The 124,772-nt window shown below is 39.0% G+C and overlaps 1 protein-coding gene across 1 annotated transcript; it reads left to right on the top strand.

Moving 5' to 3' along the window:
* Positions 1 to 8,163: 8,163 nt before the first annotated feature.
* MDFIC (MyoD family inhibitor domain containing) lies at positions 8,164 to 96,620 on the top strand. Its single transcript, XM_081800222.1, has 4 exons — positions 8,164 to 8,376; positions 26,783 to 26,905; positions 61,452 to 61,727; positions 93,862 to 96,620. The coding sequence occupies exons 1-4, from the start codon at positions 8,292 to 8,294 to the stop codon at positions 94,107 to 94,109; spliced, it is 732 nt and encodes a 243-aa protein (XP_081656348.1). The 5' UTR covers positions 8,164 to 8,291; the 3' UTR covers positions 94,110 to 96,620.
* The last annotated feature ends 28,152 nt before the right edge of the window (positions 96,621 to 124,772 follow it).

Genomic DNA, 124,772 nt, shown 5'->3' with positions numbered 1-124,772 from the left:
CTTAAGTTACTACAGACTTCTTTCCTTTTCTCTAGGGTCTGACATGAGTCCAGTCCATTTCACAATCAATACTCCTCAGTAAAACATGGAAGAGGAGGAGGAAAGAGGGTGGAGAATTCTTGGTCTTCATCAGTTTGTGATTCCTGTATATACATGCCCCTGCTACCATACCATTCTCTATCCCTCTTCCTGGGAAGAACAAGTGGGGCAGGATAATGTTTCTGCTGGTGGGACTTTTTTTTATTTGAGGTGAAGTTCCGGGTGCCTGGGTGGCTCAGTTGGTTAAGCGATTGCCTTCAGCTCAGGTTATGATCCTGGAGTCCCGGGATCGAGTCCCATATCAGGCTCCGTGCTCAACCGGGGGTCTGCTTCTTCCTCTGACTCTCTTCCCTGTCGTGCTCTCTGTCTCTCATTCTCTCTCTCAAATAAATAAATAAAACCTCATACTCATAGATGGATCAGTGGACTTCTTGTAACTCATTGGTCAGACCTAGTCTCACAGCCACTACGACATGCTGGGAAATAGCCTCTGTATTTGTAGCAAGCCAAGGAGAAGAGAGGTGGACACCTGCCCAGGACTTCTTTATTCCCGGAAGCGGACCGCAGAAACCTCGCGCCACAGAACTCCTCTCTTTGATTCCTATACACTCTTCCTTCCCTCCATAGATTACCATTGTAAGGTGTTTATGTAAGTCCTTTGCTTGTGTGTGTTCTTATACATTGTGTTGTTTTTTGTTCACATATTTTTTTTTGTTAAGATTTTGTATTTATTGATTTGAGAGAGAGAGAGAGGGAGAGAGTACCAGCAGGGGGAGTGGCAGGCAGAGGGAGAAGCGGATTCCCTGCTGAGCAAGGAGCCCGATGTGGGACTCGATCCCAGGACCCTGGGATCATAACCTGAGCCGAAGGCAGCCACTTAACCAACTGAGCCACTCAGGCGTCCCTTGTTCACCTGTGCTGAAATCACACTGTTTCTTACTCTTTTCACTAAATACAGTGTTTTAGAGATTTTTTTTTTTTTTTTTTTTTTGCTATCATGTGCATATAATCTTTTTTCTAATAGTTACACAATACCCCCTGCTCTGCATCTACCCCTTAACTTCCTGCTCTCCCAGGGATGGCTATGCAGGTTGATTCCAACTCCTGCCACCAAAACAATGTGGCAATAAATAATCTGTATCCCCTTATGGGCCTGGATACATTTTTGGGGTACTATGATCATAGGAACAGGACTGCTGCTCCTAGAATGAGGAAGACTATGAGTTATTTATATCTTTGTGTTTAATACATTAAATCTAATTCATTCCTTTAAACTTCGGGGCATTATTTGCTCAGAGACTAATGTTGGGAGCCTGGGGTAGCAGGAGAATAGTGTGGGACTCCAAGTACCTGGGGGAGCAGAGACTGCTTAAGAAGGAAAGAGGAAAACAATGGAAGATGGGAGGATAGTTAAGAAAATCTTGGTTCTTCCCCACAGTTGATTAGAGGTCTCCGGATTGAGTAGCTTTTAAATGTCTTCGTCATGATCATCATGCAGTTGCAGGTTTAGCAGATCAGTGACCATGTTCAGGGGCCTCTTGTATTCATTACTTTTCCACAATGCCTGGTAGATCTGGGTTTGCTTTCTGTCTACCAAGAAAATGTCTCCTTATTGTCTATTGCATACGATATGCCCGTTTTCATTTCGGTCTTCACTCACGCTGTCCTTACCTGACATGTGCTACTGTGTGACTGAATGTCTCCCTCCTGTCCTTCAGAACACAAGCAGAAAAGTACAGTGACAGCAAGAAAATACCCAGAAGGCCAGAGCCCCAGGCCAGAGCAGTCAGCCAACTGAAAGGACAGTCACAGAGGGCTTGTCAGCGGGGGAGGACAAGTCAAACTAATCCGGCAATGGGAGATCCTGTGCCCAGTTTCGGGCCATGTATTTACAACAGCAGATCTCAGGAATTCCTAAATATTAGATCAGGTATGCCCTTTCTTCGCCATCACTTAGAAAGGATGAACTCATTGACGTGACTCAGCTGGATAACTGGAACAGGAAGCCTGGATGTCTAGAAACTTAGGCTCTGGGGCTAGCTCTGTAGTGAACCCACTCAACGACCTTTGCCAAGTCATTTAACTTCTGTGGGGCTTTCCCTCTCCTGTGCCTTTGCATGCGTTACCCCTTCTATCTGGAATTCCCTGAGCTCCTTGACAGGCAAACTTTTACTCATCAGCGATACTCAGCTTGGTATCATCTTCTCTCTGAAACATCCCCTGACTGTCCCCACCTACGCCTGAGAGGTGAGGAGCTGCTTTCTTCTTGCTCCTGTCCTGTGGTTGTTGTGTATGTGAGTGTTCCTGTCCCTGTCCCACCCTGCTGCCTGCCCCTAATCCTAGCATTCTACACTAGGAGCTCCTATTGCCTCAGTTTTTGCATAGAGGAAGTATGCAGCGTATGGTTTGACGTACAGTAAATACTCAGTATATGTTTGTTGAGCTTAATGAACTTTGTCTTTATATGCCTTTGTGTGTTAAATGAAGGAGTTGGGCAAGATGGTAGTTTTCAAATGTTTAAAAAGTAGACGGACGGGTTTTCTCACTTAAAAAATTTTAAGGGAAGGACTGATACGTTATGGAGAAAAAGAGGAAAACGCTCTATTTGAAATAAGAATGGGATTCCAGAAACCTGTCCACTTGAACTCTCCTCTTCGAGAAAGCACTAGGAGGTGGAGAAATACAGTTAAAACAAATTGGCCTAGAATCACGGTTGCTCATTTCCCTTGCAGCTATAAAAATGTAATTCTGTGAAAGATATTCTTCCAAGCAGCAACAATTTTTTATGTGAACATTTTTTGGTGAAATTTTTCCTGAAATGTAAAAATACTGATCTGCTTCCCCAAGAAACAGAATGCAGTACTAATGTAACGGAATCTTCCTTAATGACTAGACCCTCGTTAGGAACGTTCACCGTTTCACTGGGCTGAATTCACAAAGGCACTGTTATGACGTGTTTATTTTCCTGTATCTTCCCTGTCATCTGCCATTTCTTCTGCTGTCATTTTTTCTGACCTAATAGCTCCCTTAGCTAATGTCTTTTTCTCAAAGCCCCTGCGCCCTAAATTTTTTGTGAGCTAAGACATAGAAAATCAAGTTTGCTTAGAGGTGTGTGTTCACAAAAAAAAAAAAAAAAAAAAGAATTTGAGAAAGTTGATGGCCATTGTGTTGGCACGATGTGAAGGTCATGAAGATTATTTTTGGTATTTAGAGTCTTAGGGTTATTTCCTAGTTTCTATGTCCCTGGGTTTTGGGTTTGCTAAAGTCACACTTCCACATAAATGAGGTAGGTATATATGTTTTCAAGAAAAAGTAACCTTGGTACAATCTGGGATTGACTGAATGGATGAACCTGAAATGATTTGAAGCATTTAAACCATTATTTTTTTTTTTACAAAGGAAATGATAGAATATTTTTTAGTATGAACCCCTAATGTATACTTATAAATGATATACAAGTGCTTTTGTACTAATGTGTTATATACATTATAAAAACATACTCAAAGATAGAAATTACAAATAATAAAATAAAAACAAATACAAATGTTCATATTAAAAATTTTTCTCATTATTCTTTCACATTGCAGAGAATTCTCTTGTGCACCCCCTGGGAGGCATGCATAGTGAGACAGTGGGCTTCTAGAACTCTGGTTAAGATTACTATGTGAGGATAGTTACTTTGACTTGAGCTATGCTAATCAGCCTCTGCCCAAGTGAAAACTAACTTAGCTGCTTTTCAAGACCTCAAATCAAAATTTTTAGCTCCTGAGCCTTAAATGTGGCCTAGCATATAGTAGGTGCCCAATAAATGTTTGATGAATGTTGAATGAGGGGTGAAGATTAAGTAGTCCATAGGGATGCTTTATAAACTCATTTAATTAGTTCATTTTATCTGCTTAGCTCATGTCAGACTTCTTTGACAACATGTTCACATATTCTATCATGACTAGTGTGTATATCACTAGGCAGAAATGGCTGCAATACACATTGGGATTTCAGTGGTAGAGGGCTTTGAATCAGGGCTAGAGCATTCAGTTGTAATGGAAGGCTGGCGCCAGGGACAGTTTCCACCCATCCAGATCATTATAGTATGAGGCGTGGCAAAACCTGGTTGAACGAAGACCATCATATGAAACCCATGGGCATCTGGGAGGCTGGGTGGGTACTGGCGGTCGTAGTAACTAAATAATGGTTCTCAAGCCAGGGAGAAAACAGGATTATGACCTTGGGAAGGCTGTGGAGAAAAGGAGAGGGGCCAGTGAGGACACACTTGTATTGAGTTTCAGGGCATAGCTGTGTCTTCGGCCTTCTGCCCTTACACTACATGTTCATCTTGGACGCTCATAACTTCTAGCCAGTGAAGTACCATCTATGGGCTTATGTTCCCAACACCTATCCAGCAACCTTCTGGATGCTTCCAATTAGCTGTCTCGGAGGTACTTCAGACACTACATGATCTACATGATTAATTCAGCAGCTTTTCCCGAACCTGCTTCTCCTAAATGTTTCCATCTCCATGGGTAGTATTACCACCCTCCACCTAGGTGCAGAAAGCTGAAAGTCACCTTTCATTCCTCTGGCTCCCCACCTTTTGTCTCTATTTGGTTTCATTCCCACCATCAGCATCATCCCTTCCCTCCTTATTGGACTCCGGAGCTCTAGTCTCAGTGCCTCCAAGCTGTTTTACACATTATGCTGTTATAAAGGGAAATTTGGGCAATAAATTCTCCTTGTTCAAGGTTAGTAAGACCCCTGTTTTTCTCCCCAGCTCCATCCCCATCACCGTCCCCCCTTGCATTGGTTATCCTCTGACATTGAACGTCTTCGGTTCTTCAGAGATGCTTGGCTGCCCTCCACCCTCTGGGCTGCCACCCACATGGCTCCTTCTACCTGGAACAGTCTGTTTCTCCTCTTTTCACTTTCTCCTTCTGGTCTTAGCAGAGACATAATTTTTTCCAGGAACTTTCCCTTGGTTCCTAGACCAGACTGCATCTCCCAGCTAGGTTACGATCCTAGCATCCCAGAACTTCCCTTGCCATGCCCCTCAGCAACTTTGTTGTTAAGTGGTTGTGTAACCATACTTCCTTCTAGACAGTGAACTCCACGGGCAGTGGTCCCATTTATCATCTTCATTGCTATGTCCCCAGCACCTACCACAGTGCCTTCCACCTCCATACATATTTGTTGAATCGAAGAATGAGAGAATGAGGGCATGGAGTGCTGCTCATGAGGAACCAAGCTAAGCGATTAGTCAGAATGAACAAATACAGCAAGGGATGGAGTAAATGGGCAGCTTGGGGGAACACTTAGGAGCCTGCACTTAATTTCTGGTCTATCAGATGCCACCTTTATACCTTCCAGAGGGAAGACCTGAGTTTGCCTAAACAAGTGAGATAGTCTGCCTTATAGTCAGATAGGTCTGAGTTCTAAATTCTAGCAATGCAATCCTGGGAAGTTACTGGTGGAGCTGATGTAAAAATTCATTGAGAAAGTTTGTGTAAAGCACATTCATGGTTACCTGGTATGTTGATGTGGCCGTTGTGATCTCGTCATCATGCCATGCTCAGTGTAACCCCTCGAAATGCTTCTGCTGTCTAATAACAGTTAACACTTTTGAGCATCTGTCCTCATATCTGACATGCTATAGGAGAATTATCTTTTTATATTTTTAATTTCTATTTTAATTATTTTATAATTATTTTTATAATTATCTTACTAGCCCTCCTGAGGCTCTGTGAAGAGTTTCTCTTATCATCCTTACCTTATGAGGCAACCAAAGCAGAGTTTGACTAAGTTGCCCAAAGTCACACGGCTGAACAAGATACAGCGTTTGACCATCATGGTGATTTTACAACTCAGCCTCACATTTATTCCTATTTTTATTTAAATTTTACTTCTTCCCCATAAAAAAGTAAGATGTTTAAAGTCAAGAATAATTGATTGAATCACCTACTATGTGTGCAACATTAAGTACTCTGTGAAATTACCAAATACTTATCACCGACTATAACTTTCTAGAACAGTGGTATAACTTCTTGATATTCATGGACTTTACCATCTTTGTGAGGGGATCAAAAAAAAAAAAAAAAAAGGAGTCAAGGAAATAGTAAGAAAGGGATAAAACAGAATCTTTCAGAGTGGTTACTTCCTGTCCTGTTCCTTTGATTGCAGATAACACTGCAGTATGCAGTGATGCTTTGTAAATGTTCATTCTTTAATGGTAATGCAGTGATATTCAGAGCTGATCTGCTCCCATCAAGTAGATTCCAGAGTCCAGGCCCCTGTACAAGTTTTTAGGAAAGTTAAGGCACTTTTATGCATACCATATCTGAAACCTCTACACTAACAATAAACAGAAGAAAAAAAAAATGTTTTAGTCATAGGTCATTAGGGAAAATGTCATTTGGTTTTTGGTGAGTATGGTCTGAATAACTGTCATCAGAAACTTGAAAGGCTGTGTTTTTCAGGTTTAACTGAAAGTAAGTTTGGTTGCACTCACTCTAAAGTTAAGAAACAGATCTTGTCAATCAATTCCAATTGGTTTTTTGAAGAAATGAGATTCCAGGGATATTAATTAATGATACACCTAGAAAGATATATCCAGTGCACATTTTCTTTGATTTTGTAACATGGTTGTGATTCCTCTCTTGTTTTAGAGATTCAAAGAATGAGTTTGTTCTACCTTTTTTACAAATGAATTCTGCATTTCACTTACAATGAATGAAGAAAAGAGCACAAGTTATTTGAATGTATTATTAAAGTACTTTCTATCTGCAAATTACTTTGTACTTGTTATTCTAGACTCATCAGATTAAGCTACAATCAGAACGTCTGAGAGTCCCTCGGCTTTTTACTTCCGACCACAAGTTTATCTCGCCACAGAAGCCATTCAGTGTGTATGTAGTAGGCCTGGCTTGGGGCCCTGGGCCTCGGCGTCCTCCTTGGCGTCAACCGCGTCAGCCTGGATGCCTCCAGTTGATCCAAGCAAGTGCAACTGGTTTTACGGATCTAGGATCCTGTTTGACCAGAATAAAGGCTTGAAAAAGAGAATAAAGGTAACTTAAGAGGCACAGAGTAAGAATTTAAACACTCTGCTAAGGGTCACGGTTTCAAAACCACACCTTTGCGATCCACCAGTAAAGTTCGAGAGATATTTGTACTTTTTTTGGTTTTGCGTTGTCCACCCTAAAGGTTTCTCCTTCACTCACATAGTTCCCAGAGCTTCCAGTAGGTCTGGGACAGGATTGGGAAGAAAGGCTGGGAGAGAGGGGTTGGGGTGAGTCTGGGCAGGAAGATGCCCGGGCAGCCAGAGGACCAGCCAACTTCCCTCCTTTCTCCCAGCCCCTAGAAGAACCCCTTGCTCAGAGCCAGCCCATTCGAGCTTGGCCTCCTGACCCAGACAGCTTGGGCGCAGAGGGAGCCCACGTTGCACCGCCCCCAGCCTTGGGCCACGCGCCAAGAGTTCGAGGCCGCCCGATCCGGATATGATGAAAAAGAGCAACAGAGGGAGAAGTGTTTCAGGAGTGAAGGGGCGGAGGACGGGGTGGCGGGAAAGAGAGGCAGAGGGGGCACAGTCCCCCTCGGAGGGGAACGGGCCGGACTGAGCTGGTTGGAAAGAGGGGGCGGAGAGCGCGGAGTGAGAGGAGCGGCCCCTGGCGCAGTTGCCGCCGCTGCAGTGTCTGGGCTGAGCCCGAGGGAGGCGGGGAGGGACGCGCACGGGCGGCCGCCACTGCTGCCGGGCCCCTGGGGCGAGATGCGGCCGCTGCCGGAGCTTCGCTAACTTTCCGGGCGGAAGAGGAGGAGGAGGAGGAGGAAGGGGCTTTGAGAGAGTTTGGGGCGGGGGGGGATGCCGAGGTAGGTGGTGGTCTGCCGGGTCAGGAGGAGGAGGGGTTTGGTCCCCTTCCCCAAGCTTCCAAATCTAGTCTCCCTTCCCTAACCCCCCTTCACTGCCTCCCGCCCACAGCCGCCCCTCCCCCCGCCCCCCACTGTCAACGTGCGGGGTAGCAGTTTTCCTCCTGGGTTTCAAATCAAAACTTCTCCGGGGTGGGGTTTGGGGGAGGGAAACGGAGGGGGAGGGAAACGGAGGGGGAGGGAATGTCCCGCAGGGGTGGTGTGCTGGTCTCTAAAAACACTTTTTTTTTTGTCCGCCAGAAGCAGTTCGTTCTCTGCACGCAACACCTAAGAGCCCTTCGTGGTCCTCCCGGGGGCGGAGAGCTAGGCGGCAGCGCGGCGCGGGCTCGGTGGAGCGGCCCATGTCCGGCGCGGGTGAAGCCCTCGTTCCCGGGCCCCAGCGCGGGGCCGAGGCGGGCGGCGGCCGGCTGGGCGCCCCAGCCCAGGGTGAGTGCCTGCTTGCAAGTTGCAAGCCGCTTTGTCATTGTTGCATTTTTAAAATTTGTTCACACATTTACTGATTGGGGGAGGGGGGTGGAGGTTGGTGCGGTGAGGACGGATTCTCACCTCGTACTTGGGAACTTTTGCACACTTAGTGTTACTCAAACAAGTTCTCCAGGACTCCTGCCCTACCTAGATCAACAACCGGATAAGAGGGCGGGGTCCGCTGGTCCTTCCACTCCCCCTTCCTTTGGCTGCGGGGAAACTGGATGACAGGATTGCTTCTTTCTTAAGCATATGCATTTTGGGGCCTAAGACTCAAATGTGTGGGATCCCTCCCTCCCCTGCTTCACTTCAGTTCTCGAGTCTTCATCAGATCCCGGTCTTCTGAACAAGCATGCACTGTCCGTTCATCTTTCTGATTCTTGTGGGCCACTCTGCGACTCAGTTGATGATCCAGGTTTCTGTGACAAATTGCTTTGGAATGGCTAACGCATATGTTTCAATAACTCTTTTGTTTTGAAATAAACATGCTTTAAAAGAAACACTTTCCAAGAATGAATTAGCTCCTTTGTGTTCTTCCAAAGTGTAAACACAGGGAACCTGTAAAGAAACTAATCTTGTTTGTGGGAAACATCCCTAACAAGCTTATAAACAAGTCAGGCAGTATCTTTTTTCTCTTGAAGGTGACATACTTCAGGTTTTCAATGACGACAGTGAACAAGGGCCTTACTCTTCAGATGCATTTTCCTCTAAGGGTGGCTCCAATTTAAAAAGTTCTGGGACTGATATAAGCTAAATAATTTTCCAGGTCTCAGAAACCTACTTTATACTCGATATTAAGCATATCTGATAGCTTTTCTTTTTCTTTGACAATAATGTAGTGAGCTTCTTGGGGTTGTTCTTTTGTTTGTTTTGTTTTTGTTTTTGTTTTAAGGCAGCAGAAATGGAAAAGAAGAAGTTAATGTTGAATTCAGAAGAGGTGAAAGCAGAAAACATCCATGGCTAAATTAGAATGTTCTGGTATTCAGGGCTGTTAAATTGAATTATGTTTATCATTGCTTTTTGTTTCTAAACAGTGACTCATTTTTTTTTCTAAAGAGAAAATAGAGCAAATCAGAGAGCTTGAATGATCAACATATTTTCCCAGAAGCAGCCCACATTCTGCACATGCTATTGTCAACATAGTCATTTTCCGGTTAGGCATGCCCTTCATAGTCTTATCGACTCATTGATGTTTATGTTCACACTTGAGCTGTTAATCACTATTGTTAAACAATGCTTATGTCAAAATCCACATCAAATATACTACAGAAACAATTGATTTAATATAGTGATACCTACAGTGTCTAACTTTAATGCATCTTTAGAGTCAGAACTTGCAGTGGTACTGAATATATATGCAGATGCAGTGCTGTAGAATACCACATGATCTGACACTAAGAAGTGGGCATCTAGAATGGTCTGAGCTGCAGTTGACTGCATATAACACGTTATCAGTGTGGAAACTCTTGGGTTATATTGTACCTGAAAATTGACTTACCATCAGCAACATAGTTACATACTGCTTTTTTATTAGTTGATCTTTGACTCACAACATCCTTTAAATAGGCATTAAGTGTAATATAAAGTTCATTTTTTAAAAAGAAAATCCTCAGAATCTTGTTATAATATCATGTCTCAAACAAGCAGATTTCATAAGGTGTATTGAAAGAAAAAAAAAATTGGAGCCATTGGGTAGAATAAAAGCTTCAAGATCCTGCCTTCCGTTTTTAAGTTGGTTTTATTGATAAAGACATTAGTGAAGAGAGCAGCTTTGCTCACAGAGCACCCTACTCTCAAGCTCTTGCTTGAGTTTTTATCCTCTTCCTTCTGTCCTTGGATTCTTTTACCATACTTTCAGAAGTCTGATGTTGATGATCAGAGTTTTTATCCTCTTCCTTCTGTCCTTGGATTCTTTTACCATACTTTCAGAAGTTTCATAGTTTAATCATTCTCTGGTAAGTTGTGGCTGCTTAGTTAATGGAAACTTAATTTAAAATTTTTATATATTAAAATCAGAAAAATGGAGTGTTTTATGAAAATTAGCAGAAAATACTTTTTCATGAGGGGAACGTATAAGGTCAAGTCTTCCTTTGTAAGCAAAGATACATAGATGACAAGATAAAACCTATATGTATATTATTGGATTATGGTGAGATATCCACAATGCTAACTAAGGACCTACAATGTTAAAGTTAAAAGACATTTTAGGGGGTCTCTAGTGAACTCACCATCAACTCTAGAATCCCTTTCTCCATTCTTTCAGATGGTTAGTTAGACCCCAAAGTGTAGCTCGTTCTACTCATCAGCATTCAGAGTTAGGAAGGTTTTTCGTATTAAAAGTATAGTTCTCTCTCTTCAAAATTTCTACTCTTTTCCTGTGATTCTGCAAGGAAAATTCTATTGCTTTGACAGCATTAAAAATATTTTCTCTGTATTTTGAAAATTGTTACAGAGTAAGGACATAAGCTCATATGCTCCAGGCTATAAGAGGGAACCAGGACCCAGGACAGGTGTCAGAAGATAGGGAGCAGCAGGGATTGCGGGCGGTGGGACGGTGCATGGGTCAGGAGGCAGTACGGCTCCACTCCAGCTCATTGTTGCCATTGGGGCTAGTGTTTTCCAGTATTTCAAGAGACACTGGAAATACAGATTTTTATGTATCGTCTCTCCCTTTTGAAAAGTTGGCAGTTGATTAAATACAATTTTTGTCCAGGCCAACAAAGCAACTACACTTTCAGGCTGGAAATGGCCTCTAGGCAGCTGATCTGTTATCTCTGTTACAGAAAATAAAACGTAAACATGTATTTATAACTCTTTCCCTATTTATGCAGAGTACTTGCATAAATGTCTTAGTAGGTGAAGGATGATTTGATCCAAACTTAATTTTGTTTTAAGAGAGCATGGATCCTAATACATTGTATGTTAATTCACTGAATTTAAATTTAAAAAGAGTGGCTTTTGTGTCTGTGGTTCATCAAATTGTCATTTATTTTTCTTTTTTGGATGAGCCATCTTAAAATTCATTGTTGTTATCAACATGGAATATGTAGGTACTTACCTTTTGGTGCAGTAGTTACCAGAATCCATGCAGTGGAAAGAGCTTTTTAATTAAGTGCTTCATTCATACATTTGTGACTTGTAACTAGAAGGATTTTTAGAAATAAAATGGCTCACTTTTTAGAAAGGATGCCCAAAGAATTTAAGTGACTTGGCCAAGGTCTCATGCAGTCAGTAGAAATCAGGGTAGAACCACAAATTGCAGAATATATGTCATTGTGATAAATGTGGTTGAAGTAGAGAATCAATATAACTTTCCTACGGATGGATGAATTGGAGATAATAGGCTTTGGATACTGTGAATCACTTGAGCCTGTTCCAGTCGCTGTATCACCCCCCCCCCGCCCCCCACGCACCCCATTGCATTTGCCAAGACTTAGACTGTTGGACTGTGAGTGCTGGAATATATTTTAATGTGATAATGTGTGATTTAATGCACTCTTCTCTCTTGGGAGAGTCCTCTGAGACTATTAGGCAGACTTTTCATAGCAGGATGCAAAATGCCAGTGAAGTTAATTAAAAATAATTTAAAATAGAAGCTAGGGAGAAAATCTTCAAGTTGAAATTACATAAGAAGAGCTTTGACTTAGAAGCTTAGCTGAGTTGTCAGGAGTTTATAGTGGCTAATCAGATTTCCTTTATGGGAAGCCTGTTTATTTCATTTTATACAATGTATGCTTGTAATACCCATATTCTTCTTGTATCATATTGTTTTATCCTTCTGATTAAGGATGGCATTTCTCAAAGTGTGTCATCTTTGGATAGCTTCTATCTCTGGTTCCAGTCGGGGGTGATTCTGCTTCCAAGGGACATTTGGCAACATCTGGAGACATGTTTAGTAGATAGATGGGGAGTGGAGTGGGTCCTCCCAGGATCTAGTGGGTAGAAGCCAGGGATAATGCTAAATATCTTACAATGCACAGGACAGAACAGCCCCTTACAACAAAGAATTATCTGGCCTTAGAATGGCAGTAGTGTTGAGATGCTATCCTGATCTCTCAAGGCAACTGGCATTTTGGGCCTCACTCTAGACTTAAAGAATCCATCTCTGGGTGGAAGGCTCAAAAATCTGCATTTTTAACAGGCTCCAGGTGCTCTTTATCTCTGGTTGAGAATCATTGTTTTAGAGTCTTTTATCTGTAGAAAGACAAGTTATCATAGATTTCTAAGAAGTCTCTTTTTAGTAGAAAGGCTTCAGAAATCTTTAAAAAAGTCTCTTTTTTCAAGTTCCAAATTTTCAATCCTATGACTCTATATTACTGCTCTTCAGCATTTTTATTACATACCCCAATTAATAAAAATAATGGTGAGTATTCATCTTCAAAGAATTTTCTAAAATTTTGTGTACCATCATACAACCGTATTGTGAACATTAGAAAAATACATAAATAAGAGTTGTAAGCGGATAAAGATAAGTGAAATAGATAATAAGGAAAAGAGTGCATAATTTGCACATTAGTTGTGTTTCTTTGTAAGTTGGAGTTTTAGAATCTCAATGATCCTTTCTCATAAAAACAGTGATCAATTGAACCTTGTTATGTGACAAGTACAGCGAGAAATAGATGGAATGAAATTAGGGCCTCACAGAATGCTAGGGAATCCCATACATTCACCCATAACTATAATGCAAGGTAGACTGATTGGTACTATAACAGATGTACAAAGAAAGTATGATGGCAGAATATGGGAGAGAGAAAGTATCTCTAGCTGGGGCATTTGGAAAAACGTCAAGGAAAACTTGATTTGAGCTGGATGAAGAAGCATGATGGTAGGACTCAGCTCTGTGGAGATGGATGGTGGAAAACAGCTTGGAGGGGATTACTACAGAATGCTAAGTACTTCAGTAAGCCCACTGTATGGGTTGTATGAAGAAACAAAGAGTGAGATAAGGTTGAGAAGATAAACTAAAGTGATTTTGAGGACGGCCCTAATTCTCGCCTGGGTGTTTGTATATCCTTTCTGGAGGCAGTGGTGAAACATTGAAAGTTCTTGAGAAGGGGAAAGACAGGACCAAATTGGTGTTTTTAGAAAAATAAATCTAGTGGCAGTGCAAAGGATGATGTTGGGCGGGGGGTGCAAGAGTGAAGGTAGTGATTATACAGGAGGCTACGCCAGTCATCTGACAAAAGAGGACATAGGGCAGCACCAGTAGGAATGGAATTGAGAAAATGAGTTTAAGAACAATAGCAAAAGTAGGATAGAGTTCTACCTAGCTGTGAGAGCCCCTTGAGGGCTTTGATTTTTACTTATCATCTGTGAATCTCCTAAAGCATAGTGTCCAAATTTTATTGAATTCAACTGATATAGTTGGGCAACATATTTAATATGGGAGATGCTGGAAAGGTAAAAATTTAAGGTAGTCCACGGGTTCGCCTTTTTAGCTTCAGTGGTAACATAGGAGGAGCTGTTGAGTCCTCTTTTGATCATGTTGGTTCCTGGAACTTACCCCTTGCCATGATAGCCAGTAAATCACCGAAAAGTAGGACTTACCCCTGGGAGAGTGGTGAGTGGTAAGAGTTCACCACCAGGTAGCTGATGGATGGGTACAAGAGTGAGAGAGAGGACTGAGGAGCAGATTTGGAGGCATGGCCACACTTAGGGAGGAGAAGGAAAAGAATGCAGGAAGAGAGTCCATAAGGATTGGTCACAGAAGCATTAGAGGTTTAGTGGTTGTGGAAGATGAAAGAAGTGGTTTGGTAAGAGAGAAGCCAGGTGTATAGAGAGTTTCTGCTGGACGGGTAGATTTTGAGCATGCTTACCACATGCTAATGGAAAGAAATCTAGGGGATAGAGAGACTGAAGATGTAAGGGTATGGAGTACAGTGGTGGTTTGGGTGTGTAATTGCAAGAGTAAAATTCTGGGACCAAATGGGACAGAGACCAGTCTTAGGAAAGTAGAGAATGTTCCCTTTTCAGATGGGCATGGGAGAAAATGATGAGTGATAATTTAGAGAAAGTTTGATACGAAAAAGAGATCATGGGAGGCCTCGATCTTCTCAGCAAAGTAGATGGTAACATTTGCTGAGAGCAAGGCTGGGGGGCGGTTAGGATGAGTTGAGAAATTTGAGATGAGTGGAAAAGATTTCAAAGAATGAAGTATTCAAGAGGGATTCAATCTGGGGCAAACAAAAGGGCTGCTCAGTAACACTGAGGGCTTAACTAAGAATGAACGGCATGAATTTTTAGTGGACAAGGTCAGCATGGTTGATTGCCTTTCTCAGCAAGGAGCAGGAGGGAACTTGAGAATAGAAGCTGATAGAATGAATTTTTGGAATTAGCATAGGGTTGGAGGGTGGCAGGGTAGAAGCAGTGGGGGACAAGGGAGGAGGATTACACATGTGTGGGAAGAATATGTTTGTTCTAACTAAGCTTGTGTTCTAGGGTATATGGGGAGCCGGAGAGACCAGAAGTGCAGTTGGCAGGAGGTTTCTGGCCAGCAAGAACCGTGCCTGTTGGCCTTGCTTGGTCAGTTAACATACAAGGATTTTTTATTAAAACAAACAAATGAAAACACACACACGCGCGCGTGTGTGTGTGGATATATATGTATGTATGTATATATGTTTATATGTATGTATGTATAAATTGAATGATCTTTATAGGGCTAGTGGGGAAATTGGAATTTTTGGGTGTGTAAGAGCCTTTCCTGTTTTTTGAACCTTATTTCCTGGATCTTGTTGAGGTGATTTCATGGAAAGTTCTAATAGCTGTGTGCAATTATTTTACTAGCATTATATATATATATTTTTAATATTTTTATTTATTTGACAGCGACAGCGAGAGAGGGAACGCAAGTAGGGGGAGTGGGAGAGGGAGAAGCAGGCTCCCCACTGAGCAGGGAGCCCGATGCGGGGCTCGATCCCAGGACCCTGGAATCATGACCTGAGCTGAAGGCAGCTGCTTAACGATTGAGCCACCCAGGCGCCCCTACTAGCATTATATTTTTTATAATAATAAAAGATTTGGGGAAAATAAGGAAGCATAAATCGACACAATCTAAAGCCATTTGCAAATGGAAAATTAGAATGATACAATAGATAACAATAGAGGAGAACAATTCAACCAAATTTGGTTGTAATTATTCTACTATATGTAAAGGCAAGGGATGTGATTTTTATGTCTCTGTTTCTAAAGGTCTTCATCATCAGTTTTTATTAAAGGAAGACAGATTCTGCCCTGGCTAGATTCTAGATATTTGGATAGTTGAATGTTGGTGAGTCATTGGAGCAGATGAAGGACGCTTCAGTCCTTCCTGCTGACTTAACCTTACATGTGTTTGTGCACCAGTGTTTTGGATGCTTCTCTCTTTTCTTTATCTTTGTGTCTCTGTCCCTTTTTCCCTTCCTGAAGTTATTTAAACTTTTCGTTTCTTCTTTTCACATCAGCACACATATTCTGAAGAAGGAAAGCTTTTAACTTTGTTTTTGAAATCGAGTTGTATTTTAAAGATTCTAATTTAATCAGTTAGGGTTCACTAAGTAGGAGCTATGAACAGAGTTATTTTAACATTAATTTCGTTTGTGGTTTCTACTTGCAGCCCACTTCTGTTTTCAGATTCACACCCACATGATCTGAAGTACGATGATTCATAGCATGTGCTTTTATGCCTGAATTTTTTAGTAGTTTCAGGAGTCCAGTCTGAAGTTAATTGTCATGCCAGCACATAGATTTCATTATTGACACGTTTGAAGAGAAACCTTGTTAACAAATATTTTTGTGTGTGCCTGCTACGTACAAAGTCCTGTGAAGATTAAAAATGTGTCATGCATGCATCTTTTGCCCACAAGGAATTTATAAAGTAGGTGAGAGAGAGAGGATGAGATATAAATGTGCCAAATTAAATTTTAATTCCTTGTGTAAGTATCAATTGAAGAGTCCAGTAAGAACCATGTGACAGATGAGTTGATGGCCAGTTGCCAGCTGATGGGTGCAGTTCTCAAGCACACAAATTCAGAGGTTGAATGAGAAACTCAGAATGGCAAGAGGTCAGTTTTGTCTGGGTTGGACTGTTAGTGACCCCATCTGAAGAACACACAGTTTGTAGGTCTTTTTGGTTTGCCTTATGCAGAGTTGAGCACTAAAAATAAAGCAATTTGGGCGCCTGGGTGGCTCAGTCGGTTAAGCGACTGCCTTTGGCTCAGGTCATGATCCTGGAGTCCCGGGATCGAGTCCTGCATCGGGCTCCCTGCTCGGCAGGGAGTCTGCTTCTCCCTCTGACCCTCCCCCTTCTCATGTGCTCTCTCTCATTCTCTCTCTCAAATAAATAAATAAAATCTTTAAAAAAAAAATAAATAAATAAAAATAAAAATAAAGCAATTTGTGGTTGAGTGGGTGACAGGCCCTTGGCAGGCAGCTGGCCGAGTACAAAGGAACCGGCTTCCCCTCCAAGATACAGTCCTCCTACTCTTTTCCATGATGGATCAGCCCTTGGTCTTTGGGGCTCTATGAATGTGGACCTACTCTGTTCTTAGTTTTTCCATCACTTAAGTAACATGCATTTTCTGAGGGGTATTACTCTTTATTTCTCACCGAAATGCAAGATGAGATTATGGAGCGTGGGAAAGGTGTAGGAGCTTACATTAAGATGTATACAACGTGAAAATAACTATTCCAGCTTTTCATCAATATGCAAAATGAATTTAATTTTTCTTGATCTGAGGAGTAACATCCCCAGTCTTTGTGTTGAAAGGATTTCTGGTTGGAGGAGATAAAGATTGATGGCACTGCTAGTGGGCCCTGGAAGAGTCTGCATCTGAGAGAAATTGGGACGTTGTAACTAGCTGGGTCTCATAATGATTACGTTGGGGCAGGGAAAAGAGAATTGAAAGATGATGCTGTGAATACCACTGACCAAGATACAGACTACAGTTGGAGAAACAGGGACAGAAGAGAAGTGGCGATGAATTTTAAGAAATGCCGAGTTGGAGTTGCTAAAGATCTATTGATGTAGAGTTGAAACTTCAAATCTGTAGGTCAGGGCATGGGAACAGGCCTAGAATAATGGATCTAAAAGTTCTTCTCCTGGAGGTGGTCATTTTAATGAGGTGGTCAAGTTAATGAGATGACGAAGATTGTGGAGCCAGAATGAGTTGGTTGTCTTAAAGGAGAATCCAAAAAAAGGCAGAGTCTCAAAGAAAAGCCAGGTTAGTGAATTCTATGAGAGGCTTCTAGTTTGGGCCTTTAGGAGAATTACCAGAGAGGATACATCCCCTGACCTATAATCTGTGTCTATCATTCTGAAGTCCAAAAAATAAATTCCAATACAGTTCTGATTCTCTTATTTGTGGTTTCACTGCTATGTGAAATGCTCTTCTCCATCCTCTCGCACTTACTTATATCCCCACCTGATAGAACTGAGAGGTAACAGAGAAGGTTTTCTTGTGTGTGTGTGTGTTCTAATAAAACTTTATTCATGAAGACAGGGAGTAAGCAGGGTTTGTCCCATAAGCCATAGTTTTTAATCCCTATTTAGACAAGTGCTAGATAGCAGAAATGTTCTATAGCTTGCTCAGAAAAGTTTTAGAATTGCAGCGTTACAACAGTGATCATGAAAAGAGACTAAAGATGGGTGTGTGACTTCGTTTGGAAAAAAGGGGAAGATGTCAGAGTCCTCAATTCCTTTTTTGTAATAGGCTTAGTCGATTGCTAAGTAAGAGAACTGCTGTAGTTACGGCCTCTCTGGATTCTCGCAGTCAGACAAAACTCTTTCATAATAGCTTTCTAGACAAGATGAAGAAGACTATCCTGTCCATAAGGGTGGATGTAAAAAAAATAGGCCCTGAAAAGACACTGAAGGAATTGAGGGTGTTCAGCACAGAGAAGGTAAAGACACAAGAGCATGAGATATTAGTTCTAAGACAGGACTGTTACATGGAAGGAAGATTAGACTTGACTTCGATTGCAAAGAGCAAAATATGATGAATCACTGAAAAATACAGGGAAGTAGATTTTAGCCACTTGTGAGGAAAATCTTTGAATTGTCAAAGCAGTCCCAAACTGGGGTAAGCTGTGTGCTGAGGCTGTGTCCCCGTCCTGGGAGTATTCATGCCTACGCTCCTCAGCTTGTTCTTGGGAATATTGGATGGTGAAGGTATTCATCTGAATTCAGGTTATCAGGTTGGCCCGAGACCTCTAAAAGCCCGGCTAACTCCAAACTCCGTGAGCCTGTGAGTGTTTGGTGTTAGCCTGAGTATACTTGGTTGAAAGAACACAATTGAACATCTATTTGAAGAGGCGGGAGTTTACTATGCCTCAGGGTAAGTCATCCTGAAACTCTGTCTTTAGGACAAGGAACTGTAGGTTTAGATGTCGAAGGGAGGAGATAAAGGTGGCTGAAGCAATGTGTCCTGGTCACGCGTATCAGCTTGCTGTCACTCACCTCTCCCTGCTCCTTCTGCCATTTATTTTAGAGCCCTGATTTATTGAGATATTACCGGAACTGTAGCTGCATTTTGTACCTGTGCATTTGCATAGTCGTATTCAATTGTATATCGATCTGATTTCGGAGTTGTTTTCCACTGTGCTATGTGTATAACCCGCTCTGCCTACCCAGCCTTTGAACTGGTTGAGTCTGTCATTTGTATCACTCTTGAATGTAAATGCACCATAAGCTTCTGAATGCATAAAAAGCCCTTTGAAGGAATGCATTTTAGATTTTGCTCAGAAGTCTTACTTTTCAAAATATCGGTAACAGTGAATCGATTCAATTGATTTAGGTGTTTATTTCTATAAACTTCATAATGATCTGTGCTTATATAATAACTTTATTGTCTTTACAGAATTATGAAATTTTGTGCACATGCTCATTCATCTGTTAAAAATGCTTTGGTTATCTTAATTTTTTTTGGACAATGAGATTTTAATCCATTTGAGAGCATTAGGCAAAGCAGGTTGGTTTTGCTGTGCTTCTTGAAGGTCATTAGGCTTGAGGGGTTTGTTTGTTTGTGTTTGATGAGTGAAGAAGTAAAATTCCAGAGCCTCCGGTCTTCCTGAAAGCTGCTTTGTCTTTGGTTTTTAAAGGTTACATTTGGGAAGCATTTGTAGATTTCCACATTGTTCTGAGCCTCTGGGACAAACAGACCCAGATTTTTTACTTTTCTCAGAGATTCTTGTCTTGGATTACTTGAGATTTCATAAACCAGAACACACATAGATCATCTGAAATAATGCTGGTATTTTAATGGAAGAGTAAAAATTGTTTAAAGCAATTTTGTTTTCAGAAAAAGGAAGTCTGAATATAGATTGCATAGCAGTAAGAATATACATCTTACATAGATTATAAATGATCTGTCATAGATTATTATCAAATATTAAGTTGGATTGGATGAGATCTAACATGCAGAAGCCCCCAAATGTAAGTATAAAGAAAGGATACTTATATTCCTTTTCTATATGAATATATGTGTATTTTACCCTAAGTTTTATGAGGTTTTATAAGCATTTCTGCCAAGCACCATCATTTATATTAGTCTTTCATGAAGTAAGCAAATGAAGTATGGATAACAAGTAGAAAATGTATGTGATGGTTGGTTTGTGCATTTACACATACCTCTGCCTCGTTCAGCAGAATATTTCAGGTGGCTTTTAAGAGTACCTTTTAAAAGAAGATTAAAACATAAGGAAAATATAGGTACCTAGGAGATCCAAACATGGGGGAAAATTGAAATGTACAGAGAGACTGTAGGGTCAGATTCACTCAGTTTTGTCTGTAAATTTGGGTCAAAAAGAAAGCATTTTTTAAAATATGTTCACCGTGCATCAGGAAAAAAAAAATTATAGCTTCTCAGAGAAGGCAATAGTTTTCCTTATACTCCGTCTGGAAACAGATTTCTTGCATGGTTTTTCACATAGGGATTATTGAATAGATTACTGCCCTCAACAGCTCCCATATGATAACTTTTTAAAAGATGCTTAATGTCCTAACAGTTAGTGAACTACTGATAGCAAATGTAGATGAGCCCTTATCATATATCAGAAACTCAGCTTCCCAGGCATGATTCCGTTTCTTTCCCCGTCCACCTTATGAGATAGATAACTGTTTCTAGTCCTGTTTTGACAAAACTAATTTGCCCAGGATCCATAGCATTAGTGGTGGACCCAGGGGCCCTGATTTGAGATCCTCTGCTCTTAACCACTTCTAGTGCAAAGTACAATTTAGAGATGGTATTTCTGTCCCAGGGAATCTAATGAGAGTCTTTTTGTTCATCAGGAAAGAATCAGATACATCTGGAGTTTTACATGACAATGTTGTCTCCATTTCTTGGAAGACCGTGGCACATACAGAACTTTATGTTTAAAAGCTCATTAGTAACTTCAACAAACTAATCATCCTCCTCATGCAGCATGACTAGATTCTTTTACTATTATGTGCTAATAGCATTTAGCTATTGAGATAGTATATTTGCTTGATTACAGACTGATGGAAAGAATATCCCTCTTCAGTAGTTGGAACTGTTGTCTTTTAGAAAGGTTTACGTTTATTGTTTGTACCTACAATAGGCAGAACTGGGACTAGTTATAAATAACCTAATAGCAAATTTATGTTTAAAATAAAGAATAACTTACTAACGAACCTAACTGACCAAGAATGGGCTGTGTTTCTCTGTGAGGTGTCATTCCTCGGAATTTTGAAGGGCTGAGTGTTGCAGTGGGTCTTTCTACACTGGCTGCAGTATGAAATTAGCTGAGTTCAAGATGCTTTCCAGCTCTGACTTTTATCCTGTTTTCAACTTAATATCTATCTCTGAGACTCATTCTGTATTCTCATCAGTAAAATGGAGCTAATGTGTTCTTTCTTAAAATATCGTTGATGATTCTGAAGATCAAATGAATATTATATATTAAAGTCCTTTGAAAATTGCTAATACTGTAATTGCAAAAATTAATTAATTTACTCTTTCAACAAAAGGAAGTGTTGTTTCATTTTTAAAAACTTGTTTGGGGTGCCTGGGTGGCTCAGTCGTTAAGCGTCTGCCTTCGGCTCAGGTCATGATCCCGGGGTCCTGGGATCAAGCCTCGCATCGGGCTCCCTGCTCCGCGGGAAGCCTGCTTCTCCCTCTCCCACTACCCCTGCTGTGTTCCCTCTCTCCCTGTGTCTCTGTCACATAAATAAATAAAATCTTTAAAAAAAAATAAAATAAAATAAAATAAAAACTTGTTTAACAACCATATACCAGCTGAGTAGCTGTTGTGTGGCATGGAACATAATATAATGTTGTACATACATTATTATCTAATTTGCTTATTTTTAATGCTCTTAGATTTTTCTTCTGTTAATCACCGTTCAACTAGGTTATTCCCCAACTCTCTGAGATAAGTGAAATTCTCATTCTCAAAGTTTTAAATTTGAATAATGTCAACTAGGTAAAATATTATAGAATTTTTAATTAATTGGAAATTCTATTTACCTGGTTCTTTCTCCTTCTTCTTCAGTAGGAATGATTGAGATTAGAGAGAGATTGCTTCTGACCATCCATACCTTTCTTTAGAAAAATAACAAAAAATAAAGTGTATTGATCCTATAAGGTAGTCATTTCTGCATAGGACATATTGTATGTAAATTGATCGCTTAGAATTATTATTTTCCTTTGATTCTTTTGCTTAATTCATGCTTGTTATTTTCTTTGAGAATTAACTCAAATCCAGTGCCTTACAAAGGCTTTTCTTTGATTTCTTCCACTCCATTCTGAATGCCCTTCAATGTGTATATGAAGTTTTGGCTCTATTGGTTAGCCCTTTTGCAGAGTCAGATTTACAGAATTTTAGAGTCAAAAGCCTCTGCAACCATCCAGCTCAATGCCCTCACTTCTGGTTGAAGAAAATGAGCCCCAGCCACACGGCTGGTTAGTTTCTGAGTCAGAATTACAACCCAGTGCAGTTTTTATTACGTTCAGTTTTGTGGTTTCTTGTTTTGTGTGTATGTTGGGTCTCCACAGCTAGAAGATTTTTTTTTGTCAGGGACTAAGGTTTTTGGTTGTTGTTGGGGTTCCCCGCACCACCCCAGCCAAAGATTCTTCTGTACTTCTGTATTCAGAGTAACTAGAATTCTTGGGAAAACAGCCTTTTGGAAGTGGCTGCCAGGAGTAGGCAGTTATTCTCTGGTCTAGTGCTATCTTTTTAAAGTGTCTTCAGTTTTTATTTTAGTTTCTAAAACATGCTTCTATAGTCATCTATTAGTAGAATTGATAAGTGTTATCTATAACTCGGGTTTTGTATTCTCATAGTTCTGGCACGGAGACAGAACTAAATCCCTCTATATGAGTGATGAGGTCAAATTGCATTTTCTCATAACTTGGAATCCTGTGATGAGGTGATGCAAAGCAAGATGTGTATCTCCGTGTTGGATAGGCTCTCCTCTAAGTTTTCTCTAAATTGTGTAGAACAGAAGAACTTAGAGCAGAATCCCTCATACCTGGCTATCTATGATGATGACAAAACTCCTCCCATATCCCCTGAATTGGGACCTCTGAGGTTGGGACCTGTGCATCTTGATGGTTAAAGAGCTCTGCAGTAGAGAACCACTGGCTTAGAAGAACGGCATTATTGAGCCGATGGAGGTCTCCTTTTAAGAGAGAAATTGTTAAGTTAGGGAGGAGTGCTGCTTGCATGTGTGTACAGAATTCTTATAGGAAGGTACAGACTGATCTCATGCATCATGAAGTTACTTGATTATCTATGGGCTATCTCTTTGGGGACCACATACTAGTTGAATAGCAACTACAAACCTTTGTAAACCCAGCAAGGAAGTGATGAAACCAGGACTGTGGCCCTGCTTCTGCAGTTCAGAAGTAACACCATAAACCCATATTGATCCTAGAAATCTGCTATTAGAAACTGCCTGTTGGTCATCTTAATGAGTAGTGGCTCACCCAAGGTATTGAAAGTTGTAGTAAAGTTGGTTCTGTGGCTGGACATTGTGGTGCTCATCTTACAGTTGTCTACCAATTAACTCTTCCTCTGCCTCCATGCATTTCTTCAGTGGAAGATGTAATTGTGCACCGTTTATGAGGCTGCCATATAGGTATTCCATTAAATATTACAGATATGTTAATAAAATAATATAGATATGTTAGAAAGTTGTACAACACTCAAGTGGTCATAGAAGTTTAGTTTATAGACGTGGAGAATTGACAAAAGTCAACTTGATTTTTATACTTTGAACTTTTTCTCAGCTTTGCTTTGGGCTGGGTGCTGTGGGTCATAGCAAAAAGCTGAGACCAACTTTTGGGCCAAGACATTTACTTTTCAAAGCAGGCAAAGTTGGAGAGACTGATGATTGTGATTTGAGAGTAATTACATTTTATTGATTATTTCTTGAATATATGGGACAGAGAATGGTAGTTTTTGTTTTTTAACTTGAGGAAGACTAACTCTAGAATTTCACAGATAAGGAAATTAAAAAAAAAAAGTGAAACTGTTCCTTAATAAAATTTAAAGCAGAAGGAACTTTATGTTCCCCTTACTAGTGGGTCACCACTAGATGCGTGTGCATACGGACCACATGACATTTTCATTTATTCAGTGCAGAGTCTAGAGGGCCTATGTTGAGCACTTGAATATTGGACATGATTCAAATGTGAGTCAGGTGTGTCTAGAGGCTTTATTCATACCTATTTTCTTTTAGTCAGCAATGCTTCATAATGCCCTGGTTTCATGAATTAATTTTAATGGAATTAAGCTTGAACAGCTCAAAATTATATAATTAATTTCATTCAGCTTCAATTAAAGTTACTAATTGAATCAAGCCTACTAGCATGACACCTGGCGGCAGTTGGCTACATAACAGTAGCTGCAAGTACGTGGGACTCTGCTGCTGAGCTAGTCTAGGGAGTTTTTATAAAAAGCTCTTTTGTTGATAATCTCAGAAAGGCCTTGAGTTGACTGTAACAGTGGAAAGATTTCTGGAGTTGTTTAAAAAAGTAAAGATTTTAATTGAAACTAACACCTCTCAGGAAGATTACGTTTTCTCTCGGATAATGCTGAGTAAATGTTACATAAATCTTCTAGAACATATTGGTTTAGCATGCTTCTGATTTATATTTTACTGCTATCTGAATATGGTTTTGCTTTCTGAAAATACTTAGCATTGAAGACCCTGCTTTTTTTCAGAGACTTTAGCCTCTGGATTTAGTTTCCTAAGAGGGTGTCCATCTATTTTCATGTGTTGAAATGTGTTTCATGGCAGAACTTTTCAATTGTTGTGAAATCCCCATGGTACATGAGAAACTTTTGCATGTGCAGAAATTTTTTCCTTCCACTGGAAATGTTAACACAGTTGACTAACAACTTCTGTTTGAATCTCTTTCCTTTCCTTGCTTCCATGGCTTGACATCATCCAGCTTCTCGTCCTTCTCTGACTCCTTTCTAATTGTACAGACCCCTCTTGGTACTCTTATTTTAATGTATTAACTCTTTTGATGGGCCCGTTCATTTAAATGGCTTTAGCAGTCAAGTTTAGGAAGATCACTGTTTCCAGCTATAACTTGATTTATTTATGATTTGCAAATTCAGATGTGCAACAATAAACTCATCCACTAAACTGTAAAGTCCATGAAGGCCTGAGCCACATCTCACAATTCATTGCATCCTTATTGCCTAGCACAAAGCCTAAACATCTACTATGTACAAATATATATTTTTTAAACTAATAAATTATTCTGGTCTCCAGGTTTTCCCAGTCAAATCCTTGACCGAGAGGGCTCTATCATCTCCAGTCCCATCTTCCCTGATTATCTGTGCAGAGCTCTAGTTAGATTTTCACATCTACCCCCTTTCCCATCTTGTCATTCAGTTGATTAAACTCTGATTAAACTGGACTCTTCTAAGTCTCTCTTTTGGTTTCCCTTACTCTCTTCTCCCTCTTAGGTACATTCATACTCCAGTGATTCTCAATGATGTTAAGTGCAATAATATTACCTAAGTGCCCCACACCCAAATTGAAATAGAATCTTTGGTGGTGGGGCCCAGGAATCTGTTTTTGTTTTGTTTTGTTTTGTTTTTTAAAGCCCCCCAAGTGAGTTAAAACACTGTCAGGATTGAGACACTGCTTTGTACGAATGTATTAATCTTCCTAATGCTTGGCTCCGATAAGGCATTTCATAAAGCTTCAGTGGCTACTTTGACTCACTTGTCTTGCCTTTAAATTCGGTCCAGATTTCTCACCTTCTCATTCAGATATCCATGCTGTGTCCCTAATCAAACCTTTACAGTCTTATCTCCTAATGTCACCCTTGAAGTATTTCACACTCCAGAGTGTTGGAACCTTTGCTTGCAGAGTTTGCCCACGCCGTTCTTCTACCAGGCATTGCCTTTCTCCCATCTCTGCTTTGAGAATTCCTGCGAATGTTTTAAAGACCATCCAACATGCACCTTTCTCTCTAGTGCTTTTCTTGAGTTCTGAATTGGGATGAGTTTCTTTTTCTTCCTTCAAACCTCTTCAGTGCTCTGGACCTCTGATGACATGGATTTTACCTTGTGTTACAGTTAGCTTTTTCTTTGAGTTACTATGTTCCTGGTAAGATGTTACTTTTCCTTACTGACTTTCCCCCTGAGGACCCATAAACCCATGTATAAATCTCCCATCCTCAGTAGCCTCCCTTTCTGAGAATGCGTAACACAGTCGTTGCCTCTTTCCCGAGTTTCCACAGAGAGAACTCTGCACTTGCTTTCTACGCCTTCTCACTTCTCAGTCACTCCTTATTCAACTGCAGTCTGACTTTTAGCCCAACCGTTCAGTGGGGTCTCTTCTCCTTTGGAGCTTCCCTTCCACGCCCGCCCCCTACATGTACAGACTCACTTTCATCTTGTATGTGACCTTTGCACATGACTCTGTCATGGCAGACCACTTGGTGTGTTACGATGACTTACTTAATAATCTTAACAGGTTATTTTTGTTGTATGCATGTCTGTTTCTTCGATGCTGGTCACGTAGTAGGTGCTCAGTAAATCTGTTACTGCTTCAATAACCTATGCAACAGTCAATAGAGATACTGCTCCCATTTTCTTAAGTTATGGCAGACTTGGAGGCATTTGGGGAAAAAAAAAAAAACCTTAAAAAAGAATAGAAAAATAGGGCGCCTGGGTGGCTCAGTTGGTTAAGCGACTGCCTTCGGCTCAGGTCATGATCCTGGAGTCCCGGGATCGAGTCCCACATCAGACTCCCTGCCAAGCTTCTCCCTCTGACCCTCTTCCCTCTCGTGCTCTCTGTCTCTCATTCTCTCTCTCTCAAATAAATAAATAAAATCTTTAAAAAAAAAAAAAGAATAGAAAAATATGTAACATTTAATAATAATATATCTTTTGTTTTATTTAGAAAAATGTGATAAAGAAAATACTGAGAGAAATATAACTCAAGCTACCGATAGCTGCTTCACACATGGAGAGATGCAAGACCAGTCCATTTGGGGAAACTGTTCAGATGACGAACTCATCCGAAGTGAGTATTTTTAGAGAAAATTGGAGTGATTTGGGTATATGGCTATGATAATATGCTTTCAGTTAATTGTTCCATATAATTCTCCCAGAAATCTATAAATCAACAGAGTTTATCTGAAAGTATATTCATGAATATTTTAAAATGTAGAGCTAGGATATAAGTAATACTGTCTGTCCATTTTCATCCTTTTTTTTTTTTTTAAAGAAGAATTGACCTGTAAATTTTGGACTTTATTCTCATAGAGATATAGTTAAACTTAATTCCTTCTTTTTTTTTTTTTTAAGATTTTATTTATTCATTTGTGAGAAAGAGACAGAGCACAAATAGGGGCAGTGGGAGAGGGAGAAGCAGACTCCCCGCTGAGCAGGGAGCCCGACGTGGGGCTCGATCCCAGGACCTGTAGATCATGACCTGAGCCGAAGGCAGACACTTATCCATCTGAGCCACCCAGGTGCCCCTAAACTTAATTCCTTCTTGAGCATTGATGAAGTAGAAGTCATACAATTCTGAGTGGACTGTGAAACTAAAAAGATAAAGACAGAGCAAAAGGACAATAAACAGTACTTTGAAGGTTGATACTGTTCTGGTCCCTGTTCTTGTAGTCAAATGATTCCAAACTGTTGTTTTTTATTTTTTCATTTTTTCGTTTTTTTACAATTAACACTTTTAGCACTACTTGGTTTCTTTTTATTCTCTTCCTCTCCCTGAAAGTGCTCTGTAGAATATATACAAAAGCTTTGGTATGTTTTCATTTAACTGTGGGAATGCCTGGCAACAGCAGTGTCACTGGGGTGCTATTCAAAATGCTGATTCTGGGGACGCCTGGGTGCCTCAGTCGGTAAGCATCTGCCTTCGGCTCAGGTGATGGTCCCAGGGTCCTGGGATCGAGCCCCACATCGGGCTCCCTGCTCAGCGGGAAGCCTGCTCCTCCCTCTCCCACTCCCCCTGCTTGTGTTCCCTCTCTCTGTGTGTCTCTCTCTGTCAAATAAATAAATAAAAATCTTCAAAAAAAAAGCTGATTCTGCATCAGGTTCTGTAGACCTGGAGCTTCCCCCTGGTAGGTTCAAAGAATGAATTATTCTCTCTAGTAAGCATGTAAGTATAAAGATTATTACTATACTGTTTGGTGAAGCTCCATCTTAGTTACAGAATTCATACCATTAAAGGGAAAGGATTTAAAATGAATTTTTCTCCCTATTGTTAAACTGGTTAAGTGGGCAGTGATTAAAAAAAAAAATATTGTAAATTGCATGAAATAGTTTCTTTTGAGATAAGGATGGTTCAACCTGTACCATGGGACACGGGAGCATCTGGGAGCCACTGTCTAGTTTTACTAACACGCACTGAACGAACGCAGAGATGGAGCATTATGACCCCCTGTGGGAAGGCTGCTGGGAAAACAGATAGTCGAATGGATATCCAGAAGAGAAAGGCCAAAGATAGCAATGCCATGCCTGCCCAAAAGGTAGCTGGCAAGAATTTCCGAATATTTGCGGGTGACCTCGGACTCTGAGTTCTGATTACAGATTTCAGAAACTGTATTTTTGTCTTCTTCCGGGTCACACTTTTCTAGGCAAAGGCGACTTTGTTGCGTCTCCAGAAAAATCTGATATCTGGATTTGCCAGAACGGAATGATTTAGGTCATCTTTAGACTCCACTCAAGTCTGGCTAGCACTTCAAGGTCTGACACTCTGATAGCTTCTGCTGTTCCAACTCCCTGACACTGGCCTCCCCAGAGCTGTCTGGATTTTCTTCTTTGGCCTTCCCCATAGAGTAGGTGGTCGTCTCTGCATAATTCACCGCCTGTCTTTCTTAACCCCACTATTAGGGAGGTGTGTTTTCCTCTCGGCATCTAGCATATTTTGGGGGGTCCAGTAAAATCTTTTGTAATAACAATAGGCCCTGGAAAGAAGGCCCTGGCTCAGAGTTGTGTGGGGGAGGAGGGGAACATCTGTGGTGAGTCAGGCCCGGGCTGGCTCCCATTCCAGGAGTCCTGTGTGGTTCCCCGAGCACTGGGGAAGGGGCGGGCAGCTGGCTCTCATGGAATTGATTTTAGTGTTCCCACTGTAGTGTGAGGTTGGCTGGATGAAGGGATCATCAGAAAAATGAGGCCGGCCGGGGTGTGGGAACATTTTCAAATGCACAGCCCACTCTTTTTCCGAGCTTCCATGGGACGGCTCAGCTGCATAAGCAAGAAGTGGAGGAGAATGAGTCTGCTTTAATAGGACTTCTCTTTCTCTATCTATTCTGGAGCGTGGTTAGAAGGCTGGCAGCTAACATCTACGTTGTCCCAGACGCCTGCTGCTTTCTTTGTTGGACATTTAAGGCGTAATTTATAGGGGACTGTTAGCTGTCAGAGTGATGAGGCTGTTTTTACTTTTCTGAGAATAACTGAGCTCTGGAAAGTCAAGGGAGTGGTTGCTTTGGAAATTGTATTCTAATTAAAGGGTGTATTCTCAGGCCTCATAAACGAGATCCAAGCTGAGAATAATTTCCAAATTATTCTGTGAACTTTAACCCTGACCTCAGTGGACCACCCACTTGTGGCTCACACTTGGTTCATGCTCCACACCGAAGTTCGAGCTTTGTGTGCCTTCCCTTGTCCTTCTAGAAAACGTTGCAGGTGGCAGACCTCAGGTACAGTGCTCTCAGGACCTGGATTTCAAATTGGTTGCCCTTGAGTTGCTAACTTATTACAGAGAATCCTTTCTGGAAGTTATAAATAAAAGAGAAGAAATCCATATGGAATCAAACATTTCGAATAAATAGGCCACACACAATCTGGTCAGGGAATGTGCATTGTGATTCTCTTTCTTATGAAATTTAAATTAAAAAGACAATTCCAACTACTCAACTTGGTTTAAAAAAAAATCAGATCAGTAAAGAATTAAAAATGTAATGGAGGTTTTTGAGGAAATTTTATGATTGGAAGGTTTTATTTTTTCATCTTATGAATTTTCTTTTTACAGTTTAAAAGGGGTTCATATTCTGAGGAAATGCTTTGGTATATAATTTCTGGAATGAGGCTTAAATTTTAGAGTTTATAAGAGTATCTTTTTATGGGAACACCAGTTAAGGCTTTGGCTTTTCCCCTCAGATGAGCCTATATGATTCAGTATATAATTTGGAGTGCTGCCTTGTTTTTATAATCACTATTCCTCTGAATTGGTCAAATAAATGTGGCAGGGAAGTGACACCCTCAATTAATATTAATTTTTCTATTTAACCCATAATATGCATAAACTGATAACAGGCAATAGGCACCATTTCATGTTTAATTAGACTAGAAAAGAAACAGAAGTAACATTTTGATCTTAGTCTTTGGGGGGATTTCTAAGGTAGGAAAGAGTGTGTGTGTGTGTGTGTGTGTGTGTGTGTTCCTATGTTTATACTCAGATATGTGTAGTATTTTCCTTTAATTTAGGTCAAACTCTATTCTAATTATTTCCTATATAGAGAGAGCTTACATTTTTCTTTGTTCTTCTTTCCAAAGTGCCTCAGGTCTCTCTCGCAGATTTTTCTAGGTCTTTCTGAAAATTCTTATTACTTAACTTTATTCTTGGACATTGCTTTTACATAAACGTCTCCTAATTCTAAATGTCATTACTTAACTCCAGAAATTTTCCTTAGCTCCCCTTCTGAAATAAATTTCCCATTAAATTAAACTATTTTGTTCAGCTAATTCTCTCCTTTGTGATTTTGTAGAATTCCCATGATCTGAAGCAAAGTTAGAATGCTCCACTTAAATGGTAATCCTCATTGTATTTAACCCATTTATTCATTCTGAAGAGTTTTTAGCTCTCATACTAGTAAGCACTTAAATGGTAGTAGACTGCAAGCCTCTTCTCTAATTCACACTTGTCTCCTCTTTATGGAGCTAATGCTTCCTGGCTTCCTGCTGTTTCACTTGCTCTGCTGCTGGAAACCTTCCTCTTGGCATCCTTGGAGTTTCCTCTCAACATCACCAGGCTTGGTTCTAAGGAGCTCTATTCCTTCTCTTCCAAGACTTTGCCAACTTACCTCTGATCACTCCTTAGTGAATATGACTTTATCACTTGAGGGAATGCCTCCTTTCTGTCAAATACTGAAAAAAGGCAGAGACTCAGGCATACTGTTTATGTACTGAGAACATTTCTTATTTGATGATAAGGAAAAAGCATGAGAGATTTGGATTTAAATTTCTAAAGCAGTTCTCATGTTTGAGTCCACATTATAGTTAATATTATTACTATTATTCTTTTGGAATTCACTTTATATAAAAGAAGACATAAACAAGCCCCAGAAATAAGTATCTCCCAGTAAGACTGGGCAGGGTGGGGAGTGTAGCTTTCGTGTTATGTTTCTTAGGTGATCTGGAATTCTCTCTCAATAGTGCATGCTGATTCATTCTGGGATCCCATATTGGGAGTAAGTCTTTGTGACTTCATCTTGCTTAGTATCTTTTCATCCATGTGTCTGTCAGAAAAATTCTCTTTTTTAAAAAATTTGCTGACCAAATGGTTATGTGGCTACAGTTGAGATGCTTTGATTATTGCTGTAGAGAAGAATCGTTAACCATCCCGTTATTCCAAAATCCAACTCATGATTTGGTTTCAGGGTTGGATGGATAGTCATAAGCTATTTTTTGATAGTTACCTGTATTTATCTCATTGGCCAATGACCATGATTAGGCTGCATTCTAGAATGGAACTCAAGTTTACTGACACACTTCTTCCTTAGGATGCATTATTCCAAGCTCATCTAGGTTTTGGTCAAGATACTAGAGAGAACCATTGCCCATTGTTTTTGCTTTGAGCAACTTAAGCTCAGGGTCCTGGAAGCTGACTCTCAGGTTCGGATCCTGGATACATCATTATTGCTGGTGTTGGGCAAGTTACTTAAACTCTGTGATCAAATGTCTCATTTTAGAATAGAGGTGCTAAGGGGCACCTAGGTGGCTCAGATGGTTAAGCATCTGCCTTCAGCTCAGGTCACGATCCCAGGGTCCTGGGATCAAGCCCCACATCGGGTTCCCTGCTGAGCGGGGAGCCTGCTTCTCCCACTACTCCTGCCTGCCACCTCTCCTGTCAAATAAATAAAATCTTTAATAAAATAAAATAAAATAAGATGGAGGTGCTAATTCTTTATACCTTACTGGGTTATTTTAAGGATTATACAAGAAAATGTATGTTGTATGCTTAATTAGCACAGAGCTATATATGTAAACATTGAATGAATTTATTGGTTTTCATTATTATTATCCTTGGGCACAGGTATCAGTTACAAAGCTTTGTTTTTTTGTTTTGAGTTTTGCTTTTTCTTTTGATTCGTGATTCCAGTGGGTTATGTGTCCAGACATGCTGGGTACGTAGACCATGTCTTCCTGAGATCGTTGATATTTATGTCACAACAGTAGCCAGCACTTTGGATGCTACATGGTTTATGCTTAATAAATGCGTAAGAAGCACATAGAATTAATGAGATTCTTTACCCATCTTGCTTGTATTATTTCAGACTTTAAGGTCTCTCATGAACATTCTAAATCAATACATTCTTCCTTTTATTCCTTCTAACCCCCTTCTTACTCCCAAGCCATACGTGATTCATTCAAGTCAAGTTCCAAATATTTATAGATGACTCTAAGGATATTAAAGCAGTCAAGTCATAGGTTTGACTGCTGTTGGCTGATAAGTTCTTCAGAAGAGTTCTCAGTGAACTATGGCAGTGTTCTGAATAACATTCATTGTCTGTAGAGGTGGGTAGAAATGGCACTTTAGGTAGGACCTTTTTTGGTTTCCTATTTCTTATTTTTCTTGCCGAGCTAGTAAGAAAAGAGTCTGAGACACTTTAGTTTCTTTCCTTCCTTCCTTCATCCCTCCTTCCCTTGCTTACTCCCAGCCTTCCCACACTCCTTCCTTCTCCCCCTCCTCTCTTCTTCCTTCTCCTATCTTTCTCTGCCTTTCTAAATTAGTTTTTAAAGGCTTTGTGTTCTATAAAGTGCTATGTATGTTGTTGCTGTTGTCGTTCTTACTATTCCTATGAATATTCTAATTTATTACTTCACCCTTCACCCTTATCCTATACCGTGACTCGTTTGATTTCCAGTCTATCTCCTGCTGCCCTTTTGTCAAAGATTTTCAATCTCTTTCTGATATCCTTAAAATCTTTTGGTCTTTACTGGGGGAGATGAGATGGTATTGAAGTATAAGTGGTGGATGGGGTTCAGTGAGGGAACCAGATTTATTCCTTTCCCATTTGGGAGCTTCTCTGCGCCTCGGGGAGGTGCTGAGGCTGGGGAACTACCCCAGAGATCACCCTGAAAATGCTAACCACTGAAGAAATAACATGTAAAGATCAAGACCATAAATGCTAGATAATTTTAGTTCTCAAACCTCCCAACTTCCTGGAGCTGAACACTGTGTGAATTTACACATAAATTATTTTTTGTAGAATATGTTATTCATGGGTAACTTTCAGGATTAGGAGTCAAAATATAACTTCTAAAGCTGAATAAGAAATCAATTACATTAAGATGGAGTGTTACAGTGTGCTGACCCTGTGTTCTGTTGGTGATACAGCGATGAACACTGCAAGTGTGGTCCCTGCGTTCAGAGTTTATAGACTTGAAATAAGGTGTGTTATGAGTGCTGTGATGGGAAAGGGCAGGCTGCTGTATTTTCACATTTGAGAAACACAAAGTCTCATGTTGGGGAGGAGGTCAAAGAAGGCTTTCCAGAGGAGTGATGTCTACGGTAATGCCTCAAGGAGCTAGCCAACTCAGGCAGAGCATGGGAGTGGATGGAGCCATAGTGTTCCAAGCCAAAAGAACAGCATACTTAGAGGTCTAGAGGTAAGAGGTCAGCTTGAGGAGAGTTGCAGAAGTTTTGTTTAAGCTGAGATGGAAAATGTTCAATGAGAGGTACAGAGAGGTGAGAGGCAAAGAATCTATTAACAGAGGCTTAAGGGAAGATGGAAGGTATTGAAGGGAATAGTGACTTGAATAGGCTTATGTTTTTATTTGCCTATATTTTATGAAGATTACTGGTGCAATAGTTGGAATATAAATAAGAATGGAAAACCAAAAATATTAGACCAACTGGGAGACTGTTGTATTAATCCAACTGAGAAAGATACGTCTTGGATGGGGTCATGGCAGGTGGGACCGAGCTTTCTGTGGCATACAGTCAGTAAGACATATGGGGTGAGAGAAAAGCAGGTGCTGGGAATGAGGCCAGGAGTTTTAGTTTGGACAAATGATAGTTGTTTTGAAAGGACGGCATGGCAGAGGATTTAAGGACATTGTCCAAAGAGGGTTTGAAATGCTGGGCTGTGGCTGTCCAGTGGGTTGAGAGGGAAGTAAAAACAAGAAAGGTCTAACAAATAAGAAAAATAGCCAGAGAGGCTAACAATCCCTAAAGGTTTCTATTCCTGAAGAAACAGAACAGGTACCGATGGAATAAGTGAACAGGAGAAGTGGAAAGAGAAGATGAATTATGAAAATGGGCAGTAAGAATTTAAAATTTTTTAAGTGGAACGGTCCCTGGTGAGGTGAGGTTGCAAGGATAGACGACTGAAATAGTTTCTCCCAAACCCAGAGTGCCAGATTTGGAAGAAATTTTGGAGGTTTCATAAAAATTGCCCTGTTCAGTAGGTGGGGAAACAAATCCAGAGGTTTGTTCCAATCAGCATGACCAATAAGAGGCAAAGCTGGGGCTTATCTCTGTTTGAGTCTCAATCATCTGAATTCCTCATCGAAACTTAATAGTTGAGGAGAAGCCAGCGAGTTGGTTATCTCCGGTTCTTTCTGCTTTGCCCTAAAATTAGGTACCTGTTGTGGAGGAATGGAAGAGTAGTTTGATATCCTCTAAGCTGAGGACTCTGAAATGAATGAAAAATAGCGCACATTGTTTGGAGCTGCTGGTTTGCCTCATTGAAAGATTTGGAAAGGTCTTCTCCATCTAGTCCAGTAACATACAAAATTGGGATTTTTAAAAAAGATATATGTGTAACTGTCTCTTATATAAATGTGTGTACGTATATATATGATTTGTATCAAATCATATGTGTGGGTATTTTTTTTTTTTTCCTTAACAGAAGTTGTCTCTTCACAATAGTTACTTTTAGGGAGCTATGTGAAATTGAGTGGGGTTGTACTGGTGAAGAGGACTTCCACTTAATATTCTGTATACCTTCCTCTGTATTGTTGATTCCCCCCGCCCTTGGGGTGAATTATTTTATTATATTAAAAGCAACAGTACTTTAAAAAGAAAATTCTCCCACATAGCTAACAATGCCAGGGTAAGGGCGCAGCTTCCCAAAGCTACATTAGAGCCCAGGCACCTGTAAGAAATGCTTCAAGTCACAGATAAGCCAGGAGATTCAGATTCCTTCAGGTTCTGCAGGAGACAGGACCAGCTAAACGAATTGGTAGGTGGAGTATGTGTGGAGTATAGTGCAAAATGAGAATTCCGGTCCCCTTAGTCAAAAAGTGTGAATTTTAAGATGGCAGCGGTAGAGCATTGAACCCACTCAGGGTCCTTCTGCGAGTGGGGCTCTGTGCCATTGCACACACAGGTCCCATGGCTACGAAGCCGGGTCCGGCTGGAGGCATCGAGGGTGTGGGGATTTAGTTCTGGTAAGCAAAAAGGAATACTCTATACCCATTTTAGAATTTGTTTTTTCAGTAAGGCTCTGAAATTCTAGAATGAGGAAGTTTTTTGGGGGCTGGGCAGATCCTGCCTTTGTCACAAGTATGAGTAGCTTGTGCAGGTATGTGGGACAGTTGCTGTGTAACAGACTCTTGAAGGCAGTGGTTGCCAGCTTTTATCCAGGCACAGAAGGACTGAGACCTGCTTCCGGCTTTAGCTTTATCCATGGCTCAGTAGACAATGAGAAGGGTTGGTGGAAATCCCTCTCCACTCCTTCCAGGAGCTCCATTTCCCCTCCATCTTAGCACAGCTGGGAGTCAGTACGGTGACTTGCCCTGTGTTTCTTCCTTCAGTGAGTCTTTCAGGACTCGGTGGTAAATCCGTGCTCCACCGTTTTCCATCGGAAGCTGGATTCTTCCCAGGTCCTTGGGTTCCGCAGTAAGACACCCAAAAGTCAGGGAAATATCTTTTAAAACCCCCCAATGCTGGTATTAGAGGGTAAAATTGCATTAAGTGAGCTAGAGAAGAGAGTGGGTGGAGAAATTTGTTCTGCATTAGAACATAATCTAATTAAATACATTTTCCATGGTTCTTGAGAATTTAGACTGGGAAATTTAAGAAAAAAAAGATTCCCACCATTTCAAATTGTCATAAATAATTGATTCATGCCAGTGTGATCTTAAGATTTTATTTATTTTTAGAGAGTGAGCATAAGCAGGGGGAGGAGTGGGGGGGCGGGGAGGAAGGAGAGGAGGGGGAAAGAATCTAAAGTGGACTGCACTGAGGGCAGAGCTGACGTGGGGCTCGATCTCACAACCCTGGGGTCATGACCTTGGCCGAAACCAAGAGTTAGAGGCTTAACCGACTGAACCATCCATATGCCCCCATGCCAGTGTGATTTTTTTTTTAATTTTTTAAAATTATTTATTTATTTGACAGAGAGAGACACAGAGAGAGAGGGAATACAAGCAGGGGGAGTGGGAGAGGGGGAAGCAGGCTTCCCGTGGAGCAGAGAGCCCGATGCAGGGCTCGATCCCAGGACCCTGGGATCATGACCTGAGCCGAAGGCAGATGCTTAAGGACTGAGCCACCCAGGCCCCCCATGCCAGTGTGATTTAATAAGACCATACATGTCATCTTTGTATGTTGCCCATCGTTCCTTGTCTTAATGAAAAAGATAATGCTGTATCATCAGCATAGAGGCCCATCTTTGCAGGGTGTCTTCTCCATGTTTGTTCAGCATTGCAAAGGTGCTGTCATAATCACAAAGGTGAGTGAAATGTGGGCAGCAGCATTGAGAACACACATCCAAAGAATGGTGTGATCGTGTGCAATTAGCATTTTCCTACTCTTCCTCACGAGTTAGGTTCTTCTTACTGCACTTCTCCCATATCCAGTAAAATTTTTTAAAGAGATTTATTTATTTGAGAGCATGCGAGCAGGGGTAGAGTCAGAGGGAGTGGGATAGAGAGAATCTCAAGCCGACTTGCCGCTGAGCACAGAGCCCTACCGGAAGGTGAGGGGAGAGGGAGCTCAATCTCACTTTTCTGAGATCATGACCTGAGACAAAATCAAGAGTTGTCCACTCAATCTACTGAGCCACCCAGGCGGCCCTCCAGTAAATTTTTAAAAGTCTTATCAGATAGCTCTGAATATGAATATTTACTACTGGAAATGTAAATTTAAACCCATGTTCTTACCTATTTAGGTTTTTAATATTTTTCATTTTAGCCAATTTCAGGCGGTTGATTTTTGGTCTGGCTTTTTTACATCGTTAAAAGAAACAGAGCACATGCCCTTCAGTATTTTCCAGGTAGATATGTATAATTTGCCTTTTTAATTTCTTCAAGATTATACTGCAGTGAAATACATGTGTATAATATTTAGAACATATTTTAAATATATATCAGAAGATCTTTTTTATAGGAGATTGAATAATACTAATGCTATAAAGTCCAAATTTGTTTGGACTGATAGACGTCAGGGTAAAAAAATCTCAGTTTATGTAAACATTAAATCTGAGCCTCACTGCCTATCCAGTGCCTGGAAGGTTGGTGTGAGGGGTGTTGGTGGTCGCCGACACTCCGAGTCACATAACAGAGTCTCCCATGAGTCACCGCGTGGAGCGGTGTTGAGTGTGATGGTGCTGGCTACTCATACATCCTTCTCCACCTGCCGGCATGACCTCTTCCATCCCTGACTGGGGTCTGGTTTGTCCTCCAAGTCAAGGCTGCTTTTAATTTCCTTGAACTATAGAGCTGCTTTTAATTTCTTTGAAATCACACCGGTGCTTGACTTCTTTAACTCAAAAGGACCTTCTATCTGTTTCACTGGAGCCACCTTACAAACCTAGACACACCTTGGACCTTGTTTCTGCCAAGGTCTCTTTTCGAAGACCTTGAAATCAGAAATTCACTTTCTCATTTCTGTCCGTTCTTTACCTTAATTATGCCTAATCTCTTAACTATGTTCTTTTCCCCCATAGAATCTCCTTAACTTTGTGTTCCTTTTTGTTTTTGTTGTTTTCCAGATAGATCCAAATGATCTTTCATTATCTGCCTCAATTCCAATCCTCCAAAGTCCGTTCTTTACCTTAATTATGCCTCATCTCTTAACTATGTTCTTTTCCCCCATAGAATCTCATCTCCTTAACTTCATGTTCCTTTTTTGTTTTGTTTTTTTCCTGGAAAGATCCAAATGATCTTTCATTATGTCCCTCAATTCTATGACCTGGTGTACTCTTGACCATGACAAGGTTAACGGACAACAGGGTCAGTCTTCTCTGCTCAGATTCCAGGGGCTGGGGACTCCTAGATAAAAGATGTTATATGCAGTAGGATTAGCTTTAGTTTGACTACATGTTCTTCGATCTCAATTGAGACCTCTCTGCTCCTCAGCTGTACTTTAATTTCTAATTGATTTTTGCTTTTGGTCCAGTCTTGCCTTTTGATTTTGTGACACTTTTCTAAAGACTCAGATTATATTCTAATATATCTGTCTCTGTCACTGAGACATTTTAGGTTATATTTTAGCACCAGCTCCTGGTATTCAAACCCAGTTCTGGTCTACCCGGCTGATCCTTAGTCTACCTTGATATATGTCCTAGAGTTTAAATGCAGCTGAAACCATCTCTTAATACTGATAGGTCCATTCACCCAGTGGCCTCCTCTCAGTCCTCTTTTCTTTCTGTAGTGTTTGTCAGGGCAGGTTTCGTGCTGGAAATCCCTCCCTCTGCCTCCCAAGTTATACTGGTTTTCTTTCTGTCCTCCAGATGCCCCGAGTTCCTTTGTGTCTCTGAGCTTTTGCACCCTGGGTTGTCATCGTGTCCCTCCCCCCACCCCCCACCTCCTTGCGCTCCAGACTTAATTGTCACTTCTGAAGAGAGCCTTCTCTGTCTCTTCCCTGTTTCTCCAAGCACCTGTCCTTTCAGTTGTCACAATTTGTAACTTGGCTCTGCTATGACATGGCTACGATCTGCTGGCTTTAGGTTGCACCCCCAGCAACTAGCACTGGTGCCCGACCACAGTGGACTTTCCCGAAGCTATTTTGGATGCCTATGGGAATAAAAGAAATTCGGCTTTTTCCTCCATGCCTTCCTTTTACGTAGTTTTGGTGTAGCCAAAATAGATTCCTTGTTCTTCCCTGTACGCGTCCAGTCCTTTCCTTCTCCCATGCCTCACTCAGGTTACCCCACATCTCCAGCTGCATGAGCAAGGCCTGCTGTGATTTCTCCCTCGTCTAGGCTTACAGAATGGGTTTGTCTTCATCTCTCCTAAAGGACTTGTTAATTTTGAAATTGTCCTGCCGTTGTGGATGGCCCTCTTCCTTGTCACTGAACTGAAGGCTCCTTAAAGGCAGAATTGGCGGCTCCTTCAGCTTTGTAGCCCTCCCAGCATATAGCCCAGGGCCATGCACAGAGTTTGTTCCCACTACTGTCATGTTAATTGTTGAATAAATGAAAATCTGTACCTTTTGACTGCATTTAGCTTCTCTGTAGGAGACTGACAGCTTTGAATTGGTTAAGCTATAGTAATTTGTCTTAAAATGTGGATTGACTATCTTTGCCTCTCTTAAGGAGCTAATTTTCTCAGTCTACAGTTCATGCATATCAAAGGAATGCTTTTTATTAGTAATATTAACAATGTTATTACTTAGAGCTTTTTACAGTTAATGAAATTCTTCATATTGATGATCTCACTTGGCCTATTGGCAACTTTATCAGGCAGGTGGAATAATAGGTATTATTGCCTCTCAATGAGACTGGGCTCAGAACAGTCAAGCAGTGTACCTAGGGCCACACAGCTCATCTCCTGATTATCTAGCCTTGATTCTCAGATGGGGGATGGAGTAGGGGAAGGGTTGGGACTTTGTGGTGTTCATGGTGCCCTAGAGATATTCAAGTCACAGGGGAGGTGATAGTTTTCCCAAATTATTGCCATTCTGTCACTATTAACGATGTGACTGTATCCTGCCTTTGTGTTGGATCAAAAAAGAGTTAGGAAAATTTGAAAGTACTGTGTTCCTTTGGAATTTTATCTTTGTTGTGATAAATTCAAGACAATTGCTGGGCTTACTATATACTTGACATCTTAGAAAAAAGACTTCTTTAGTTTTTGAGAACTGTTTCCTCATTGCCTCCGTGAGAACTTACTTGTTCTCATTCCAAGAGATAGGCAGCAGAGAGTCTTGACATCTGCTCTTCTTCTTTGCGGTGTGAGGATACTCATTTTCCTTCTGCACCAAGAAGAAATCACAGTAACTGAAGCTGGAGCTACAGGGGCAGGAATGTAATGCTATAGTCCTATCCCCTTGTTCAAAGCAATGGTTCTCAACTCTTTACTTTAGCTTAAAAACATACTGATACCCAGGCCCCACTCCACACCAGTGAACCTAGAATCAGATGTAAGTAGGGCCTGGACAACTTTAATTTCTGAGAGCTTCACAGTTAATTTTGAGGTATGGCTCAGACTTAGAGCTGATAAGATTTTCAATTGAATATATTGCTCTAGAACAAAAAGAGCTTGTAAAGTAAATTGAACAGTTTTTTATTTGAATATTTAAAGATTTTAATTTTTTTTTGGATAGTGGTTTCTTACAGTTTTGATTGATTGATGACCCATAGGGACTGATAGCCTTGGTGGCCTGGTTGGGAGAACCCAGGTACTGGCCTCTTGTTCTAGCCCATAGTCTTTCTGGGAAGTTGTTTTTTGGAGAGATGTTTACATTGTTCAGAAAATGTTTCGTGCTTTTAGTTTCACTATGCAGCACTTAAAGTTTTATGATATCGGAAAAGAACTATTATAATTTGCACTTGTGGCCTCGTGAAGTGGCATGATGGAGTTGAATAGCGCATTGAAAGGACTTTAAGATCGAAAACTTGATGCTGCCATAAGGGATTATTTGATTATCTTTAGAATCTTAATGTATTAACCCAAGATCAAGGTGTATGTTATGTAAGAGTCGGATTTCTTAAGGTTGAAAACCCTTTTGCCTGTTTTTCTGAGGAATTACAAATGCCTGCTTTCATCTTCTCTTGACACTCTGTCCCGAATGGGAATAAGCTATCTCTTTCAGTTAAAAATCTCTGCAATAAGCAGCGTTCCAATCAAGTGTTTGTAGATACAGTGGAAAGGAGATCTCCTTAACTACTATAGCTAAGAGTTTGTTCTCGGAGTAAAGCAAAGTCCCTTATAATAGAGATACAGTTTACCTAAGAGTCATGTTAATAAGTAAAAAAAAAGATCAGCTTTTTGAATAATATATGAATTCATATGATATCAGTGGTATCTGGGCATTTGGGACAATACATAATTAGTTTCAGTTCCTTTAGAGAGGGAGATGTGGATGTTAAAATAAATTGCTGATGAAGCACATACTTTGGAGAACAGTGTGTTTCAAAACTTTGTGCAATATCAGCTATTTCTTTCAATGGTATGGAAATATAGCATAAGACGGAGATTTATTAGGGGCAGTTTTACACCATTCTTACTGTATAAAAGTTCATAGTTTGCTCATTTGGAACTAGTTACTAAAAGAAGAATAATAGCAAATATTTATAGGCCTGCTGGGAACACATTAGTTCCGTGCAACCTTGGCACCATTGTTTGTCGCCGGTAAACTAGTCATAATCATTTGCTTGTATAAGAATAATCAGTATCACAGTAGTTTAGCATTTAAGAGAGCTTGGTCATTTCGTTATTAAGAGTTACCCTTTTACAAAACTCTGAATAATGGGCCTACCCCAGAAAATTCAGCTCTCACAGAGTGAGAAGACTTGGAATTGTGGGATAAATACATTCTGAGGCAAGAAGGGAGGGAGGGAGTTTGGAAAAAATTGTTTTTTATTAAGTAAAAGTGAAGAAATGGACTCCATGGAAGGAGCTGTTTTGCTACAAGGAAAAATACTCCAAACAAAACTGTTCCTGGGCAGTCGTGTCTCCTCATTCTCACCTTGAGGGAGTTCCTTCAAAGGTTTCAGTTTTACCATGGAAACTAATTAATGAGGCGTCAACATACACCGTATATACGGGATATGGGATACGTAGTATAAGGCCCTCTGCAAGCACGGTTTACCCTCTGCTCCTGAGGGTTGGAGACACACAAACAAAATACTATACCTTTTGCACAACTCTTTGAAGTTTGTACTCTGATTTCGGTACAGTTATTGTCATTGTCTTAAATATGTTCGGAAGTATTCTTCCTGAGAAATGGGGCCCATTACCTAGCCAAGGATTCATCCCCTTGCTCATCACCTTTCTCAGGTTTGCTTCTTTTGATCAACATCACATTCATGAGCAATTCCTTGTCTCCATTAAGCCTGAAGAAAATGAGGGGTTTGTTAGAACACTCACTAGGGAGAAGTCTTTAATTTGGTTTGTTTTTCTGATGACATCTACGGTGTTAAAGTAAAAATATTTAAATATAACAGTTCACCAAGTGCATACTTAATGTGCAAAAAGCACAAATGTGTGGGAGGGTTCATTTTCTGCATTTAATTTTTTCTTTTCTTTTTTTTTTTTTCTTACTAACAACAAACAAACAAAAGCCCAACCACTACTTCTTCGACCGAAAAAAAACAAAATGGGATAACTAAGCTCAGAGAGTCAGAATCTACAGCTCTGGCAGGCCGAGTAGGTGCGATTATAGCTTGGTCAGTAATAATGACAGATTTTAGTGTCCATTTTAGTGTATGAAACACTAAATTACAATGAATTGAAAAGATGGCTGGTTTATAGTCCTAGAATAGCATTTCTGGGAGGTAAGGATGACGTTAAATCATTTTGGGATGGTTTCAGTTGTTTCTCTTTTAATTGCAGGTACAGTGTTGTTTTCACTTCTTTGCATGTTAATACAAATGGGAAAATATTTGTGGATGGTCTATTTGGGAGAGACACTCATTATGATGTCTGTCTCCACCTTTAACCGATCCCTATTTTTTTTTGTTCTGTTGTTTGTTTTTGGCACACAATATTAGAACTCAGCCCCTTGGAAAATGTCATAAAGAAGTTTCATGATTCAGATAATTTTTTTTCTATAAGTCTGCATGCAGGCTGCTTCAGCTAGAGAGTTGCCAGTCAGTCAGGCCTGACGCAATCCACTCTAGCCCGCCTTGCAGACTCAGTGCTAGAATCTCTCATGCTGTTAATGATTATGTATGAAGACTTGGGAAGAACTGGAGGTGTCATCGACGACAGATAAAAACATAACATGGTGCTTTTTTCAAGTAGGGGAAGGTACACATGTGGCAAGCCAATTAGATTGACTTCCATATTCCAAATAGACAACGTATTTGAAGCAGAAGTGAAAATGAAATAATGGCCCAAAGCTTGACTTGTCAGCTAGCTCTGTGTTTGACAGGAGGGAGGCTCCTGGTCAGACGTTGTAAAGGGGCCAGTGTGCAACACTGTTGCTTAGAGAGAGGCTGTGTGTAGGTAGAGAAGGTAGGATGTGGAGTCCTAGGATTCAGATTCTGATTCTGCCTAAAACTCATTAGCTCTGCGGTGTTGGGCCAAGTCACTTCATGTTTTGCATCTTCAGAATATAGATGGAGGGGAGGCACTGTCTTCCCTCAGTACCTCATGAGGTCAGTGAGGAGGCAACTGTGAAAACCTAAGTGGAAATACTTTGTTAACTCTTAAGTTTCTACGTGGAATTTGTTCTACATTATGATAAGAATCACTAGTACCTGGGTTAGAGGAAGAAGTGCTGGACCATTTTGAGTTCCACTTTGTAAAGAATGGAGCCTCTTCCTTAATCCCATTTTTGGGTGGATCCAGAGATACTAAGCAAAGAACCAGGAAAGAAAGTAGAGAGTGAGTCTCTGGATTCTATCCTTGGTTATCCAGGAATTAGCAGGGGAGAGTCACGTACACACAGCATGGCCTCTTTTTATGATTCTAAAAAAAATACAACCTAAAACACATCGTCAGAGTTGCCTGCAAAAATGTAAGGACGTGAGCCACTGCACTGAAGACGCCTCTCTTTATTTTAAAATGCATTTTCAGTTTTAAATGTAGTGAAATATCTCAGTCAAAACAAAAGATTATTTTTTTTAGAAAAAGGAGATACTGTTTTGCCCTCGATACCTGGTAATATCCCACTGTGTTAGTGTTTTCAGGATAAAACAATGCTTCTACCTAAGTACCAATCAGTAGCAATTCACTGGTTTGTGGGCTTAGGTGCTTAATCAATAGGATTCTGATTTTTCTTAGCATTAAATTAGCTGCTTTAAAAATGAGAGTTAAAAAAGAATATTGAAAACACCCCAGCCAAGCTCAGACTTAACAGGTGTTAACATTTTGCCACATTTTCTTGAGATTTTTTTTTTGTGATGGTTTTTAAAAATCATGTTTGGTTCGGGGCGCCTGGGTGGCTCAGTTGGTCAAGCGACTGCCTTCGGCTCAGGTCATGATCCTGGAGTCCCTGGATCGAGTCCCGCATCGGGCTCCCTGCTCGGCAGGGAGTCTGCTTCTCCCTCTGACCCTCCCCCCTCTCGTGCTCTCTCTATCTCATTGTCTCTCAAATAAATAAAATCTTTAAAAAAAATAAAATAAAATAAATAAAAATCATGTTTGGTTCAACATGACAGATTGAACATATATATTCCATTCTCTTTGGAAATCCCACTGAAATTAATAGTAAATTAATGATAATTTTACAAAGACATAAATTTAAGGAAAGCAAGAACAGACAAGGAAATGGCAGATCAGAGATGTTAAACATTTTCTGAAAGACAGAAAGTCGATGGAGAAGTAAGAATTGGCTTCGTAGCACAGACTAGCCAAAACCTGAGTGTTAGCATGACCGGATACAGCACTGCCCCTCAAAAGGTTCATGATCGGAGGCACGAAGGCTCTTGGAATCGGGGATGAAGTTGGGAGCGCAGAAGCGTGCCGGTTAGAAGTCTGCTTACAGATGACTAAGACCATTCGGTCTTTTCCACCCCTTGAGTCGAAGTAACCATATTATTCCCACTCTGACCTTCACAAGACTCAAGAGAGGGATGCTCTGGAGAATTTAAACCAGGGAGACTCCAGACCCTGCGTGCCTGGCACAACAGAGCACAGGAGTGAGGGACAGACTGACCATCAGCTGCTCGAATGATGAGTCGCAGATACAATCTCAGCCTCCTTTCCCCTTAAGATTGATGGTCATAAACCAGTTATCACCATATAGAGAAAATACTGATGTTCATACTCTCTTTTGGTCACTAGTTTTCGAAGTTGGACCAAAAAAATGGAAGAGATTTAATTTTACCCCCTGCTGGTTACATTGTCACTAGTAGCAGCCCCGAGCTCCTGACGCCCGGCTAAGCTAACCTTGTTAAGTTAGTAATTGTTGGCTGAAGGTGGACAGCAAAACACTCAATCTCAACTGTCACTCCCTCTGGTTAACCTTGCTCCCACTGAATGGTTCTGTTCCCATTGAATGGTGTCATACCTTCTACTCTCTCGTACTTCTTTCTCTAAAAAAAGATGACATTTGAATAATTATATATATATATATATTTTAAGATTTTATTTATTTGCAAGAGAGACAATGAGAGACAGAGAGCATGAGAGGGAGGAGGGTCAGAGGGAGAAGCAGACTCCCCGCTGAGCAGGGAGCCCGATGTGGGACTCGATCCCGGGACTCCAGGATCATGACCTGAGCCGAAGGCAGTCGCTTAACCAACTGAGCCACCCAGGCGCCCTGAATAATTATATTAATAGATATTCTCTAGATGACTTAGATTTTGAATGTTAAGTCCTTAACAGTGTGGGTGCTTGCATTCTTATTTCCCGGTTTGTTTTCTATATATCATATGCCATGTTTACATTGTTTTTCTACATGTTGAAAATGAATCATGGGCCTATATATTCTTATAATACTAAAGTTAGGGAACGTCCCTTAGAGATCAGTGTGTTCAATCTCTGTGTGTTTTTTGTTTTGTTTTGTTTCGGCTGGCAAATTGAAGCATGAAAAGGGGTAAACAATTCATCCAAAGTGACCCAAGTAGTTAGTGGCAGAAGCAGGGCTAAAATTGTTGAAAATGGGCTTTGATTATCAATGAGAATATATAGTTACCACTTGTAATCTGTAAACTATAATGTGGGATTTGAAAGGCTATATATTTTTTCTTTTTAAAAAAAATTGTATTTAAATTCAGTTCATTTACGTACATGGTAATAATGGTTTCAGTTGTGCAATATAGTGATTGAGCGCTTCCATACATCACTTGGTGCTCATCACAAGGGCCCTTCTTCATCCCCATCACCTATTTCCCCCATCTCCTCCAACCCCCCTCCCCTTCTGATAACCATCAGTTTGTTCTCTGTACTTAAGTGTCTATTTCTTGGTTTGCCTTCCTCTCTCTTTTTTTTCCCTCTTTGCTCATTTGTTTTGTTTCTTAAACTCCACATATGAGTGAAATTATATGGTATTTGTCTTTGAAAGGCATTATTAATAGAAAATAATTGTTAGAAATTACAATTTTCTAACAATTATTATCTAATTACAATTTTAAGACCCCAGGTAGATAAACTTATTCCACTGACTGTCCAGTTGCCCATTTTGTTCTCTCCTAAGAGTTTGCCTTCATGATAAAAATTTGCTCTTGGTCAGCATTCTACCTATCTCTGGCTCCTGTATTAGAATTCGGATTCTCCAGTGCTGCACGCAAGCCAGGAGATAGGAGAATCACTGGAGGAGTTTGTTTTTTGAACTCACACAAGATATTACTAAAGAATGTGTGTTACTCAAATAAGCCCAATGGAGTTGGAAAAAGGTTGAGAGCTACTGCTAGAGAATTGTATTTTAAGTAAAGGAATCGGATTTGGGAAATTGGAATAAAATAGGAAGATAAGTATAAATCACAGTGATAGTCTCTTATCTAAAATCTGAGCAGATTCCTAAGAATAGTAGCAAGATTCTCTCACAACCATTCATTTTACTATTAAAGAACATCAAATAATTCCTGCTAGTCTCTCTAGCCCCAGAACAATTTCAATATAAATAGATTTGTACATTTCAGAGAAATGGATGTATGTGTTTCTTTCTTGGAAAGTAATTAAAGGATAAGATTTTTATAAATATTTCCTAATATTCCAAATTGTGGTTGTATTTTACATTTATATACAGTTGATGGCCCCTTTTTGTAACTTCCTAAGAAGTCTTTTATTGGGAGTATCTTGATTCACAGTAAAGTATGTAAGTCAGCTTCCGGTCAGTTTTACTGAGAGTGGTCTTATAAGTGAATAATTTATTATAGTAATGGCTTATAAGGTAAAGAAGCACAATATCTGCAAGAATATTGCCAGGAATTGTTGATGGGAGCACATTCTTTGATTTTTCTAATGTATTTGTTAATGTTTATCATTTGAATTAGGTAATAAGTATATGGTCCAAAGGACTGTGGGAGTATTATTTAGCCACACTGGCTTAACATCGGGTCAGCAAATGCTCCGGGCCCTGTTCTGCTTCAGAACTTCGCACATGTTGTTAGGCTGGCCTGGAACCCCATTACTCCTCTTGGCAAGGCGTCTTCCCCTTCAGGTCTTTGTTGAAATGCCATTTAAGTATTTGGTAAAAGAAAGCATAACACATAAAGAAAACATAATTTTATATATAATGGGCACTTCCACCCACTCTTGGTCTTCAAGTGTTAGGATCTGTTGCTGGTGGTTTTTACCAGCTCCAGTTATTATTTATGGGTTTTTATCTACTGTTGGAAGGCAGAGCAACGTTCTTCTAAATGTTAATGAAATTAACATGAGGTCTATGGTGACAAGTGAATTAAACATTCTCATTTTCCCATTTCATCTGAAATACAACTAATATCTGGTATTATAAATAACACAGTGTGTGTGGGCTAGTTGTTACAGGGCTATAGGGTTGGCGTCTGGGTTAAGTAGAAATCAAATTACATCAGGGAGGTATGGGAAAAGGCAATTATTGTGCTTACGTTTTCCTTATTTACTTTTCTAGGTAAGAAATATGTACTTATGAAGGTTTTACTTAAATAATTGAAATTAGGAACTGTAGAATGAACATTACTGTTTCTGTCATTCCTTCATTCGTTTTGCTAAGTGAGCACTGCTGCAGCAGGTTGTCAGAAGTGCTTGGCCCTTGAATGTAGCACTTAGTAAATGCTCATTAAGTGACTATATGAACAAATGAATGAATGGCAGGTTTCTTTCTACAGAGAAGCACACAAACAGTTTGGTAGAGAGGGCAGACCTTTCAACAAGTGTTGTTTTGTGGGGAGAGAAGAAGGGAGCTTTAGTTTTAGCAGGTGACCCAGTGTCCACCAACGAAACCTGAGGGACATCTCCTGCAGGAAAGGATTTTTTTTTTTTTAATATATTCTTAAAGAGACCGTAAGAAAGAGCACGTCTTTTTTTCAAGGGCTGTCATCATCTCTGAATGTGACGTCTGGAGGTGTTTCAGAGAGTCTTGTAACTATGAGGAGAATAGTCAGATGGGAAAGTTGACATGCCAAGGATGGCAGTGAATATATAGAACCTAGGAAATTAATAATAGTAGAGCTACCCTATCTTTGGATTTCTTGTTATGCAAGATAATAAATATCTGTAAGCTTTGTGAGGGCAAGTGTTTGTACATTTTGTAATCTCTCTTATGCCTGGAACAGACCCTGGCACTATACTATATACATAACAAATATTTTATAATATATTTAAGTTAGTTTGTCACCAAAGGTACCTTGATGTATTTAGTGGGGTTTAATGGCAAAATCAGAGGAAGAAATGTTTTTATAAATGGACTCAATTGGGTTAATCTTTAAATGTGGTTAATGAATTTGTTCCTCTGTATGGAAGCCATTTCTTGGGGCTTACGTTTGGGGTAACATTTTATTCCCATAAATGTTAAAATCATCTTGATACACTGATGAAGACAAGAATCTAAAATTCACATTCTCCAAATCAGTCTCCAAAAATTTAAAGTAGCCCTGTAAGGAGGTGGGAAGCGGGGGTGAGATTTCATCTTCAGAGAAGACAAGATGAGAAGGAGAAAATCATATTATTTTTCCCTATTTGTTTATATATTAAACCTTTCCATCATGTTTAAGCTGTGATCTGTTGTTCACATGTAAGAAAGAATTTAAAATTCATATATACTTCCCACTACTTCCTGAGGGAGGAAGGTCTCCAGGATCTCCTGCAGGGGTTGGATATGATCATTGGGACCATCCCAGCCTTAGAGTCACTTCTGAGAACTTTGCTTGGAGTCCTAAATCTTTAAATTATGTCGGAGAGAGCATCATCTATAATGAGAACTGTTCTTAGAACTAAAACACAAAGGTTTCCTCGTCTCGGACCATATCTTAGAGGAATTTATTGAAGAGTGAAAAGCTATCCCAATAACAAATACTCACCAGTGAACTTTGAGGGTTATGACCTATATTAAAGCTCAGGGGAATAACAGTGGAATTTACTTTTTTTCTGATTTACCTTGTATAAGCTACCAGAAATAAATTTCTTTTTAAACGTTCAGTTAGCAGCACATCGTTTCCTGTACCTGATTCCCTCTCTTCAAATTGGAACTTCATTTGCATTTCCACTGCTCTAACCTCAAAGAGATACTACATTAGGTTGGATTTACTTTTATTAAAGGGTGGGGGGAACTTTTAGATTTATAATTTGGTGCTGACTTTTTAATGCTGTTTTCAAGAAGGTCACTTAACTAGTATTTTTGATACATTTCCCTACACATTGTACGATATCTGTAACTGAATCTTTAATTCCCTTGTTATAGCCGAGAGAATTTCTTGAATCCTTGCTGTAGCTCCACCATCCTCATATTATGCTTTTACAGCAATTCCCTAGACTCATGAAGGTGAAGGATGAAGTTTATAATGGTATTGAATACCAAACTGTTGCTTGATTTATTCAGGAAGGTTGTTATATACTGGGATCAAGTGACAGCTTAAAAGCTGGTATAATTCATCATCATCAGTTAATTTTCACTGGGTGTCCACTGGGTGCTGAACATTGTACAAGGTTCTTTGTCAGCAGGTATGTGCCTGATAAGGTTGATGGAACTCTAAGAAGACGGAATTTTGTCTTTAAGGTACTCGCTATACAATCAAAGGCAAGTCAGTAAATGCCCGGTGTTAAGCTCTGTGTACAAAACATATGCAACTAAAAGTACTTTATTTTTTGAAGGGTTCTTGTTAATAAATTGAGGTCCGGCTCTCATGAATAGCCATAGTGACACCAGAAGAAAGTGGGTGACATTGGATGGATCAAGGTTAGGTGTCTGCTATGGTCCAGTTCTTGCTTGACCCCCACACATTTACTTGTGTGTACACACAGATACTTTTTGTTTCCGTGCATATGATTTCACAATATTCTTAATGAGATCCAATTATCCTTTGAACAAACATGTGCACCCCGCCTCTCCCTAATGAGAAACAAATCAAAGTCACATTTAGATGATGCATCTAGAGCTGGTGTCATGTCATTGTTCTACAGACCTCTGGGTGATGTTCATTCCTCCTTTGAGATGGTCCAGAAATGTGACCTCAGTCAAATTTGGAGTTAGCTCCTCATGATCTTGCAACTTATGTTTTAAAACATCTCTGGCTGTATGATGGTGAAGGGAGCATAGGATAGCTGCAGTGTCAACTCTCAAGTATGGTACTGGTCTGGGGAATATCCATATACCCCTGGTGAGGCGTAGTACGGAAGCATCTGTTGAGTTTCTCCCTTGACCTTGGCCTGGGCAGTGGATGTTCTCACGCCAGGATTCTCTGCTAAGATTTCTCTTGTTGGGTGTCCTTCATGGCCGTAACTGAGAAGGGCTTCAGGGAGGATTCCCTCATAGGGACCTTAGCAGTTCTCTTCTTGTTGTTAACAAGGACTTAGATTCAGGGATTGCCTTCGGGTGGAACTGTCAAGCCTTTATTTGCTAGGCTAGAGATTTTACTAGCAATTTAATTTCTTTAACATCTTTGTTCGTTGCTTATCAGTATCCTTTCTTGGGAGGTAGTGGGGGAAGACTTCATGTTCGGGTAACTGGCATCAAAAGTTGTGTTGCATAATGATCTTTGACTCTGGGTCCTTGACTTGCCACTTCTGTTTTCGAGCTCTGGACTCCCTCTGTCTCCACGTAGTAGCTTGCTGTCCCTACCATTACTTCTGTGGGTGGTGAGGCTTGGCCCCAGCGGCTGCTCCTTCCCCAGACTGTATCCCTTGTGAACGAGTTCTGGAAACTACTTACTGATGGGCAGTGAGTGTGGGAGGCACCTGACAGAGTCTGCAGTTTCAGGCTTCCCAGTTCTCGCTCTCCTCCCTCTTCCATCGTTCAGCACTTCGTGTTTACCTAATCAGCACACTGAATTTTGACTGAACACGTAATCTGGCTGCTGAAATTCAATTGCCATATCTGACAGTCTGAACTTCAGTAGTCTCAGCTCTCTGGCTGCTGGGGCCGCTGCTTAGGGCTGTATGCCTGTGAATTGCACAAAGGCAAGTGGAGGCCGAAACCCTGCCCTTGCTCTAATCACCGAGGCGTGTCTCAGGCAAGGAAGGCTTGTGAAACTGGTCTATGCAGAGGGGAACACCTTTTTGGATTTACACACTAGCAAGTTTATGTGTGTGTTGCTAGCTTTGTCTCTGTTGCTTGCAGAGAAGAACAGCTCTCTCTCTCTCTTTTTTTTCCCCCCCAGTTGGCTTTTACCATGGCCAGTTAGAATGGGTTTGTTGTTTTCTTATAGCAGCTACGGAAAGCCATAAGAAGTCCAATATACCAATATATGAGTAGTTTTCTGCAGCGTACCCCAAAGCTCCAGCCTCAGTACGCACGTACTCCATGTTCCAAGAACTGATGGCACCTAATTTAACCCCTTTGCCACCAGTTCATAGTGACTACTGATTTTGTATGGTAGAATGTATTGATCCTCATCCTCCCCGTTCTCGGCTTTACTTAGGTGATTGCACATTTTAACAACCTACTCTTTTTTTATTTTTTATGTTCAGTTAGCCACTGTGTAGTACATCATTAGTTTCTGATATAGTGTTCAATGATTCATTAGTTGCCAATAACACCCAGTATTCATCACAACACGTGCCCTCCTTAATACCCATCGCCCTGTTACACCATCCCCCACCCCCATCCCCTCTGAAACCCTCAGTTTGGTTCCCGGGGTCCATAGTCTCTCATGGTTCATCTCTCTCTCTGATTTCCCCCCCTTCCGTTTTCCCTCCCTTCCCCTATGGTCCCCCATGCTATTGCTTATGTTCCACATATGAGTGTGAAACCATATGATATTTGTCTTTCTCTGCTTGACTTACTTCACTTAGCATAATCCCCTCCACTTCCATCCATGTCGATGCAGATGGTGGGTATTCATCCTTTCTGATGGCTGAGTAATATTCCATTGTATATATGAACTGCATCTTCTTTATCCATTCATCTGTTGAAGGGCGTCTCGGCTCCTTCCACAGTTTGTCTTTTGTGGACATGGTAACAGCCTACTCTCGATGCAGTTTTTATATTTGATCAGAGTTCTTGGTTTCAAGATTTTTTTTTTTTTTTTAACTTGTATCCTTGCTTGACTGGAGGGCCCTTATCCCATGGGGGGAGAGCTAAAGGCACCCCAAGGCAGGGATGGGTCTAGGGCCTATGTCAGAAAGCAGTTCTGCATCTATCCAAGTGTGTCGGTGTGTATCTTAGTTGAAACCTAAGGGTGCTGCGTGTTTTTAGTTGTTGCTATCTGATACTTGCTATTGTTCTGAGAATCCTGAGGAAACCTATTTGTTGAAATTTAACAGAGTGATAGTAGGATTTTTCAGGCTTCTGCTTGCCCGCCCACTAATTGGTTTTTTAAAAACCAAAAAAATGCCTTTTATAACTTAAAAAAAAAAAGAAAAAGAAAACAGGTAAAATTTCAGTATGTAAAATATATTTTTGGAAGATTGTGACTTTGTGCTATGTTTTTATTCATATGTTTTCTGTCATCCGAAAATACTGCTTAGCTTACTTATTTTCTATAAAATATAAGTGCATATGCATTTATTTAGATATGTATTATACAGTTATAAATAATCATAAGCAGAGGTCACTTTATCAGTTGAATCAAGTGATGGAAATACCTATTGAGTCCGAGAACAAGGGGATACCATAGCAAACGGAGATCCTATCTTCATGATGGGATTATATCAGAAGACAATATGATCTTTTAATATATAAATAAAGCTTGTAGATAATAATCCATAAGGAAGCGTGCTAACTTAAACTGAAAAATATTCTGTTCTCAAATGTAGGAGTGGTGGGCTCCTATTATCCATATAAGTTAACTAGAAACTGTGATGTGCATGAGCGGGCATAAAGTCAGGCTGAATTTGTCATTCATTTGGGAATAGAAACAAGCATTCAAGAAAAGCTACACTTGGAGGGAATATAATACAAATTTTTTGTTGTTCATTGGTTTACTGCTTGGGGCCTTTTAGAAAAATGTGCAAATCTTATTTTCCTTCATAATCCTTGTATTTTAGTATATTTACTATATTTTTCAATCAAGTTGTTATTTTTCTGAAAAATGAAAGATGACGTTTGTGATTTTTTTTTGCAACCTGTTTATTTCTAAAAAGGTTTTGCGTTGATTTATACGGAGGAACAGAAACCCCTAGTAACAGAATAAAAAATAAAAGCCAAATAGTAATCAGAAAGAAATGACAGGAAAATTTTGCAGGGAAGAGAAAGGAAAGAGAAAAACAGTGGTATGAAACTGGGAAGTGTTAAACCTGTCCATACCCATGAGGATCTGTCACTGTTTCTCATTTTACCAGTGAAGATCCTAATGCCCAGGGGGATGAAGTAACTTTCTAAAGCTCACAGAACTGGGAAATACTTACTCTAGAATTCAAACCCTAGTGGGTCTCGCTCAAAGCTGATGCCCTTCCCTCCATCTGCTGATACTAGTGTCTTTTGGAGGAAAACGTTAGCAATTGTGCACAAATTGCTCCCGATATAAAGGTGACCAACTTGTCCTGATTCACCTGGGACTGTCCTCGTTTTAAAACTCAAAGTTCTGCATCCCAGCACCTCCCTTAGTCCTGATCAGACGAGATGGTTGGTCACTCTACTAGATTTCCCACCAGCTGTGGTGACGATACAAATTGTCTTCGAACAGCAGAGTAATACTGGGGTCCTTTTCCTACAGAGCTGCATGATGCACGATTATCCCTCAGTAATAATCAGCTTCTGCATTGTAAAGCTTATCTGCTGTCTTCTAAGATTAACCACAGGCTGTGGATTTGGCAGTGGCCTTTCTACTGCTACCAATGTATTGTTGCTTTCTTTCTAGTGAAATGTGCTATCTTTTGGGTCATGAGTGCTAGGGGCAGTTCACGTATAAGTATCTATAATGTGCATCGTTGTTCATAGGACTTGATAGAAGCTATTAGTGTTTTATAACAGTGAGTCCCAGCGTTACTTTGTGGGCTAAATAAAAGTTTATTTCTTATGGAAGAGTATAGAATGAGCATTCCAGGTCAGTGAGAGGCTCTCCTCCTCCCTGCTGCCCCTGCAGATTCCTTCTATTTGGTTTCTGCAGCATGCCTAAGATACTTCCCTCTGCTGTGGTCAAAGCTGGGTTGCTGGCAAGTGCGAGAAGGAAAGTATAGAGGACACACCCCAGGCTGAGGCCTAGGCCTGGAAGTGGCAGAAATAATTTCTGCTCTCATTCTTTCAGAGTGAACATGGGTACATGGCTGAACTTGAACCACCAGGAACACTGGGGAAACAGTTAGCCAAGAGCCAGGACAATGGGGAGCATGGATTTGGGGGAGAAGCTAGCAGTCCTCCCTCTTTCAGGCTCTGCTGAAATATGTCTAAATACTTTCTTAATGTTCTTTACCAGATGAAGAAAATGATTGATTCTCCAAACAACTTCTCAAGTTTTATCCTTTTGTTTAGGAAGAAGTATTTGTAACCCCTGCCACTGATTATGGATGAATTACTGTTAAAAATGCTTTCATCATAAGACAGTCTCCTCCATCCTGTGCATTCCAAGTCATGTAGGTAGACAGAATTTGATTGGGATTCTTAAAGTGATCAATGTTACCAAAAGGTCACAGTTTCAAAATAGATTTCACCATGTTAATATATACATTAAATAAAATGAAGATGTAATAGGTGATGAAAGAGTTCAGAGGCTCAAGAGAGAAATAAAAATTTTCGGATATGCCCTTGGAAGGGAACTGAGGAAACAGGTAGAAAACGCCAGGGGCTCCCAGACTGTGGAAGTGTTAGGGTACAGGGTCTCTCTAGGGTACACTCAGGAAGGCTTGCATCAAGCTGAGGAACAGAGTTGGCCATTAGCACATTTATTTTACTTGATTTTAGCCTAAATTTACATTAGAACAGATAAATACAGTTTTATCACATTAGTGCATCTTGAAGTGATTTTTAAAGCTATTGTATCTAGATGCATGTTATACATATTTATAATAAAACCCTGCGCTTTTCATATATATAATCTCTACCTATAGGTGCATGTTCTAAGTATAATAAAACACTATTTTATTTATATATAATCTCTACCATTTGTGTGTGTGTGTGCATGTGTGCTCATGTGCGTGTTCGTCTCTGTCTCAGGGTGACCACAGGGTAACATGGTACTGCGCACCCAGTAAAAGCTTCGTTAACTATCTCTGGGAAGAGTAAGTTCGGTTCATACCAAGTCATCCCCCGGCAGTATTCTATTTTGATAATTTTGTTACAATTTTAAATTCTAAGCATTTAAATTTTCTTTGTATGTGTACCACCACCATTTAGATTGGGTACATGGTAAGGAGACTTCTTTTGTAAATTTATTAAATTTTATTAAATTTGTGAAAGAGACCAGGGACTGGAGATGACTTGCACATGCTAACAAATTATAGGCTATAACAAAATGTCGCTTTATATTGCCACTCCAGCAGCTGCAGTTTCAAGTGTGGTTATTACTGGCTACAGTATCACCCAGTTTTTTGTTTTTTTTTAATTATCAAAAGAAGTTCATGCTATTGACTCATTACTTCCATATTTATTATTCTTACTGAAAATCACTAGATTTAATTCTCTTGGTTTCCTTCCTGATTGAAAACATTTGAACCCAGAAAGCACAGTATTTCTTAAGACATTTGTAACTATTCATCACGGATATGAAAATTACAATCATGCAGCATTGTGTGAGCAGTGATTTCCAAAAAAAAAAAAAAAATTCTTTACACATATGGTAAGCAGGTGACCAATGCTATCCAGGTTTGAAGATGCTGAATGTTCATATAACTGGTATTTGAAATTTTGATGTGTATTGCATTCATTACTGAATATCAAGAATAAATTTTTTTTGCTCATAGAGAGTAAGTTTAAAATGGGGTCTTTTGTAGAAGCACCCATCCTGTTTAGAATGATATAACATGCTGAATGTTCACATATCAAACAAAATGCCAGCTTTCTGTAGAAAAAAGGTGTCAAAAAGTTTCTTTGTACCTTTAACGCATGTGATTATGTAGTACAAAATGCAGAGTTTGTAAAATTTCTTGAATATACAGGCAAAAAAATGAATAATTCAAAACAACTCGTAAGTTCTCCATTCTATTGTCCCTTTATAACGCAAGCAGAAGATAGCGGTGCGCTCCCAATAGAGCTGAATTTGCACAAGTTACACCTCTGAAAATGCCAGATGGCCTATGGTCTACTTTTGAGAGCTGTCACATATGTAAAGATTTGAAAAAAGAAAGACAGCTGAATGAGAGCAGTGGATCATTAAAGGGAGAGTGAGGGTCCCTAGGCATCACTTGTGTTTTAAGAAGCATTGTGTCGTTCCCATATTAGTGTGCTTTTTTTTTTTAAAGCCATACACAACTTTTATGCAGTAAGGAAAAGAAATCTGTTTAAAGCCAAGTAGTTGGGGTTTAATCAGTCAGATGTTTTTGTTCTTTATTTGAGAATAAAATCATGTTTCCAACTTGGTTTTACTTATAATTTTCCCATAAGATTCAAGTCACACCCATGAAAAATTATCAGTGACGTTAAAATAAATGTTAAGATAGCTAATCTATCTAGGGTTTATCTAGTTTTAATTTGACTTACATACTGCGTGTATCTGACCAAATCATAAAACTAAGAAATTGTGTTAATGTTAAAAATCTGGCGTAAAGAGATAATACTCGGTTGTTACCTGACCATAATACAAACTATAGGAAAAATAATTAGGTGACAGTGAAACAAAAATGAATGTACTATCATTTTTCTGCCAACAGAAATAGATATCATTTTGAAGATTGAAATGTAGATAAATCATTAAGGATATGTTTGACTACCACTCCAGCCATACCCGGTAATTTGCAAATAGTCAATTTTGATAGTAGAAAAAGGTCAGCTCTGTCAGTGTGAGAATTTGGTGGCAAGACGTAGTTGTCTTTTACCACCTTTATTTTTATTTATTGAGAATGTTTATGACATGGTAATTTTAAATTTAATATGGATTATGGACTATGACAGGACATTTTTGATTGACGAGAAGCTCCTTAGCATTGGTCAGTTGGACGTTTCAATTTAACCAAGCTCTCAGATTGCTTGAAATATTCTTTTCAGAGAAAAAGTGGCCCAAAACATTCCATTTATTTGGCGAGATTACTGGTAAGTGCTCTGAAAAGAACACCAAATTAGGTTTAACTGTCTTCTTTGGCATCCCTTTAAATACATATGCATAACTATCTATGTTCAATAGCAGCCATTAGGATGTCATTCTAGTTGATACAAGAAGCTATGGGAGCAGCAGATTAATCTCTAGATCAAATGATTGCACACCCATAATAGATCTCCTCTTGCAGATGTCTTGTCCATTTTTGTTACAAGAAGGTCATATATAGCTGCTAAACAGAGAAGTAACCTTTTTTTTTTTTTTTCCATCAAGAGTTCAGGACAAAACCAAAATATTTTTGATATATTTTCACATCATTACTTTGTCGTATTCCCCAATATTTAATTTTTAGATAATCATTCTCCTTTATCACTGAAGAACCGAAAAACTGTACGAGGAGTTCATAGGTTAGTTTAATAAATCAGATATTAATGGTAACAGATTTGGTAGGAAAACATGCTTTTGTTAAGAAATGAATTCTTTTTTCTTGAAATATGCACAATCATGAGTAGAATGTTTTGATATGTTAAGATGTTTTTCTTCAAGAGACATAGGATATGTGAACAAGAATCGAAGTAAACAATGTGTGCTAAAGACCTACTCAAATGCAAACTGTCTTCTTTGTCAAAAATATATACCGTTTTGGCTAATCCCCAGATCACAGATAATCAGGCCCTTTTTAGACATTGTCAATACCATGTATAATTGTTAAGCTTTGCATGCAATACTTTTTCTAAATTGAGTTCTTAGTATTCAGATTTAATTTACATTTTGTAACTGTTCATAATCATAAATGGAAAAGAAGACTAATTAAAACAGCAGTTTTTGATTTTGAAATTCCAGGAAATTATAAAATAGTAAAATTTTGGCAATGAGTGGTTTTTGTTTTTTCTGTTGTTTTTGCTGAAGTGCTATGATAGCTTTGCTTAGGGGCTACTCAATCAATGGAAATATTGATTTTAATAATCTCATTACTTAACCAGTGTAAACAAATAACAGCTGGGGGAAAGAGGAGTCAGGGCTCTTCAGCTGCAAAAACTAGAATCCATTTTGGCTAATTTAAATGGAAAAAAAATTTATTAGTGATGTAGTTTTGGAATAGGGGTGAGGTTTGGTGGGGTGGGGTGCAGAGCCAATGGCCCAGAAAGAATTCTTGAGACGTCTTTGGTGCAAAAAGGTGGTTTTATTAACGCACGGGGACAGGACCCATGGGCAGAAAAGAGCTGCTGCACCAGGGTTGTGAGGGGTGGCTGATTACATACTTGGGAGTTGGGGGTAAGGGAAAAGGGAAGTTTTCAAAAGAACTTCATATGCTGAAGAGGACTTAAGATACTGGAGGCCTTGCCATTGTCAAGGCTTTTTTTTCCCTCTAGTAAGACATTAATAGTAAGACAGTTGGGAGCTTCCTGGAGGAATGTGACACATATCCCACCCAGGAGTTGGGGTGGGGTGGGGGAGGGATGTTGCAGGGTGTCAGCTTGTGCTTTGTCCTCAGCTAGCCTTCTGCTCCCTCATTAGCACACGGACCCTCCCAGGTGTTACACAGCCAGAATCATGCCCATCCATTCAGTGGGGCTTCTCTGTTGAAAACCGCACTGCTGTGCCATCAGCCCATGGTCTGCTAGGGAGTGGATATCAGACACTGCGTCCCACTGCCAAGACCAGTAAACGTCTTCTGTACTGTTTGTGCTGAGAGTTACCTCCCTGGTGTGGCTGTGGTCTTGCTTTGGCCACTGCTGTATGTAAGTCATCCTTGTGCTTGGTAGGACTTAGGTCACAAACCTGCCCCTTAGCTGCAGAGGAGTCAAGGAATGGGATAGAGGAATTGACCAAAACTCTGTGCGGGTGTTCAGAAATGCCAGACAGCACAAATGATGAGTAGTCATCCTGCTTTTTTTTATGATTTGTTCTCCAAAGAATCTAATTTGTCCCTCCTTAGTATCATGGTATTAAGTCTCATTTTTTTTTTTAAAGATTTTATTTATTTATTTGAGAGAGAGCATGCGTGCAAGAGAGCAGGAGCAGGGGGAGGGACAGAGGGAGAAGCAGACTCCCCAATGAGCAGGGAGCCCCAGGGGACTGATCTCAGGACTCTGGGATCATGACCTGACCTGAAACCAAGAGACAGATGCTTAACTGACTGCGCCACCAGGTGCCCCTCTTATATTTGTTTTCAATCTGAAATGTTTTGCTTTTCACATACAGGCATTTAATGCATCTGTAATTTATCTCTATAAGGTATATATGCACTTAGATGTGCAAACACATACATATTTGGAGCTCTGTCTTTCCCCTGATTATTTGTGCCTGGACCCACAACACATGGCTTTAGTTCCTGGAGTTTCTTGATAGGACTATATATTTAGTAAGTCAAGTGCTGCAACCCTCTTTTACTTCCTTAAAATTGCTTTAGTGATTCTTGTTTGCTTTTCCTTATAAATTTTTGGATCAGTTTCTCAAGTTCTGTGTAAAAGCCTGTCGGAAATTTTATGGGAATTACACTAAGTAAATAAATTGGGGAGGATTAATATTCACTCTACATTTAGTAGGGTTTCTTTTATGTCCTTCAGTACTGTTCTGTGATTTTTTTGCCATAAAATCTCTGCCCATTTTTTCCTATCTTAATTCTTAGATATTTATGGGAGGTTTTGGGGGGCTTTTTTTTCTTTATTTTTCTTTATTTTTTTGATCTTGTAAAGAGTTTATTTTTTCTTGTATATTTGCTGTTTGGTTACTGTTGGCATAGACGAAGTTTGTTGATTTTAATGTGGTTGATCTTGTATATATCTTGTTAAATTCTTAGTGTTTCAGGGTTTGTAGTCTCATAAATTTCCCCTAGAACATTCCAATTAGGTATGCATCTCAAAAAAATTTTTTTTTCAGACCTATTATTTGTTTTTCATGTTATATTCCTTTTGCCAGTACCTCCAGTGTCATGTCAAATAAGAGGGGTGAAGTTGGGCCACTTTTTCTTGGTCCTGACCTAAATGGGAGCATTTCTAAAGTGCTGACATTTAATTTCGGCAGATGTGTTTTATCAGATTAAGGAAGCTCTCTTTGATTCTCAACCAACTTATTGCCAATAAATGGCTTATTTTTATATCAAATTAAAAAATAAATATGGAAAAAGTTTTCTCCAGGACTTAAAAGGAAATTGAAGGGGTGCCTGACTGGCTCAGTCGGAAGAACATGTGACTCTTGATCTCAGGGTCATGAGTTGGAGCCCCACATTAGGTGTAGAGATTACTTAAATAGATAAAACTGTTTAAAAAAATTAAAATGAAATTGAAAACTATATTTTATATTTCTTTCTATATTGTCCAGTTTTGATACTTGGATTCATTGTTTTTTTTCCTTTTATCTCAAAAGATAATTAAACATTTTATCCTGTTATCTGGGGATGTTGAGATAATACCATGTTTCTAGCACCCAAAAGAGGGACTTGGTACATAGAAAAACAAACACTTGCTGTTGAATGAGTGTAGAATAACTTTTTCAGATTTCCAATTTAAATTTTCTTAAAAAACAAAGCAGTCTTTCCCACTGTTTTCATATGCCTTGTATAAGGTCACTTTTGATGACCCTGTCCCACTTCCCTTTTTTACTAATTATGTTTTCTCTGTGTCCGTGTTTATTAATATTTTCCTTTTTTCTTTCTCTCCATTTTGTAGAACCATGGGTAAAGCCCAGGGGGCAAAAAAAAAAAAAAGTCTGTTCCTGAATATATTTTGATGATTTTCAAATATTTCTTTTTTAACTGGATCAACTTTTCCTGTTGTTTAGCTCAACCCCAGCGCTTGCCTCAGCTTCCAACATGCTCACAGGAACCAAGTGAGGAAGAAACCAGCAAGATAAAGAACGGCCACACAAGTCTGAGCAATGGAAATGGAATTCACCATGGGGCCAAACACGTATCTGCAGATAATCGAAGACTTTCAGCACCTGTTTCTCACAAAATGCATAGAAAAATTCAGTCCAGCTTGTCTGTAAACAGCGATATCAGTAAGAAGAGTAAAGTAAATGCTGTCTTTTCCCAAAAGACAGGCTCTTCACCTGAAGGTAAGTTGGAGATACATGTTTATTTTATTTGACCAGATGTAAAATCATAGTCACCAATAACTACTTGATCAAGCAAACATGAATGAAGAATCTTGCTTATCTTTGAGACAAACAGGAGTTTTGGTAAAATACAACCTCTCCAAAGGGAAACACAGGCTAGGAAAGGAAGTGCCGGCAGCTGACATCCTGCTTCAGATTATTGCTTTCTAGAGTGAGGAGTCATTACTTTAAATAGAACCGATATACTTACTGTTTTTAATACCATGTTTAAAAATATGGATGCAACATGCTGGTGGTGGATGCATGTATTTTCTCTATCCCTGGTTCATTATGTTATTCTGTGGTTCAGAGAGAAGATTGCCTGCTTGTATGTTTGTCTTGCAAATGAGTTCTTAAATATGCAACACTAAAATGAGAAAGAGATTTGGCGATTGTCAAATTCTTGCCAGAGAGTGGGCCAGGTGACCTCTGTTGCTTCACTGGCTCGCATCTTCCAGCCAGCTGTGCTTCCACTCCCACCCCTCATCCCCACCGCCCCCCGCCCCCCGCTCACTGTGCTCTGGCCTTTAGCTTCTCCCATGGAGGTACAGGGGTATTCTCTGACCTCTCAGGAGCTAGTTACTATGTCTTCAGTTCGGCTTCATCCTGCCCTTGGCCAGGTCAAAGTCAGGTTAAATACTATGAACCTGAGAAAGGTTTTCTTTATTACAACACAAACTCATCTGATGACAACGGGTTTATAACCCACAGACTCCTGTTAATAAAACTAGCTTGCCATATTATATATATTTTTTATTTTTTATTCTATTTTACTTTTTTTTAAAGATTTTATTTATTTGACAGAGAAACACAGTGAGAGAGGGAACACAAGCAGGGGGAGTGGGAGAGGGAGAAGCAGGCTTCCCGCCGAGCAGGGAGCCCGATGCGGGGCTCGATCCCAGGACCCTGGGATCAGGACCTGAGCCGAAAGCAGATGCTTAACGACTGTGCCACCCAGGCGCTCCTATATATTTTTTTAAAAAAGAATAGTCTCCCTATCATGTGTAAGGTCCCAGATGTCTGCCAGCCCATCCATGTTCCTCTGTTCTTCCTCTTTGCTCTCCTTTAGCAGTTCTTGGGATCCAAAAACTCAAATCTGTTTTCTAAATATAGGTGTAGATAGATCTTTCCACCTGCTAGTTCAGGTATTTCTGATTTTTTTTCTTGTTCCCCTTACCTTTCAATTTTAATTACCATAAAATCTTAAATAAGGCAAATTCTGTCAATGCTTCTGTGAAGTTGGCCATGCTTATTCATAGAGATAAATTGAGTTGTAAATAGGAAATTGTATCGAGAGTTACCAGTAATGAGTGGGAGAAAGGATATTGTATTTTGGCTACAGGTGTCTCAAACTCAACTGGGGTAAAGTGTTAGGTTGATCAAATGGTATGATAATAAATGGTCTGCATAGTTCTAGGTCAGTGACACTACTTTCCAAACTAATTAGATTGAAAGGGACATGATTGACACTTTAAAATGAGTTTGACATGTAAGCTGTATGGTCATCTCTGAAGCAGAGGTAGGCTGTTAACTAAACTGGCTCTCCAAGGAGTTGGGAAGGCAATGCAATTTTCTTTAGAGTATCTTTGCTTCTAGGTGATTGGGTGAAATAATTGAAATCTACTTGTTTTATACATTTGAATTTACTTATTACAGCCTTAACCTCTTATTTGCCATTTAATATTTACTTATTTTAAAGAATGGTCTCTCAGTCCAACCGGAAAGGTGCATATCAGCCCAACTTGAAATATCTTACGGAATTTTTAGAAAAATTTTCATTATTTTCTTATTTTTAATACCATGTCTGAAATTATTTCTGGTGGAAGAATGCAGCTTCCTTTTTTTTTGCCTAAAAAATCTTAAAAAGATTTTTATTTATTTATTGGAGGGAGGGAGAGAGTGTGAGTGGGGGGAGGGGGGAGAGGGTGTGTCTTAAGCAGGCTCCATGCCCAGCATGGAGCCTGACACGGGGCTCAATCCCATGACCCCGAGACCATGACCTGAGCTGAAATCAAGAGTCAGCCGCTTAACCGACAGAGCCACCCAGGCGCCCCAGGAATGCAGCTTCCTAAGTAACCTACAAAGGAAGAGGAAAATCAGTAGTGTTGAAAGAGTTCTAGTCTCCCCCCTCTGTCTCCGTCTCATTCAGTCCTGTGAGTGTGCGACAGGGATAAGGATTAAGGACAATCCTGCTCTTTATCACAAAATCTTTCCCAGATTGGGCTGGGGGTATGAGTCATATGAAACACAAACGAAGAGATCTAAATATATTGTAGAGTGTCCTATCCAGAACTCGGCTGTGAGGCTATAAAACTTAGCCGATTGTATGTTCCTGGTGTTGTGATTGCTCAAATCCAGATGAAAATTTCCTTGTCCCAGTTCATATAGTCTCCAAATTAGGTATCCTCATGCTTTTTGATGCTATTTAAAGTTGAGCCCTGAGTTTCAGTTTTGAAGTTAGGTTTCTTCTCTGAATGGTGCTGTAGCTAAACAAAAAGGGACAGACGGGGCAGATAGCGAGTGGAAGAACCAACGTTGTGAGCGTGGCCAGCAAGCTCGCTGGGTGACCCGGGTTTCTCTGGGTCTGCTTTCTCTATAAAACTGTTTGGAGGAGAAATCTTCCAAGTTAGCTTGTGTTCCCGGATTCTGTGATACTGTCCTCACAGCAAAACCGCTCCGTTGCACGGCATGTTTCTTGCTCGACAGAATATGGGATTCCAGGCTGAGCAGAACTGTAATACTTGCTGAGTGGGACAGGGCAAGGGCAGGGATGGATTTGATGCACAGGGATGGCATCTGGATTTCAGGAGGTCTGTAGGTCACAACGGTAGGTCTTGGACAGGCTTGATTTAGGACATGAATAAAAATGGATAAAAATTATTCAAAAAATAAGGAGGAGCTTAATAGTTTTCTCGGTTTTGTTTTTTTGTCTTTCATTTTCTTCAGTCTTTATTGTCTACGTCTGTTCCTCTCACAGTAAAATGAGCAAATGAATAGCAAAGTCATATTCACCCTAAACCTCAAATCAGCTAACCACAGTTTGACAGTGTGTGTTTTTTCTGGACAACCGGCGCTTGCGGTTGTTTTTGTGTTGCACATAAATAAGAATGACAAGTAGAGGGGCATTTTTCAGGCTCAGATGATGGAATTAAATATTTAACTATTTCATTTTGCTTAAGAGAAGTAGGGGCCTCTTTGCTGACCAAGTTTGGAAAAACCCTAAGATGGGGGCCCCGTGCTTACACAGAGCTAAAGACTGACCCCACCCCTTAATTGAGTCCGTGTGTTGGCAAGATCTTTTAAGCTCTAACTGTGGTTTGGGTACGGCCTGAATGCTCTTTTTTAAGCTATGTTGATTCGTGAGTTAGTTCATTCTGTGTTCCTGCTGCACTCACATGATCTCATTGTAAATGAGGAAACTGAGGCACAGACAGGTCAGGTGAACTCGCTGACATCAGTTGGTATGTGGTAGAAATAAGATTCAACCCCAGACATTCTGGCTCCACAGTCTATGCTCATAAGCCCTGATATTTTGCCTTACTAGAGTTCCCTAAGGTAAAGGTAATCACTGGTCATTCCAACACTGCATCCTAGTGTTGACCGGGTTACCTGTGAAGGTTAGGCAGGGATCTTCGTATACATTTACCTTCTAGAAGCCTTTTCTACTAAAACTTTCAAAAGAATTTGCACACTTTTGCCCTATTCTTGTTTTCCTTTCCTACCAGACTGTAAATTCCTGAAGAGGCTGGACTCAGATGAGTCTGTTTTGTTTAATTTAGTGTGGTGCCCAGAACAGTCGCTTCATAGAGTTTCCTGCCAGTTAATAAGTGATGGTGTTTTATTTCACACACCTTTATCCTACTCTTCCTTCAAACTAGCACTGGAAAATAAAATCTGTACTCATATTCATTAAAAAATGTTATTTTAAAAATTTCCTTTTATGCAATACCCATGTTGGAAAATATTGTACCTTTTATTTAAAGGTTATTAAATAGGTAGATTTCTACTTGTTTTGTATAATTAAATATTTTCATACATACTTTAATTTTCTGATTGCATCACCCAGGTGGAGAGTTTTAAGCCTAAATGTTTAAGATTCTTGACCTTTGAAATAATTATAGTATAATTTAGTATCATATAATATTCAAATTGCCAAGGGTTTTCATTAGACGCGAAACACTTTTCTTATCGTAGGAACTGTAAATCCTAACATTTCAGGTGTGCCAGTTACAGCTCTATATTTGTGTAAAAATTTTCAGCAAAGATGTTTTTAAAACAGACTTTGTACCTTGGGTTAATGTGCCATCCTTTGTACATCTCCAGCTCCAGAAGCTCATTGAGCATAAATGTTGAATCAGACAGTCTAGAGCCTTGTGGATAGCGCAGTACCTAGAATCTTTTTTTTTTTTTTTAAGATTTTATTTATTAGAGAGCACAAGCAAGGGGAAGGTTACAGAGGGAGAAGCAGACTCCCGACTGAGCAGGGAGCCCAATGCGGGGCTGGATCCCAGGACCCCAGGATCATGACCTGAGCTGAAGGCAGACGCTTAACTAACTGAGCCACCCAGGCGACCTGGATCCGTCTCATTTTTAATCACACAGATGCTGTGTGGCCTAGTGATTAGAGCACAGACGCTGGAACCAGTCTGCTTGGGTTCAGATGTTGACTTCACCACTGTCCTGTGATGCGTCTTTGGGTAGGCTTTATGCCTCAGTGTCTTAAATGTGAAACGGGGATGTTATTCGTACCTACTTAATAGGATTGTTGTAAAGAGGAGTTGCTATGGAATTCCTTGGAGTTAGAACAGCAGTCTGGCCCAGATGAAGTATTTGATAATGATGACAGCAACAGCAGTGACACTTAACCCCTGCGAGTTCCCTAAGAATGTTAACTTCCTCGAGAAAGCAGTACCTGGATGGAGACTCAGTAGCTAGTGAGGGTAGGGGGACGCATTCAAGGCTGAAGGGGTGTTATGAATTACTGTGTTTTGTTCAGAGAACCCTCAGTATTTCACCGTTGTCAAAGCTGAATTAGGAGCACTAAGACTGGAAATGTGACAAAGGGCAAATCCACAGCACCCCTCGGATGTTCTGTTCCTCTGAACCTTTAAGAAGGACACCATTTTATATCCAGTGTGCATTTCTTAAAAAAAAAAAAAAAAAAAAATTCTTTTCCTAATGCAGAAATTCCATGGTTGCAATTTTTTTTTTTTTAAAGATTTTATTTATTTATTTGAGAGAGAGACAATGAGAGACAGAGAGCATGAGAGGGAGGAGTGTCAGAGGGAGAAGCAGACTCCCCGCCGAGCAGGGAGCCCGATGCGGGACTCGATCCCGGGACTCCAGGATCATGACCTGAGCCGAAGGCAGTCGCTTAACCAGCTGAGCCACCCAGGCGCCCCATGGTTGCAATTTTTTAAAACCAGATGCCTTCTTACCTGTTCAGTATGGCTACCCAGTAAGCACCCACCCACAGACTGCCTTTACTTTCCTTTTGTATGTTAGAAATAACTGTCGCCGTATGTGACATGATGAATTACTTTAGACTTGTGGAGCTGGGATGCTACCAAGCTCTAGGAAACCTTTGGATGGACCTAAGCCCAGTCTTCAAATTTTACTGGTTCTCTCTGCTTCCCTTTCTTCTATTTTGTTGGCTTCCTACCTTTTTAGACTCCGCCTCCTCCCCTTTTCCGGTGTATTTCCCCTTGTATTATTCGTAATGTAGTAGTTTTTCACTGTATACAGGAGAGGAACAGGGCATGGCAGTGTCAGTAGGAGCAGAGGCGTGCCTGGGAGAGTCTGGGTGGGGGCACACAGCCTTCAAAGGGGATTTAGCATAACCGAGCATGACAGTGTGAAAAGCGCACGAGGTGATCAGACAGGTCCTGCCCCCCCCGCCACCCTTCCTTGACTTCCCCTACCCTCCTCACCATCTGCAAACCTTGATTTCACTCGGTGTGTTTGAAAGTATGCCTTTACTACAGTGATTTCTAGTTCAATTAGTTGGGAAAATGAATAGAAATCAAGTGGCACAGCTAAATGCCCTTGCTGCTTCTCTCCCCTCAGCCTGGAATGTTCTCATAATTTTCTTTGCCTTTTTGACCTGTGCACATTTTTTTCAGAACTCAGTTTTGAGCTAACTGGCCCTCTTCCGTGTCCCCGTAGCACCTTCCACGTACAAAGTGATACTGAAGTTTATCTGTCTTCCTGCACTAAAACCTAATCTTACCGAAGGCAAAGCCTTTGTCTTACTCTTCTCATTTCCAGCAAAGCCCGGAGTCTGGCTTGTAATAAATATTCAGTCAATGCTGAAGCAAGTAAGGAGTATAAACCTGAGAACACAGGTACTTGTTCTTTAACATTCCACAGACATTGTGGTTGAAACCTCAGACTGGCCGAAATCCTCAAGGGAGAGAATGTGGAGCCATAGGAGTGCAAAGATCTGAGGTCAGAGAGAGGCGAAAAGAAACTCCACTGAGGCAGGACTGGAACTCAGAACTTTTGCCTCTCACCTCCATCGTTTCCTCCTCATTCCTTGAGGTTTTCAGTCAACACCATGTTCCCAACTGCTAAAACCAGAAAAAAAAAGGTAAAATTCAAATTGAATTGTTCATTCTCAATTACATATTATAAAATCTTACATTCATTTTCCCCCATAAAAACGTCAGTTTTGCCTGTAATTATAGAAATACAAGTATTCTAGTGGACGAATAATAGGATTTTATGATATGACCATAGTGTCATAATCTGAGCTTCCAGAAACAAACTTTCTGTGGCTTTGGCAAGCTCTGTCGCCGCATTCCTCAAAATACTTAATTTGCTTGGATGATGTTTTGTTTGGTGCTGTTTTCTCAGGCACAGTGCCTTCCATTCCAATGTCAAAATGATCGTGTGGGAGAAAGGTTTAGGATTCTGCTTTCCGAGGCAGTATTTGCCAGTCCAGTGGAAAACAGGCTTTTAGTAATTTTTACTGCTCAACTAACAAACTAAATGGAACAACAGTAACACAGGGAGATGGGTGTGTGAGGAAAGAAGGCCTGACCAAAGTTGACGATGTCAAAGTATAAATCATTCCGCACATATAAATCATTTTTACTCACTTGAGATATTTAGTCAGCTGTTTTTTAAAATTATCTATCCAAAGTATTTATAAATGGTAAGTGTGTCTTTAGGACCAAATGCAAATATTTAAACACACTTCCTTTAGAGTTTAGGAAAATAGGTTAACTCTATACTTTATGTGCTGGAGTAAATTATTCTCATACCCATCAGTCTGATGAGGAGCACAGAAAAGATTTTATAAGGTTCTGAAATACATACAGTTTAACATTTGAAACACCTCAGATGGTTTCTTTAAAAGAGCTGACGGCTTTGCAGGCCAAGTGAAAGAAGAGAGAAGCCATCAGCTAGGTAATGGATTTCACCTCCTTTACCTTGGGCTTTTGTAGACAAGTGGCTTAGACCACTGCTCGAACAATTTAAATTAACTTAGCATTCACTCAGGAGGTGGGTGGGGAGGAAATAAAACAATGGAGATACAGATAGATTGGCCAGGAAGCTCTGGGGTGTGGGGTGGCAGAGTGAAGAGACTATTTAGAAACCCAGCTTCAAAATAATAGGCTAAATGGAAAAACTGAATAAATCTCACAACCCTATTAATACACCATCGTTTTAATTTTTGCATTCGTAGTGAAAAGTTTCGGTGGTGTTTTAATATGTGAGACAGCACTAAGTAGCTACAGCAGCCAGGCTGCTCTAGGATGAAACTTTATTTTCAGCCCTGTGACTTCTGCTGAATGTGAGCAATGAGAACCTGAGATTTTCTTCAGGATTTCAGGATTAAGTGCTGGGTCCCAGCCCAGGGTTAAAAGTGAATAGAACTGAACTGCAGTCAGACATCCATCCTGATTGGGACTGTCATTAATTTTCTAGTTCAATTAGTTGGGAAAATGAATAGAAATTAGGAAATCATGAATAGCTCAGTGTAGTTTGAGGAGGACCAGGAGTTGTTTTAGACCTTGTCGCTTTCAAATGATGATATACAATCCAAGAGCATTTGGAAATACAGACTTGGAGCTTGGGAGGAGTTAGAACCAGGTATGCTAATTTATATTCTCGTAGAGAGAATATTTGAAACTGTGAATTTGGATGAGTTTTCTCAAGAGATTTAAGAGAAACAATCAGTTGGCTGAAAACTAAGTGACTCAGGGATCACTGGAGGCCAGCCAGCTTGGTGGGTTGGGAATGGGAGTTCAGCTTGCGTGCTTAGGAGACAATCCCATGGAAAGTTCAGACTTTTCTCCACAGGTGATGTCCAATAGAGTAAGTCAGAGTGAGGCCAAGACCCTGATAAGATAACCTACGGGAGAAGTCAGAGGCAAAGAGAGGAGGACGATTATCTTGCTGAGGAAAAAAAAAAAATTGGAAAGGGTAGTGTCATGGAAAGAATGTTTTAGGAAAAGGACTGCACCGGATAATTGACGGGTTCAGCAGGATGAATACTGAAATAATTCTGTTGGATTTCATTGTGGATATCATTTGGTGACCTAATTTAGAGCCATTTTCACGGAGAAGCCTGAATGATGTGGGTTGTGGAATGTTGAGGAAACTCACTGATAACAATAGTTCTAGAAAGGCTAAAGTCCAGGGTGGAAGTGTGGCTCCAGGGAGGTTGTGTTGTTAGGTGTTCTTTCGTTTTAAGATGGGAAAGCTTTGAATGTGTTACATTTCGATGGAAAGGATCTAGGAGAGAGGAAAAGTTTGAATATATAAAAAGGTAATTAACTTCTTGACAAGCTGGCATATAGGTTCTTCAGAGTTCAGCTCCTGAGTTCAATGATACTGAATTGTGTGGTTGTATATCCATCACCAAAGAAGAGAATTGAGCCACCAGAGAAGCATTTACTGAATTGTTAACCTAGATGACTCTACTCTGTTGTGTGGTTGATTAATCTTAGAAGCCTTCTGAGTAACTTCTGTGGAATGACTGCATAAGAGGAAATTAACTTCAAGTGATTAAAAGCCTATCTCAAGCCCCCACTCCTACCTCATTCCAGGAACACTAACTGGCATTTGAATGGAAGGCATTGACAGGGTGGGCAGTTAGAATTCTGAATTCCACATTTCTGACTGTTGTATTTTGGACCACAGGTTGATGGACGTTTAGAGCTTCTTACACTTTAGAATTGAATTTAAATCATAGCTTATATATGTATGTATATATGTGTGTGTGTGTGTGTGTGTGTGTGTGTAGTATAAGAAAGGAAATAACATCAACAAGTAAAAAAACCAGTTAAAGAGTTAGTTACAAGAGAAGTATAGGAACAATGAGTAAGGAAACTACTATATAATCCAGAAAAATAGAAGACAGGTTAATATTAAAATATATTTAAAGTAAATTTATCTTTTAATATGGCCTACTCTTGACTGAATTAGTGTTGCAAGCAAAAGCTTGAAAAGGTTAAGACCTAACCTATAATAAATTGGAATATTGATTATGATGGTCTCTTACACAGTGATTCATTTTTGGTTCATGGGCTTGAGAATCTGACAAAAGATGTGATTCTTTTCCTCAAGTTTTTAAGAAAGATGGTAATGGAATCCTGTTACCTCTTGTGTTTTTCCTAGAAGTAAAGACATTGGGCACCTTCAGACCTCTTACTCTAAGATCAAATGTCTCTAAGACGTTTGAATAGTGAGGGGGGATGCTGAAGAGCTAGTGTAAGGATTTTGAACAGATGAAGGACATGATCTAACTTACCATTCTTAAACATGACCTGCTTCTGGGGCTGAGAGTCCACTACAGGCACATGAGGGCCGAAGATGGAAGCCTGCTGTGTGCCTCTTGTAAGAAGTCAGATGGAAGATGGCTGGGTTGGATCAGGGTAGCAGCGGTGGAGGTGGGGAGATGTTACACCGGAATGTATTTTGAAGGCAGGGTAAGATTTACTGAATGATGAGATTTCAGTGTGAGAGACAAAATTTAAGGATGATTCCCAAGTTTTTTGGTCGAAACAGTCTAAAGTAATGAGTTGTCATTAATGGAGATGAGAAGGCTACAGGAAGAACAGGGTTTTGTTGGTGGAGGAAGGTAAGGATTTTGGTCATGGACGTGGATTGAGATACCCTTTATTTAAGTGGTGATGTGAAAGGAGGAGTCTGGAATTCAGAGGAATGGTCTGCAGCCTGAGATATATCTTATGAGTCATCAAGGTATAGAATGTTCGGTGGAGGGCACTCCCTAGGGCTGGGGTTCTCCATCCTGGCCCTGAGTATTTGGAGGAAGAGCTTCTGGGCCAAAGGAGTAGGAAGTAGATTACTACTCTCTGGGCTTTGTCCCCAGAGATTCTAATTCATTTGGAATGCGGTAGGGGTGGCTAAGTTATCAGTCTCCTTTAGAAGCTCCCCACAGGATTTCAGTATGCATGCAGAGTTAAGAACCACTGCTCGGGATGCAGGAGCCCTGGACTACTCCAACATAGAGAGGTCAGAAAAGGAACAGGAACCATTTAAAAAAAAAAAAAAGGATGAGTAACTGGTGATGGAGAAGGCACCATGAAAGAGGGACAGCTTGGAAGCCAAGTGAACAAAGTGTTTCAAGAGTCAAATGCAACTGAGAAATCCAAAAGGATGAGTGAGAGGTAACCCTTGACATTTTCCTGTGAAGGTCATTGGTGACCTTCATACTTTTGGTGTTGTGATGGGGACAAAAGTCTGATCGAAGTTGGTTCAAAAGAGAATTAAAGATGGTAAGGCTAGGCTACTCTGGTTCAAGGAATTTTGCTGAAGGGGAATGTTTTTAGAAATGGGAGATACTGTGTTACTGGTAATGAGTTACTTAAGGTGAGAGCAGGATGTCCTGGAGTAGGAGAGAGAGGAGGAGATGTTACAAAATGCCTTAGGTTGTAGTTATTGATATCTGTATCTGTATTATATCCTTCACCAGTTTTAGAGTGTTAAAGCAGCCATGCTTTAAAGGTGATCTTAGAAAGTGCCTCCTACATATAAGCACTATAATACATACAGCAGGCCCTATACATTTATTTAGCCGGATATTCCTCAGATGGCCAGTAGGATTTGGCATGGACTTATAGTTTTGGAAACCTTCCATTTTAAGAAAATATTTTATCATTTGGAATGATGTTAATTATGATAAAAGTTTCCATTCGTTTTAGAGGGACTTCAAAAAATTATTTCATAGTTACAATAATAGCACTAGACACTGCGTAATACTACAATTCTCAAAGGAGGAAGTTTTTGGGAAAAGATACAGAATGTGCAGGATGTTTTGAATCTTCTGACAAAAACTGGCTGATGACTCATGAGTCTCTTGCAGTTTGTGAAATATACAGAGGGAAAATAGTACCAAAGTATTGCTCATTGGATATAATTTTTGTCTTCACATATCGGAGGTGACCAGTTACAGCAAAACTTTATCTCAGATGCTCACGATAAATTTAGCCTAAAATTTAGCTACAGTATTTACGTTGTAAAAAAAAAAAAAAAAAAAAAAAATCAGTTCAGTTTCTGAGGTTTGAAGAATAAATTTAAATAAAGCTAATGAACTGAAGATAATACTGATGTGTAATCCATACCTTAATTTATGTCCAAATATCATGTGGTCTGCCCACTGATGATCTGGAAAAAAGAGAAAATTCAAAATGTTAAGTTTAACTGGGTTATATTCATGTTCCTTTGACTTCAACTAAAACCGTTTTTGATGATACTCTACTGTGTGTTTTTTGTCTTGGTGCTTTCATAAATTTCCTGGGGTTTTTTTGCTCCATATTTTACTATGTTCTTTCAGTTCTTTCCTTTGTTTGCCCCTACCATCATCTCTTTATACTCAAAAGATCTATTGTTTCACTGGCTAAATACACACTAAAATGTTTCAGAATAGAGAATTGTAATTTTGGGGGGAAATTAATTTGGAACAGGAACAAAAGGGTGTCCTTCATCTCTAGGAATAGGTCTGTTTTGTCCCTAGGGAAGCTTCTATCTTTGCAGATCTGGCCTGCAAGCCAAGTTTTGGCTCATTTTGGTTGTTGCTCCAAAGTATACCTTCCATATCTCTGTCCATCTGCCTGTCTTTCTCATCCCCCCCACCCCAATCTGTCTCTCCCCTTATTTTTCTCTTTTTCTTACTTTCTCTCCCTCCTGACTCAGAAATTTTGCATGATTTCATTGAACAATTTATTGCAATTTAGAGGAACCCAAATGACAGTGATTCATGACATTTTCAATAGTGATGATTTAATGTTATTTTCCAATAAGTATTCTTAGCTTGTATGTTTGTGAGTATGGGTACATGGAGATTTTCAGGACTATTTCTTTTAAGCTAAGACCCAAGATTTTTTAAACAATGAATTAAACTCTCGTGATATTTGAGTTGATGTCTTTCAGAATACATAGTTGCTTCACTCTTGGAGTTAGGTAGGGTCATTTGAGAATGTAATTTTAAAAAATCAAGTGAAGTAACAGAAATGTATACAGTTTCTCTTGGAAATGTTTTCACTAATTTTAATACCAATATATAGTGTTAAATTAGTACAGTTTTTGAGGACCTTTTATAATTTGTATAACTCTCAGTATAGTATAAAAGGGATAGAGGGGGAGCTGATGGTATGAATTTGCCTTATTTCTGAAAAATTCTCGCAAAGTAAAATTTTTTCTTATATAGAAGGTTTAAGTTGAAAACACTAGGAAGCTTTTTGAAAGATTCACTTAGGATCCTCCAGTTGAGGGGTTCTTAGCTTTGGGAATGGTCCGTGACTTTGAGAGAAAAAACAACAACTTCATTTCCTTACCTTCTATATGTGGTATCTATTATTTCCATTTAAAATTGAAGGAAATGCTAAACTTCAGTAGCATGAGTAGTACCTCTGACTTTGTCACTGATATTTTCATGTCCTATTACCATTGTTGCAGAAATCCTGAAATGTTGTTTATGCTAATCACTACTATAAAATTATGGTAGTTATCAGATCACCACAGAATCTTATTATTGATGTATGAGAAAAAGCACATACTTATAATATTTTTATTCTACCTCAACTTTTAATAACTTTTCAACATAATTGGTTTCCTTTGAAATCATTTTTACTTTACACATTCAAAAATATTTTGTCTGTGACGCAAAAAAACCAATACCTGCTCTACCCTGCTTTGCTACATCCTCAGCATTCTTTGTAGTGTAATTTCCTTTGTAACCTTACATTTCTGGGTGTAGTTTTCATAATGCAGAGAACAACTTTTTTTTAATAGCTTTTTTTTTTGCTCATATGAAATTGAAATAAGCTTTATAAAAGACATATCCAAATTTCCACCTTAAGAAACTGTTAGTAAATTCCCAAGTAACCGTTCTCACGTTTACCTTTTCATGCATACTTTTGTAAAATTACTTCTTTTTAACCACAGTATATTCAGCAATATCAGGATACAGAAGCATGGAGAAAATTATTTCTGTGGTTTTCATGCCATAGTTTGGGTAATCTTAATTTAACTCTCCATAAAAATACAGGAGAAAACATAAGAAATATATCAAAAGTCAACAACGTGGTGAAAATTTTGTTTCCGGGGTCTCAGGCAACTCTTCCTAAGGGATTAGTGTGGCTTCAGGCCCTCTTCCCAGCACAGGACCCTGGTAGTTTGTATTGACTTCCCTACTTCTTGTACACTCAACCGAAGCGAAAATGGAAGGTGGTGGAAGTTGGCTCAGGTAGGTAGAGGAGGCAATTAGAAGAATAAAATGGAATAATTAGAAAACAGTTTGCTCAGGGAAATTACTGATATTCCTTTCTCTGAAAGGGAAAATATTCATACAAATAAATAGTAGTTGTATCCTCGAAGATTGAGAAATCCAGGAATTGGGGGGGAAATGTGAAGATAATTGAAAGAAAGGAGCACAATGGATTAATATACTAGTTTTCCGAAGACGTATTAAACCTGCCTAAATTTCTACTCTGAGTTCTCTTGGGAAATCAGATGGGAAGAACTGGACCTCTTGGGGAATAATATCCCCATAACATAATTTAAAGTTGACACTAGAAGCTGGAGTTTATTTTTTTCCCTAATAATTATGCTCAGTGAGGGATGCAGAAATTGCATTTTGGAATGACAGAAGAGTAGTTATTTTAGAAAGAACTTTTCAACATCTGTGGGTAGATAGCTCCTGGAAAATGTGTTCTGTGGAGTGACAGGAGAAGATGAAGTAAAACCCAAAGTAATGTCTGTCTCAGGCCATACAAATGAATTTCATGAAGTCAACAGGTATTTAAGGATCTGCCCTGTGCCCAGGCCTGTGTAAGAGAGTCTACAGAGCAGTTCTATTTTTTAATCTAGTGCTTTTGATAAACTGGTTACTTACTTCTGACTGAAAGTATAATTTTTTAAAAATATGCACATACTGGCTCTTGAACACCAGTTGACCCCATTATATATATCTGGCCTCCCAAATATTGTCTTCTTTATTGATACTTGGATCTCTTGCTGAACCTCTTAACTTGCTTGAGACCCTGTCCTTCCGGCATACCTGCCTTTCAGAACCAAAATCTAGACTGTCTTTTTCAACTTCTCTCCGTACCAGGGAGCTGAGCACTACTGAGGAAACCTGGCGCTCCATAAAAATCACCATCATGATCCATGTGTGGTCTTGGGTCTCAACTGGATTTTCAGAATCCCTCAGCAAACCTTTGGTGTGCCCCTCATTCATTCAACAAATCATTAGCGAGCTTGCTCAGGGGCAGGCACCCTTTTGGGGACTGGGACATTGCAGTGAACTACACAGACCTGCTCTATTTTCCACAATGGCTGTTCTATTCGGTTGCCACTCTCTTTAAATGAAACTCTTGGAAGCTTTCCCTCACTCTCCAGGGGGAGAAGACACTTTCTCTGCATAGATTTATTAAAAGGATATCTGCATTTGCCGTCTCTACTTCCTCATTTTTCAGTTACTCCTTCCCACTGCTATTCACTTTCATCCCTATCACATCACTGAAATTTCTCTGGCTAAGCACAGTCTTTGACACAATCTCCTTGAAATCTTTTTCTTTCTTGCTTCCATGTCACCTCCCTTTCCTGGAGTTTCTACGTCCTTGGTAAGTCCTCAGTTTTTCTCAGTCCTTTTCTCAAATGATGTCATTCTCCCTGGACAACTTAATAATTTTATTCACTGTAAGAATTTCAGCTACCTGTGACTTCCTACCCTGGATCTATCTGTCTCTTAAGCTCTAGGCCAGTGTCTCCAGCCACCTCTTCGACATTTCCATTCGAGTATCTTCAGACTTACCATGTCTTATTTTTTTTTAAGTGGGTTCCTTTGAGTACTTTCCATGGCCAGCATGGAGCTCAGTGTGGGGCTTGAACTCACAACCCTAAGATAAAGATCCGAGCTACCCAGGTGCCTCCCCAAAGTATTTTAAACCACACTATTTTTCTTCTCATGTTTCTTTCTTAGTAAATGGCTCCAGAAACTAGGGAGTCATACTTGACTATTCTCTTCCGATGATTGCCTCATCCGTTGTCTTACCAACTCCTGCTAATCCGAGGACCCCCATTATATTCCTTAAAGTCACCTTACCTGACCCTCCTGACACCATATAATTATCACTGATGCTGTTCCTGCCTCCTCCTTTCCAAAATGGAAAATTGAAGGCTTTCTCCTTGGTTTTCCCTGCCCTAACAATGTTGAGCCACTTGGCATTTCTAAAACTATCTTGTTCTTGCCTGTGTGCCTTTGAATAACCTCCCCACTAGCTGGAGCCACTTTTACCTTCTCTTCACCTAACACATACCATGGGACCACCTGCTCCTGGGGCTTAGCCAACTTGGGGCCGACACATATTCAGCATTAATTAACTTTCCATTGTCCTTTGAATATCAATGAAGCCAAGTAATGGCTCTGTTCAAGGCCAAGAAAAGACCATGAGCTAGACTTTCATAGAAACTTAGTGCCTGGAAAGAATTTGGAGATCATTTTCTCCTTCATTATGTGCATATAGACAGTGAGTGAAATGATGTGTTCAAGGTCATCTAGCCAATTAGTGACAGAGTCAAGACTTAGAAAATATGTTTTTGTGCCCCCAAGAATGTCATTTCCTTGTTGCTAGAAGCCTCACCAAAACCAGACAGACAGACAACCACCACAGACACTTGTGGCATTTCTTCCAGTCGTTCTGGCATTTGCTGGCCTGAATGGCCACCCTCGGTAATGAGCTGTGACTCGGAAACCTCAGCTGGGGGGGTGGGGGCAGCTGATGAAGTGCAGAGCAGAAAAAGGCAGCGCAGTAAGAGGGGTTTTCTTTTTTATCTTCTTTTCTAGCATTTATAATAACAAGGCTACAGAATTTTTATTGGATGAGAAAACCAGGTGTGTCAGTATTAGAGTACTTGCAAACAACATGTTCATGGATTTTCTTGGCTCCAAAATTGTTTGTACACTAAATTAAGGTGGAGGTATTTATACCTTATAATTTCAATGTCATGCTGTCCTGTTCATCTGAGGCTTAAAAAAAAAAAAAAAAACCCAAATGGTATTAATAGATAACACGGGTGGAGAGGGAGGGATGTGGAAAGAGTAATAATGCCATCATTGATTCACAAATTAATTCCATAAATAACAGGATTTACCTCCTGTGCACTACTTTGAAATGTGCTTTGGTGTCTCATTTCACTTGGCTTGTGCCTCTTCATCTTGCCTGGAGTGTCTGTCAGACTGCTGTGCCTCTTTGGTTGGGGCCTGGCTCTTCTATCAGGACCAGGGAGCACGTCACTAGGCCTTCTCAAGGCAAGGCTATTCGTGCCTGTGGGAGGCCCATCCCCCCTGCTGGAGTCGCAGTTCTGCCTCCATAGGAGCTTGCAGCAACAGGAACTGAGACCCTTGGGATCGCAGAGGTGCAAGTGCTTGGAGAATGAGGGTGCCTAATCCCAGCCCTGTGAACGCTGTCAGCTTCTCTTTTTGTGTGTGTTTGCTCCCATAAGATCTTGTGTCACAAGTAACCTGGCCCATCCTGTGTGTTCAGTTACAGGCTAATAACCGGTGACTAAGCATCTGATAGAGGGAGGGCTTGTTCAAGATGGCAGTGTCAGATTCTGAACTCACCTCCTCCCATAGACACCCCAAATGTACAGCTACATATGGAACCATTTCTTCTGAAAAGAACCTGAAAACTAGCTGTGGGAACCCTTCACATAGGGCAAAGAAAAAAACCCACATCCAAAGCAAGCAAGAGAGGCTGAGAAGCTGTCCTGCCATAAAGCTCACTATGGCGCAGTGATTTACAAGTAGGAGGGAACTCAAAACGTGGAACTTCTCCCTGAAGAGCAAAGGGTTTGAACCCCACATTCAGCACCCTAACCTTTAAGACTGCATCTGATAGGGATGCAAGCCCCCTTGGTTTACAAAGCTAGAAGTTTGGGGGCTCATCTAAGACCCAAAAAAGACTATGTTGAACTGAGGAAAGGCTATTAATGGGCTTGTGCTCTTGGACCCCCATGCCTCAGTATAGAGGCAGCTAATTGAGAGGTTAGACCTAAACCTTAAGATAAGCAAATACTTTTTAACATAAACATAAACAAGTGAGGGGCAGGCATCTAATTTAATACACATCTAGGGGTTGTCGAAGTACTCTGAGGACTGAAGCTGGCAGGTACCCCCTTAGGGAGGTTGCTTTCCCTCTGCATCCCTCCAACTAACCCACTCTAATCCTCTCCAGCAACCTCACAGTGGGGGCACTATCTTTGTCATCTAGAATGCCACTGTCTTTGGGAGAAGATGAGCTTATACCTGTGTCTGGTTGCCCAGGGACACCATTTGATTGTCTAGCTCTGGTGGACAGCAGGGCCTGTGTTCCTGGGTCCCACAGACTAACAGAGGAGAGACTGTTCATGGCCAGCTGCCACTCCTAGGGCATTGGACAGATAGCAGACTGAAACATACCCCTAGTTTTCTGCAAGAGAAGCCTATTTGCTTAACATGAGCTTTGACTTTGGGCAGGCTTCAGGTGGGGCATATATCTAGGGACCTACTGATAGGCACTCCACGGGCCTATGGATGCTTTCTTTAAGCTCTCCTTCTCTCTTGTTCCAGATTACCAGTATCCTCCCAAAAGGAACCTGTATACCCATCTGCTGCCCTGATTTTTGTAACTGCCACCCAGTGAACACCTCTAGATTGTCTAGCCTTGGAAGGCAGTGGGCTGCATACTTTAAAAACTGCTATTGTTGGGGGGGGAGGGGTCTGTCTTCTAAACAGTTTGAATCTAGGTGCTGACTGAGATCCTTCCTTTTGGAACATTGATAAGTTTTAGCACACTCTTCAACCACTGGGAGCCACTAAAAATAAAGTAGGCTGTTGGACAATCACAAAGGTTTGAGAGACAACCAAGAGCTAGGATAGGATTGAACAATAAGATTTATCTGCTACACAAAGCCACTCTACTCTTTCACACTGGGCAAGGTGGCTGTTTTATCTAATGCATAAGAGCCAACATAGAGAGTCAAGAAAAATGAATAAAGAATATGTTTTAAAAGAAAGAACAAGACAAAACCCAAGAAAAAGTTTACCTGACAGAGAGTTCAAAATAATGGTTTTAAAGAAGTTCACCAAATTTGGGAGAAGAAAGAAATGTAAGAAATTACCAAATGGAAGTCACAGAGCTGAAGAATACAAAACCAAACTGAAAAATATGCTAGAAGGATTCAACAACAGACTATTTGAAGCAGAAGAAAGGATCAGTGAACTCAAAAACAGGGCAGTGGAACTCACCTCATCAGAGCAGCAGAAAGAAAAAAAATATGGATAAGATGGCTTTAAGGAAGTTATGTGACATCGAGTGGACCAACATTCACATTGAAGGGATCACAGAAGGAGAAAAGAGAGAAAGGGGCAAAAAAGTTATTTGAAGAAGTAATGGGTGAGAATTTTCCTAACCTGGTGAAGAAAACAGACATCCAGATACAGGAGGCTGAGAGATTTCCAAATATAATGAACCCAAAGAGACACACACCAAAACACATTATAATTAATATGTCAAAAGTTAAAGAGGAAAGAATCTTAAAAGCAGGAAGAGAAAAACAACATATGTACAGCAGGGAACCCCAATAGACTATCCTCAGATTTTTCAGCAGAACCTTTTGGGGACAGAAGGGAGTGGCACGATATATTTCAAGTGCTGAAAGAAAAAAACCTCACAACCAAGAACACTCTCCAGCATAGCTTTCATTCTGGATTTCAGGAGAGAGAAAGCATTTTCAGACAGACAAAAGCTAAGCCTGCCTTACAGTAAATGTTAAAGGGACTTCATTCAACTGAGGTTAAAGAGTACTAATTAGTAACAGAAACACATATGAAAGTATAAATCTCAATGGTAAAAGTAAATATATAGTAAAACTCAGAATAATGTTGTAAACATGGCAGATTAATCACTTATAAAGGTAGTATGTAGGTTAGAAAAGTAGTAAAAATAACTAAAGCTACAATAAGTAGTTAAGATAAAAAGATGTAAAATATGACATCAAAAAAGAGGGGGAAAGTAAACATATAGAGCTTTAGAATGCATGTACCTCTGAAACAAATAATACATTAGATGTTAAAAAAAAAATAGTAGGAAGGGAAAAATGAAGGGGGGGAAATCGGAGTGGGAGACGAACCATGAGAGACTATGGACTCTGAGAAACAGGGTTCTAGAGAGGAGGGGGGTAGTGGGATGGGTTAGCCTGGTGATGGGTATTAAAGAGGGCACGTATTGGAGTATTGTGTGTTATATGCAAACAATGAATCATGGAACACTACATCAAAAACTAATGATGTAATGTATGGTGATTAACATAACATAATAAAATAAAATTAAAAAAAGTTATAAACTTAAAATAGACTGTTAGAAATGTCATTATATGTAAGCCTCTTACTAACCACAAAGCAAAAACCTATAACAGATACACCCACAAAATATGAAAAAGATTAATCTTATCATACCACTACAGAAAATCTTAAGTTACAAAGGAAGAAACAGAAGAGCTACAAAACAGCCAAAAAAACAATTTACAAATGGCAGTAAGTACATGCCGATCAATAATTACTTTAAATGTAAATACACTAAATTCTTCTATTAAAAGGGTTAAATGAAAACACAAGATTCATCTGTGTGCTCCCTATAATAGACCCACTTCAGATGTAAAGTCACACAGACTGAATGTGAAGGGATGGTAAAAGATCTTCAATGCAAATTGGAAACCAAAAGAAAGCTGGAGTAGGTGTATTTAGATCAGGCAAAATAGACTTTAAAACAAGGACTATCAAAAGAAACAAGATAATCACATACTGATAAAGGGGGCAATCCAACAAAAGGATATAACATTTTAAATATTTACCCACATAGGAACACCTAAATATGTAAAGCAAATATTTACAGACCCAAAAGAAGAAATAGCAATACACTAACAATAGAGACCCAAAAGAAGAAATAGCAATATACTAACAGTACTAACAGGACTTTAATACCCCACTTTCGTCAATAGATAGGTCATCCAGACAGAAAAATCAATAAGGAAACATTGTCCTTAAGCAGCTCATTAGATCAGATGGACTTAATATACACAGAACATTACACCCAAAAGTAACAGAATACACATTCTTCACAAGTGTACATGGAATTTTCTCCAGGATAGAGCATGTTAGGCCACAAAATAAGACTAAATCAACTCAAGAAGGTTGAAATCATATTAAGCATTTCTTCCAACCACAGTTGTCTTTAATTAGAAATCAATTACAAGAAAAATGGAAAATTTACAAATATGTGGAAATTAAACAACAGTCTATTGAACAACCAGTGGGTCAAAAGAGAAATCAAAAAATGCCCTGAGACAATGAAAGTACAAGTACAACATAAAAATAATGGATACAGCAAAAGCAGCTCTACCAGGGAAGTTCATAATGATAACTACCTACCTCAAGAAATAAGAAAAATCTAAAAACAACCTAACTTTATACCTCAAGGCATTAGGAAAACAAATGAAGACCAAAGTTGGTAGAAGGAAGAAGCAGCAAAGATCAAGTGTAAGTAAATGAAATAGAGGCTTAAAAGACAATAGAAATGATCAATGAAACCAAGAGTTGTTTCTTTGAAAAGATAAGCAAAATTGGTGAACCTTTAAATTCACACACAAAAAAGCAGACTCAAAATCATAAATGAAAGAGGAGACATTACAACTGATATCCCAGAAATACAAAAGATTTTAAGACACTACTATGAACAATTATATTCCAACCAATTTGACAACCTAGAAGAAATAAATTCCCAGAAACATAAACCTACCAAGAATGAATCATAATAAAATAGAAAATATGGACAGACTGATTACTAGTAAGGAGATTGAATCAGTAATCAAAAATCTCCCAACAAACCAAAGTCAGGACCAGATGACTTCATTGATGAATTTTACCAAACATTTATAGTAATATCCATCCTTCTCAAACTCTTCCAAAAACATAGAAGAGGAGGAAACACTTCCAAACTCATTTTATAAGACCAACATTACCCTGATACAAAAACAACACAAGGATGCTACAAGAAAGAAAATTAGAAGCCAGTTTCCCTGATGAACATACATGCAAAGATCCTCAACAAAATATTAGCAAACAAAATTCAGCAGTTCATTTAAAAGACATACATTATGATCAAATAGGATTTATTCCAGGGATGCAAGGATGGTTCAATATCTGCAAATCAATGTATACACCATGTTAATAAAACGAAAGATAAAAATTATATGATCATCAATAGATGCAGAAAAGCTATGATAAAATTCAACATAAATTTATGATTAAAAATCTCAACAATTGTGTATGGAGGGAATATATCTTAATATAACAAAAGCCATATTAGACCAGCCCACAGCTAACATCATACTCAAAGGTAAAAAGCTTGAAAGCTTTTCCTCTAAGATCAGGAGTAAGACAAGGATGCCCACTCTTACCATTGTTATTCAACATAGTATTAGACATTCTGACCCAAGCAATTAGGCAGGAAAAATAAATAGAAGACATGCAAATTGGAAAGGAAGAAGTAAAACTATCACTATTTGCAGATGACATAATGTGTATAGAAAACCCTATACACTCCTACAAAAAAACTGTTTAGACCTAATCAACCAATTCAGTGAAGTTGCAGGATCCAAAATCAGTAAGAAAAATCTGTGGCATTTCTATATACTAATAGAATATCAGAAAGAGAAATTAAGAAAACAATCCCATTTACATTTGCTTCAAAGAATAAAATACCCAGGAATAAATTTAACCCAGGAGGTAAAATACTTGTACCCTGAAAACTACCAGACATTCGTGCAAGAAACTGAAGACAAGACAAACATGTATGAAAATATTCTGTGCTCATGCACTGGAAGAATATTGTTAAAATGTCCATACCTAAAACAATCGACAGGTTCAATGAAATTCCTATCAAAATGGCAAGGGCATTAATAGAAATAGAATAATCCTAAAGTTTATTTGGAATTACAAAAGACTCTGAATAGCCAAAGCAATCTTGAGAAACACCAACAAAGCTAGAGGCATCACACTGTTTGATTTTTATCTATATTACGAAGCTGTAGTAATCATAGCATGATGGTATTGGCATAAAGACAAACACATGGATCAATGGAACAGAATAGAGAGCCCAGAAGTAAACCCATGCATATATGGTCAATTAATTTTTGACAGCCAAGAAATATGCAATGAGTGAAAGTCTCTTCAGTAAATGATACTGGGAAAACTAGACAACCAAGTGCAAAAGAATGAAACTGAACCACTATTGTATACCATACACAAAAGTTAACTCAAAATAGATTAAAGACTATAAGACCTGAAACCATAAAACTCAGAAGAAAATATAGGCAGTAAGCTACTCCTTGATTTCTACTCTGCTGGCAATTTTTTAGACTTGGTACCAAAAGCAAACCTAGAATAAACAAGTATGACTACGTCAAACTAAAAGGCTTCTGCACAGCAAAGGAATCCATCAACAAAACAAAATCACAAGCTATCGAATGGGAGAGAATATTTGTAAAACATATCAAATGAGGGGTTAATATCCAAAATATAGAAAGAATTCATACAACTCAACAGCAAAAAAAACCAATCTGATTTAAAATGGGCAGAAGATTTCAATAGATATTTTTCCAAAGATGATATGCAGATGGTCAGCATGTCCCATGAAAAGGTGCTTAACACCACTAATCAACAGGGAAATGCTAATCAACATCACAATGAAATACCACCTCACACTTGTCAGATTGGCTAGTATCAACAAGACACGAAATAACAAGTGTTGAGGTTGTGGAGAAAAGAGACCCCTTGTGCACTGTTGGTTAGGAATGTAAATTGGTATAGCTACTCTTAAAAACAGTATGGAAGTTGTTCAAAAATTAAAAATGGAACTATCAGGGTGCCTGGGTGGCTCAGTCAGTTAAGTGTCTGCCTTCAGCTCAGGTCATGATCCTGGCATCCTGGGATCAAGCCCTGCATCAGGCTCCCGCTCAGTGGGGAGTCTGCTTCTCCCTCTCCCTCTCTTTCTCTCTCATAAATAAATCTAAAAAATATTAAAAAAAAAAAATAAGGAACTCTATATGACTCCGTAATTCTAGTGCTGAAAAGACTAGTTCTAAAAGGCATATCCACCCCCATATTCACTGGAGCATTACTTATAATAGCCAAGATATGGAAATAATGTTTCTTAATGGATGATTGGATAAAGATGTGATCAATACATATATTTAAAATATATAATTTTTTATACTATATATATATATATATATATATATATATAGTGTGTGTGTGTGTTCATTATCTGGCCATAAAAAAGAAGAGGGAAATCTTGCCTTTGCAACAACATGGATAGACCTTAAGGGCATTATGCTAAGTGTGTAAGTTAGAGAAAGACAAATACCCTAGGATCACACTTACATGTGGCATCCAAAAACAGAGTTTGTAGGTAAAAGAACAGATTAGATTTGTGGCCTGAGGCAGTGGGTGGAGGTGGGTAAAATGGATGAAGGAGTCCAAAAGCAACAAACTTCCACTTATAAAATAAATAAGTCATAGGGATGTAATGTATAGCATGGTGACTATAGTTAACATATTGACTATTTGAAAGTTGCCAAGAGAGTAGATCTTAGAAGTTCTCCTGAGAAAACTATGGTGACAGATAGTAACTAGACATATTGTGGTGATCATTTCACAGTGCAAACACATTAAATCATGTACACCTGCAACTAATGTTACATGTTAATTATACCTCTATATCAATACATAACAAGCATCTGATAAGACGAGGGTCTTGTTATTTCACTGTCATCATCACCTCCACCACCTTCTGCAGGGTCACCCCCCCTGGGCACTATTTGGCTTAAAAAAAAAGAAAAAGCTGATTTCTGAATGTACCCTGCACAGTATTTAGACGAGCACAAATAAGAAGAGGAGAAACTGAAATGTGAATTGTGAAAGAGACACAGTTGTGAAAAATGGGAAAAATGTTAAGGTTTGGGGAGAGATTTCTTAGATCATTTTTGTACAGTTTTAAGAATGTGAATCCTAGTTTTAATGAAAAAATATATTTTTTCCTAGCCATACATGGCATTGTGACCAACTAAGCAGACCGTTAAACATATTCTTTCTAGGAAAGTGCTTCTAAGACCTAAAGTGGATTTTGTTATCCAAAAGTTACATTCAACTTTATTAATTAAACCTTTCGGATTAGAGCTTTTCCAACTGGCCAATTGAATAAAGTCAACATTGACTAAGTTCAGGTAAATTATAGCATTTCTCTGTTTATGCCTTCCAGCTTCCGGAGAAAAATAAATGAACGTAATTTAAATGTGGAAAAAGATGATTATTTTAAGTCTTCTGCTGCAGCCAAGCATAAGATTTCCTAATTTTTCCTAGGCCGATTTCTGCGTGCTTCATTCTTCTGCAGATTCTGTCTCTTGCAGTTGCCTTTTTGGGTCTCCCTTTTCAAGTGTTTCAGCTATGACCCGAGTCTTTTTAAACCTCCTTCGGTTAAAATGGAATGGCCCGATTTTGGTAGGGTGATCAGAGTGAATGAAATATTGCTAGGTAAAGCGGTGTGGCCTCCCTAGAATAAATCTTCCATTATCTTTGTTGCCATGACAGTAACCAGTACTTAGTAAGTACTTCCACGATAAGTCCCTTCTTGAGTACTTGTAGGCATTGCCCCTTTTAATCCTCATTGCAACCCTCTGAGGACAGTACTGTTATTACTAGCTATCCAATTTGGCATCTAGCTAAAGTAATGTAAATGTTAGTTGCGCCTTTTTTTTTTTTTAAGCTTTTCTTTACCCTCTTCTCTGCTCACTAACTGTACATGTGAAATATTTTAAATAAATACCTCTACTAACTGAGTGTTTATGCCTCTTCGGATTTCTTTGTACAGCTCCTGGGGTTGGGGGAGTGGCGGGGAAAGGGGGTTCTGGTATATAAGCTCTTTTCCTAGACTTAGTAAGATGTGGCTCTTTAGAAAGGATTCCTTGACTCAGTGCTACAGTTAAGTCATGACTAACAATTACTGGATCAAATCTCTCAGAGTTTGGAATATTTAATGAATCAACCATGGAGCAGGCAGCAGGATAAACGAGTAAGAAAAGCAAAAAAAAAAAAAAAAATCTGCTATTCACTTAACTGTAATTTAAAATGCAAATGTACTTCTCATAGGTGCAGGATAGAATCCAGGATTTGGACAGGTGGGAGGAAAATCAAGGAGTCCCTTTGTGGGATGTGGGAGAACAATTTTTTTTCCCAAGGTTCTTTTGAATTTGCTGAGAGGAAAGATAAGAGTAAATATCATTGCTCAGTTTTCCTAAGTGTGGTCTTCTTTGTAGTGCAGTGGAATATATAGCTCTTCTCTCCTTTTACCTCCTGACCTAACTCACTTTCTTCCCCACTAGGAAAATGTTGACTGTGTTCTGGCTGAGATGCATGGCCTCACGGGGGCCAGCAGTGTGCCAGAGAGTTCTGTGTAGGAGGAACACTTTGGGCCAATTTATGCAGGCAGCAGGTCATTCTAGGGCTGTAGGCCAGAATGCTGTGTGTCCTCTGGCTTGGAGACACAGGGCTACTTGGAGCTGAGCTACCGTGCTCTACTAGTAAATATTTCCTGCCCCTGCGAACACTTGAGGAGAATTCCCTGGAGATGTCTGTGTCTCATCCCTCACAGCTGGCTTTTCACAGAGGCCAGATACTTAGCTATCCTGGCTGTGATTCAGGATTACTAAAACCCACTTCTAGCCTGCTTTTTTATTTTGCATTGAGAAACAACGGTCGCAGTGAAGCGGCGTCTGGGAAGAAGAATGCCTCCACCCAATTAGGCATCCTCTGTACAATGAGCCCCTTTGTACCCCCACCGGGCAGATGTGAGCCTTAGCAGCCAAAGACATGGGAACACCTGTGGGTTCTCTGTAGCTTTGGTCGTAAAGTCAGGTTTGATCTCCATGCAATTTCCTAAATTACTAATTAAGCATAATTGACTGCTCATATTTTTATCTACAATTGCTTTTTGGCATACTGTTGGTCTGTTAAAAATGGTAACAAACCTCTTTTTCTCTGTATATAGTTTACTTGTTGGGGACCTGATTAAGAAAGTAGTTTCAAGCATATAAGTCATAGGAAACATTATTAGAGATTAGTCGAGATAAAACACATACAAATCTGCATGCACTCAGAAATGGTTTGTGGGTTATTCTCAGAATTTGTTGCTCTGCGCTTCCCAGTACTCTGCTGTTTGGGGTCTTTGTTCCAAGAAATTCAGAGCATCTGTCATACCACATCTTAAAAAAAAGAAAACTAAAGAAATGTAAGAGACTCCTTTAGAAGAGAGCTGAGTTTACTGTGCAGATAGATTTCTGATGGCTCTTAGTCAGGGGTCCATTCACTGTAACTGCTTCCCTCGTGTTTTCTTAGCATTTTGGGTCACATATGATTGGGCTAATCCATTTGGGATCATTTCGTTATTAAACTAATGTGTTCTTTTTTTTTTTAAATATTTTATTTATTTATTTGAGAGAGAGAGTGAGAGCATGAGAGGGGAGAGGGTCAGAGGGAGAAGCAGGCTCCCCACTGAGCGGGGAGCCGGATGTGGGGCTCGATCCTGGGACCCCGGGATCATGACCTGAGCAGAAGGCAGACGCCTAACCCCTGAGCCACCCAGGTGCCCCCTAAACTAATGTGTTTTTATAAAAATGAGTCTCCAGTCTCATTTTAAACAGAGCCAAGCCCCTTGGACTGGTCACAGATGTTTCCACCAGTCATCTAAGATGCTGGTTATGTAGGTTTCAGGTGTTACCTTCATGGCATGGGACAGCTAGACGCTTTCCAGATAGACCAGCTGCATGGGCTTAACACCCATGACCTTTCATAGGACTCAAAAGATTTTGTTTGGGTTTGTTGTCTGCAGTCATTCATAACAGTTTTGGTTTCTTTTAATCAAACGTTGTGCTAAAGCTTTCTTTTTATGGCTTCTTGCAAGGTACTTGACTGCTGGTGTGTTCCTTTGTTTTCCTAAACTTACAGTAGCTGTCAGTCTTGTGCTGAGCTCCCCTCTCAATAGTACACTGAATTGTGCAATTCTTGCTTGGCCCAGGCTGAGACAGGCATCCTTCCCAGAACCTAGTTGGCTTCTCAGAGGTTAAATACTTTTGGCAAAAACAGCAAATCTGACTGAATAAAACCATGAAAATGAAAAACCTCTAGAACAGGGGGGGAAAGAATTATTTCTGACTGTGAACTACATCGATGCAGAGGACTCCTCTCTTCTTTAGTCTTCTTAGTTTGCTAATACTTCTAATCCTCTCTCTGCTTCACATAAAACCAACATCGTAATGCTGTTTAGGATTGTTGATCCCCCTGGAGGGGGTGGAGTGCCAGTGGTAGAAACTGTCAGCTCTTTGGTCTTACTTTAACCTTTTCATTACCTCAGGTCACAAGTTGATCCAACTGCTCTTTCTAGAGCACAACTAAAAAGAAAAATAAGTTGATTTGAGAGAATTTAGGGATCTTCTTGTTGTTGTCATACCTAGGTAGTTCTTTACTTATGAAGGACAGAGAATGACTGTATCTGCAGTCCATGTCTCTGTAGATGCACCTTGTTTATTATCACTGTAATCTCTAAACTGCATTTTGGTTTGTGGCTTTTTTTAGGTGTCCTTGAATAGACTGGTTTTTCAGAGTAGCCCAAGGTGGTTTTCTAGTCAATGAGCTAGAACCTGTGTTTTAAGAGGATGTCCTTTTTGTGTATGTTTAAGTTTTAGTATTTACATAAAGAACTTACTCTTTTGAGACGTGCGTCATTACCATGTTTGACTAGAATTCCTATGTCATCTGCTCACTGCTTTTGTTCATGTATGTATGGACCTTAACTTTTATGCTTTAAACTGACAGATTTGTTTCTTTTGAGACATCTCTCTTGGCTGCCTACTGTCTTCTATTTCCACAGTGTGACCGGCCGCTTATCAGTTCTCCCAACTCATAAACTTTGCTCTTGTTGAGGGTTAACCTTTACTATCAACTCTTCATTAAAAGTGAAATTCAGAATCATCTTTAGAAAGGAAAGGAACATGAATCAAGGCTAAAAACAGATCAAGACAAATCAGAAAGTTTTGGATTTATAACTGATCTTCCCCCAAGGAAGATGAACCAAGTGCTCTGCCCCCGCGGTCAGCACAGCATGCTGGATTAGAGCCTGGCCCATCCCGGCGAAGTGCATGGCTTCTCACTCTGATTCTGCTGCTGGCCTCTAGGACTTGGGGCGAATTTTCAAAAATTTCTCTAAGTCTATATTGGTAAAACAGGGATCATACCAGTACTGCTTCTTGAAAATATTATTAGAATTAAGGGAATTCATATTTGAAAAGAGCCTTAAACAGAGTTTAGTACAAAGTAAGTATCGAAAATAGTTTTTAAAAAGTGGAATAGTGTGGGCGCCTGGCTGGCTCAGATGGTTAAGCATCTGCCTTTGGCTCAGGTCATGGTCCTGGGATCGAGTCCCACATCAGGCTCCCTGCTCAGTGGGGGAGTCTGCTTCTCCTTCTACCCCCACCCGCCCTGCTTGTGCACGTGCGCACTCTCTCTCTCTGTCTTTCAAAAATAAAATATTTAAAAAAAATAGCGATGAAAACGTCTTCTCTCCTAAGGTAACATATTCCTTAATTCTGAAAACAGCCAATAAATAATTTTCCTTCATTAACACTAGGCTTCCCATTCTATGAAAAACAACCACTCATACCTATTATAGAAATCACATTTTGGAAAAAAAAAATCACATTGTGTTATAGAAGATAGGCTAGAAAGGAGTGTTCGATCTATTGACAGCTAAGAACTTGTCTTTTTCATTTTGTTTACTAAAAATAGTTTAATGGACTTAAATTAATCTGTGAATCTTGTTGGCTAAAAGTAGGAGTTTGGACAGATCCTGCTCTGGATTTAGGGCTCCTCCTTTCTGTATGACAACTGTCGCTATCTAAAATCTGGAAGAGCTTTTTTTTTTTTTTTTTTTTAAGATTTTATTTATTTATTTGACAGAGACACAGCGAGAGAGGGAACACAAGCAGGGGGAGTGAGAGAGGGAGAAGCAGGCTTCCTGCCGAGCAGGGAGCCCGATGCAGGGCTCGATCCCAGGACCCTGGGATGGAGCCCAATGCAGGGCTCGATCCGAGGACCCTGGTATCATGACCTGAGCAGAAGGCAGACGCTTAACGACTGAGCCACCCAGGCGCCCCTGGAAGAGCTTTTAATTTCCAATGAATAGCTAGGTCCTCTGAGTGGGGATGAGCTGTTTGGTTTAGAGCGTCACTCCCGTCCCTTTTTATCTTGAGGGCTGTTGATGTCTTAACAATCACATTCAGTCTCTCCCCTCCTGATTATTGGTTTCTTCTTCCTTTCTGTGTATAGGCATGGCTGGGCTCCCTTCTTCTGAATCAGACATTAAAACTTTGTATTTCATTCTGCTACCAAATCCTGTTAATGCCTCCTCAGCCATGTAATCAATCACGGGCCTCTAGCTAACTGCAAGATTTGATTTAGATTTCTTTTTATTACTTTAAACTCTCAAGGTCTAAAAATTAACTCATCTGTCTCGTTATTTTAACCTAAGAAAAGCCACATATTGAGAGCAAACAGTCATTTTTGAGAGAGGACTGGTATCTTGAATATATGAAGAACTTCTACAAATCAGTAAGAAAACAAAACATAACTAGAAAAATGAGGGGGGAACATGAATGGCCTAAACACCTGTTTCAAAGAAGAAGAAACCTGAAAAGATGTCTAGACTTACTAGTGAAGACATAAATGCAAAGTAAAACCACCATGAGATGCCCTTTCACACTCAACTAACTGGCATTTATGGAAGTAGGACAATCTCCAAGATTGGTAAGGTTGTGGGTATTGAGCATTCTCAAACTTGGCTGGGGGCTGAGGGGAGTAAAGTTTGGAGCAATGGCTTTGGAAACAAGTTTGCATATCCTGTTAGCCAACAGTTCTGCTAGTGACCTAGCACGTGAGCTCTAGGATACTTGCACAAAACTGTTCCAAACACTACTGTTTGGAATGGCAAAAATACTGGAAATGACAAATATATTCATAAATAGTATGGATTAATTGTGGTATATTTAATCAACTGGGATACTCTACACCTGGAAAATAAGTGAACTTAGCAACACGAATCATTGAGGGTAAATTAACAGCGTTGAGCAAAAAAATGCTACTCACAGGAATTCCTCAGGTACCCTTTTCCTTTCTGATAGGTTACTGAGGGATGTTTCCACATTCACTGTTGTGAAAAGTAAGGGAAAGATTCAGTCAAAATTCAAGACATTGATTATATTTTGGGAGAGGAAGCTTTGCTTAGGAAGGGACCAAAGGAGCCTTCAAAGATGTAAGCTTCTCCTTCTAAGGCTGGGTGGGATGGCCATTCTTTCCCCCCTTGAAACTGATAGATCCAATACAGATAGTTCTGAGTATGATGTGTTCTATGATTAATATATAAAGAATCTTATGTTCAAGAAGATTCTTAGGGCTTTAAGAGTACTCCGTTAAATGTTCTTCAACGTCAAGTGAGTTTTTCTAGATTCCCCTTTCAGCCTTGAAATAGAAGCATTCCCTAGTGAAGTAGAAAGTTAAGGTCACACGTGTCAGAACTAGTTAATACTCGTCTCTGTCTGAAGGCATATTGAACAGAACTGCCTATCTGGCAGGTAACTCTATTTTCTTCATATGATAATAAATCTAGCTCTTTGTAACAGTATCTTTATAACAATTACCTTACAAACCATGATGACAGTATAACCCTGGAGAAGTTCGGTAATATACTGAATGTATCATACTGAATATTTTTTCCTTCCAGTTTTGGAGCAGGTGGGTGGAGCCGTCAGGTGTCTATTTCTAAAGGACTTCAGTGTCACAGAAGTGTTGAGCCTGTGCGATGGAGAGCAGTAGGATATAGGGAGGATGGGTAAGAGGCACAGAGAAGTAGAACCTAGGACGAAGACCGCTGCACAGCGTGTGCGAATAACCTAAAATCTCAGCCACGTGCACATACTTGTACACACACAACCACCACCTATTCGGTCGGTTGGTTGGCTGGTTGTTTCCTGAATGCAATACCCGCTTCTAAAGATTGCGCTTCTAAAATGTAAGTTTCTTTGTGAGCTCCCAGCTCACAGGAAGACTTCTTTTTTTTTTTTTTTTTTAAATATTTTATATATTTATTTGTCAGAGAGAGAGAGCGAGCATGGGCACAAGCACAAGCAGGGGGAGTGGCAGACAGAGGGAGAAGCAGGCTCCCTGCTGAGCAAGGAGCCCGATGTGGGACTCGATGCCAGGACCATGGGATCACGACCCGAGCCAAAGGCAGACGCTTAACCAACTGAGCCAGCCAGGTGTCCCCCACAGGAAGACTTCTAAGACCGCATGGCATGGGGTTCTGGATTAGTTTGATCAATTCTTATCATTCAGTCCATTGAGGATTTCTCTATTTGTGTTCATTTTTTTTTTTTTTTTCCCCCTCACTACGGGGTCTCTTCCCAACTGAAAATGCAGATTGCTGTGTCCACTGTATCCTGGCCTGCTTGTTCTGTGAATTCCTCACCCTCTGCAATATCGTGCTGGGCCAGGCCCCCTGTGGCAGCTGCACCTCCGAAACCTGTTGCTGCTGCTGTGGAGACGAAATGGGGGAGGACTGTAACTGCCCCTGTGACACGGATTGTGGCATCGTGGATGCCTGTTGTGAATCATCGGACTGTTTGGAAATCTGTATGGAATGCTGTGGAATTTGTTTTCCTTCGTAGGTATTTATCTTCTGTTTGTGTTAAAACTGGAGTGTTTTAAAATTTTTCTTTGGGGGGGCGCAGAAAAGCACATGGTAAGATTCTCATGAAGCAACCCAGTATTTGCACTGTTAACTCATTATTTCAAGAAATCTCTGGAAGCCTGTTTCTCTCTAACCGAATCTATGTGGTTTAATATGTGAAATTTTAACTACTTTTAAACTTAATAAGTTACAATGACTGAGGGACATTTTGAACCCTCCCCCCCCAAAAAAAAAGAAAAAAAAAACCTAAATGTCTCCTCCTTTTTATGCATGTTTCTGTTTCTTTTAACCATTCTTAGGAGCCTCTTGCTCCAAATGTATTATTTCTCTGTGGGTATTTAAAACAGACAGTTTAGTTTTGATGTCTATCTCTTCATGGTTCAAAGTAAGCATCCCTTCTTTTAAAGTGAACTTTGGGAAACAAACCCACACCGTAGCTGGGGACCCAGGGTTCAGTTCCGTACTGGATTCTCCCTTTCTCCCCTTGTTCATCAGACATTGAGCGCCTACTGTGTGTAATGGCCTGCTCAGATGCAGAGACGAATGCCACTGAACTCCCATCCAGAGGAGTATACAGTTTAGCAGAGGAAAGAGACCTGTCAAGTACAAACCCCATTCCTCAAGGCATACTGAAGTGAGGATTATGACGGGGACAGAGGGAGAGGGAGAGAGAGAGACTAAAAAGGCTCTAGGAATACACAGAACAGAATAGCTCTTGCCTACTGGAATATGCACAAAGCTTCAAGGAGAAGGTAGCATTTCAGGAGGCTTTTAGGATGAGTGATCCATCTATGGCTTAGATGGATTAGATTTAGTGAGACCAAGCTTTAGGTGGGGAGCCTGAACTGTGTGTGCCCTTTAGCCATTAAAAGAAAAATGCCTTAAGTATGTATTTTCTTTAGTTGCAGGAATACAGTTTTTTTTTTTTTGGTTGAAGACTATAAAATTTAACTAAAAATATGCAGTTTTTTACACATCATTTCAATGTTATGATAAAATTTTTGATAAGAATATAATGCTTTATTAAAATAGCTCTATTTTATAAAGAATGTGGAATACTTTTGACAAAATGCATTTAAATTAAGTGATTTTTTAACTATTAAAATCTCAGTATTCTGATTTTGATTTATTCAAAAATGTTTTGTTTTGGGGGGTTTTTTTGAGAGCTTTCAGTCTTTTGTAGGAGGTGGAGGCTGTTTGTTTTGCTTCGTAACTGATGTTTTATAAACATGGCTCATCTTAAATGTAAATAAACCCTTTCTTCCAGTGCAGTGGGACATCCACTACTGTGACCAGATTTCAGTATTGCAATTTTATGTTAAATTAAACCAACACTGCAGGTTATCAAGATGCTGCAAGTGTAAAGAAATAGTTTCATAATTGACTTAAGCATATAGTTAGTAAGACATAGACACTTTGTGTAGCCCAGATGAAAGTGGGAGTAAATTTCCCTACTGTGTGCTCTCCTACTAAGTCTGCTCTTCCCAGAATTGTAGTTTGGTTTGATTTAATGTAATTCCTTGTAGAAATTCTGGAAGGATACTTTTGGATTAATAGTTATTTTTAGTTCTTCCAGATGAAATTCAAATTGATAGTGAAAACAAATTCATATTTGTAGGAAGCCTTTGGCAAACCTAAGCCTTTTAAGAAAGGTTTTAAACCTAAAGCATAGGAATGTCACCTCTGGTTTTTCCTTTGAGGTAAAACCTAGCTTCTACTTCCGTCATTACTTTTAAAGGACTTAAAGGAAAAAAAAAAAAAGCAAACTCCTGAATCCCCTTTTCAATGCTTTGTGCATGTACACACACACACCCTTTAAATTGTTGGGTTTAAATAGAATTATAGGAAACCGCTGTCTTTCTCTTGTCTAAAGAGCGTCTTTGTTACATTAAATATAAGAACATCTTTGTACTATTTCATAGTAACCAGAATCTGAATATTTACCTATACCCAAAGTTAACTTATGCGTATCTATTAGGATAGAGGAATATCATCTGTGTATTGACATATAAAGCCTTTTAATGACCTGGAATTGTTAAAATGTGTCACTTTTTATCTTGCAAGATTTTTCAACCAAGTGGTTTGTCTAATATTTAAATATATTCTGCCACTATTTGCAATGAAAATATTAGCACTTTTAAAGTAATGTTTCTCCATTACAGAGAACATTAATTGATAGAATTTTTTCATATTTATATTCACAGTACTTTTCCTCTGTTGTCTACTCTAGTCATTCCATAAAGTATCTTGTATAATTTTAAAAAATGAAAAAAACCAAAGTAGGAAAATGTGAAAATAGTTTCAGTATATATTAGAATTTCTGTATGTAAAATGTTTTGTTGAATTACATGGCCATGATGACTAAGTGCTACAGTTTACAGTTATAGATTTGGTCTCTTTTTAAATGTGGAAACTTTACCTTTAATATTTTTAAACTGGACCTGTGTTATCCTGGATACATTATTTTGAAATAAAAAAATGTTCTCTATTGTGCTTTAGCTTATTTTCTGCCTAACTGATACATTGGTATTTGAATGAATTTGACTGTCATTTAAAACTTGAGGCTTTTTTGTTGTGTTACTTCCCTCTCTAAAGATTTCCTAATTTCCTTAGGTAAATCACATGACTCATGCCCCTAAATGAACTATGAAAGATTCAGATCCATTTATACTGCAAATCATAGTTAGTATAGGAGTTTAAAACATAGTCTTAACTAAAGGGTTTTTAGAAGTTGGGAGATGATAATTCCAAAGGAAGTAAATGGAAACAAAGGTAATTGTATTTTTAATACATATACTGAGATTAAACAAAAAAAGTCTATGAACTCAGGTATTAGATTTAATGAATTTCATCCAAAAGTTCAATCATCAGAAGTATTTTCATCTCGGGTTTTTAGTGGTGCAATTTTTACACCAACAAACAATAACTTGACATAGTTCGTAGCCTTTTGCAAAGGAATAAAGGCGTGTTGAGCAGGGAACCAAAAGATCTCATTATAGGATGAAGCCAAGCCATATTAAAGCTTGTGCACTAGTAATGTTTTATAGTTAGTATTTAACCCCTCCAAAATCACTTTAGTTAGAAGGCTTTTTATTTAGGAATATAATTTTATTTTTATATTCTTATAGTCTATCAACTATATCCTTTTTCCTCACCTAAAGTAGTCAGGATTTCTCTGAACAGTTCAAGGAGTAACCAAGGCAACCTTATGTAATAATTTTCCATTCTTTACCCATACAACCTCTATCAGTGCCCTAGATTCTAATGTTATAAATGTCAAAGTCACTGCCTAACATAAATAAGACTGGAGTCCTGAGTCTGTGGCTTGCCTTCTGGAATTCCAGTTTAAATGCTTAGATTTACCCAACCACCTAATGAATAAGTTTATTTATTAATGAGATTATTTTTCAAATTATTCAAGACCTTTATGCCCTTTCCAGTTACTTGTGATTTGTAGGCCTGCAGGTTTATTACATCTAATCTGACAGGCAAGATAAAATTTCATCAAATACTACACTATCCATTTTTCTTTTCCTTTTACACTAATGTAGTAAAGCATACCATTTTTTTTTTATAGATTTTACTTATTTGACAGAGAGTGTGCACACCAGCAGGGGGGAGGGGCAGAGGGAGGGGGAAAAGCAGATACCCCACTGAGCAGGGAGCCCGATGTGGGGCTCGATCCCAGAACCCCGGGATCATGACCTGAGCCAAAGGCAGACGCTTAACAACTGAGCCACCCAGGTACCCCTAAATCATACCATTTTTGTTTTAAATAGTGGTTAAGATATTGATAGGGCTTACTCCACACTTACTGCTTACATTTTTTGATCAAGCGTTTTTACAAGGGAGTCAGTCCCTTTAACCTTTCCTCTCCATGCCCCACTATTACCAATAAATTTCCAGTGTGCCCATTTTCTCAAGGTACCTCAATGGAGTCGGGACCCTCTTGCAGTTTCAACCTAGGTAAGAAGTTTGGCACCTCTCATGAGAAACTGTTAGTGTTTACTTGCTTATTTAATATTAGGGATTTTGTGGAAGGGGGTATGGAGATGGGAGAACATTACGATGCAGCCCTAAAGTGGAGGGTGGTTTTTGCAAAAACGATCAGTGGTGACTAAATCCAAAATTCCCAACAATGACTGCTCCCTCGACCGTAAAAGGGCTGTGAATCAAAATACATTGTAAATGTTCAAATTTTAATGGAGTCAGTATAGCTCCTAAGCTGCCAAATGTCAACATGAGTAGTTTCCTGCCTTCATACTGAACTGTGGCCACTAGTTCTGGTTCCATTGTTTGTCTGTTATTTATGCCCTCGAGCCCTCACCTCGGTGCTTGCTAAAACAGAGTGCTGCATTCAGTTGTGAGGTGACCGGGAAGAAATCACGGTAGATAACCATCCTTTGACACATTACCGACATGGGGTATAGATAATATGTGTTAAAGACAAAGTGTAGCTTTGCAATTAAGTGCTCACTTCCAGGCAGGGCTTTGTGTGAGGTTCGGTGGAGAATGTAATTATTAGGAAAATAGTAAAAAGCAAATTCAAACAAATTCTAAGTTTAGCTTGAAAAATTGAAAAGGTTCTTAAGTTCTGTCTGATGCATAAAGGGGTAGAAGCAAAAGAATTACGTTCCAAAGCCAAGAAAGAGGGTGTATAAAAGCAGCTGATCCACTTGACATAGTTCATAGCCTTTTGCAAAGGAATAAAAGCCTGTTGAGCAGGGAACCAAAAGATCTCATTATAGGATGAAGCCAAGCCATATTAAAGCTTGTGCACTAGTAACTATGTCTAAAAACAGCCTGCTGTTTTATATTGAACCAATACATTTCTTAACTTGGTAGGTTGCAGTGTAAAGATGTACAGAGCCTGTCTGCTGGATGCTATGCCAATTACAGATGTGGCGGAGTGGTGTCAAACACCTACAAATAGTTAGGATCTCAAGCAATCTTAGAGTGAAACAAAAGAAGTTTTAAAATGTCATCTCAAAACCTAGAAAGCGCAGTTCATCATGTGTGTCTGACTCTTACAGTCTTGAGATCACCTTTATTATATAATTTAATGTGGACGTCATATGATCCCTCAATCAGAATGCACAATTCTTTCAAGGACATGAATAGTGCCTGAGAGATAAGGAGAATATCTTTTAAAAGTAACACCTTCAGATGACAAGGCATCTGTGATCAGCTCTGCAGGAAGGGTGTTTTATTGGTGTTGAGGCGAAGGAGGAGGGAAATACCCACGAATACATATTCTATTAGATTTTCTTAGATCATCAGAAAGAATAATTGGGCATATTTACACAATTACATTTTAGTAAACTGTGATGCCAGCTTTATGAGAATACATATCCTGGTAAAAGTACATTAAATGGCAATCCAAAAGCAATTTGGCTGCTGAGAACATTATTTTTTTTTATCTAATTATTCACAAATTAATGAATAAAATTAAATTCCAATCACTGAAGAAAATGAAGCAATGGTGAGAATCAGAACTACAGATTAGTTAAAGCAAAGATATGCAATGCATAACAGAATTAAAGCATTTCTTTTACTCAAACTCGGGTGCTTAAAAAAGAACAAATCCATCATCTTGAAATTTGACTTGTAGCTTGACATTAAAAATAATATGAGTAGAATTTTCAGTGGGGTAAGCACAAAACTAGTTCAAGTTGTGTCACTCTCAATTACTGTACTCAGGTGGTGTGCCCATTAAAATTCCCACTTGTGGGTTCCGCTCACTATGCAAATGGGGTCATTACCTGGAGAATTTAATTGGTTATGACACTGGGAGTAGGACTTTCCTTTCAAAATAAACCCACTTACACACATTTTCACTAGAAATATGATTGTTATATATACTTTGGATTGTTTTGCTCTATCAATATTTACTAAAATTAGACTCCCTTTGCTTACGTATTCCTTACGAGTAATTCACAGTGGATCCAAATTACTTTGTGGATATGGTTTTGTCTGTGACACTACTTAGAATGACTCTTTTGTAGATCATATTGCTTCTCACAATATCAGATGAGTCTCTGTATTGGTCACCCCACCCCTCATGTGGGTGGGTCCATTTCCAGTAAAGGTTTTTATCTTTCCATAGTACACATCTTCCCTTTCATCAGCGTTCTAAATATTTGATTTGAGGGGATTCTTCCCTTTTTCTCCTTTTTCTGTCACTTTAAAGAAATGTACAGTTAAAGCCTTAACCTGCCCTCTTGGATGTATAAAACACATACTGTTTATGTAATACAGAACGTATAATAATACATATGGCCGAGGAACCGAATCTGTACCACTTGCAAGGCCCTTATGTTCACCGAGGAGTCTGGGCGGAGGACAGAAGTTATTTCTCAGAAATGGTTCCAGAGACACACTTCCACCAAGAGCCACTAGACGACTGAATTTATTTATTTATATTTAAGATTTTTATTTGTAAGTAATCTCCACACCCAACGTGGGGCTCGAACTCACCACCCCGAGATCAAGAGTTGCACGCTCCACCGACTGAGCCAGCCAGGCGCCCCTAGACCACTGAATTTAAAGAGAACAAACAGCAAGTAGGTGTGAAAAGTGCAGCTCTTCACACACCTACCATCTGTTCTCATTGTGGCAATTTCAACTGGAGAAAACCTGAGTTTATAGCTACCTAGTAAGGATATTAATAATGGCCAGAATTTACAACAAATCCTGAAATGACAGCATAGTTTTGTGGATGTAATATTAAACTGGGCATCCAGGAATTTAGTTCCCAGGGTGAACTTGAAGTAGGAACAGGATTGTTGTAAGTATTAATGATAGAATCTCAGGGAACCACTAACAGTTCCCTGAAAGAGCAGGGCCAGGCTGTCCAAATTTTTATCACCGCACCAAGTTGTAAAAGCCAAGATTTTATCACTGGCTTATCTGGACCTAAAGAGAAGATTTTTTTTCCTTTAATGTAAAAAAGAATATTCTAAAATGAGAAAAAATAATTCCAAAGATGATAGAAGCAGAAATAGTACACATTCATAACTGGACCATTGGGCAGGATTTTTAACATCTGTAACTATGGGAAATTTCCCACAGAATATCAAATATGGATCCAAGTCTCTGACATTAATTTTTCTATGATATTTCTAATTGTGCCCAGAGGATAAGGAGTTGGCGCATCCAATAAATATAATCATTTACATGCACGGAGCTCCCTTTGAAGTTAATAGGACCTATGGAAAGGAGAGTTATGCACCATGAAAATGGAGTTCAATGTGAACCTAGCTCTTTCTTGTTAACATGCAGTGATATTGCCAACACATTTGGATTTTCTTACTGCTTATCTTTTCTTTGTATGTGCTGTTTAAGTTGGAGTTGAGTGAAGTGCTCCATGTGTGGAGGAAAGATAGTCAAGGGAAAGGATGTGATGATTGCAAGCATATACTCGGGGACCAGCTTTATAAGATGGTATCCAAAAGTGATGTTGTCTGAATCCGATCTTGTTATCCTGTGTTTCGCAGATTTGTCAAAATAATGTAAACTCTGGTGGTTTCTTCGATGTTTGTCTCTTTAGCATGGACAATCAAATCTAGTATTGTAAGAACTACACTAGATACTCCAGAAATTAACTTAGCAATTTCAGGTTCAGTGATTACCCATCTTCATGCTAACATCTGACACCGTAACAAGCTGGCAGTGGAAGAGGGAAAGGAACAGGGTATTATTACCATGAGTGATCCAATATTTATGATTGAGTTTATAGAGCTCTAGGATCCCTAAAGATGATGAGGTTTAACTTTGTTCCACACAACCTGAAATGACTCAACATCATTATCAACGTAAGCAGACCCACAATTAGCCAGGAAATCAGTCCCTCCAGAAAGGTCTTATTTAGAGACTCCATATGAATGTAAACAAAAATAATAAAACACTTAATTTGACATCTGTATGCTTTCAGAGTCAGATACTCTTAAGCTAAAGTAGATCCAACCTCAGGCTTAGTTTTCCAGTTCAACCCTAGGTTGGTAAATGACAACATTTTAATTGGTACCTCAAATATTCAGCCAATTAGTTAAGGAGCATTTACTGGTCACCTGTGTGTCCCAGACCCTGTGCTGTGAGTAGTGACTGCAAGGTGTCCATTAATGAGTTCTCAGAGAATGTACATTAAATTGATAGAATTCAAGTTAAGAGACAGGTAGAATTGCTGCGAGAGTAGAGAAGTAGGAGTGACTAAGGCTCCCTGGAAGAGCCAGGAAGGTTTCCCAGAGGAGGGATTATTCAAACCAGGATTAGAGAAAGAGTAAATAGTTATCTGTTCATTCTCAAGTTGCAATAATATTAAAAGGATAGAGTACAGGTGAGGGCAAGAAGAACAACTGAGTCCAAAAAGGTAGTACCACAAATGCTTTGCTGAAGCTTTCTGAACTCTGACTTGTAGGCAACACGAAACTTTCTGAGGATTGTAATCAAAGAAGCGGGATCAAATTTATATTTTGATGTAATTTTATCGGGGCAGCGGTATGAATGATAGATTAGAGGGGACTGAAGATGACCTGAGGCAGTTAAAGGCTGTGTATTCATTTACACAAAAGATGGTTGAGGGCCTGAACTAAGGCACTGACTGTAGGAACAGATGGGGGAGGGGGAGGGACTGAATTAAATACATTTCTGGAAGAGAACTGAAAGCCTTAGGAGAATGGACGTGGTACATGTGCCCAGTGCTTGCATACAAAACCAACTGCATGAATGTTATACAAAAGTCAAGTTCACAGAAGTTTTAAAGTCCATTAAAGACCACAAATGTCATGTTTTCACTCAGTGAGATAATGGGCCTGAAGGTGCTTATCAACAGTGTCACCAATATTAGGAAACTTATTCAGAATTCCATTTAGGTTTTACATGGTGGGAATGGTACTATACATGGTGTTCTGGTGGGGAGCCAGTGAGAAAAATACCATATGTAGCCAGGGGTTGCAGGGAGGAAACATGAGGAAAACAGGCATTAAGGAGACATGGACAAAGGATCTCTGGAGTTCCTGGCAGGTAAGAGGCATTCATTTATATACTAGTTAACTTAATACATGAATGAATAAATGAATACATATGTGTGTGTGTGTATATATATATATTTACAGTGTGTTGTGGAAATACATGTCTGATTGTGTGTGTTGTTATTCATGCCATATATATATATATGAGAACCATATATATATGAGAACCATATATATATGAGAACCATATATATATATATGGCATGAATAACAACATGCACAATCAGACATGTATTTCCACAACACACTGGATGATGATTATAAGCACAACTGAAAGAGAGGACAATTTCCACTTGACTATACACACAATGGTTTGATCATTTTTAGCTAAACTGATCTAACTACCCAGTTACTGATTCCTAACTGTTGCTTAAATGAGTCATTCTTTAATTGCCCTAATGAGTAAGTCTACTTCCCATCATAAGTCTTAGGTAATGCGTGACCCAAATCTCTTTGGTGGGCCTCCAGCAGCTCTAAAATTAGTGGGTAAATCTTCCAAAGTTCTATTCTTGCCAGCCTTTGTCTTTTTGCACAATCTGATTCAAATTTTCAATTGGGCAGGTTCCAAGTTTTGTGTTAGTCTGGGAGGGTGTTTACTGGCCCCCAGAGGTTGCCTAATTTGTCTTAAGTTCTGTGCATCACACATTATGTTTCCTTAGTTCTAAAAAAAAAAAAAAGAAATAAGACCCAAACCTACTTTAACTATTTTATTCTTCATAAAAAAACAAAAGTAGTGAAAGGATCATAGAATTAGACTATTTTCTTAAAAAATAGTTACGTTAAAATGTAAATATTTAAATTCACATTGCAAATACTAATTAAATTTCAAGGAGGTCTTTAAAATATAGGTGCTTACTAATAATAGGGAGAAGGGAGCCACGAGGGCAAAAGGAAGCCACTTGGGTTCAAGCTGGTTCTTGAAGGGAAGGCCAATGCAACTGCCCAGACGGTAGTGGGATTTGCGTCTGGCAACTAGATCCTAAAACATGAACCAAGGGCTTCTATCTGTTCATCAGAATATTTATTAATTGTTGAAAGTATGGAGGACAAGGTAATGGGAATCCAAACCATAGTATAAACATTGATATTTGCCAGATTCTTAAAATGTTGCCTATTCCTGGGGCGCCTGGGTGGCTCAGTCGTTAAGCGTCTGCCTTCGGCTCAGGTCATGATCCCAGGGTCCTGGGATCAAGCCCCGCATCGGGCTCTCTGCTCAGCGGGGAGCCTGCTTCTCCCTCTCCCACTCCCCCTGCTTGTGTTTCCTCTCTCGCTGTGTTTCTCTCTGTCAAATAAATAAAATCTTTAAAAAAAAAAAAATGTTGCCTATTCCAATTCCTTGGGTGTTTTTGTTTTCAGAGATCATGTCATAGAATAGAAGGAGTTATGTGCTAATGCTTTTCATGGATCATTAAAGTCAGAGTTGTCATTCATTTTGATTACATTTTCCTTTAAACAAAACTTTAGGTTCTTTGACCTAAAATATGATAAATTATACTGCAGTGAGTGTATGTGTGATACATATAATTAAGCAGCGGCTATCCCAAAACATCTATTTTTAAACTATTTTGGTACATAATGTTGGTATTGTAATCATTATTTTTTATTTTTTTAAAGATTTTATTTATTTATTCGACAGAGACACAGCGAGAGAGGGAACACTAGCAGGGGGAGTGGGAGAGGGAGAAGCAGGCTTCCGCTGAGCAGGGAGCCTGACGCAGGGCTCGATCCCAGGACCCCGGGGTCATGACCTGAACCAAAGGCAGATACTTAACAACTGAGCCACCCAGGTGCCCCAATCATTTCTTCTTTAAAGAAGAACATCTGCCTGGGACAACCGACTATTTCCATGGGGAGAAAAGTTAATATTTAAGAAGAGTAAACACTTTACTTGTATGCTTTCTTAAATTTCAACATGTATATGATTTTGTATCCTATCAAAGCATCGAAATGCCTGCACATCTTTGTGATGAAAAAGTTCTATTCTTTCTATGTGCACTAAAATATTCCCATTATTTGGAAGTTGGCAGATTGTCTTCAAAAAGTTCTTCTGAATGAAAAAACATGGTGGGATAATACACTGCATAATTACATTCCAAGTTTGCATGAATAAAGTATTCCACTTGTAAGTTTTACAACCAGAAGTAGCACTGTGGTTGTCATATATCACAGTACACACAATTTGATTGTTACAGAGTAGACATCTGCCAGAAACATTTCAGTTTAGCATGATGAATTTACCTTAGCCCTGTCAAGAATCGCATTACAATGCCAAAGTATTGCTTTGAATGTATGTTGAAAAACAGAAATAAATTTATTGAGGTGGGGTTTCCAATCCCCTCAGAATCCTGTCATTACTGGTACCGTGGCTAGGCCCCTTGAGCCCAGGTTACTCCATGGGGGATTTGCCAAGAGTGAATGTCACTCACTTAATCGGAACAGCTCAAGAAAAGGTATTGATGACAGTGAGTGATACAAGGAGTTTATCAGCATCACAGCAAGGATTCCAGCACACTCCATTTATAAAAAAAGTATAAGGATATTTAAAACATAATCCCTTTCTAAGCCATTTAAACATACTCATATGGGAAGTTGTTTATCTGTGGCCACTTCTCTGCTTAATGGTAAACTTCTCTGCAAGATTGAAGTAAACTCTAACAGAAATCATATTTGGCTCAAAATACTTAATCTTAGCCATCGTTCATTTAAATAGTAGAATCTGCACTTTTCTTGTGTGTGAGGTACAAGATAGGCAGACAGCAGCAGATGCCAACAATTGGCAGATTATTCCAAAACCATTCAAGAACTATTGACAAGTTCATGTCCAGTGTCTTTGGGAGCCAAGGTAGACCATAATCTCCTCTGCTGCCTGCTTCACAAATACCAGGTGGAATTTTACTCTAATTTCTTGGAAGGCTTGAGAATTCTGCCAAGAATTTGCTGCGCACTCTGGAAAGATTTTATGGTTTAGACATGACCACATGATGGGCTTCTTATGTCCTTAGCAACTTTTAAAGTTTAAGATGCAGAATAAAGACTCCTGCTTTAATAATACCAAAGGGCCGCATCCACATAGGCAAGATTGTGTGCAAGGTTCACAGTTTAACTACCATAAAATTTAGCTGCTGCTTTCATCTGAGAAATGTGGTAGATAAAAGCAGTTTCAATATTGCTCCATTGCATTAATGTCGATGTAGTACAGATATGTGAAATTTTTTCCTCTCAAAACCATGCTCTAAGAAAGTAGTTAAAGTATTATGTTTGCATGATACTGATTAGACATGTAGTCTGAGAAATATATGAAATGTTATATTTTTAAAGGACTTGGCTTATGAGAAGTCATACTTGAGGGAGTGTGGAATCAATTCGCAGGGATAGTTTATGGTCTAGGAACTCTTACCAACTAATGGGAGAAACTGGTGTGTGAGTGTGCGTGGGTGTGTGTGTGTATACAAACCCCCCATATATATATCTGACAGAGAAATATTAATAACTTATATTTAAATTCATAAAGGGAGAATAAAAATCATAGTCTCTAAGTTTATAGTTGCAATGTGTCAATAGTATTTACTTAGTCCAGAAAGTGTGTTTATATCATTTTCCACTTTTCCTTTTCTATCTTCTGATTGCTTTCAATTCAGCTAGAAATACAAATTTCTATCACATTCAGGTAAGCCAAGTATTAAAAAAATAAGATCTAAGTTTAAAAAGATCCCAGAAAAGAATGCATTTCTAGTGTGTGTGTGTGTGTGTGTGTGTGTGTGTGTGTGTGTATCCTTGTTTGATGTAATGACTTAAATATTCTGGAAGAATGTCCAGAACAACTGATTTGAAGAAGGGTTAATGATATTTCTCTAGTAAAATCTGACTATAATATAGACATGAAAAGAGAGGAGAAATGTCTAAGAGGAGAAACCCATGGCAAAATAGCCCAGATAAACACAAGACATGATAGAGAATAGATATATACAATTATAATCTCCTAAGAAAGTATGAAGACTATTGGGAATGTATCAAAAAAAAAAAAAAAGGATTCATAAGACTACCAAATTGTGGCACAACAGAATATTCTACTTCTATGTCTACAGGACAGTGAAAAAGAACACTGCATTCATAGGGAAAATTTCCTTTTATTAGAACTATGGGAAATCCTTTTTCATAGGAATTCAGAAACTTCAGACATCCTAACAGGACTGGTATCTTTCCAGCATATCTTCGATATTAAAATCAAAAATAGTTTTCTCATCTTTTCTACTTGCCTGCCATAGCTTAGCAAGGGGAATTAACACTATAAATCAAATCTATCTCCTCTGAAGTTACTTATGTGATGAAGCATGTCCAGTTTTTTATTTTTGAGAGTTTCAGAGTGTTTGCCAGGCAGATACCACTGGGACACCCTCTCCGGCTTTTAGATCAGGTAAAACAGGAAACACTTGGAAATCGATGCCCCACGTTCTTTCTGAGATAGAACCTGGAGCATGGAGATTTTCAAAAGGCAAATTTCAGTTTGTAAAATATTTTCCAAATAGAAATTATCATTTAAATTGCTTCACATTACTTTGTACATTATGGGGCCTTTATGTACACAATAACTTAAAGAATAATTTGTAATATTAAATTAATCCGGAGAGTACAGCCGTGGGTATAAACAACAGTACTTAGGAAACTGAGCACTAATAACCTGTGGGATTTTTTTTTTTTTTTGTAAACTAGAGTAATATCCCTGAACCTGAGCATCTTTCTCTATCGTTGGTAGGTCTCTTCTCTCTGCATTCTATCTGCACACCTTTTTCTTCTCATGACTCTGGCCTTCCTCTTACATTCCAACTCTATTTTCATTCATCACTCTTCACCTTCTTCTCCCCGATTGCCTGTTGATAGACATCCCCTCTTAAGTCCATCATCTTCCCTTCCCCGTGCATTTCCTTAACGTCTCATTCTCTCTTGATGTTCTCAGTACTATTTAGTTAAATTTAGTGCACGTAAGTGGCCACTTTTTCTGGGCACTGGGAAGACAAGATAAATCAGAGTTAGCTCCTGCATTTTCAGAGCACACAGCAGAAAGAGGGAAATAAAGATGGGAACAAAGTGTGAAAATGCATGGTCAGAAGACAGAAATGTGAACATGGTATGGGATTGCACAAGACTGAGGCTTGACAGGAGCAAGAATTCTGTTGAAGTATTCTTTTGAGCCAGTTCTTGAAAGGTGATTTCAAGTTTCCCAAGCCACCAAAGAGAGAAGGGCAGTCAAGCAGAAGGAGCAGCATCCACAAAGAGCTGAAGCTGTGAAGAGCATGGGGTGGCCTAACAACAGAGCCTGTTCAACATGGCTCAACAATGACTTCAACAGGAGGGACAGGGCGGCAGATGAGACCAAAAATAGAAGTTGTGGTCAAGGGGAGTTCTTATGCCAGGCCACATAATTCAGATTTTATTCTATGTGCTGTCACTTAAAGCAAGAATATAGTTTCAGATTTGTGTTTGAGAGAGGTCATTTGGGCAAAGAGAATGGAAGACACTGGAAAGGACAGAGACAGAAGGGATAAAGTGAAACCAGCTACCAAGCTGTTGTTACAGAGAGATCCGTGATTGTCCCTCCCTAAGGCTACCAAGTCAGGAACACTGAAGTTACGAAACATCTACATTTTATACCCAAAAGACTTCTAGAATTTATGGAACATTCTCTAAGGAGTCATGCCTTATAAATCCATCGATTGTGAGTTTATTTACTATAGTCATCCTTTAGTCAGGGACTCCCTACTGGAAGAATTCTGTGGAGAAGGTCTCTTTCATCTACCAAATATTATTAGTTTATATATATATACACATACATATATATAAGTCCAATTGGCAAGGAGATAAGATCAGTTCACTTTTCCATATTTCCTTTCTCCCAGTGGTGCTCCCAACCCCCAGGGAGACTGAACAGATCATGAACCAACCACTTGAATACTTCTCTCCTCAGTATCCTATTCCCTGTCCCACCCACCTCTAACTCAGGTACCTAGCATCCTTCTCTTCCAATAGAGAAGTAATCATTTTTTATTAGTTGGTATGTATCCTTCCAGAATTTTCTTTAAATATTTACATACTTATCTGTGTATGTTGGGCTCAAATATGTGTGTGGTATGTGTGTATATTCAGAATACATTATTGCTTTTGATATTTTTTTTCCCTTAGCATGCCTTGGTGATCTTTCCATCTCATATCATAGAGATTTCAACTTTCTAACAATTTCAACAGCTGTGAAGCGTCTGAGATTTTACTCTATTTGCAAGTTGAAAGCTAGCCTGCCACAGCTTCATGGATGCTGGCAGATGACATGAGACTCTCGGGTTAGTGACAAAGAAGTTTTATACTAACAGAAATAGCAGTATCAGGGGTATTAGCATTTATACCAAATCCCTAAGCTCCAGTAACCACAGGGTAACATAAAGAAGGACAAGCAATGGCTGCATATGCAGTTGAGTGACCCAAGCTTAGAGAACCCAAATCGTTACTAACTGGCAGTCAGCAGATCAGCTTTACTTTGGCTCTAGAGGAAGATACTATATTTATTATACTGGAGAGTAAACATGGCCTTTGCCCCAGAGCTCCATCTTCCAAGGCTATTCAGTAGACAAACATTATTGCAAGATATGCAGAAATGTAAGAGGTGCCATGGAGGACTGTCTGTCTCCCAGCAAACAAGGGTATACAATTTCATAGTATAAACGCCATTCAACCATTCTCCTGTTAATGATCATTAATGGTTAAGGTAGAACAAGTTCTGCTTTCTCAGTTATGTTCTCATTTACTGAATGAACCAAACTTTTAAAGTCATTGACAAACTGTTCATTTTTTTTTTATTTTATCTGATGTGAACTCATTTTCTGAAGTTTGATTTTGTTGGTTATCTTCTATAATGATAGCTTTTCTCATATGTTTTGAATGCTTATTCTGTCCTTTCCTCTTGAATACATTTTTAATTTTGTTCCTCTCTCAATTCCAGGTTTCCCTTTCTACTGTCTAGAACTTTTTGAGTTGTTCCATCTGAGTTGTTCCATCTGGCCTCACCTTGTCAGAACCAGGTCTTAAGTTGATGACTAGTGACTCTGGACTGAGGACATTTCAGATTGATTCATTGAGCCAGTATCTGGGTTGGGTTCAGGCTTGGCTTCAAATCTGAGTCTCCTCCCTCCTGGCTCTCAAGGTATATTCCATCATTTAAACCACACTATCCTTAGGGATGCAAAGCAACTATTTTCATTCTCCTTTCAAAGGACAAGGGGGATATGGGGCAAGGAGTCGGAAAAAATATTCCAGACTTTTGTTTTAAGAACTGAGGCTGATGAATAGTCATTACATCACAGTAAATGAACTTCCTGCTACCTTGACCGGGTCGGGGTCCGGAACCCAACAAGCTCACAGCTGCGGCTTCACTTACTACTTTGTGCACCTGTTGCAGAAGTCTATTCAACAGAGGCATTTAGCTTGTTTTGGGCTAATATATGTATACACACACACACACACACACACATGCACATGCACGATTTCATTATATTTCGCCTCTTTTGCTAAAAAAGTATATTTTGTTTTCCACATTGCTATGTATTTCAAGCAAAGGAGGACTTCAAAGGATGAACTTAAAATGCCACCTTGACTGGATGCAAATATCACATAAGCTGATTTGTACAACTCAAACAGCAAAAAAACAATCTGACTAAAAAATGGGCAGAGAATCTGAACAGACATTTTCCCAAAGAAGATCTACAGATGGCCAACAGGTCCACGAAAAGACACTCAATTTCACTATTCATCAGAGAAATGCAAGTTAAAACCACGAGAGATCACCGCACACCAGTCAGAATGGCTAGTATGAAAAAGACAAAAAATAACAAGTGTTAGCAAGAATGTGGAGAAAAGGGAGCCTTTGTATGCTGATGGTGGAAATGTAAATTGGTACAGCCATATGGAAAGCAGTATGGAGGTTTCTCAAAAAATTAATAATAGAACTATCATAAGATCCAGCAATTCCACCTCTGAGTATTTATCCAAAAGAAATGAAAACACTAACTCAAAAAGATATCTATACCTCCATGTTCATTGCATTACTTACAATAGCTAAGACATGGAAACAACATAAGTGTTCATTGATTGAAGAATGCATAAAGAAAATGTGGGACACACACACAGGAATATTAATTAGCCATAAAAAAAACAACAAGGAAATTCTATCATTTGTAACAACACAGATGGACCTTGAGGGCATTATGCTAAGTGAAATAAGCCAGAGAGAGAAAGACAAATACCATATGATCTCACTTAGATGTGGAATTAAAAAACACCAAATCTCAACCCCCATCCCCAAAAAAACCGGAACTCACAGATACAGAGAATAGACTGGTGGTGGCCTGTGGCAAGGGACTGGGGATAGGCAAGACAGGTGAAGGTGGTCAAAAGGTACAAACTTGTAGTTAAAAAGAAAAAAGCTGATTTATACAGAATTATGGAAATGAGTATGTTGTTAGTCTTTCACAAGGTTATACATTGATACCTAATGTTTAGGATTAGTTGGGCTGAATTTAAATCAATGGAGTCCTATTAGGAGAGCAACTTATTGATATTATTTCCAACCTCAGAACTTTCTTCCATGCCCAATAATTTGATTACCTTATAAGCCATATTTACTTACCATATGTAAAAAATGCTACTGTCAGGTCTACCAAGTCACAGTTATCCAGAACCTAGACCCAACTCTTTAGGAGGTGGGACAATGGAGGCAGGAGGGATGGGGAGCCAGTATGCTAAATTTTTGAAGAGTATCAGTTCTATAAATATTAAAAATTGAACCACAGTCTTTTTCTTCAGCTCGATTGTAACCATCCATGGATCCCAAATAGAAACAATAAAAAAATAACATTTGCATAAAGCTCAGAATCCAGGGAAAGCTTCGTATCATTCAGAAAACTGAAAAATGTCTAAAGAAAATGATTTGTCTTTTAAGAAATACGATAACTCAAAATACAGTAACACAGCCTTTAATTTTCTATTGTTATTTATAAATGGTGTAAAACCTATTTTTTTTAAAAAAAGCATTTCAAAATTTGAATAAATTGGTAGGTACAATTAGTGAAGGACAATGCAATCAGACCCTGAAGGACTTTTTCTCTAATATTGTGTACTTTTTACTTAGATTGTCACTTACCTAGTGCCAATGTGAATTAAAATAAGGAATATATATATTTAAAAACAGTAGACCTACATATTCATATGGGGAAAAATTAGATAAACATAAAAAAATGTATCCTTTAACTACGACTTTCTTAGAAAAAGACCTAGAATCCATTCCTAGCCTGGTTTTTTGTTGTTGTTGTTGTTGTTCTATAGATACATATAAATAATGACCTTTGAGAAGATTTATTGAAAAGTTTTTTTTTCCCCACCTGATTCTAGAAAGAAATACCGGAATTATAAGATATAGAACTTATATTTACATGAATGACCTTGTCCCTTGAAATGTACTTCCATACTGATATAGAGCATATTTTTTTCTGAATCTCTCTAGAGCCTTGTAGTATATGGAAGTTTAAAACCAAACTTTTGGAATTCTTTGACCACTAAAATTTCCAGAAACAGTTTTGAGAACATAAGATTTTTAACTATTTTGTTTTGCTGAGAAGAGACATTTTAAAAAACTCTGCTAGTTAATATCATCAAAAGATTTTAACACACAAAATTAATCAAAGACATAGTGTCAGAATAAGTTACTGGTTTTCCCAAGAAATAATGGTTGGCAGCTTTATAACAAAACAAATAGTTATTACTTACATTACTTGTTTTGAATTGAACCCATGAATACTTTATTGTTGACTTATTATTCAAAAAGTATTTATTGAGAGCTGACTATATACTAGGTTCTGTTCTAAATGCTAAAGGATAGCAGTGAACAAAACGAAGTCCCTATTTTCAAAAAGATTGCATTCCTGAGGGAAGAAATTAAAAAATGGACAAGTAAACATATCAGCTGGTGATGTTAAATCAGATGGAGAAAAATAAAGCAGAGTAAATGGAATAAGGAGTGCCAGAGTGGGACAGATGATTATTTTATACAAAACAGTCAAAGAAAACCTCTTTAAAAGGGTGAAATTTGTTCAGAGATCTGAAGCAAGTCCGGGAATAAATCATGCTGCTATCTGGCAGAGGAAGAAGCAAGTGCAAAGGCCCTGGGGCAGATGAATGCTTAATGTGTTAGAGAAACAGCACAGAGCCCTGCATGACTGAAGCAAAGTGAGGTGCAGAAAGACTACTTAGGAAAAGATATTAGAAAGTTCATGGGTGGCCAGATTATACAGGGATTGTTAAGCATTTAAGCTTTAACTTTGAGTGAGATGAGTAGCAAATGGAGAATTTTGAACAAAAGAGTAAAATGATCTGCCTCAAGTTTTTCTTTTTTTTTTTTTTTAGAATAGTTTCAGGTTTACTGAGAAGTTGCAGAGACAGCAGTAAGAGTTCCCATTTGTGTATCACTCAGTTTCCCCCATTGTTAACACCTTACATGACATCTTTGTCAAAAGTAAATAACCAACATTGGTGCATTACTGTTAGGCACATTCCAGACTTACTTGGATTTCCTCAGTTTCTCCATCAATGTCCTTTATCTGTTCTATGACCCAGTCCATGCTTTGAGTTACTTTAGGTTGTCATGGCTTCACAGTCTCTTCTGGCCTATGATTGTTTCTCCATCTTCCTTTCTCTCTCATGATGTTGACAGTCTTGAGGAGTAGTGGCCCAGTTATCCTGCACAATGTCCCCCACTCTGGGTTTGTCTGATGTTGAGCTCACGATTAGACTGAAGTTTGGGGGTTTTGGCAAGAACACCACAGAGGTGAAGTGCCTATCCAGTCATGTCATGTCAGTTCTTAGGATATCTTCATGACCTTTATGATATTAGCATTCATCACTTAATTATGGTAGTATTCACCACATTTCCCCCCTTAAAGTTACTCTTTTTGCCTTCCTAGACTCTGCTTTGGAAGAATGATTTAATGTTTTAAAAGGGTCATTTGATTATTATTTTGGGAATAGAGTAGATACAAGGAGACAGCTGGGAGGCTGATGCTGTAAACAAGGGGAGAGCGCCATGTTCCTTACAGTGTACTTTTCTGGAATGAACCCCCACGTAAATTTAAAAAAAGATGCCATTTTCACTTGAGAGTATCTTTCAGGAAGCAGTAATAATTATTAATACTGAATCTCAACCCTTAGGCGCAAGGCTTTTAAAATAAACTTTGACAAAATTGGACAAACACTTCTGCAGGCAGCAATGACGGTCTTGAGAAAAAACGTGCGTGGTTGAGTCGTAAGCTGAACAAACCACTTCGTTTCCTGGTACACCTTTTTTTTTTTTCCACATGAAGGAATTACTAATAGACAAACTGGTTATTCAGACTTGGGTACCTGGCAGGCATTATCTTGAAAAAGGACAAAGGAGATCTCTCACTTCAAGGAATACTGCTGCCGCATAAGCATTCAAGTGAAAATTAGAGTTTTTGAAAACTTGTACTCTTTTTTTTTAAAAAGACAAGATTTAAAAAAATCTTTATTTAATTATGAAATCAGCCAAGATATCAATCAATGTGATTTTAAAAATATTTTAGAAGGAAAATGTCAACATTCAAAAGATCTATATAGCTCAAGGAACAAAGTTTTCCAAAGACCAAGGAATGATGTTAAAAAAACATGTATGGGTAAAAGACCATGCAAAGTGTTAGGTAGGCCAATGGATTTTGATGCAACAGTACAAAAAGTTTATTGACATGCCTCAGATTTGTGTGTGTGCATGATCAAAAAAGAATATCCATGATTATTTGAAAAGGTTATTATAATAATAATACTCCTTTTTCATCAACATATCCCTGTGAGCCTGAATTTTCTTCCTATATTTCAGCCAAAAAACCATGTTGCAACAGATTGAATACAAAAGTTGACATTAGACTCTAGGTCTTTTCTATTATGCCAGACATGAAGGAGATCAGCAAAAATGTAAATTAATGAAAATTTTTTCCTGATTATTTTTTCCTGAAAAATATTATTTTTCCCAAAAACATGCCATTTGTGCTAATATATGAAGAGTTTATTAATGCTATTTTTGAATGAATATACAGTTTTTTTTAAAATGCCTTGGTTTTCATTGCTAATACAGAAACTATTGACAGAGATAACCAATACAAATAAAAGTTTTTTGGAATTCACACTAGTTTTTAAGAGAGTAAAAGGATCCTGAAAATAAACATTTGAGAATGGTTTCTCAAAAAAAAAAAAAAAAATAGTTCCGTTCAGGTCATACATTTTATGTAAATCTTTAGTGACTCCCAGTTTAAAAGCAATGGAAGAAATCATTAAGAGGAAGAGCAACTAATGTGAATTTCCAAAAACTTAAATGACTACTACTCAGAAACACAAAAACACATTAAGCAAATGGCTAATTGGGCAAATTGTTACAACAAATATTTACAAGCAAAGTTTCACTATCTTTTATTTAAGAATATATTGCTTTTCTTCTTTTTTTTTTTTAGCCAATCCTCAATAGGATAATATATTCTGTCACTCCCTTCTTCCTTCCCTCCCTCCCTCCAGAAAATATACTAATACTTAACAGTGGTTGTCCCTAATTAGTGAGATTAGAATCCTTTTAATAATTTCTTTTTTTAATAATCTGTATTTCCAAACTCTCTACTTTTTATGCCAGGGGAAAAAAATCCTAACAATGTTTAAAGGCCAGATATTTTAAAATCATTTTAAAACCAATGATGCAGGGCGCCTGGGTGGCTCAGTCGTTAAGCGTCTGCCTTCGGCTCAGGTCATGATCCCAGGGTCCTGGGATTGAGCCCCGCATCGGGCTCCCTGCTCAGCTGGGAGTCTGCTTCTCCCTCTCCCTCTCCCCCTGCTTGTGTTCCCTCTTTCGCTGTGTCTCTCTCTGTCAAATAAATAAATAAAAATTTAAAAAAACAAAAACAAAAAACAAAAAACCAATGATGCATTTATATTGAAATTCTGTATTATGCAAAACCAAAAATCATTCATCCTGAATCTTTAAAATTATTTGAGTAAAACAGTTATCATTGCTTAAATGTATTAGTACGTGGTTTGCTTATGGCCATTAATAATTATATTTTGATGCTTCCCTCAAGCACATAGCACTTTTTCAACAATTAAATATAGAACTGTCAAAAACAATTCTAATTGTAGGTGAATTTATAAATGTCTTTGATTATTAGTGGTTCTAATTTGAAAAAAAAAATAGATTTGATGAAAGAAAAATGAAAGATATTGGTTTAAATATGTTTGGGTAATAAATATTGATTTAAAGTTTTCTTATCTCACCAGTCCCTTATTATGAAGACAACTTAAGAATTGTTACTATCTGGGCATGATTTGAAGTTGTGGCCCAATACTTTGAATTGTAGAATAAAATAAGCTTAGTTCATTGTGTTTTCATTCTATTCACTTTTATTTCACTACAAGATGATTAATAACAATGAACATTTTGAACTCATTTTTAAATTTTATCTTCTTATTGACATGTTAGCATTGCAACATTCCCATAATGTTTAACAATTTAAATTTGAAAAGTTAAAAATGAAAAAAGTAAAATATCCTATTTTATGTCTTTTCTGCAATGAAGTCTGATTGTAACATCCTTGCTCTCAAACCGTCAAATCTGCCAGAACTTTGTGTAGTAGCTTTAGAAATGTTCGTTTGCGTCCAGTTTTCATTTCTTTTATTTCTCCTATAAAAACAGCAGCTCACTGAATCCAACCAAACTTACCCAAGTTCACCCTCTCTCTAACCCCAGTGGTGTGTAGGTATTCTAAAAACTGTGCTTCCAGAGAATTAAAGTGAATGAGTTGGCACTCTTCACTGACATGCCTAAGTTCTCTGGCATTCTGAGAAATTCAAGGGTGAGTTTACTAACAGTACCCTCACTTCTCCATTTCCCTGACCAGCTCCAAAGCCTAAAAGGTTTTTGTACTTCTAGTGATTGTGCCCAAACTTGTGAGAGTTGTCTCTAGAAAGTTTTAGATAACACTCAATAGCCAACAGACTACTGTTAGGTGATTAAATTTACTATAATTGCTTTTCCTTGTGACTTACCCACTAACTAGTGCTTCCATATTTTCATTCTTACTAGGCAGCAGACATTCCATTTTTATTGTAGCTCTCTAGATGTAAACCAGGAGAAATTCCTTTCCATTAGAACTTCTCTTAATGCTGAAAAATCTCACCTCCATCTTTCCCTTTTATTTCCCATTGTTCATCCATTTCTCTCTTGCTTTTTGGCTTCTTTCACTCGTTTGCACAGGATTCATCTCTTCATCTGTGAAGGCTGCCACCAAAAGGATCACTAGTAGGTCAGAAGTCCCAAGCTTCCTGTAGGTTGCTCTTCAGCTTTCTTAGCTAAGCCCATTGAGCAGATGTTCCTATTTGTGGTTGAGCTAGGGAGGCAACACTGTGGAAAAGAATTACTTAGGTAGTAGCTCAACCCTCGATGGTTATTCTCTCTCCTCAAAGTAAAAATCTTGAGGCCGTGGAGGCGAAGTTGTTCTTTCTTCTTTTATCTGACGGTCTGGTTTCATCCATTTGTCTACCCTTGTAGAGTTATTGAAGAGGCCTCATTTTCATGTTTATTTCTTCCAAATGGAATAAAACTTTCTGTATGCCTTCATTCAACTTTGCTCCTCCATACATTTTTATTTTAATCAAAAGCTATCTTGGAGTGAGTGAGGGCCACCTACGGAGCTAGTTTATGTCTTTAAAAGCTTTGTTTATCACCCAGAGTGATATAGCCTATCAAGGGGATTCATTTTGGTTCAAGGACACATTATTGTCTTGATTGGGCTCATACATCAAAGGCAAGAATTAAAGCGTTCTGATGAAAACTTCCCACCTGACACACAGGTGGCTAAAAGTATGTGCTAGCCTTTCTTGGGTCCTTTTGTCACCTTTCTTAGCTTTCTTGTTTTGAAACATGATAATAGTAGTATTTGAGTTTTCTGGGGATTTTTGTTCTATATTGCATGCTGTGAAAGGATTTTTCTAGGTTCTGCTTCTGGGCTCCCTCTGATCTTGTGATGTTAAACACACTGCTGTCTTCCCTCGGCATTACTCTCATCATTTTCTTCTCCACTTGTCCCACTTCTGTCCTGTGTATGTGGGAGGGGGCTGTACAGAAGATGTGAGAGGAAATTGAGTAGAATGGCAGAGTCGGGGGATGTCAGGGAATCACACTGCTGAAAAAAAGACCTCCACAACTTCTAAAAGAAAAAAGGATAGGCTGTACTGGTCTTTGCATTTTTTTTTTTTCAGCATAACCGCAAAAGTTAAACTTTTTTCCAATGAAGCCTTTAAAAAAGAAACATTGTCCCTTATCTTTGAATTTTGATATCATCTAGCTCCTAGAGCGAGGTCCCAAATTCATGAAAATTCATGGTTTGTTTTCTAAACAGTAGAGAATGATTTATGCAACACAAATACCATATTTTCGTGTAGGACCAGTGTCATTCTGACCTTGAAGAACTGTGTGAATTGTAATGAAAATAAATACTTCAATAAAGCATGACATCATATCTTGATTCATTTTGCATTGTGTGTGTTTAAGGAAACACTAGAACTTCCTTCTGATAGGTTTAATACCTTGGGAGATATGTTGACTTTTGCTTTCTCTCTTGCCCCAGGGTCATGTTTGGAAATTCCACTCAGTATTAGAACCAGATTTAGTCAGTCAACAACAACAAAGAGAAAGAATGTTGGGTTTTTTTTGGACTACATGTCACTTTTTAAATATTTTCCTTATGCCAGTCATTTTGGTGAGAAATATGTACACAGATGAACACAAAAGGGAGCAAAATATTGACAAACATATTGGAGAAAAATTTAATATGGATCAAATTTCTTGCACATAAGATCTTTCTTGTATCACATTCTGCTATTCAGGGCTGCAGTTTAATCTTTCTTTGATATTATTTCCTGGAATGATTGGCTGGGATTATATAATTAAAACAATCTGCATGTCCTAGCATAAATTTGATTGTTCTAGACATTAGAACTAAATTTAATACTAAACATGATAAGCTTTGATGGTAAGAAAAAAAATTCAAGCTTTGGGAGGCTATCTACTTCATATTTAATAATCATCAGAAGTATTTATTTTTTTTAAAAGATTTTATTTTTATTTATTTGACAGAGAGAGACACAGCAAGAGAGGGAACACAAGCAGGGGGAGTGCAAGAGGGAAAAGCAGGCTCCCCACTGAGCAGGGAGCCCCATGCGGGGCTCAATCCCAGGACCCCGGGATCATGACCTGAGCTGAAGGCAGACGCTTAACCAAATGAGCCACCTAGGCGCTCCATCAGAAGTATTTTATATTCACTAAAGAACTTAGCATAGTTTCTGGCACATGGTAGGAGACAGATATAGATATCAATATAATTCTGTTAAATATAATACATGAAGAAATATGCCAGGCAAATTAAGTAGCTAACAACTCTTTTGAGAAATTTTTATTCTAAGAGAAACACTGTGTAAAAATGACCGTGAAGTAAACAACTAAGATACCTGGAAAATAAAGAGCAAAGAAACCATAAAATGACATTAACTGCTCTCGTAGCTCCATAGTGAAACATACATGCATTTATGAGTAATAACGGGTATGTTGCTAAAATATCAACTTTGTTTTTTTCATTCAGTAATGCAGTGTGATAGATTTGTTTTTAAAACTTCAGAGGGCAATTCACTTATTAACATATTCCAATGCTAGTACTCTCTGTATAAAGGAAACCTTTTGATATAACACATTATTTTATTCTGTCCCTGTCTCTCCCTCTGTATCTCCAGGTCCTGCTGGCATATTATAATTGGCTCAAACAAGACCCTTCTTTAGTTTCATTCATTCGTTCATTCATCAATCCATCCACTCATTCATTGTCTTTTATCCATGTCCCCCACTCCCATCTGCCCCACTCATTCATCTTAATATATGCACAAATATATATACACATATGCATGTGGTGTGTGTGCATATATTCTGTTAAATGTGTCAAGTTTTCTTGCATATAGTTTTTAATTTTAGTAAATGATATTGCACATTGGATTATTTTTTTCTCTTTTTAGTCAGATCAAGATTTTGGGATCCATCCATGCTGCTTTATGCATATCTCACCCATTGCTCTGGCATATAGTTCCTGCTATCATACTAAATATTGGTGATATAGTAATGGGTAAATTACTTAAGCTAAGCTTTAATTTCTTCATCTGTGAAATGGGGATGATACGTCTACCTCATGAAATTGTGTAAAAAATTACATGAAAAATGTATGACAGTTATCTAGCACATAAATTCCCAGAGAATAAGAACACTCAATATATTTCAAGTAGCTCACATGGCTTGGCAAAATGGGTACAGAATGGTGGGAAAACATGGGGTAATACAGAAGATGAAAATGGAGAATTAAAAGGACCAGATCATGAACATTTTTTTCTACAATATGGAAGAAATTTGTACTTTTGTACTTTAAATTTTTGCCCAGAATTCCCTTAGCATCACCTGAGATTGAGAATTCATATTCACAGGACCTACCGACAGAGATTTGTCCTGTCCATGTGGCTTAAACAAATTTTTCTAATGCAATAGAGTTGATAATAATACTATGTGCCATGTTGACTTCTGCCCTTGAAATTAGTGGTGGGGAAGGGACGTCATTCCTAGATCTGAGTTTTAAAATCTTAAAACTGAGGAGCAGGAAAATACTTAAAGCCCTTTGTTTAAATACAAGGTGAATAAATCTTTGAATTTGGAGATGGTGGAAATTGGGTCAGCCCTGTATCAACCATCTGTCTGAGCCTCAGCTGAGGCTATTACTGTCCTCTGTTGGTTCTGTCCATCTTTAAAGAAGAAGGAAAATGACCAACTCATCTTGCCCCTCACCTTCAGTCTCTGGGGAAAAAGGACTACAGTCCAGTAGGCCCTCGGCCCTTTTCTTCTTTAAACAAAAAATAAAACCTTGGCATCTACTTTCCTAACGAGCTATTCAGAGGATCATGCTTATTCAGACATGTTAAAATTTGAGGACTTGTTGACATTGGGGAGCCATCAACAGGTACATATATTTTAGAACTATGATGTCCAATTCTGTAGTCACCAGCCACATTCAGCTGTTTGAATTTAGCTTCATTAAGATTAAATATAATTAAAAATTCAATCGCACTAGCCACACATTACCTGCCCGATAGTCTCATGTATCTAAGCTGCTACTATACTGGACCATCCGGACACAGAACTTCCCATCACTGCAGACAGTATCACTGAGAACAACGTTTTGGAAAGCTCATTCTAGTGACAAGCATGGAGGATGCATTAGAAAGGAATGCTGTAGTCCAGTGAGAAGAACATGTTTGGAGTGATGACAAAGGCCTCCAAAAATAGGAACAGTAAAGATAGAGAAGATAGGATGGACATGAAAGGCTTTGTTTTTCTAACTAATTCTTTGAAAATGTATTTATAAACATCTTTTTCCTGAAATTCTCCTTCCTTAAGAAAAATGAATAAAATTTCAACTATACTGCTAACGGGACTTTTTAAAAACTCTCAGTAAGTATTGTCAGATTGCTTTATGGAAACACTGTATCCATTTAACCTCCCACCAATACCCTATTGACAATCAGTGTCATCACTGAAAACAACTTTTCCAATTGGATTATAGCAACATGGAATCTCATTTGTAAAAACTTACTTTTCCTGGTTTGTCTAGCTTTCAAATCATTACATTTTTTATATACCATGGTATTAATCAACATCCAATCAAAACTAATTTTCTTTTTCCTTCTAAAATATTTGTACATTTAATGATCCTTCTTTAGATGCTAGATTATACATTGTAGACCTTTGAAGGTTCTGCAGATCAATGAAAATTATGTTTATGAGAATCTTAGGTAGGATCTAGTAGGGAACTCTTGGGAAACTTAGAGTAATACAAGAATGCTATGTACTTTAAGTGATAGACATGGCGGGGGAAGCAACAATTTATACAAGAGATATTTTGAAAGAATCATTAATGCCTTTCAAAGATTGCCTACATACATGAGAGAAGGAACCATGAATCAGAAAGGCTGGTTTTAACCCAGAATGACTGACAAACTCCTAGATTCATGATCAACGAAATTAAACAGGTGGTGACAAGTTTTAGAAACACTGATTTGGGGAAATGGACACGTGACCAAGTGGCAACTAGCAGTTATTTAGAGACAAAGAATTAGGGCCCAGGCAAGAGGAAGGAACCAGCAATATGGCTTTAGTTTCAGAAGAGAAAGTAAGTACTTGAACTAAAAAGTGGAGGAACTCTCTGAAGATGTTTAAAGAGAAAGGGAACCAAATCTCCAGGTTTGAGGGATTCCCTTCCTGCCTTCTGAAACCCACCCTGTTTTATGTGCACTGGGCTACAAGTCAAGCTGGGGAACAGAGAGTGACAATATATCACAAAACTCTTTCCCTTCATGGGTAATCAGCTTTCATGAAAGTTACGCTGCTCTTTTTTCTATACTGTCATAGCCTCCTGGTAGGTCACCTTGCCCCACTCCCAGTCTAATCCCAACACAGAAGTTCTACATCCTCTGTGCCAATAACATCACCCTTCTACTTAAAACCCTGCCTAAAATTCAACATTCTTCCCAAGATGGCCTCCAGGCCCAACCTGATTGCATGGTCTGCTCACCTCACTTGCTTTCTGACCTCCTTTGGCTACTTACAGCTCTCCCACTCACTTTTGCCTTTCAAGCCACACTAACTGAACTCCTTGCTGTTTCTCAACATGCCATGCATGCTCACAACTCAGGACTTTGGCTCTATCTGTTCCTTTTGGCTGGAGGAAGAGACACATCCCACCCCCCACCCCACGCGGCCAATGCTCTCACAGAGTTTTCAAGTCTTTGCTTACATTTCAGTGAATCCTACCCTGACTATTCTCTCTATATCCTCCTTGAGTAAATCCCAAACTTCAGTCCCTTACCCTATTTCTTCTTTTTATCCAGTGCATATCCCCTTCTAACATACTATCTAATTTACTATGGTTATTGTCCGCTTTTCTTTCTCCAGAATGCAAGCTCCACCAAGGCATCTGAAGCACCTGAGCTCAAAGTCTGGCCCATAGGTCTTCAATAAATATTTGAGCTACTTCTTTCCTCCAAACTGATGAACGTCAGTACTTTTTTCCATTTCCTGTTAAGTAACTTTGTCATTTTGATCAGATCTCAGTACCATGCTCTTAAGAATTCTATTTTTAGCTTGTTTTCCACCCCCTCAAAGTCATCTGATTGAAGCAGTGGTCTCGATGCTAGATATTATCATTTTGCATTTGCATTTTATATAATCCTCTGGCCTGCTTGTCTCAATGATATGTGTCAGGGAAATGGTGCTTACCAGCCACTCACACCTGTCTTGTTGATGTTTGATGGCTTGGCTTATTTTGTCTAGTTCACTTCATAATTCCTTGAGAAATTTGGCAGAGCCTTTCCCAATGGTGTGAAAGCATTTTCTACGGGCTTGCTGATGGTGTGACTATTTCCCTCTGGTGTTATAGCTTTCGAGTGGCTGAAAATAAAAGACTGAATTATTCCTGTACCTGGCAGCCTTTACTGCTGCACTTCATCAGTTCAATCATACTAAATCATTAATTTAGGTTCCTTCCATGCCTACACAAGCATGGTGAAAAGGAATCTGCAAAAATGCCACAAAATCGCAAGTGCCTTCTTGATTGCATCCCTGGCATTTGTACAGAGCAGAAGACTTCTCTAGCAAATTCTCTTCAATTTTCCCATATAAAAAAAAAATAAAAAGCCTATCTCCCTAAATTTGAAAATGGCAACAAAATCACTTCAGAAAAAAAAAAAATGAATAACATTATAGAAAGATTTCGCGTTGTCATCTTCTGCCTCTGGCATTTTCATAGAATCGCTGGACAAAGAAAGCCTCAAGGACAATTCTAGGACTCCCCTTTGCTCCTCAGATCCAGATCACTGTGCTTCCTCGTCTTTCTAGAAATGCCGTATACTAGCTCTCCCTCACTATCCTGCTCTACTCATCCTCCTGAAAATAGCATATTCTGTGTTACTGAATTTTGAACGTGAGAGCTCAAGAGATTATTTGTCTAATTCTTGCACCATTTGGAATAGAGAGACTGGTGATGAGACATGAGATTCCTTATCCAGTGCTTTTTCCATACTCTATTTCCGTAGTTTTAAAAAAAAAAACATGGAGACCTACAGTAAGGGAGAAAAAATTCTGGTTCAGACTGGTTGCTGTCAGGTGGATAAAAAATTATTTTCTTCAGTTTACAGATAAGGCAACTGAGATGTAGAGAGTTTATAAAACTCTTCCAATGTTGCAGTTAAATTGTTACTGGAATTCATGCTGCTCAATTCCTCAAGCCCTCCAATTTATAATGACATAAACAAAACTACCTAACATTAAGCATAATTGCAACTCATCTCAATTAATCTTCTACTCAAATGAATTGTTATTTATAAATATTTACAGAATTTTTGGCACTGGTGATAGCCTGAGGGTTGTATTTCATATTTTG

The sequence above is a fragment of the Leptonychotes weddellii genome, chromosome 12 (assembly GCF_054177405.1).
Source record: "Leptonychotes weddellii isolate Sample4059 chromosome 12, ASM5417740v2, whole genome shotgun sequence".
Taxonomy (NCBI): Eukaryota; Metazoa; Chordata; class Mammalia; order Carnivora; family Phocidae; genus Leptonychotes; species Leptonychotes weddellii.
This window is presented reverse-complemented; position numbering and strand designations above follow the sequence as displayed.

Coding starts and splice junctions, on each gene's coding strand:
- MDFIC (XM_081800222.1), top strand. CDS start 8,292: ATGTCCGGCGCGGGTGAAGCCCTCGTTCCCGGGCCCCAGCGCGGGGCC. Junction 26,906..61,451: donor AGATGACGAACTCATCCGAA/GTGAGTATTTTT, acceptor CCTGTTGTTTAG/CTCAACCCCAGCGCTTGCCT. Junction 61,728..93,861: donor GACAGGCTCTTCACCTGAAG/GTAAGTTGGAGA, acceptor CTGAAAATGCAG/ATTGCTGTGTCCACTGTATC.